The sequence below is a fragment of the Trichosurus vulpecula genome, chromosome 3 (genome assembly GCF_011100635.1).
Source record: "Trichosurus vulpecula isolate mTriVul1 chromosome 3, mTriVul1.pri, whole genome shotgun sequence".
Classification (NCBI taxonomy): domain Eukaryota; kingdom Metazoa; phylum Chordata; class Mammalia; order Diprotodontia; family Phalangeridae; genus Trichosurus; species Trichosurus vulpecula.
In genome coordinates, this window is record NC_050575.1 from 68018179 (window position 1) to 68162357 (window position 144179).

Genomic DNA, 144179 nt, shown 5'->3' on the forward strand with positions numbered 1-144179 from the left:
CCCAACTTTAACATAAAGTTAAAAATCAAGTAACAGACTGGAAAAATAAGCAAACAACAAAAAAAGACCCTGAACATAGAAAGTTACTATGGTGACAGGAAAGATCAAAAAACAAACTCAGAAGAAGACAACAATGTCAAAACAGCTACAGGCAAAGCCCCAAAGAAAAGTGTGAATTGGTTTAGGCCCCCCCCCCCCAAAAAATTCCTAGAAGAGCTCACAAATGATTTTAAAGATCAAATAAGAGAGATAGAGGACAAATAAATGAAAATGTTGCAAAAAAAATCACAAAAAAAAGAGTCAGTAGGTTGGTAAAGGAGGCACAAAAAGTGCTTCAGAAAATAATACCTTGAGAAGCAGAATAGGCCCAGTGGTAATAGGGGCACAAAAATCCATTAAAGGGAAGAACTCCTTAAAAAGCAGAATTGGTCAAATGGAAAAGGATGTACAAAAGCTCACTGAATAAATTAATTCCTTAAACATTAGAATTGGGCAAATGGAGGCTAATGACTCCAAGAGACATCAAAAAACAATAAAATCAAAAGCATGAAAAATAGAAGAAAATGTGAAATATCTCACTGGAAAAACAACTAACCTGGAAAATAGATCAGAGGGAGGTAATTTAAGAAGTATCAGACTGCCCAAAAGCCATAATTTGAAAAAAAAAAAGAGCCTAGACAGTACATTTCAAGAAATTATCAAGGAAAACTTCCCTGATATCCTAGAACCAGGGGGTAAAATAGAAATTGAGAAAATCCCCTGATCACCACCTGAAAGAGATCCCAAAATGAAAACTCCCATCAATATTATAGCCAAATTCTAGAGAATCGAGGAGAAAATATTGCAAGCTGCCAAAAAGAAATAATTCAAATATTATGGAGCCACAGTCAGGATAGCACAAGATTTAGCAGCTTCCACCTTAAAAAATCAGAGAGCTTGGAATATGATATTCTAGAGGGCAAAAAAGCTATGACTGCAATCAAGAATCACCTACCTAATAAAGCTGAGTATATTCCTTCATGGGGAAAAATAGATATTTAGTGAAAGAGAGGACTTTAAAGCATTTCTGATGAAAAGAACAGAGCTAAATAGAAAATTTGACTTTTAAGTATTAGACTAAAGAGAAGCACGAAAAGGTAAACAGGAAAAGAAAATTATAATGTATTCAGTAAATTTAAACTGTTTACATTCCTACATGGGAAGATGACGTTTGTGACTTTTAAGAACTTTTGTCATTATTAGGGCAGTTAGAAGGAATATACATAGACAGAGGGCAAGAGTGTGAGTTGACAATTATTGGATGATATCAAAAATATATATATATAATTAAGGGGTGTGAGAGATGCATTGGGAGAAAAAGGGAGGGAGAGGTAGAATGGGGTAAATTATCTCATATAAAAGAGGAACAAAAGAGCTCTTACAGTGGAAGGGAAGATGGCGGGTGGGTGGGGGGAGACAACACTTGAACCTTATGAATGTGAGCATTGGAATTGAATCAAAGATGGAATAAGATATGTACTCAGTTGGGTATAGAAATCTATTTTATCCTATGGATAAGTGGAGTTGAGGAGGATATGAGAAGGGGGTGGCTGATAGGGAGAGTGGATTTCAGGAGGCAGTGGTCAGAAGCAAAACACTTTTGAGGAGGAATAGGGTGAAAGGAGATAGAGAGAAGGATCGAAAGGGAGAGAAAGTAGGATGAAGGGAAATTCACAGTTAATAATCACAACTGTGCATGTGCATGGGTTGAACTCAGCCATAAAATGGAAGAGGATAGCAGAGTGGATTAAAAACTAGAATCCGATGATATATTGTTTACAAGAAATACACTTGAAACAGAGACACACAGGGAACTAAATTAAGGGGATGGAGCAGAATCTATTATGCTTCAGCTAAAGTAAAAAAAAAAAAAACCAGAGGTAGTAATCATGGGCTCAGACAAAACAAAAGCAAAAATAGATCTAAATAAAAGAGACAAGCAAGGAAACTACACTTTGGAAAAGGTACCACAGACAATGAAATAATATCAATACTAAAGATACATACGCTAAATGGTATAGCATCCAAATTCTTTTTTTAACAGTTAACAAAATGATGTTTAATTAGCCTTAACATGGAAGAGATGCTCAGTAAGAATGCAGTTGTTTTGTAAAAACAAGGCATCCTATATCTTCACATGGAAAAAAGCCAGGTTAGGAGAAGGTATGGTGACTCCAGTGGCCTCGTGAGTCTGAAAGGCCAGATTCTATATAGAAGGGCTTTTTATGCCTTTAGGAAGAAAACACATTTATTAAGTGCCTACCACATGCTGCGAACTGTGCTAAGTGCCTTATGACTATTATAGCATTTTATCCTCACAATATCCCTGTGATATAGGTGCTATTATTGTCCCCATTTTACAAAGTAGGAAACTGAGGTTAATGACTTGTCCAGGATCACACTGTCCTGTGAACAAGAGGCCACCTCCACATGGCTGGAGGCCTACATGGAACTACTTTAATAGCTAGACAGTTCGAACCTAAGTCCTCAAGTCTTAGGGACAGCTTCCCTGCCCTTTAGGGTAAAAAAACTAGCCAAATCTCCTTTGAAAAGGGGTGGGAGAACCTTGGTGGGTACTGAATCTATCATACTGGTCCAATTGTTTTTCACACCTGAAATGGCCTTTTCTCCTAAATCTCTTCTCTTCTTATCCTTAATTTTGTTTTTTTTTTCTATTCTACTGTGTTTTTATTTTTTTTTTAAGTATTTCCCAATTACATGTTTTTAAATTTATTTATTTAACATATTTAGTTTTCAGCATTAATTTTCACAAGAGTTTGAATTACAAATTTTCTCCCCATTTCTACCCTCCCCCCACTCCAAGATGGCATATATTGTGGTTACCCCGTTGCCCAGTCAGCCCTCCCTTCTGTCACCCCATTCCCCCTCATCCCCTTTTCCCTTACTTTCTTGTAGGGCAAGATAGATATTGATGCCCCATTGCCTGTATGTCTTATTTCCTAGTTGCATGCAAAACCTTTTTCTGAACATCTTCTTTTAAAACTTTGAGTTCCAAATTCTCTTCTCTCTTCGCTCCCCACCTATCCTCCCTAAGAAGGCAAGCAATTCAACATAGACCACATGTGTATCATTATGCAAAACCCTTCCACAGTACTCATGTTGTGAAAGACTAACTATATTTTCCTCCATCCTATCCTATCCGCCTTTATCTAATTTTCTCCCTTGACCCTGTCCCTTTTGAAAAGTGGTTGCTTTTGATTACCTCCTCCCCCATCTGCCCCGCTTCTATCATCTCCCCTTTTTGATCTCCTTCCTTCTTCTTTCCTGTGGGGTAAGGTACCCAACTGAGTGTGTATGTTATTCCCTCCTCAGGTCAAATCCGATGAGAGCAAGATTCCCTCATTCCCCCTCACATGCCCCCTCTTCCCTCCCAACAGAACTGCTTTTTCTTGCCACTTTTATTCGAGATAATTTACCCCATTCTATCTCTCCCTTTCTCCCTCTCTCAATATATTCCTCTCTCATCCCTTAATTTGATTTTATTTTTTTAGATATCATCCCTTCATATTCAACTCACCCTGTGCCCTCTGTCTATATGTGTGTGTGTGTGTGTACATATATATGTACATATATATATATATGTATATATAATGTATATTCCCTTCAGCTATCCTAATACTGAGGTCTCATGAATTATACACACCATCTTTCCATGTAGGAATGTAAACAAAACAGTTCAACTTTAGTAAGTCCCTTGTGAGTTCTCTTTCTTGTTTAACCTTTTCATGCTTCTCTTGGTTCTTGTGTTTGAAAGTCAAATTTTCTATTCAGCTCTGGTCTTTTCACTGAGAAAGCTTGCAAGTCCTCTGTTTTGTTGAAAATCCATATTTTGCCTTGGAGCATGATACTGAGTTTTGCTGGGTAGGTGATTCTTGGTTTTAATCCTAGCTCCATTGACCTCCGGAATATCGTATCCCAAGCCCTTTGATCCCTTAATTTAGAAGCTGCTAGATCTTGTATTATTCTGATTGTGTTTCCACAATACTCAAATTGTTTCTTTCTGGCTACTTGCAATATTTTCTCCTTGATCTGGGAGCTCTAGAATTTGGTGACAATATTCCTAGGAGTTTTCTTTTTGGGATCTTTTTCAGGAGGCTATTGTTGGATTCTTTCAATTTCTATTTTACCCTCTGGCTCTAGAATATCAGGGCAGTTCTCCTTGATAATTTCTTGAAAGATGTTATCTAGGCTCTTTTTTTGATCATGGCTTTCAGGGAGTCCAATAATTTTTAAATTATCTCTCCTGGATCTATTTTCCAGGTCAGTGGGTTTTCCAATGAGATATTTCACATCGTCTTCCACTTTTTCATTCCTTTGGTTCTGTTTTATAATATCTTGCTTTCTCATCAAGTCACTAGCTTCCACTTGCTCCAATCTAATTTTTAAGGTAGTATTTTCTTCAGTGGTCTTTTGGACCTCCTTTTCCATTTGGCTAATTCTGCCTTTCAAGGCATTCTTCTCCTCATTGGATTTTGGAGCTCTTTTGCCATTTGAGTTAGTCTATTTTTTAAGGTGTAATTTTCTTCAGTATTTTTTTGGGTCTCCTGTAGCAAGTCATTAGCTTGTTTTTCATGGTTTTCTTGCATCGTTCTCATTTCTTTTCTCAAATTTTCCTCTACTTCTCTAACTTGCTTTTCCAAATCCTTTTTGAGGTCTTCCATGGCCTGAGACCAGTTCATGTTTTTCTTGGAGGCTTTTGATGTAGGCTCTTTGACTTTGTTGACTTCTTCTTGTTGTATGTTTTGGTCTTCTTTGTCACCAAAGAAAGATTCCAAAGTCTGAGTCTGAATCTGAGTCTGTTTTCGCCTCCTGGCCATGTTCCCAGCCAACTACTTGACCCTTGAGTTTTTCGTTGGGGTATGACTGCTTGTGGAGTAGAGAGTACTTTGTTCCAAGTTTGAGGGGATGCTCTGTTGTTTTCAGAGCTATTTCTACACAGCAAGCTCTGCCACACCAGCACTCCTCCTTCCCCAAGAAACCCCAACCCAGACTGGACTCAGATCTTAAGCAGGCTCTGCATTCCTGCTCTGATCTGCCACTTAATTCCTCCCACCAGGTGGGAGCAACTGCAGCTGTAGTTCTGTAGCTGCACCACCTCTGCTGCCCCCCACCCGGAGCAGTGGCTGAACCACAAACTCCTTTCGCTCTGTCCCCCACAGTTTTTCCCATTAACCTCTGTTGTCTTAGGTGTTTGTGGGTTGAGCAGTCTGGTAACTGCCACAGCTCACTGATTCAGGGTGCTAGGGCCTGTTCCACCTGGCTCCCAATCTGGTTGTTCCGGGCACAGCCCACTCTGGGCTCTGCCCCCACTCAGCTCCCAGCTCCATGCACGATAGACCTTACCCAGCGACCATCCAGGCTGTCCTGGGCTGGAGCCCTGCTTCCCTCTGCTATTTCGTGGGTTCTGCAGTTCTAGAATTTGTTCAGGGCCATTTTTATAGGTGTTTGGAGGGTCCTGGGGGAGAGCCCTAGGCAAGTCCCTGCTTTCCAGCTGCCATCTTGGCTCCGCCCCTATCCTTAATTTTGTTAAGACTAAATTGAGTGCTCAATGAAGTAAAAACTCAGTTAGGTACTCTGGCTGAAAGCTTTCTCATATTAATTTATATTCACAAAGTTTTATCTATATGAGGGTTTTCTCCAGTATGAACAGTTCAATATTCAATCAGAGTTATGCTTTCATGGAAGACCTTCCCACAATTATTTCATTGCATTCATGGGGCCTTTCTCCAGGGTATTGTTTTCTGATGTTTGCTAAGGTGTATAGCATCCAAATTCTTAAAGGAAAAGTTAAATGAGTTACAAGAGGAAATAGCCAATAGAACTGTGCTAGTGGAGCACCTCAACTTCCTCCTCTCAAAACTAGATAAATCTAACAAAAAAAAAAGAAAGAAGTTAAGGAGATAAATAGAATAGCAGAAAAGTTAGATATGATAGACCTCTGGAGAATATTGAATGGGAATAGAAAGAAATATACCTTTTCTCAGTGGTACATGGCACTTACACAAAAACTGATCATGTATCAAGGCATAAAAACCTCACAATGAAATGAAGAAAAGGAAAAACATTACATGAATCTTTTTCCAGATCATAATACAATCAAAACTACATTAAATAAAGGGATGTAGAAACATAGATTAAAAATTAATTGAGAACTAAATAATCTAATCCTAAAGAGCGAGTGAGTAAAAGAATAAATCATAGAAATAATCCATTATTTCATTTTTAAACGAGACACTATACCAAAATTTATGGGATGCAGCCAACGTATTGCATAGGGAGAATGTGATATCTTTAAATACTTACATCAGTAAAATAGAAAAAGAGGAGATCAATGAATTGAGCATAGAATTAAAAAAAAAACTAGGTAAAAGGATAAATTAAAAATCCCCAATTAAACACCAAATTGGAAATCCTGAAAAATCCAAGGAGAGATTGATAAAATTGAAAGATAGATAGTAATTGAACTAATAAATAAAACTTGGAACTGATTAAAGAAAAAATAATAAAATAGACAAACCATTGGTTAATTTGATTTAAATAAAAGAAAGAAGAAAACCAAATTACCAGTATCAAAAATGAAAAGGGTGAATTCTCCACCAGTGAAAATGAAATTTAGGTGATTATTAGGAGCTTAGGAGCTATTTTAGCTAATTACATGCCAATAAATCTAAAAATCTAAGTGAAATGGATGGATATTTTCCAACATATAAATTGCCTAGATTAATGAAAGGGGAAACAGAATACTTAATCCCATCTTAGAAAAAGAAATTGAACAAGTCATCAATGAGCTCTCTAAGAAAAAAATCACCAGAACCTGATAAATTCACAGGTGAATCCTACCAAACATTTAAAGAACAATTGATTCTAATACTATATAAACTGGGAAAATAGGCAAAGGAGGAGTCCTTTCTTTTATGACACAAATAATGGTGCTGATACCTAAACCAAGAAGAGCCAAAGCAGAAAGAAAACTATAGACCAATTTCCCTAATGAATATTGATTTAAGAATTTAAAATAAAATACTAGCAAGGAAATTATAGCAATATATCACAAAGATCATACACTTTGATGAGGTGGATTTTTACGAGGAATGCAGGGCTGGTTCAATATTAGGAAAATGATCAGCATAATTGACCGTATCAATAACAAAACCAACAGAAATCATATCATTATCTCGATAGATGCAGAAAAAGTTTTTGACAAAATGGAATACTCATTCCCATTTAAAACACTAAAAAGCACAGGAATAAATAGAGATTTCCTTAAAATGATGAGTGATGTCTCTCTAAAACCACCAGCAAGCACTATCTGTAAAGGGAATGAGCAAGAACCCTTTCCAATAAGATCAGGGGTGAAGGAAGGATGCCCATTATCACCACTATTATTCAATATTGTTCTGGAAATGCTAGCTATAGCAATAGGAGAAGAAAAAGAAGTTGAAGGAATTAGAATAGTCAATAAAGGAATGAAACTATCACTCTTTGCAGGAGATATGATAGTATACTTAAAGATCCTAAAGAATCAACTAAAAAAGCCTAGTTGAAATAATTAACAACTTCAGCAAAGTTAAAGATATATTATCAACCTACATAAATAATTAGCATTTCTGCATAACCAACAAAATCCAGCCACAAGAGATAAAAAGAGAAATTCTATTTAACATAAACTGTAGACTATACAAAATATTTGGTAGTCTACCTGCCAAGGCTATTACAAAATATTTTTCACATGAATAAAGTCAGATCTAAACAACTGGAAAAATATTAATTGCTCATGGGTAGGCCAAGCCAATGTAATAAAATAACAATTCTGCATAAATTAATTTTATTCAATGCTGTTACCAAACTACCAAACATTATTTTATGGAGTTAGAAAAAATAATACAAGATTCATCTGGAGGAACAAAATGTCAAAAATATAAAGGGAATTGAAGAAAAAATGTGAAGGAAGGTGATCTGGCTGTATCAGATCTCAAAATATATATTACCAATTGGTAATCATCAAAACAATCTGATTAAGAAATAGAGTGGTGGGGGCAACTAGGTGGTGTGGTAGATAGTGCACTGGCCCTAGAGTCAAGAGTACCTGAATTCAAATCTAGCCTCAGACATTTGACATTTACTAGCTGTGTGACCCTGGGCAAGTCATTTAACCCCACTGCCTTGCAAAAACAACCAACCAAAAAACAAACAAAAAAGCAATAGAGTAGTGGATCAGTGGAATAGATGAGGTAGAAAATACACAGTAGTAAATGCCCATAGTAATCTAGTGTTTGATAAATGCAAAGATCCATTGGGACAAGAATTTACTATCTGACAAAAATTGCTAAAAAAAAAAAAATGGAAAGCAGTTTGGCAGAAACTGAGTGTAGAGTCCAGAAGTGGGGAACCTGCAACCTTGAGGTCACACATGGGCCTCTAGGTCCTCAAGTGGGGCCCTTTGACTGAATCAAAACATCACAGAAACAAAAATCCTTTTTCCCCCCACAAAAACCAATCCTTTTATTGTTCTGTGAAGTTTGGATTCAGTCAAAGGGCCCCACTTGAGGACCTAGAGGCCTACATGTGACCTCAAGACCAAAGATTTCCCACCCCTGGAAAGAACAACATCTCCCACCCTCTACCAAGATGAGGTCAAAATGGGTATATGATTTAGACATAAAGGGTAATACCATGAGCAAATTAAGGAAGCATGAAATAATTTACCTATCAGATTTGTGGACAAGGGAAGAATTTGTGACCAAACAAGAGATAGAGAGCATTACAGGATGTGAAATGGATAATTTTCATTACATTAAATTTAAAAGGTTTTACACAAACAAAACCCTAAATGCAACCAAGATTAGAAGAAAAGTAGAAAACTGGGAACAATTTTTATAGCAAATTTCTCTGGTAAAGGCCTCATTTCTCAAATATGTAGAGAACTGAGTCAAATTTATAAGAATATAAGGCATTTTCCCAATTGATAAATGGTCAAAGCATAGGAGCCACTAGTTTTCAGATGAAGAAATCAAAGCTATCTATATTCATATAAGAAAAACTCTGAATCACTTATGATTAGAGAAATGAAAATTAAAATGACTCCGAGGTACTACCTCACACCTATCAGATTGACTAATGTGATAGAAAAGAAAAATGAGAAATGTTGGAGGGGATGTGGGAAAATTGGGACACTAACACACAGTTGGTGGTGTTATGAACTGATCCAACCATTCTGGAAAGCAATTTAGAACAATGCTCAAAGAGCCATAAAACTCTGCATACCCTTTGATCCAGCAATACCATTACTAGGTCTGTCTCCCCAAAAGATACAAAAAAGGGGAAAGGATCTATTTGTACAAAAATATTTATAGCAGCCCCTTTTGTAGTGGCAAAGAATTGGAAATTGAGGGGCTGCCCATCAATTGGGGAATGGCTGAACAAGTTGTATATGACTGTGATGGAATACTGTTGTGCTATATATCATTAGAAACGATATGTAGGATGTTTTCAGAAAAACCTGGAAAGCCTTACATGAAGTTATGCTAAGTGAAGTGAGCAGAACCAGGAGAATATCATACACAGTAACAGCTCTATTGTAAGGATGATCAACTGTGAAAGTCTTAGCTACTGTGATCAATACAATGAACCAAGACAATCCCAAAGGACTTATAATGAAAAATGTTATCCACCTCCAGAGAGAGAACTGAGAGAGAGAGAACTTTCTCTTTCTCTGGAGAGAGTCTGAATGCAGAGTAAAGCACACTTAAAAAAAAACCCAATTTTATTTTTCTTGGTTTTTTTTTTTGGTCTGTATTTTCTTTCACAACATGACTGACAGGAAATATGCTTTGCATGGCCGCACATATATAACCTACATCAAATTGCTTACCTTCTCAATGCAGGGCAAGGGAAGGAAGGAGAGAACTTGGAACTCAAGATTTTTAAAAACAAATGTTAAAATAGTTTTTACATGTAATTGAAAAAGAAAATATCAAAAAAAAAAGAAAAAACCTACCTTCTCTTGGTTGGTTTAGAACTATAAAGTAATCCATTACCTTTAATGATGGATATTTAGATACGAAATTATCACAGAAAATTTTTTATCATTTTGACTTAAGAAAAAATTAGATTTTTTGTTTGGTTGGTTTTTTGTGGATGAGTGAACCACAAGGCTCTCTTTTGGGTGCTCTACTGCTACAATTCTCTACACTCTCCCTTGGTGATCTTATCATTTCTTAATGGTTTCTGTCATCAACCATATGCAGATAAGTTCCAAATCTATATATCCAGATCCAAATCTAAAGGAAACTGATGTCACAGTGGATAGAATGCCTGGAGTCAAGAAGAAAGACCTGAATTCAAATCCTACCTCAGATACTTTCTAGCTATATCACCCTGGACAAGTCACTTAACCACTGTCTGTCTCAGTTTCCTCAACTATAAATGGGAATAATAACATCTCACAGGGTTGTTGTGAGGATAGAATGAAGTAATATTTGTAAAATGCTTAGCACGGTACCTCACACATGACAGGCATTTAATAAGTGTTTCCTTTCTTCCCTTCTAACCTCTTTCTGGAATTCGAGCCTCATATTACCAACTGCCTGCTGGGCATCATCATCTGGATGTCTCCTCAGCATCTCACATTTAGTTTGAACAAAAATGGAACTCGTTACCCTTCCTTTCCCAACCTCCCCAAACCCATCCCTCTTCCTAAATTCCCATTTCTGTTAAGGGCACCATCACCCTTCTAGTCACCAAAGCTCCTCAACTACTTTCATCGCCCTCACCCAGGGTTGTGCCAGCAAGTGTTTAACAACTGGCTCTCAGAAAAATAAAATAAGTGTACTCACAACCCCTCTTTTATGTTCAACAGAACAATTAAATCAAGCTCTGATTTGTAGGTTTGCTAGTTTTTGGAGATGTAAATGCTTACAATGAAAACTTAACAGTTAGCTCTCCAGAGTTGATGGAGCTGGCTCCAGTACACCCTTCCTTCAATCCCCCCCACCCCAATTCTATCAGTCTGGATAGTTCTACTACCTTCCCAACACCCCTTGCATCTATTTCCTTCTATCCAACCACATTGCTGCAGTCTTAGCTCAGGCTTTCATCACTTCTCACATGGACCACTGTAATAGGCTCCTTGAGCTTTCTTCTTAGTCTTTCCTCTCTCCAATCAACCCTACATACTGTCACCACATCAGCCTTTCTCGACGATGTGTCTGATTCTATGGCTCTGCACAGCCTCTAGGATAAAATGGAAGCTTCTCTGCTTGGCATCTGAAGTCCTCAACAAGCTCACCTCCCACCTAACTTTCCAGGCTTAGTTCATATGATTTCCCTTCACACTATATCCTGGCCAAATGGTCCTACTAGCTATTCCCTGAGCTTAACACTCCATTTCTCATTTCCATACCTTTGCAAATCTGAAACATGGTCCTTCTTCACCTTTGCCTCTTAAAGTTGTTAGCTTCCTTCAAGACCCAGCCCAGATGCCACCTCCTACATGAAGCTTTTCCTGATTCTCTACATTATGTGAGCTCTGTCCCTCCTCAGATTACCTTGCATTTTCTTACCTGTGTACATATTATATCCCCACCAGCAATATCTTTGACAGCAGAGGATGTCTTGCCTTTCTAGCTCTGATGCCAGTCCAGTGCCTAATAGTGTTTATTGAGCTGTGTGTGGCTATAAGGTTTTATAGTCAAAACACCATTTGTGAAGGATTGAGGATCATTGGACCAGGTTAACTCTCAAGTGACAAGAGTAACCATGTGATTTACCTTCAAAGCCACATTCTTGTAAACTAGGCATAGATTAAAAATCTGTATTAGTTTATCTTGCAGTCATCTATCTTTTAAAAAGGAATCCCTGTCCGAAGTGCTGAAGAAGGATCATGTCAATGAAGCTCAAGGGATTCTCTTAACAGAGCATTAAATAGTCAGGGAGAATCTTACTCGAGGGAAAATTGGGCAGGTGGGGCAGACCAGGAACTCCTCTTCTAAAGGCTCAGTGCCATTGACCAATTATTCCTGAGCTTTCAATAGTGCTACCCACAATATATTCTGTCAAGTTTGTGAAGTTAAGAAATAGCTTTTGAGGTTTGGCTTGGGGAACTCCGATATGGTCTTCCCCTTCAGAGTGCAAGCACTGGGGCTTCCCTCAGCAACCCTGCTCCAAATCCACACATGCCTAGGTTGGAATTAAATCTGTAATATTGCTGAAAGGCAAAAGTTACCCCAACTGGTGGCTCCTGACCTGGAGACTCCTCTGCCAAAGCCTGCTGCCATGTATAAATCTGAAAGAGCTGGAAGAATTTGGTGTTAACCCATCATCATCAACATTTTGTTAAAGGACTAATTGCCAAGTAGTGCATGCACGTGGGACCATCAGTAATTCTGTAGCTATGCAAATTAAAACAGTGATGTATGATTTATAGCTTTAATAATGTTCTGAAGGCTCTTAAATTTTAATCACTTGCAACATCCTTTTTAATATTCAATTACTTTATTAACTAATTAGGTCACTTGCTGAAAAAGCACATAAGGCTGGTGCTATTTTAATATCAGCTGAGCATCACAAAATACCTTTGAAATGGTGTAAATGGTTTATTTATTTTAAACAGATCATTAAGATGCTATAATTAATAAACCAATTATGAAGAATGGCCTGAAAGTGATGGATGCAAAAGTACAATAGCTGTGTCCATTAGATTAGTCATTTTTACAAACATATATCAAGGGGGCGAAACTTAAATGGAAATCACTGCAAAAGTGCCTTCCTAAATAATTCAGTCATGCAATGATTGATAACTAGAGCCTGGCGAACTTAACTTGAGGCTTGTTCATTACGCAAACCTGTAATGTGTGTTTTAGTTCAGCCTAATGATACTCAGGTTGGAAAAGCCTTTTGCAAGCTAAACTTTGTGTTCTTTGATTGCTTACAAGAACCTTAATTTGAGGACAAAGCCATGTGCTTTAGTGTGTATTAGTGGTTTGGAGAGATGAGAGCCACCCAGAGGAAAAACAGAGGGAAGTATCTAAAGGGCCACTGATACCTCATTGGCTTTAGTTTTCACTATCAGACACTTGAAAACAAAGGATATTAAATGAAGATTCAAGTCCAGTCCTACAGGATCTTTCAAACCCTGTTGCTTCTGCTACCAAATTGAGAACCATAAAACTATAGAATATAGGGCTGAAAGTGACCTTGAAACATATAATGTCAAAGCTGGAAGGAACCTTAGAATGTAGAATGCCAGCGCAGGAAGGGACACTAGAGGAGAGAATATAGAATTTCAGAGCTGGAAGAGACCTTAGAACATAGAATGTTTGAGTTGAAAGGGAACTTAGTGTACAGAATGTCAAATCTGGAAGTGACATTAGTATATAGAGAATGTCACGGTGAGAAGGGACCTTGGAATGTAGAGTGTCAGTAGGGGACCTAGAATATTAGAAACAGAGGGACCTTAGAACATGGAATGTTTGAATTAGAAGGGAATTTATTAAAAGATAAATTTGTTTAGATAACAAAGCTAGATGGGATCTTAATATGTAGGATGTCAAACTTGGAGAAAGCCTTCAAATGTGGAATGCTAGAGAAGGAAAGGACCTTTAGAGCATAGAACATAGCATATCACAGCTGGAAGGGACCTTGGAATATAGAGTTTCAGGAATGGAAGGGACTTTTAGAAGATAAAAGTTTGACTTGTAAAGTACCCTTATAAATAAAATAGCGAAGCTGGAAGGGACTCTCATATATAGAACATAAAGTTAGAGCAGGAACACTTAGATTATTGTACATAGGCAGCTAGGTGGTTCAGTGGATAGAGTGCCCAGCTTGGAGTAAAGAAGACTCATCTTCCTGAGTTCAAATCTGGCCTCAGACATTTACTATCTGTGCGACGCTGGGCAAGTCACTTAACCCTGTTTGCCTCAGTTTCCTCATCTGTAAAATGAGCTAGAGAAGGAATTGGCAAAGCATTCCAGCATCTTTGCCAAGAAAATCCCAAACGGGGTCACGGAGAGTTGGACATGACTGAAACAGCTGAACCACAACAGTGTAGAATATAAGAGCTGGAAGGGGCATTAGAGGTCATATATAATTCAACCTCCTTGTTTTGAACTGAGAACACTAAGGCCGACAGAGGGGAAGTGACTTATCCAAGGTTGCAGTATCAAAGTCTGCTTTCACAAGAGCACTCCACTAACCCTGCAGTGTTCATTCAGAGGGGTGGCAGAATCCTGGCCATTCAGTATTTTATGGTCTCATTTTTCAGTTAGGTAGGAGACTAAATCCCATTCTCTATCAGTTTTCTTGACTGTAAAGGTTTCACTAGCAATTCTACCAGGTCAGGCAATTCTTTGGTTCTGTATTCATTTAATAATATGTATTAAACCTCAAATAAATATGATTTATTAAATAATGATTTAATGTTTGTTAAATGCCTACTATGGGCACTGACTAAACACTGGGGATATAAAGAGAGATATGACACAGGTGCTGCTTAGAAGTAGTTTAATAAATAGGAAAGATGTGTACACAACTAACTATGATATCAGAAAGTGTGCTAAGTACAAAGGAGAAGCACAGCCACTCATTCAGTCAACAGTCATTTGCTAAGTGCTTATTATGCTCCAGGCACTATACTAAGGCTGAGAAGTGAAGAAAGGCAAAAACCATCCTCTCCCTGAAGGAATTCACATTTGAATGAGGAAGACAACATGAAGATAACTACACATATTAAACATACACAGAAAGATGGAAGGGAATCTCAGAAGGGAATGGGCTGGAAGCTGGGGGGAGGACAGGGAAAGTCCTCTTCATAAGGTAAAATTGGAGCTGAGTCTTGAAGGAAGCCAGAGTAGCCAAGGCGTGGAAGTGAGGAGAGGGATAGCATGAACAATAATAGCAGGAGAGAAGAAAAACTAAAAGAAACCTCCTTGGAGATCATTTAGTCCAACTCTTATTTATTTTTTTACAGTTTTATTGGTGCCTTTTGGTTTTACATCACATTTACCTCTGAATAGGAGGCAGCAGGGTAAAGAGGAAAGAGCGGTGGATTTGGAGCCAGAGAGACCTGGGTTCAAATCCTAGCTCTGCTACATGCCAGTTGTGTGCACTTGGGCAAATTCTTCCACCTGTGTTTCCTCATCTAGAAAAAGAGAGGGATTTTCCCTTCTAGCTTTAAATGGATTGGGCTTGGGCTGGGATGCTCTCATCTTCAAGTGAGATCTCCCTTTTAACAACAACAAAAACAGCTAAACAAAACCAACTGCGTGTCTGTGTCCCCTTCTGAACCTCCATCTGCTCTTCTCTATGGTTTTTGAAGGTGTCACTAATACTCTTTCCTTTTTCTTATTTTGTATCACGATCGCTAACCACCACTCCACCCCTTCCTCCAAACCGAAATTGTCTCTTGTAACAAGTAAGCATAGTAAGATAAAACAAATCAATACCCGATGTCTCTCTGGCTTGAAAGCTTCATTATAAATGAAAGATGTGTTGATTCTGTGGTCTCTCACTCCCTGAACTTCGATCTCGGCAGGGGCTCTAGGCTCTGGCTCCCAATTAATTCAGATCACTCAGTTTCCTCCTGTGCAAGATGAGGTGATTGGGGTAGATCTGAGAGTCTATAAGACTCTCCACTTGCTTCAAGAGAAGATCACATTGGTGGCTGTGCTTAATACTTCCTAGGACCTGGGATCTGTACACCCATTTTATAACTCCTAGGGAGATTCACTGACAGACACCTTCTAACAGAAGCTCAGAGGTTAACAATCCATAACCTTGGACAGTAACATCTCTAAGATTCCTTTTGGCTGCAACATGTTAGGATTCCATTTGTTATTTCAAAGGTAAGCTGTTTTTATTTCTAATTATTTTTACTGATGCCTTTTGTTTTTACATCACATTTGTTTCCTGATATCATCTTTGCAGTCCCCTACCCGGCAGACCTTCCATTGTAACAAAGAATAAAAAAGAAAAAGAAAGTTCAGTAAAAACAACCAACACGTTGACCATGCCTGACTGCATATGACACATTGCACATTGTTGGTCCCCCACTTATGCAATGAAGGGAAGTGAATTTTCTGAACTCTTCTCTAAGGTCAACCTTGATGCCTATGATCACCCGATATGTGGTTTCTTTTTTATCTTGTTTTCCATTTACTTCGTTGAAATCAATGTGTATATTGTTTTCTTGGTTCTACTTACTTTTGGTATTCTTTTTAAAAATAAAGTTTCATTTGTCAAAGTATCTCTCGGTTTTATTTATTTTTATGTGTGTGGATGCCAGTATGTAGTAGAGAAAGCTTAGGAGGTAAAGGGTTGCCAATTTTACCCCTATCTTTTTACTTTTCAACTGGGTGCACATGGCTTTGAGTAGACTGGGATGGCTTTGGCAGAATTTATTTTAGCTTGCAAAATGTCAGAACTGAAAAGTGCCTTAGAGGTCATCTGGTTCAAGTTACCCCCACCCTTCTCCATCTTAAAGATTAGGAAATAAAAGTCTAGAGGGTTGAAGTGAGCTGCCCAATATTATACAGTAGGTTAGTACCTTTATTAACTTGAAGTCCAGTGCTTTTTTTTGGTGCCAGTATGCTGTCTCCTCATTCACAAACGGCTCTAGCAGAAAGGTATATATGCTACACACTCTCCATGCACATTATTATATAAGATGGATAGATTATCTATGTGGAGCTGCAGCATTGGAAGTACATGCATGAGTCCTAGTCATTGTCATATCCTTTCTGAGTTATCCTGAGATGAAGGATTTTTTGGGGGGGGTACATTTTTAATGGCTACAATATCATAGAACATATTGTAATAGTGATCATCTCCACTTCTGTATTTATTTATTTGTTTGTTTGTTTATTGTTGAACTTTAACCATAGTCATCTTTACCCTCCTCCACCTATTTTTTTTTTTTTTTTGCCTATAGGATGTAATCATGCACTATGTAGTCATGTACTTTGCGGGATGCTAGGTGGCGCTGCAGTGGATAGAGTGCCGGGCCTTCAGTCAGGAAGACTCATTTTCCTGAGTTCAAATCTGGACTCAGACACTTATTAGCTGTGTGATCCTGGACAAGTCACTTAATCCTGTTTGTCTCAGTTTCTTCAAGTGTAAAATGAACTGGATAAGAAAATAGTGAACCACTCCAGTATCTTTGTCAAAAAAACCCCAGATGTGGTCACAAAGAGTCATACATGACTGAAACAACTGAACAACAGCAAGGCTTAAGCCCAGGACATTGATATGCCAAGAAGATAACTGGAGCAGGGCTTGAGTGTAAGGTTGTTTAACCCCCTTAGGAAAATCTCTCTCTCTTCTCCTCTTCATTCATTTGAATGTTCAAGGAAGACCTTGACCATGGCTGATTAGTGACTAACTGTCCCCTGGATATTTTTCTTTCAAAGAAAAGGAATTCCACAAGCTTTGAACAGAAAATCAATATAAGATGCAAAAACCTGGAAATAAAGTGGGTGACAATTGATAGGGGAATGGCTGGGAGAAAAAACCCAGTGGTATATGAATATAATGGAAATACTGTGTTGTACGATGAATATGCAGAATTCAGAGAAACATGGGAAGATTTGTATGTGATACAGAGTGGAGTAAGCAGAATCAGGAAAACAATATAAACAATGACTCCCATACTGTAAACTAGAAGAATCCTAAAAGAAGAAGGAACACTGAGCAACTGTAATGACACATTTTACTACTGGAGAACTACCTTTGAACCTCAGTCAAAATGGGAGCAGGGTGTTGAATGTGCTGTCAGACATGATCGCTTATTGTGTTGGTTTGGTTTTTTGAACAGTTTTTCTTTGTTACAAGGGAAATTCAGGAGTGAGGGGATGAGAGAAGGGGACATATATACAGAAACAATCATTATAACAGCCAACATTGATATAGCAGCCACTATGTCCAGGCACCGTTTCTCATCTGATATTCATAACATCCCTGGGAGGTAGGTGCCGTTATTATCCCCATTTTACAGATAAGGAAATGAAGGCAAAGAGAGATTGAGTGACTTGCCCAGAATCACAGAGCCAGTGAGTGTCTGAGGTCAGATTTGAGCTCATGTCTTCCTGACTCCAGGTTTGCTGCTCAGGCTCCTGATTTACTAAGTTTGCAAGAAATGACAATGATGTAACAATAAAAGACATCAATTAAGCTTATTTTTACAAAGTGCATTTGGCAAAAGAACCAAATTATCAGCCTCTAAAGTTGGCATGACTGAATGAAGCTGAACAAAGGCATGAAACCATGCGGACTGGCAATTATAATCAGTCAGTGAACAAGCATTTATTAAGTCCTTAATATCTGCAAGGGACTATGTGAACACCAGGGATCCAAGAAAAAGCAAAAACAGTCCCTTCGCTCAAGGGGCTTACGTTCTAATGTTGAATTAAATTTGAGATATATAAATATATGTATATATGTGTGTGTATATATATATACACATATATGCATATATATACATTATACATATACAAATCTAAACATATAAGATACAGAGTAAAATGCAGGTTATATAATCTCAACTCATCTTTCATTGTAGCAAGGCACAATTTATTCCTCCCTAATTGATTTTATTTAATTGATCCTTAACTTATATTCTTCTTTAATTGATTCATTATTCCACTCCATCGCCATAGTTATTCCAAATCTTCTCTTCTCTCCTCAAGTCTTCCATGGCAGTGAGCCTAATCTCATAGTTTATAGAAAAAATAAAGCCATTAATTGGCAGCTCCCTTCCCCCCTTCTCTATATATTATAACCCTCTGACATTATCCCCCATTCTCTCTTTTATTCCAGTCTCTGAGGGCCTTGACAAACCAACCCCTCTATACATACCCTTGATACCATCCCCCACTTTCCCTTTTCATCTAGTAAATTGTCCCTACAGTTATCCCCTAATCTTCAAATCTCTAATCTTCAATTGCCCCCCCAACTATTAGTTTCTTCCCCATTATCTATAAACATGGCCATGTCTCCCTTATTCTTAAAAAAAAAACAACACAACCCCTGTAAACTACAAATAAATAAATATTTTTTAAAAACAACCCTCACTTGATCCTACCAGCCCCTCAATCTATCATTCCAGATCTCTCCTCTTTCTCATCAAACTCACAGAAAAAAAATGTCATTTAAACTTGTTACCTTCTCTTGTCTCCTCACTCACTCCTGAACCATTTGCAATCTGACCTCCAACTGCATCACTCAACTGCAATTTCTCTCTCTAAAGTTACCATTGCCAAATCTAATGACCTCTTTTCCATCCTCATCTTCCTGGACTTCTCTGCAGGCATTGATTCCACTGGCCATTATCTCTTCCTGGATAATTTGCTCTCTGGGTTTTTGTGATGTTGCTCTTCTTTGGTTCCCTTTCTACTTGTCTGACTGCTCCACCTCAGTCTTCTTTACTGGTTCCTCCTCCATGAAATACTCACAAACTGTGGGTGTCCCCCAAGCTATGTCCTCAGCCTTTTCCTTTCTCTCTCCCCTCTCTCATTTGGTGACCTCATCAGTTTCCATGGGTTCAGTTATCATCGCTATATAGATGACTTCCAGGTCTACATATTATGCCCTTGTCTCTCTACTAAGTTCCAGTCCCACATTACCGATTGTCTACTGTACATTTCCAACTATATGTCCTGAAGGCATCTTCGTGTCCCAAACAAAACTTAGCTCCTCCCTCAAGACCATTTCTGTTCTGAACTTCCCTGTTACTTTTGAGTGGAGCACCATTATTCTAGTCATCGAGGTTCTCAACCTCGAAGGCATCTTTGACTCCTTACTCACCTCGCATATCCAATCACTTGCCAAATCTTGCCAGCTTTACCTTCATATCTCTCATATGATGTCTCCTTTTCTCTACTCACACAGCCACTCCCCTAGTTGTGGACTAGCCTCTCACCTAGACTACCACGAAAGACTTTTAACTGGTCTCCTGCCTCTCTAATCCATCCTCTCCATAGCTGTCAGAGGGATTTTCCTAAAGCATATGTCTAGTCGTAAAACTCCGATGGTTCCCTATCACCTCTGAGATCAAATGGAATCTTCTCTACTTGGCATTTTGAGCTCTTTGCAACTTGGTCTCAAAACTTTCCAGCTTTCTTATACGTTCTTTCTATTCATGCACCAGCCTGACTGCTCCTCACACACAGTAAATAGCCCATCTCCTGCCTCTGTGCTTTTGCACGGCCTAGACCCTCATGCCTAGAACACATTGTCATCCTCTCCATCTTAGAATCTCTGATTTCCTTTGAGATCCAACTCAAGTTCTACCTTCTATGAACGAGGCCTTTCCTGGTTGCTTCAGTTGCTACTATATTCTCTCTCCAAAAAAATCACCTTATATCTGTTTTGTCTCTCCTGATAAAATAAAAGCTCCTTGAGGACAAGAGATGTTTGGCTTTTGTCTTTGTAACCCCAGGGTCTAGTATAGAACTTGTCACAAAATAGGTGCTTAATAAATGTTTGTTGGGGGCGCAGCTAGGTGGCACAGTGAGTAGAGCACCGACCTTGGAGTCAGGAGGACCCAAGTTCAAATCCGGCCTCAGACACTTGACACATTTACTAACTGTATGACCTTGGGCAAGTCACTTAACCCCAATTGCCCTGCCTTCCCCCCTGCAAAGAAAAAAAAATTAAAAAAATAAATGTATGTTGATTGATCAATAAGACCCCATCAGGCTCTTCTCCAAAAGTTTTAGCATCCCAATCAACCTCATTGAACCTACTTTTCCCTCAAGCATCATGTATTGCAAAAATCATTGTAAAATGCAAAAGGAGTTAAATCTGGAACAAGAACCTAAGGCACTAGACTCAGGGTCAGGAAAGCCTGGGTTCAAGTCTTCTGTCAGTTAATTGCCTGTGTGACCTTGGGCAAATCATTGAATCTGTGCTGACATCAAAGAAGGTGCTGTGCTTTATGAGCAAAGCAGAACTGCATTAGTTCAAAAGAAGCATGAGATGCCCAAATTTAGAGACATCTCCACCCCAAATGTTCCTATGGACTATTTGTGCCCAACCGGTGGTAGAGCCTTCCGAGCTTGTATTGGTTTGGTCAGCCACAGTCGGATGCGCTGTACCTTGACCGCAACATAGTAGTGTCCCTTTGGTCCTCTTTGAGCCCGAAGGACAACAACCAACCACTCTCATCTGTGAAATGAGGGAGTTGGACTACATCACTTCCATAGGGTCATGGATCTAGAGCTGGAGGGAGCTTTGAGGTGGTTGAGTCCAACACCTTCATTTTACAGATGAGGACGGAAACCAGGGCCCAGGGAGGTTGTCATCTGCCCAAGGTCACATAACCAGCCATCCCCACCAACTGTCCACTAACTACCACACACTGGACAGGTGAGACAGCCTAGCTGGAACATCGAGGACCTGAGGCAGAGACAAGAGGCAGCATGTGCCAGGCACATGGGCCTTGACCACCATCTCCCCTCAGAGCCTGGTGCAGACAGTCCAGGGCCCTGAGCCCAAGAGCATTGGGAAGGAATTCCTGGTGGAGATGGAGCCTGGCAAACACTGTTCGGGTGCTACAGTTATTCCCACTGAAGACCCAGAAAAGGAAGTTCTTTCCACCAAAGTCCCTCACACTGTCAAATAGTTCAACACCAGAAACTGAGAGGCTTTTATCAGTGGACGTGACTTTAAAGAAGAAACATTAACTTCTGCTTTGCTACTCTGCCCTAAGGACCATGAGACTTTTCCATCTGACTCACAGCTAAAACTCTGTAGTTGGCATGGCTCTCATTAGAAAGGGAGTTTCTTGAGAACAAGAATTGTCTTGCATTTCTATTTGTAATCCAGACATTTAGTGCAACGTTTTGTACACAGTAAGTACTTAACAAAAGCTTTATTCATTCATTCATTCAGCTAGTAAGTGCCTGAGGTGAGATTTGAACTCAGGTCTTCCAGACTTCAAATCTAGTAGCCTAGCCACTACGTAAAACTGTATCTTCCAGTTCTGAATCTATGAGCCTAAGAAAATTTCTTTTCTACTTTATTGTGTTTCCATTATGTTGAATCATGAGATAGGCACTTTACAAGCCCTTCAGGAATGCTTCATCCATTCATTCATGAGGAGCCTTCTTTCTCCTTCCCCTATTCTCCCCCTATTTCTGCTCACCTCTACAGAATCAATAACAAATGCCTTAATGAGAATGAAGCCCTGGGTAACCACTAACTTGGCACTATAAGAACAAGCCCTCCTGGAAGGCTATGTTCTCCTTCGACGGCCATGACAGGCCTGGCTGCCTGAGGAAAGATGAGAGATGGAATCTGTCTTTGATTGCATCTCTCGAGACATCCTGATCAATAAGCCAGAGACTTGTCGTCTAGATGACACATCAGCCGAGTGCCCGACTAAATGAAAGGTGGCCTTGGAGTGATCATCAGTGTAACCAGATGGAGGGCAGGACAGGCAGTTACCTGCAGACACACAACAGTGGTGCTCCGGACCAAGGCTTCTTCAATGCTCTGAGCATCATCTTTTGAACTGGTTATTCCCAGCAAGTATTTCTGACTGGAATTCCTCTCTAGAAGGAGCTGTAATGGAAAGAGTACTGACTTTGAAGTCAGAATCTGGATTCAAATCCTGCTGCCACTTACTAGCTCTGTGACCTGGGCAAGTCATTTGCACTCTTTTGGGCTTCCTTTTTCTCATCTTTAAAATGAGAGGGGTAGACTTGATTCAGTTAACATCAGCATTAATTTTAAATTTGTGTGTGTGTGTATATGAATATATGTATATACATATATAGGTCAATTAGGTGATGCAGTGAATAGAGCACTGGGTCTGGACTCAGGACCTGCATTCAAATCTGGCCTCAGACACTAGCTGTGTGACACTTAACTCCATTTGCCTCACTTTCCTCATCTGTAAAATAATCTGAAGAAGAAAATGTCAAAACCAAGTATTTGTGGAAGTTGCTGGACTTAATCATGAGTCTTCAATATCAAAGAGGAAATTTTTAAGAAAAAAAGGTGAATTTGCAAAACACCAACTGGTAAGGCCTGATAATTACATTGGAACACCATAAAGAAATCAACGCTTAATGTACCATTTGGTGTCTTGTTGACCTTTAACGTTTCTTTGTTTCTCACCCTGGATCTTAGCATGGAATCCAAACTCCTCTGTGGCAGCTTGTCCTCATTGTTAGGAGGGACTCGGGTCAGACTTCACCTCTGACAGGCCTTCAGGTCAGTCTTGTGGTTGAGTCAGGAACACTAGAGACCTGGGCTCTAGTCCTGTCTGCCACTGGCCAGTGAGATTAGGCAGCAAGATCATTGGTTCCTCACCTATAAATTGAGGGCCTTGCATTAATCAGGGTGGGGTGAGGTCTCGAAGCCACTTGTGGCTCTCTAGGTCCTTAAGTGAGGCCCTTTGACTGAATCCAAACTTGACAGAACAAATCCCCTTAATAAAAGAATTTGTTCTGTGAAGTTTGGATTCAGTCAAAAGACTGCACTTGAGGACCTAGAGGGCCACATGCGGCCTCAAGGCCACATGGTTCCCCAACCCTGGCTTAAAACCATTCCAATATCTTTGCCAAGAAATTCCCAAATGGGGTCACAGTTAGACATGACTGAAATGACTGAACAACACATATGTACGCACATCTTTTGTTTTTACAGCACTTTTATTTCTAAATATATTCCTCTTCTCCCTGCCCTCCCCGCCCCACCCCCGCAATTCAAAGAGCTATCCAATCTAACAAAGAATAAAAAAAAAGTCAGAAAAACTAAACTCACATCAATTGCCTATGACACTTGAGTATATGCTCTGCTCCACATTCAGAGTCCCCCACGTCTGCAAAGAAGGGAGAAAGGGGCTTGTGCTCATCTTTCCATTGGGGCTACATTGGTCATTATTATATTTATAAGTAGGAGTACCCGGCCTTGTTTTGTTGCTTTTCTTTCCACTCATGTTGCTGTAGTTACTATGTATACTGTTTTCCTCTTCTGCTTCCTTCACTTTGCATCAATTCATATCAACCTTCCCATGCCTCTCTGAATTCTCCATTTTCATTTTTTCCCCTACGTCCCAATGATATTTCGTTGCATTCACATACCATAATTCATTTAGCTCTTCTCCAATTGATGGGCAACTGCGCTTCCAATTCTCCACTGACATAAAAAGTGCTGCTATGAATACTTTGATGTATATGGGGCCTTTCTTTTTATCACTGACTTCTCCATGGGGTATCTGCCAAGACTGGAAACTTTGGGCCAAAGGATACGGACGTTTTAGTCCTTTCATAGCATAATCCATAGTTTAATTGAGGTATCTGGTGGCACAGTGAATAGAGAACCGGGCCTCGAGCCAGGAAGATTTGAATTCAAATACAGCCTCGGACACTTACTAGCTATGTGACCCCTGGCTCACAAGCGAATCGCTTCACCTCTTTTTACCTGAGTTTCCTCTTTAAAGAGGAAATTGCTCCTTTAAAGAGCAACAGGAATACTAAATATAGTAACAGGCAGCTAGGTGGCACAGTGGTTAGAGAGCCAGGCCTGGAGCCAGGAAGAACTGAGTTCAAATCCAGTCCCAGATACTTGCTAGCTGTGTGACCCTGGGCAAGTCACTTAACCTTGTTTGTCTCAGCTTCCTTATCTGTAAAACGAGTTGGAGAAGGAAATGGCAAACCATTCAAATATCTTTGCCAAGAAAACCTCCAAAAGAGGTCACAAAGAGTTGAACACAACTGGAAAATGACTAAGCAACAACAAATAGGAATGGTTCTGTTGCATTTAAAATACAGGGTGTCCCTTTTGGGACACCTTGCATTAAATATTATGACAAGAGGTTTTCAAGGTCAACAGTCCGAACTCCATCCCCTGTTCCCCAATTTTATAGATGAGGAAAGGAAAGGTAGGGAAGGAAAAGAATGAAGTGCTTGAGGTCACAAAGGAAGTTAATAGCAGAGCTTGGATTTAGACCTGAGGTCTTTTGTCCTCTCATTCTGTGGTCTCTCCACTATTCCATATGGCTTTGATGGAACAAATTGGAAACCATTTTCCAGACATATACACTGGCATTCAGGACAAATAAATAAGAGGTATGTCAAAAACACAGTTACCAGTTTGTGGCAAGTGTTAGAAGAAGTCCAGAGCTACAAAGACACTGGTAGCTAACAGTCCATTGTTACCCTCCCAAACTCTATTCAATGTGACAGTGACACTTCACAGCACATCGAATCCAATCTCATTTGAAGCTGACAAAGATTGTTTCTGCTTTACATCTATTGGTTTATTAATGGTCTACAGCCTCTTAAGCAGATGCATATTCATTAGGTAGCCAGCTGTTAGGAGGTTCCCAGATGTCGAATGTAACTCTGTCTTGGAATGTATTTTTTTTCCTTATCATGAAACAAAGTAATTGAGGCTCTATTAAAGAACCAGTTAATTACCAAAGCGGTACCTTATGGCATACTTTGTTTTTATCATTCAAATCTGAGAACTCTTGGGACCCCTAAAAAATTTGGTGAAGAGACAGTATTTAAGAGTCAACTTCTACCTACACACATTTACATACATGTACACACAGATGCTGGGTCGATGCTCATCAATTCAGACATGTTTACAGTAGAGTGATCCTTTATAGGATGCTCTTTTAAGACACTTTATCCTTCTTCTGCTTCATCAAAGGAGCTGAGTCCAGAAGGAAACATTTGTAAGCCTTGTAGATTCATCCAAAATTAGCATTTTATATTTATTATATTTTTATTCTTTTTTTATCATAAGCTACCTCATTGTTAGGGAATAGATTTCAAAGTTGTTCCCTGCACGAGAGATTTAAGAAAAAGTTTTCCTCACCTGTTCGTCAAACCTTATTCTGAGAGATGGATCATTAAAAAAAATAAAGTTATCATCAGAAATTGAGAGATGATCAAAGGATCGCTGGTAATGAAATAGGGCTTTCAAAGTACCCTTTCTAAACATGGTGGCTATCTATATGATACTGTGGTGCAGTGGCTAGAATGCAACCAAACTGGATTACTTGCTGTTCCCCAAACTTGCTATTTCATTGTCTTTGTCCACTTTCAGGCCTTTGCATGGGGATGGGGGTGGGGGGCTCCAGCGTGCCTGCTTCTCTTCTCCCTTGGATTCCTCACTTGCCTTAAAGACTCTGCTTGGGTGCCACCCTCTAAGGGTAAGCTTCTCATTCCCCAAGTAATGAGTGCCCTCCCTCCTCAAGTGACCTCCTACTTGCACAAATGTTGTGTTTCCCTGGTAGGATTTAGCTCCTTGAAGGCAGACACTTTCATTTGCCTTCATGGTCCCAGTACTCAGCTTAGGGTCTCACACACAGCACTCACTCAGTAAGTTCTTGTTGCATGAGTGAAGAAGCCAGGAAGGCCTGGACTCTGGCCTGCTTCTGACACTGGCTGTGTGACTGGTTGTGGACAACCACATTACCTCATCACCCTAAGATTCAGTTCCTTCATCTGTAAAATAGGGAAGACAAGAATGTGCTCGGCTCACAGGATTGTTTGAAGACTCATACGACGTCTGTAAAACCCTGCAAACTCTAGAGCGCTATATGTGAGTCATTGCCGTTGAATTGTCTCAGTCGTGTCTGACTCTCCATGACCCCATTTGGGATTTTCTTGGCAGATACTGGAGTGGTTTGCCATTTCCTTCTCCGGCTCATTTTACAGATGAGGAAACTGAGGCAAACAGGGTGAAGTGACTTGCCCAGAGTCACACAGCTTACCAGTGTCTGAGGCTGAAATGGAACTCAGGTCCTCCTGATTCCAGAGCCAGCACTCTCTCCGCTGCACCACCTAGCTGCCCCATATACGTTAGTTATTATCTTTCGAAACACTAAGCAGACTTTCAAAATCCCTTAAATCTTTCGATTCTTATTTCTGTTAGAAAGGAAGGTGTGTTGTAATGAAAAGCATGCCGTCTGTGGGATCACAAGACCTGGGTTCGAGTCCCAGAATCTACCAGCTGTATGACCTTGGGCATATCTCTTTACTTCTCTTTCAGTACTCTTATCTATAAAACGGGGATGACAGTTGTAGTACTTAGCTCTCATAATAACAAAGCGAGCACCCTGCGAACAGGAAATGCTTTCTAGACGTGTGAACTCTTATTAAATGGGAGCTCTGACTCCCAGATATTAAATAGACAGGAAGCTCAGCATTTCACACATCTATGTATCAAATGCAAAAGTCATGGCACCGAACGTTGACTCTTTAAGAAATATGTGTTACATTTATTACATATCATTACATCAGCCATAGTGCTCCTGATCAGGTGAGTAATTGTGACGAAAGTTGAATCCAACAATCGATCTACTTCCATATCCTTTCATCATGTCCAATGTTTGCCAGTGGAGAGTTTCTGATGACTCAAGGTGTTCTGGGCTGGTATCTTATCGGCTGGGCACTTTGCATTGCCTGGGTTTTAATACTGACTTATGTAAAGTCCTATGCACCAACATAACCCAAGCTAGAATCCTTAATAAACTATGCACCTCGTGTTTGCTTGCCTCACAGAACACTCTGAGCTGGTGACCTTCAGAGAATCCAAATAGTCTATGTAAATGCTTCAGGGCTTCCTAAAAACAACATTAGTTTTGGAGCCCTCGCCGAATGTCTAGAGTGCTGCACTGACTCATACCAGACACACGGGGACCAAGTGAGATGTCAGGGGGGAAAAGCAGAAATAAATCTCTGCTTTTAAAAACCTTGTTTATGATTTGAGATTTCAGATATCAGGAAGGATCATTCTGTAGTCTACAAAGTTGACACAAAACATAATCTCATATCAGGATTATTATAAGAGAACTGTTTTTTAAAGGTTTAAGGGAAAAAATGGAATTTCTGAGAACATTTACTTAACACGTATTGAATATCATAAAACTTTTTACTGGGTTACCATAATCTAATAAGTCATCACCAACTGGGCAGCCAGCTGAAACAGACTCATCTGCTTTAACGGGGCAATCAGGTGGTGTGGTGGATAGTGCAGTGCAGTCAGAAAGACTCATCTTCCCGAGTTCAAATTTGTACTCAAACACTCACTAGCTGTGTGACCTTGGGCAAGTCTTTTTTTAAGAAGGCAGGCAAATGGCCAGAGGAGGAATGGAGGAGGGGGACATGGTGGGGATGGAGGGCAGGAACCCAGGCCGGCTGGCATCTGTGATCGCATGTAGTACCAGGAGGAGACTGGGGAACTGCTGTACTGGGCACACAGCAAACAGGCCGAATGGGGGAGCAGGAAAAGGGAGAGTCGTTACATATGTGCACAGAGAAGGGGGGAAGGTACTTGGAGCTAAGGTGGGTTCATTCTTTTATTCCCTTCCCACCCCGTCTAGACTCATTCACACCCCAGGGGATTTAGGGGAAGGGGGAAAGGACAGGCAAGAGGCAGGGGAACAGTGAAAGCTATGGGGCAGGGGGCAACGTCTTAGATGAGCCAGCTGGCACTACTAAGGTGCCAGCAGCCACCATAAATGCCAAGCCTTTTCCCTTATGCCTCATGCTGTGCCTCTAATCTGACTTGTCACTATCGTTGTCCTGGTGGGCTTCCCCATCATACCCATTCTTATTCTCCTGAGAGGTGTGGGCCTGAGACCCCAGGGCAGAAAAGAAGGAGGCAGTGCCTGTGCTGATGGCTGAAGGTGACAGAGGGGGCAGGCCCATGGGCAGCGGAGAAGGGCAAGACCAGGGCCTGCAGCTGGGACAGCCGGTGAGCCTGGAGCTCCTGCAGGATGACGGAGTTCAGCTCCAGAGCGGTTACCTGCTTGGCTAGCTCAATCGTCCCCAAGATTTGCCGGTGGTGCTCTTGTGAAAGGTAGGGCAAGACTTCAGCACAAATTCCATCAAGCCTGTTCGTGCATTTCAATGTTAAGGCCATAGGACATCTCTGCATCTCTGACTTCTCACTGGCCAGCTTGTCACACTCCAGTTTCAAGTTGTGTACTGTGCTTGTACCAGCTGAAACTCATCTTAGATCCGGTCACAGGTATCTGGGGTTGTGAACTTGAGCTGCTGGGGCAGGTGTGAGGAGTAGCAGGGCCTGCTTTGTGGAAACATCATGTCACTCGTGGTGGGAAGGAGGAAGGGCTGCGAGCTGAAGGAAGGCAGAAGCCGCTGCACAAACAGCTAAAGCCACTGAAGGGTGACTTGCCCACGGTCACACACATGAGGCCTGTTTACCTCAATCTACAAAATGAGTTGGAGAAGGCAATCACAAACCACTCCAGTTTTGCCAAGAAAACCCCAAATGGGATCACAGAGAGTTGGAAGCAACTGAAAATGACTAACCAATTTATTTACCTAAATCTCATTCTCATTAATATTTTTGTTTTCCATCATTCTCAAATATATCCATTCTCTCTCCCCTAGCCACGGAGCCCTTGTAACAAAAATTAAAAAGAGGAAATAGAAAGTTAATAAAGTATATGTAACATTCTATACCCATAATTCCCCTCTCCTTCAAACAGAGGTACGTTTTCTCAACTTCTCTGGAAGCCTATCTCTTTAAATGCCAACATTCTTCCACTACTGCTACTGCCTGGCTACGAGTCATAGAACAATAGTCTACCACAACTGAATTATTAAGAAATAGTTTAAAGGACGTGATCAAAGAAACATATGAATGAAAAAAAATTAGTGATCACACGGCAAGCTCAAGGACTAATCAACGGACAGCCCACGTGCTTCATTGGTATCCTCGTGACATCAAGGGGAAGGGAGAATGTAGACAAAAGCTGCACAGGATAGGTGGTCATGGCTGGAGATCTGCATCCTTGGAAAGAATTTCCACATTGAGGAGATGACAGACTCATTTGAGTGACCTTTTACTGTTGTTTTAAGTAAAAGCTAAGCACATAGTTGTGTGCATGAAAAATTTATACAAAAGCAAGCCCTTCTGTCAAAATAAGGTGTAACCAAATGGTCCATCCAGCTGTGGAAGCATGCAGTAGCAGCTTTTCATGACAGCAAAGTGCTTTCTATAGAACCATAAGGAATTAGAACTAGAAAGAACCTTTTAAAGATAATCTGGTCCAGGCATTCTCAAACTTTTATGCATCATGGATCCTTGGGGTGCCCCTTTCTCAAAATAATTTTATATGTCCGAAATACATAGGATGATAACGGACATCAATTCCATTGCAACAGTTATCAAAATATGTTTTTAAAAAGTTCACAGACCCAGGGTTAAGAACTCCCAAGGGTCCACCCTCTCATTTTGCATTGAAGAGCCTGAAGAGTTGAAGGATGAAGGACCAGAGAGGGTAAGTCTTTTGCCCAAGGTGACAAAACATGTACAAGGTGTTTCAAACTTAAATGTACTGACCCTAAATCTCATGCTTTTTATTTTGCCACCCTGCCTTAATTTATGCACATTTACTGAATGCAATAGTACCTGGTATGCACTTGAAGAATGCCAGTCTATCTGTGCTTCAGCTTTCCTTCCTGTAAAATTGTTGGTGTTACTTCCAGTAACGTCTTACCCTACATGACACTCTTTGGGGTTTTCTTGGCAAAGATAGAGTAGTTTGCCATTTCCTTCTCCAGCTCATTTTACAGATGAAAAAACTGAGGCAAACGGGGTTTAAGTGACCTGCCCTAGGTCACAGAGCTAGTGAGTGTCTGAGACTAGATATGAACTCATGTCTTCCTGACTTTGGGGCTGGCGCTCTATCCTCTGTGCCACCTAGCTGCTTTTCCTGAAAAATAAACAAGTTGAACTAGATTATCTCAGGGCTCCCTTCCAGGTCTGAATCTCAGGATCATAATCAGAGTCTGACATGTAGGTGGTTGTCTTCCATGTCGATGTCACTTTCCCAACACCAGTGAATGTCATATCAAAATGTTCTCAGTAGTCTTGACCATTCTCTGTGATTTTCATTTCAATAACTCGCCTGTTTGAAGGTTTGTAAAGTGCTTTCCTTACAACAGCAAAGGAAGCAAGTAATTCAAATATTGTCCCCATTCTGCAGACGAGGAAGCTTGAGGCTGTCTTGTGACTTGCCCATGATCACACAGGTAGTAAGTGCAAGAGGCAAGAGTTGAGTAAGTTCCCTGACTCCAGGGCAGTGAGGTAGTCTGGTAGGTAAAGCACCAGGCTTAGAGTCAAGAAGACTCATCTTCCTGAGTTCAAATCTGGCCTCAGACACTTGGTAGCTGTATGATCCAGGCAAGTCATTTAACTGTTTGCCTCAGTTTCCTCATCTGTAAAGGGAGCCGGAGAAGGAAATGGCAAACCACTCTAGTAACTTTGCCAAAAAGACCCCAAATGGGGTCACAGAATTAGACGTGAGTGAAAAACTGGTCTAGCACTGATCTACTGGTATGGCCAGTTCTGAATCTGTGAATCAGCAGATCACAGAATGAGAGTTGCAAGAAAGATCTTTCAGGAACATCTAGGCCTATTTTCTCCCTTTGCAGCTGAGGAAACTGGGATCAGGGAGAAGTGAATTTCTCAAGGTCACATGGCTAATAAGAGCTGGGAAATGAACTGGGGATATCCTCCAGCTTCACATCCAGCCTTCCTTTCATTGTGATCTGCTCCTCCTACCCTACTTACTACTTCCTGTTCCTTTAACTGCACTTCTTTCTCTAAATCCAGTCTGGTGTAGAATCCTAGGAGTCACTTACCTGAAACATGAATCCCTTCTTTGTCCATGACCTATGAGAAGATTAAATGCTCCCCAGGGCAGGGATCACGTATCGCTTCTGCATCTTCTCCTCACCTCCCAGCACACACAGAATGTTAGTAAATATTAATAAAATGGTGGCCTGCAGCACAGTTACTGCGCACTGCACACTATATGAAGTTAACACGTGTTTACTGAATGAACAAATTCTCACATTATTCCCCCAAATAAGATAAGGTACAATGTTAGTTTTGATTTCTTCCCCCTTGTAAGTGTAACAGAAAAAAAAAAGTATGCCAGGTGCTAATGGACAGTTGTCAACCTCATCAAAGACACCTCTGCAAAATTAAAATGGAAGTCTTTCAGGTTAATTATGTCTCTGTCTTCCGGGATGTTCTTTGGAGAACGCACTGCTCAAGGTTACCCAAGGATCACTGTATGAATGCTGATGTCCTGGTTTTTCAGATAGCCCTCATTAACAGGTGTTGCTTATTGAAGATAATCATGTTGCGATACCAATTTCCTTAAAGCTGTCAGGCTTCCCTCAGAAAACAGTGGGCACTTTTCAAAATTGACCCAGTTTCCTCTCTGGCCCCAGGACAAAATATCAAACTGGGAAGAAGAGAGATATTCAGAATTTTGCAATTCACCAATATGTGAATATTAGTTCATTTAAAAGCCAAAGTGGTTCAGACACTTTCTTCTTCAGTTTTTCAAAGCCAATGAGGAATCATCATTCCATGAGCAGAAGCCCTCATCAAAGCCCTGACTGCTTCATTGCAGTGGAGAGAAGGTGATGACTGAATTTCCAAGGGCTAGGTTGGCAAAGTCCATGTTCTGACAGGGTCTACTGAGCTGCAGAACCTTTGAGGACAAGTCCGGAGACAGACTGTCAGTGGACTAGTCTAGCTAAGTGTGAGAAGGCTCATTACTGGTTTCTTGTGATAGATTTTTTTCTGCTACATATATTCCCCAGGAGCACCCAGTAAGGTACAAGAGTGGTGACCTGTGTTAACAACAGGAATGCCTATAGTGATTAAATCATGGAACCTTGAAACATGACTCTATCAGTCATTTATCTATCACGTATCAATTGAAACAAAATCCTTAAACACATGAGCAAAAGTCACTAGTTTTCAAAATGCAAACATTAGGCATTATTTAGGTTTTGATATTCAATACCTAGGTAGGAATTCCACACGTAAATCATCATGCCTGAGCTTAGGGTCTGAACAAAACAATTCACCCAAGGTACCCCAAGTAAGGGGCAGCTAGGTGGCACAGTGGATAGAGCTGTCCAGCCTGGAGGCAGGAAGACTCATGTTTCTGAGGTCAAAATCTGGTCACTTACTAGCTGTGTGATCCTGGGCAAGTCACTTAACCCTATTTGCCTCAGTTTCCTCATCTGTAAAATGAACTGGAGAAGGAAATGGCAAACCACTCCAGTACCTTTGCCAAGAAAACACCAAATGGGGTCATAAAGTGTCGGACACAACTGAAATGACTCAACAACAACCTCAATTCAAGAAATTCTGAATCATGTCAGGGTTTACTCCGGTTCCCTAAAACCAACTCCACTGAGCTAAAACAGAATCAAGAAATGATCTGGTTTCTTATCAGTTAATCATTCTTTATATGCAAGCACATACAATGTCTTATCACAATACTGAAAAAAAAAACCCCCAGGCATATTAAGCACTGACAGAATATTGTAGTAACTACAAATGTTGGTTGGGATACTGATTGTCTGAAATGCACTGAGGAAAGAAGCAGAAATAGGAAGATCTTAGTAGAAGGAAATGGCAAACCACTCCAGGATCCATGCCGAGAAAACCCCAAATGGAGACACACGAACTGAAACTGAACAACAAAAGATCTTAGTTAACACATATTCCCATCAGATGGGGAACGTTACCTTTTTATAATCAAGGTTATTTAACAAATTATCAGCTCCTTTACAATATTCTTTCACATTACAAAATACTTTGCTCATAAATGGATCACCTTAGTAAATTGGCAGTGGCAAGGATTATCATTTGGCCTATAAATACAACTTGTAGAAAACCCCAGTTCTTTCAAAACACTTGCTAAATTAGAGATGAAATGGACACAGATGGAGAACAATTATGATTAATTCCAAATGAAGATTTTTTTTAAAAAAATCATTTTTTAAGGAACAGAAACTTTTCGTGGTAGACATTTTTAATACAGAAAATTTATGTGAAGCAGGTGGATGGCACAGCAGAGTGTGGGCAGACCAGAACTCAGGAAGACCAGAGTTCAAATCCTGCCTTAAGAGATTTATTAGCTGTGACCCTGGGCAAGTCATTTAATTTAACAAAGACCAGATTACTGTCTGAACTGAGATTCAAACCCAGATCATCTGGCTCTTGATATGATTCATTTGTATTTCACTACAATATACTGCCTTACAATTAAGTTTCTCTCAGCTAGGGATTCATTAAGTCTTCAAAAAGTTTTATTGGTGTTTTATTTTTTCATATCAATTTCCTCCAATATCTCCTCTTTCCCCTCCCAGAGGGCCAATTTCATACAATAGAACTTCTCTAAAAGACAAAAAGAGGAAATCAGTAGTAACAGATCAATATAATGAAAAAGTCTGAAAACATGCTCAATGCACACTAGTGGACCTCCCATCTCTGCAAAGGTATGGAGTGGGAATATCTTATCTCTTCTTTGAGACACGCTTGTTCTTTGTGATTTTGCAATATCCACCTTTTTTTCTCTCCATTTTTGTTAATAGTCATTGCATATGCTGTTTTCTTGGCTCTGCTTATATCCTGTTATCAGTTCATGTAGATCTTTCCATGCTTCTCTTTATTCATCACATATATCATTTTTACAGCACAGTAATACTTCATTACAATGAATTACAATTCATTTAGCCATTCCCTAGGCAAGTGACATCTGCATTGTTTCTAATTCTTCACTATCGCAAAAAGTGCTTGATGCCCATGAAGACTTTCTTCTTATTAATAAGATATGCCAAGTAATGGAATCCCTGAATCAGAGGGTATAGACATTTTAGTCACTTTATTTTGGAACTATCTGCCCTAATGATTTCACTGATTCGCAGTTCCAACAATGTTTACCTCATGCTTATAGTCATGTGCTTATCTTTCCACAACCTAACACAGACTATTCTCATCTGTCATCTTTGTCAATTTGCAGGATATGAGGTGAATCCCTAGGGTTGTTTTCATCTTCCTTATTGGTGATTTGAAGCATTCTTTTATGTGACTGTTAATCGCCTGCAGTTCTTTGGAGGAACTTTGTCCACATCCTTCACTACTTATCTATTGGAGAATAGCTATTAGTTTTATATCCATAGCTTTGATAACAAACTACTGTCTTTTTTAAAAATAAGTTTATTTTTAGTTTTCAACATTTACTTCCAAGATTTTGAGTTCCAAATTTTCTCCCCTAAACTACTAAGTCTTAAAGTCAGCTCCCTTGCTCCTGAAGTCTTTTTATGTATTTGATAAAAGATTTGGTTGGAGTTTGCTATCACAATACTTGCTGGAGCATTAATTGGGAAAATACTGGTCAACAAGACTGAAACCAATAGAAAGTAATCAAAAAAGGTTGGATGGGGTACAATTCCTAAAGGATGAGGACAGCTACACGAGAAGCTCATGCCAAGTTCTGAAAATCCATGAGGGGAAGCTCTTGTAGGTACCAAGTCCCTTGCTTCGTATTGGCATTTACAATTTCTTGGCCTATTTTTTTAAAAGTAAGTTTAAGGTCAGTGAATGAGCTTAATTATTAATTACAAATGAATTAAGCTTCCACCTGTGGCAGCCTTCAATTGATGAGAACTCTTTAGACATACTCCATTAAGAAAAAGGCAAATCAAAGAAAACAAACTTAAATCAGTGGTTTGTTGAAAACAACCCATCATACGACCACCAGGTAAGATCTGGAGCTTTAATGGAAATTAAACCTCTTAGAAGTTTCTCTAGACCCCTGTATGAATGTTGCTCTGGATCATCTGAATCAACTGCAATCAGTGTGCCATACATACCAAAGAAGCTGGGTGTACCAATACATTTTAAGACCTATGTTGAGATACTATTTGCTTCACTTAAGGAGTTTTGACCTTATGATACGGAGTTAGTTTCCTCATTTATAATATCGGGACAATGAAAATCTCATAATCTGTCAGAGGTATTTGGGAAGCACTGTGTAAACTGTGAAGTTCCATATAAACGTCACCTATTACTGATAAAGATTGACTATTAAGAAAATACAATGAACCATTTTGTTCGATGCATTGTTTAGACCAAAAGAAACCCCTACCAGCGACAGTACACAATTAAGAAGCACTAGATACAAAATAGGAAAGATCTGGAGCCGGAAGGCCTATGCTCAAAACATGGTTCTGCTACTTAATAACTTTGACCTTGGGCAAGCCATTTAACTAGTGCTCTAGGTCCACTTTCATTTACCTGTTAAACAAAAGATTGGACCAGATGGGCTGAGTTCTCTTTAGTAATAGCTAACATTTATATGGTGCTTATTACGTATGTGCCATGTGCCATCCTGAGCATTTTACAATTCTTATCTCATTTGGTTCTCACAATAATCCTGGGAGGTAGATATTATTGACTCTCTCTCACAGATGAGGAAAATCAGACAAATGGAAGTTAGGCGACTTGTGCAGTGTCATGCGGCTAGTCTGAAGCCAATTTTGAACTCAGGTCTTCCTGTCTCCAGCCCTTTTCCATAGTACAGTACTCTGAAGAAATACAGTTACTGAAGCCAAGTGAGAAAATAGATGTAAGGGAAGTGGAGATTCAGAAAAGGTAAATTAAAATGATAAGGATAACTTTAACTCCCTGTATGAAGTCAGATAAAAAAAATTACATTCTTTTAGTCTAGAAAAAACCTTGACCAAAGTCAAACCACAAACGGGGGTCGATATAGTGAACACAGATTCCTAAAAACTTTAGGTTACAAAGTACTTCTTACAGCAGGTAGTAAGTTTATTTATTACTTCAAAAAGTTGTAGAAGATGAAAGGATGTTCAAGAAAGAGATTTCTTGAAATAAATACATAGAAATTCTGAAATGAAAGGAATATACTTCAGTCTGTCCAGTTCACTTCCTCATCTTACAGCAGAGGAACCACACCCAGAATTCGTCTAAGCTTTCCTTTCCTGTTACACTATGAGAAGTCCTAAGAATGTCAACGTATAATTGGAAGCTGGTGATGGCTGTTGGATATTTGCACGGAAAGGGCGTGAACGTGCTCAACCTTTTAAGATTGGTAACAGGGAAGACAGGCCACCAAATATTTCTTGGTGCCAATTTCAGAAACAGAATGCTTCGACTGTATAGATCATGAGGTTTGACCCCATGTGGCAATTGTCTTGTGGGGCCAATAACATTTAAGAAAAAAATAAAACCAAGGAGTAGAAAGCCAGCAAACAGTATTTCCATGTTCATGAAATATGAGATGTGTCTACTTCTGGGCTCAGGAGAGATCTTTTGGAAAGATATGGTGTATTTCCTCTAAATCAATTAAACCTGACTTATTGAAAATGCTATTTCTTTTGGGTATCAGATATCTGGGAATAAAAACTTAACTTAGTTCCTCTGACAGCTACATGCTGCTGAAGGTTGGAGGTGTAAAAATTATCAATCTAAAGCTAAAAAAAAAAGCATGCCCCCCACCCCCCCAACTTATGGATTAAAAAAAAAAATCAGCAATGCGTTCTCCTGTCCTACCACTAGAGCCTGGCTTGATTACTTTGAAGTAACAACACTTGAAAGCTCCTATTCTTTGAAACTAATTTAAACACACTGAATTGTTGAAAGATTAAAAACCGCAGTCAGCTAATTACACTCTCTCTCATCTCTTATTCAGCAAATGAATCACTTTTCATTACCACTTAGCTGAAGTACATGAATTTCTGCCTAATTAGAAATGTTGTAGATGGAGCATTAGCAAGACTGGAGCAGGTCAGGATATCTTTGCTGCTTCATTTTTAATTCCTAACAGTAGAGTCAGATAGGAAAGGATGGAGAGAAGTCATTAAACAATTTTAAATTATTTATAAAAATTACTTTGCCCAAATTATAATTATTTTTTCCCCAAACAGTCTCAAATGTCAAACAGAATGAAGGAAAAAGCAGCTCAACAATGATTTTAATGAATATTTTAATGTTATGTATAACAGAACATTATGAATACAATGGGAACAAAGTTTTATCAATTTAATAAAAAAGAAATCCAACATAAAGAGGGGAGGTAATAATTTGATACCTATATTATAGTGTTTATTTTCAATATTATTATTCCCAACTTGTGGGTAAAACAATTCATTTTGCATTCCAAACTCTAGAATCATGATTTTCATGTGATCTTAATGCAGAATTATAGCAGGAAAACAAAAATGTTTTTAATTAATTTCCTTTATTTTCCATTAAATCAATAAAATCTTTGACTGCTACAGGTCTCCTTTAATAATATATATTTAACTCCCGCTACTGGAACCACAGCTTGCAAATGCCATATTTACACCAAAAAACAAAACAAAACAAAACCAAACCAAAACCAAGTATTGTATAAAATCTAAAAACCAACACTGTTGGGTTTAAACATTTATATTTAACTTAAAAAATGTATTAAGGCTTTTTACCTTATTTTTTGAAAAGATGCCAAAAAAAAAATAAATATTTTTGCTCTTTGACTTTTGCTGTTAACCAATGGCTATAGGGATAAAAACAGAAAGAAGTCTTGCCCATAAATGACTACAAATTGTAAAGAATGCCGGCTGAAAATAAAAGATGCTGGAGATCTTTTTGGAAAGGAAACCGTACAACAGCCCCAGATAAAGCATTTCTCCCAGTTCTCCCCTGAATTACAGTGGGAGAAGTGGGAGAAGCCCCTTCCATACCTATCACCAATTGCTTCAAAAGATTTTGTTATAATAAAAATTTGGATAGTATAGCAGTGTGCCTGGAACATTAGCAAAAGTATATACATTCCAGTTACCTCTGATTTAGCCATAATCACATATGTAAGCCTTTTTTTGGACAAAAATAGATATTTTTATAAAAAACAGATTATCAGACTTGAATGACTTCAACTATGGACTCAAGAGTGGTAGTAAAAGCAATGGGTCCAATTATGACAAGGCGATTCAGGGACAGAAAAATCAAGTTCATCAGGTAAAACAAAAGTATAAAATTAGAGATTCAGATTTGTTCAGCCCTATTTCAGTCTTTCCACAAATTACGATGAAATTGCTTATGTAATTTATAAAGGCTTTTGATGGTCTCACTACAAAACATGGTCTAGGCTCATTGGAAAAAATAATTATACTGCCTCTTCTGAAGTGCCCTGGCCTGTCCATCTGGAACACTAGATATTTCACTTCTACAAAAAAGCCTTTTTGGTTTTTATGCAGGTTCATTTTTAGTAATTGATAAAAGAAAAGGGTACTGATCAGCATTTTCCACCCCAACATCACCTCTCTGCAGCTAAAAATCCTTCATTCAATCTGGTTCTTTATAGACTCTTATTTGCTAAAGTTGGCAAAGTTTGCAAAGGCATCTTGCTTGGGTTGTACAGTTCCAGAAGCCATGGCTAGACTGGGCACTCCCATGCCCATGGTGCCTGTCAATCCCAGCCCCGCAGTTGGCATTCCCATGTTCACATTCATTCCCATCATTCCCTGGTTCATCATAGGAGTATTTCCAAGAGAGGCAATGCCCATTGTGCCAGATATCACATTAGGCATGCCCACTGGCATGGGTCCTCCCATCAATGTATTGGTCTGAGGCCGGACAGGGATCATATTCGGTGGTGAGCTTAGGTTCACAGCTCCAAAACTTTGGGTCATCACATTCATAGGCTGTTGCATATCTATGGGAAGAAAAAAATTTATTGCCTTAAAGTCTCATAGAAGCAGGGTGGAATGAGTCAAGGAAAAAAAAGATAAAATTCCCTTGGAAATACTTTGTAAGGGCAGCTAGGTGGCGCACTGAATAGAGTATCCAGCTTAGAGTCAGGAATACTCACCTTTGTGAGTTCAAATCTGGCCTCAGACTCTTACTAGCTGTGTGACCCTGGGCAAGTCCCTTACTCCTGTTTGCCTCAGTTTCCTTACCTGTAAAATGAGCTGGAGAAGGAAATGGCAAACCACTCCAGTATCTTTGTCCAAAAAACTTCAAATAGGGTCACAAAGAGTTGGATACAACTGAAAATAACTAAACAACAAAAGAGCTAGTAGAAAAGGCAGATGAAGTTCTCTGCTCCCACCCAGCTCATCACGGGCTATCTTGCAGCTCCTGTCCCTGCTATCCCAAAACAGGTGTGGTAGATGGAAGAGGAAAACATGTGAGCCTCTCTGTTAACAATTGCTGCCCAACCTCTTACTGGGTCTATAACAACAAAAGTTGTCAAGGTGAGAGTAGGAAAAGAAGTCATTTAATGTGATGGGAACAGACAATATGTGGCAGCAAAAGGAAGCCAAATTTTAGGACAGACTGTAGCTGGGCTGTCTCTGCAATTAAAGTAAAAGACTTCATGGCCTGAAGTGTTTTTGACATGAAAACAGCCACAGCGCTGGAATCAGGATTGTAGAGTGCAACACGCACGAGAAGGGAACAGTTCGAGGTTAAGGTGAAAGGGTCACTGTCACTTACTTTGTTGCTGGATCATTGTGTTAAGAGACGGCTGCTGGGGTTTGGAAGGCTGCAGACCAGGTAGTAGGTTGTCCAGACTGATGTTGACACTGGGGTCTGACCACGTAGATGGCAGGGTTTTGCTCACTGATTTCTGGACCATATCTGTATTCTGATTATAGAGAGGATTAGGCTTCTGCAGCACTGTGCTAACATTTTGTAAAGGCTGGAAAAAAGAAAAATACTCTAAAACTTAAGCCTCTTCTCAACTGACACTATACGGGAAAATCAGAAAGTTTGATCACATCGATCATTTTGTTAAAAACAGCACAAATATATCAGACTTTCAAATGAAGCCCCTGGAACAAAAGACCAACCACAACTACTTTGCGTTAGTTTATACATTTTTTTAAAAAGTGTGAGATGGAGAAACTGAGATGCAGAGGTTAATAAGTTTGCTCAAGGACCCAGCTAAGAACCAGCAGAGTTGGTCCTGAAATCAAGGTTTTGACTCATCTTTCCCTCTTTAGTCACATTTTAAAATTGTATCTATACCACAAAATCAACAATCAGTTCCAACTTTGTGTGCTGTCTGGTGGGAAATGCCACCTTTATGATCCAAATTACCTGCTGATTAAAGAGAATACCCACAAAGAACCACAGAATGTTAGTGATGGGAAGGGCTTAGGCCAGGACCCACATTTCATGAGACACTGAGGCCCAGGGTAGCTCACCTCTCATGGTAAGTTAGTTCAAGACCCTTTCTAGTACACATCAGGTACTCTCAGTGTTACTACCAGCTACAGGTGTGCCATACTTTTAAGAACAGGTTTTTCATGAAAATATGAACTTTAATTTAGGTGATTTCTCAAAATGTAAACTAAAATAAAAGGGGTGTGAAATATATATATGGCACTCTGAATGCACCTATTATATTTTTCTGTAATTAATTCAAGGGAAAGGGGAGTCATCTTTAGATATCAGTCTCAGAGACCAGGATAATACAAGGAAAAAGTAAGACAGTAGGGAAAATATACCTAAAAAGATAGCAAGACATGGGTATTAAAGCAGAATCAACATTTAGTTTTAATTTACAATGTGAAAAGTTTATGAGACTGTGTGCTTGAGAGAGGTTTTAATACCTGGAAGATTAGAACCTGGACACTGAAATGGGTAGTTAGCATCACAAGTAAATCTGCTCAAGAGCCAAAGTCATAAAATTATCAAGTTTCCCACTGAAATATTACCAAATTCTTAACCTGTACTTATTTTAAACTTAATCCTTTTTCATGTAGAAACTTAAAAATATATATAACAATACCCCTAAACCTTCTATTTTCATTTCATTCACGTGAATGACCTAAGGAATTTTGAAAGAGAAACATCTGAATAAACAAAGAGTTGACCAATACAAGGCAGACTCAGTCCATGAGATGAATGTTCACTTGAATGGTATCATTTGGGGAAACACTTCGGAGAGATGATGATGATCCACCTAAGTTCTGGTTTTTAAGAATACAGTGGAAAGTTTGGTATATGTTATGTATGTGTATGTATACATAGAATAAAATCACATTTATTTTTTTCCATCAAAAGTGGCATGCCTCAGGATGCTTCTTCATTCAAAATGAGTTTCTTACCTTCTAAATTACCATTACATTAACATTCTTAGTTTGGAAAACTAAACAACATAGTATTTTCATTAAGGTGAAAGGACAGAGAAGACGATTCAATATCTTGTAAGCTGAAGACTTTACCATTCTTTTCTTTCTGGAGGGGGGAGGGGTGAAGAGATGAAGCATAGGTTGGACTGGACTTACCTGTGATCGTGACATGGGTAAACCAAGGCCCACTGTATTAGTGCTCATCATAGAGAAATTCATACTTTGGGAAGATGTCATGGTTCCTTGGGAGGAGCCCATTAAATCAAATAGATCTGAAGTATTTGAGGCTGCTGGGGGCTGACTCAGAGTCGGCTGTGAGCTACTGAAGAGTTCCACAGCTGGCTGGGAGGGGCTACTGAAAAGCTCTCCACTAGAAGCCATGGGACCAGAAGAAGCTTGGTTGAAGGTACTCCAGTCACCAAAGTCTCCATTCCCACTTGTTGCTGAACCTGGGGGTGGGGAGGAGAAGGGAGAAGGGAAGAGACTTTTTGAAAGGCACAGAACAAATACAACACTCTATGAACTGAAGCAAATGAGAGCTGATTTGTGTCCATCCAGATTAGCATCTGCAGGTACAATCTCCATCTGGACTTCATTCTCCCTCATAAATATTCCATGAGTTTTAACAAGGTAACAATGAAACAAAAAAAAAAAAAAAAGGAACTCCTACATATGAAGTAAAATCTATGTTTGACAGGTCTTCAGGTGACACACTTCCGAAATGACAGTGAAAGAGGTTCCCTTCAGCCAAGTTTACAAATAAAAAGTGCTTCTAGCTAGATGATAATGGTATGTGCAGGCTGAGATTGCCAAAAACGAAGGAGAGATTTTTCGTTCTAAACTGACTGAACTTTTTCCAGGGAGTGCCAGTATTCTCAAGAAAGGAGCCTGGTAGAGACAACAAATGCTTTGAAAAACTATTGTCATTTCACAGGACTGACTCTCTAGGAAACCAAGCCATTAAGTTAATGAAATTCAATTAATGGAACACAAATAAAAATGGGAAGCTGGTAAAATTAGGAGTATTCAGGCTATCTACAGCACCTTCCAACTCACTGGGCCATTTCATCAATACTAGCACATCTTGCACAAAGTCATGGTGCAGTAGCAATGTTAACTCATCCTAGTCCTTGCTACTTGGTTGCAGTATCAATTTTTTAAAAAAGTCTTTCAAGAGGCAACACTAAAAAAAGCATTTAAAAAAATTTGTTCTTTTAAAATACAATTACAGTTTTAAAGCTGAAAATAAAGCTTTGCATGAACATTTAATTCACAGTAAAGGTCTGCTGTGAGCAAACGCATAATAACTAAAGGAGCACCTTTCCCCTTTCAGTAAGTAGACAGCAATTCTTTCTTAATTCTCACTTAAAATAAAGGTATTTAACTGCTCCAAGTACCATAGTCTACATTTTCTAGAAGTGAGTTGTACAAGAGGCTATTAAAAGTAAATAAACCTTTGAGAAAAGAATTCATTTGCAGCCCCCAAGCACTTAAACAATTTAATTCAAGAAATTCATTACCTCAGGGCCTTCACTAAAGCTGGTCTTTGATCTCTTCCACAAAAGAGACTGTATTGGGATAGTTCAACTAGTAGTACATATTAAAATTTTAAACCCACTTCAGGTGATCTGGATGGATAAAGTGAACAATCAATGTGCTAATTGTCCATTTATTTGACCAAAGTATATTTTGGAAAATGGGGAATGGAAAGGGCAAAAGTTGTTGCCTGTCTGTAAAATTTTACCAAAGCTGCTTAATTAAGAAGGAAAGATTTCTAGTGGGGCTCTTTATTATTCAGAAATGATTAATCATCTCACAAGTCTCTGCCCTTTGCTTAATGCTGATTAGGTAAGATTAATCATATTCACACAAACAAATGTATTATTTAAACTACATACATATTCAAATGATGTACATAGTAGAAAGGGTCACATATATAAAAACTTTAAATATTGTAACTGAAGAGGGGGCTTAAGACACTGTTTCTGTTCATTTCAATTTTCATGAACTGAAGTCTATTAACTCTTGGTTGTAGACAATCAATCATAATTCCCAATGAAACATTTAAGTAATGAATCAAAAGCTCAGGTTTCCTATTAACCTATGTTTCTGGAAAATAGTTACTACCCTCTGCTTGATGTAGCTACTCTGGAGAATAAAGAACCATGTAATTTAGTTTATGTTATGCTACATGTAAATTACATATCCATTCCATCTCAAACTAAGGAATTTATATCTAACTCAGGAGCATCTTCTCACATCTGCATATTCAATTATGGGTTTAACAGAATTGCAAACTGACAAAAGAAAGCATATTGCAACTTTTAAAGGATCTTTTTTTGTAAAGAGTCTGGATCACTAGACCATTACTAAAAAGCAGAACAATCCTAATAAAATCTTTCTTTACAGTTTCATAAAGATTTTACTAGGACAAATCTTTAAACAAATATTTAAACAATCTCCGTATCTGTTTGCCCTATCTTTTCACTGCTTATTGCTTGTCTTCTCTAAGCGAGACTTAGAAAGGGACCGGCTATAACAGACTTGTTTACCACTTCTTCCTTTCGGGATGTCAAAAAGAGGTTCTCAAATCATTTTAGGGCTATTTTAAGGTTTCTACATCATGAAGTTTTAACCTAGACAGTCACATTTTGTAGTAATTTATATAAATATATGAATTATTAAAGAGTGAGCTCAACAGTTCATATAAATCTTGATTTATCTATGAGTTCTTCTGGAAAAAAAAAACGTACTAACAGTTAAACTAAATCATAAACCAAAAGACTGTTATAAACTCTAGTGCTTAGCACAGTGCCTGGTACATAGTAGGGACTTAACAAATGCTTGTTGATTTGACTCCTCTATGGCTCCCCAAAATAATTATTTGTAACTTGAAACTCACTAACTCCAAGTAAAGGAAACTGACCTGAATTACAATTTTTCTCCAAACCAAAAGGCATTTTTATAAATAACAGACTTATTCAACAGTACAATATGGCTTATATTTGGCAAATGATTCATTTGCCAAATTTTACTTTTTCATCCTAAATGCTCTTATGGGTGAACAGGAAGTCACACATACCAGAGAGGGGAAAAAAAAATCCTGAGATGGAACTTGAAAAGCAAAAAATTCTGTAACTTAACCATTTAGTTCCACAGTCAATAAAATCTTGTACCTTGTGAAGGAAAGTTTCCTGATGCAGCAGTTGATCCAAAGTCAGCAAATCCTCCAAATAGATCAGCTGATCCACCTGGAAATTAGGGACAGAGAAAAAGTATATATTATGTTCAAAGAAGAGCTATTAATTCCAAAGCTATTTTTAACATCTTAATTTTAGAATAGAAAAAAATCAGAATCCTCTCCCCATAATGCTTAAAAAGCAAGAGTTGATCCAACATTAGTTTGCAAGAGACTACAACAGTTCTCTTAAGTAACTAGTGCCACTCAATTCTATTTCTGGTGAAATAAAATGCATCATTTTGGGTGTTAAAGTCGTTATATTAAAAAAAAAAACTAAGCTAGGGATGCTATAAAAAGGTGAAATTATTCTGTTATTAAAATCTGAAGCTGATTGGGTTAAAAACCAAAACAAGTAATAAATGGGAAATATCAAAGCCCTAATGCTTCAGGGAGATTAATTTTTAGCATGAAAATTCTGGTCCACATATTGTGAAAATACTAATGTTAAAAATATTAGGATTTATTTTTCTGATGTTTCAAGGACAAAGTGTACATCGTGCTCATTTTTAAATGTACTTTCAAAAAACAAGGTCCAAATCACAAATCTATAAATATATAGATCAAATCATGCAATATCTAATTTTAAGAATTCTTGTTTGTAAATTTATGACAAATTTAATTTCTAACAAGTTTCAACTGAGATTTATCCTTTCAAGTTATAGTATGTTGAACATTTCTTTCTCTCGATTTCAGTTTTAAACTTTCTAATAAGCTGACCTAAATTTTGAAATGGTTACCCTTATTTTTGTTTGTCCTTAAAGAATTCACCTCATAACGGTCACAACCTTAGAAGTAGCAGCAGCTCAATTATTGTGCTTTTAGTGTTATGCGTACATTATATAGGTTACATCACAGCTGCTTAGCCTGCAGTGCTTAGAAACTAGCCAGGTGGGACTGGAACATCTGTGCTGCACTCAAACACCACCAGGGACAACTTCCAACATCTGGTGCCATTTCTGAATTGTCTTATCGCTGCAAGACATTCTGCCCCATCTGCTACACTCAACTGGGTTAATTAAACTAGAACCATCTCCCCTTTTTAATAAATGGCCAGCAGTAATGAAAGGAACAATTCAGTTTCCGATACATGTGTACTTGTATTCCTTTTTAATGCCATTTTATCCTATTTAGCTATCAGCAGGCATAACAAATACCATTCTCCCTCCCCAAAATGAGATCTAGCACCCACTACACCTAAACTCCTAAAAGATATTAAATCAAAGATGGAGTCACATTTTTGTCTTTACAACCTTAGTCTTCCCAGTATTTGCACATGCATTACATTTAGTGCTAATTAGTAAATTAACCTGATCCATAAATTAATCCAATTTGTTTATATTAATTTAACATAGTAATTTAAAAAAAAAGAATATAGGTCAAGGAAAATAACCAATTTCAAACTAACAGATTTATTAATGGATGACAGGACTGTGTTTTATGATTCCATAGGATCAATGATTTAGACAAGTGATTTTAGGGGTCATCTAGTTCAAACCTCCCCCACCCTCCCCCCATTTTATAGGAGCAACTGAAGCTCAGAAAAGGTAAATGACTTGCCCAATGTCACAGGGAGGAAGTGGAAGAAAGGCTCCAAATCCAGGTCCTGAAACCCCAAAGCCAACACTTTCCCCCAGTGTCCCACATTGTTTTGTATTAACAATTGTGAATAGGAGAGCTGTTTTCAATTTCCCTGTATAATGGGCAAAATACAACATATTTTCACTTAGGCACTAGCTCCTCTCAAACTGTGGACTGTAAATGTAAATGCTCCCATGTCCTAAATTAAATCCCTGAGTAGTCGACTTGGTTCATTACACTTTTTACCATAAAGGCCACCCCTAAAGAGAGGCATTTGTTGTAGATGCCAATTGTCTCCTTGCCTTCCATACTATAAGAACACTGACCAAATCAAACATGTTAGAGGAGGCCCAAGTAGACTACCTTTTACAGGAAAGGGCCATCACTTCAAAAGGACAGCTGATATTTCTTTCATCTCATAATTATCAAGTGCATGCAGCCCAATTATGATTCTACTTAGGCTCAACAAAACAAATACCACCTTAAATTTCATGTTTCAAAGTTTTGAATTCAAAACCTTTTATGTTACAGTCAAATTTCCTTACTTGCCCAGGAAACCTCTCTTTTACCCAAACATGTGGTACAATTCACATAAAAATGATTAAAGCCACCAACACTTTTTAAATTCTTTGGGTTATTCCAGCTAATTACTTTGAAGAGAATTTTAAAAGCTATCTTCTGACCTCTCACATTCTTTGCTGATAAAAAAAAATGTTACCATACTCTATTCAGAAAGTATATATTGGTCTATCACAAATCAAACGCATGTGAAAGACTGTGTTAAACTTCACAACATGAGCTATCCTTCAAGATTCCCACATGAGAGCTGTCATTATAAATGAACCATTTCCATCTGCCTTCTCAGGGCAGCAAGGAGGTTATTTACAATCACCAGCTGGTAACATGTCTTTTTTCACAACCCTGTTATACAAAAGAAAAATATAGCCAAACTACGTGGTGTTTAAAATACAGAGTAAATAACATCTACTTTGAGAAGCATTTTCATCAGCTAGGTATTAAAACTGATGGCTAAAATAAAGCCCTCTAATGTAGGAACACTTGAATTTTGAGTTGGTATCTTGAGAATGCACTAGGTGTATAATATTAATATTTATGTGAACAACTTCAGTCTAAGTCTTCGCTCTGTTAAGGGTTTCACTGGAGATGTGTACTTAAGTATGTATTTAAATCTCTAAATTATTCATTAATAGAAAATCCTTGGTATTGATATAATGAAAACTAATTTTCGGATACACTGTAATTTTATGAGGTTGATAAGAGAATTTTATGAGAGAGAAAAATTTGTCAATGACCTATTTATAATTACCCGTTGAATTTTATATGCCAACAAACTAAACGAGCATCTCCCAAATTTGTACTGAGTATATTTTTTCTTTTGAACACCACCAAGCATATAAATAATCTCACATGAGGGCATCCTATGGACCAGTACTTTAGTTAGTTAAGAGGGACCTTTGGAACTGTGATATATTCAGTGCTAAAAGTAAAACAGGTGCCCCCTCCCATATCCGATGCTTGCCATTTACCATCTACAAAAGCCACCAAAATATCCCTAAGACATAGCTCCACATGAAAACATCCCAGTATCTGAAAGTTTTCACGGCATCTAGTAATGAATCTCGATGATTGGTTGGTTGGGTGTTAGTCTCGTTTTAAACTCAGTGGAACATTTTATAACAGTTTTACCATAGGTGTTCTCAAAGATGCTAACAAGAAGTATGAACCACACTGCACCACCCCCCCAAAACATAAAACTTTTTCTTTTTTTCCTCAAAGGAGACAGTCATCTGTAAGCAGCACAGATGCCATATCTGCTTGGCTTTTACAGTCCATGCTCTTATTACTTGCAGGATGGCACAAGTATAAGCATAGGCACATCTGCTAAACGGCACCCAAATGGCATCCCACACAGCAATGTTAATGTGGCAGCTTCCTACACCTTCAAATGTGTAGGTGAATCTTTTTTCAATAGTAAAGTCAATTTGAAACGGTTTGTATATTATTAAAACATTTAAACAGAGATCCAGGATAACTGATAATTTTCTCACATGACAAACTGGATTTAAGACCAAGAAAACAAGGGTCTTAAAAGTAGTTTCTAAGACAATTCTTTCATTTTACTTAAGAGAAAATTAAGTTTAATGTGAGAACTTATAGGTTTTATTCAGACTTTCACTAAACACTGGGGAAAAGTTGACATAACTTTAACTATGGGTTCTCTGCTACCATATGTCATTATAGTAATAATGATTTCTATATAATTTGTCAAACTTTTGCTTGTACTTGGGGAAGAAAGCTGCTCAAAGATTTCTTTCCAAAGAAAGGAAGCATGTTGGTGCTTAATAATTCTCTCTGTTCAAAGTAATACTGATACACCCCCGCCCCAAAGTTAGTCATCCAAATGACCTTTCTAGGATTGCTCTAGCAGAAACACACCACAGGTTATGTGAAAGAAGCTGTTTAATATTTCAAGCCAGGAAGTCCAAAATAGTTGATACTTTGTGACACTACTTCTGTATTAAAAGATAAGTTTCAATTTAACCATTTTACATATCTACAGAGGGAGAGAACTCAAAGTACACCCAAAATAGGGAAAATGAATGGTTAAGTGGCTAAAATATCTAATACTTTAGGGCTGCCAAACTAATAATGTTCGATAATTTTAGATCGAACTACCTATGATATGAACATGAAGAAAGAATAGGGAAAAGCCTATGAGAAGCAGAGAGAAGGACATATGGAAAACCTAGATTTTCTAATGCAAACAGGCCAGGTTTATGAATAAAAATACCTTCAGTTATGTCTTCCACTTAACCTGGAATGCAAATTGTTTAGCTCAAACGTGCTTTAAAATTAACTGTATTCAAATGGTAGCATTCAATCTACTTTAGAAGATTATTCATGTCTCTTTCCTTATCCTATCATCTTTTCTTCTTGCTATTTGAATTTTACTTAATATGTATTTAAAGCAGACTTAGCAAAACATGTGCTTTGCATTAGGAATTTTACTTGTTCATCTGTTGGCACCAAAACAGTGATTTACTATACTATGAATCATACACACAACCTTAAAAAAAAAGAACACTTTTTCCTGAAATCCATTTCTCAAGGCTTAAAAAATATATGAAAGGGGGCAGCTAGGTGGCGCAGTGAGCAGAGTGCCAGCCCTGGAGTCAGGAGGACCCGAGTTCAAATTCGGCCTCAGACACTTGACACACTTACTAGCTGTGTGACCTTGGGCAAGTCACTTAACCTACTAAACAGAATGATGAAATAGTATTGCTGGGCCTCCCTCCTCCAAATGGAACAAAAACTTGCTATGTCTTCTAGACATGCCTCAAGTTCAACAGAGCCAAAAGAATTACATTGAATGGAGGAGACATAAAACATGCAGAACCTAGTGCTTTATCCTCCTAAAGCAGAAGGAGCTCAGTGATTAGGCAGCTTTATGAAGAAAAGTATTATCTTCCCTCCAAGTCAATTAAAAAAACTAGAAAGTGACAAATGTGGTCTCACTGACAAATTCCACTGAGCATATATAAGCTAAACATAACACTAATGTTATCTAGAGCAGGATTACTTTAAAATCGGGTCACTGGAATGAGATGTTCTAAAAAGCAACTATATAATAAGCTTTATTTTTTTAAAGCTGTTTTGCCCACAAACATTAAATGTACAAGAGTACTATGCTAGGTACTGGGGATGCAAAGTAGCAGGGTCCTGGACTAGATGACTTCTAAGATCCCTTCTGGCTCTAAATCTATGAGTCTATGAGGAAGTATGGCTCCTACTTTCAAAGGATTTGGATCTTGAGAAGAGGAAACATACGTACAAGATAGCGGCAAGGTAAGCATTTGACTAAATTGAGCAAAACAAGCTTGAAGGTTTTCTTCCAACAAGATGTCCCCTATTCACACTGAAATCATACAGAGGACCTTGATAGCTCTGATTACAAAGGTAACTATTCAACAATCCTTTGACAACTAATACTAAGTGAAACATAAAGTGAGAAGACACCAAATGGTTTATCATTGTCATAAAGGACTGTCCTGCTCAAAGTTAAAATGGAAGTGTAGTCCACATGGATAGTGAATTTTCTAAATATTCCAGTTTGTAGATAAGAAGTTCTAGACAATTTTCCTCAATGACATTCTAACCACTAGTAATCTATGCAACAAATATGAAAACAATAAAAAATGTACATTATGCAGGTTACGACTTTCAATGAGTGTGCCTGTGCATGTATTAGTGTTATTCTGGACAGATGTGGAAGATGGACAGTGAAGAGCTGGGCCCATGATTGAGCGAAGTGGGCTGGACTGCATCTAAGAAACTGTACAGCATTTTCAAAGATTCCCAAGTTGATTCTTGCCATGAAATCACATCTTTTAAATAGCAATACTCTCCCAGTGATACGATGTAGCTATAAATCATAGAATACCAAGTCCATAGAAAAATCAAAATGGAGGAGACCCAAAGGCAACTAGAAAGACATTTTGGGGGAAGGAGGATATGTAGGTAGGGTGTAGCAAGCTAATGCAATGTTCCATAATAACGATCACAATGGCATAAAATATTCATCAAGGACATATGTGACCAAAGGAGCAGGCTGGTCATGTAGAAAAAGCAGGGTTAACAGATGGGCAATATCAAAAGACCTAGACAAATACTTCTGTCTCATAGATATTACATGAAGGATGTATGGAAAGACAGACAAAAATCAAAGAATGAGACAATACAACAGGGTTGCATTCTGCAAGGGCAGCTATACCTTTAAGTTCATAGATCTGTCTAGAGATTACAGGTAGTACAAGCATTGAGAGAGATGTGATCAATAAAGAGTTAGTCAAATTTCTGTGCCTTTCCACTACTTTATTATACATAATCAAACAGTCAATATCATGGCAGAACTTGAGGTTAGTAGTCAGTCTAGCTGTCACACACACACACACACACACACACACACACACACACACACCGCTCCCTCTGCCCTAAGCGCTGTTGTCTTTTCTACCTTTCTCTTTATAGGATAATGAAATATATGAATTATGAAAGATTGACTGAGAGCACATAGTCCAATCTCTTCATTTTACAAATGGAAAGAATTGATACTTGGAAAGTTTAAGTGACTTGTCTATAGTACAAAGTGGGGGCAATACAAGACAGGTCTTCCTTATTCCTAATTTAGTGCTCTTTCCATTACATATTTCGCAACCTCTTTTTCAGAAATATTATTTTACAACTTTCTTTCCAGTTGTTTAAAAGTGATGCAATATTTTTTTTTTATTGGAGTCAGAGAGGTTCAATGAGAGGTGATAAAACTTTTTTTAGTGGGGAAAAAATAGTAAACATGAAGCTTACCTGCTGGTTGGCTAGTGCCATCAAACAGTAGATCGACAAGGTCACCAGATGATTTGCTGCTAGGCACTGAAGTCTAAAAGTAAAGCCACAATATATAAATTTAATTAAACTTAATTTCTTAGATTTTTCCAGAACACAACTCTTCAAATGAATAACACTTTTAAATGATTGAAGAAGTTGAGTGGAAACTCTGGCCAGCTGAACAGTTATTAAGTCTCACATTTTGTCCATTTCTACTTCTAAACAAAGCAGCTAGATATTCATTTTAGACGAGGGAGTCATATTATTCTTAAAAACACTAGTTAACTTCAACTACAGAGACAACTCTGAAACACGCAGAGTTTGGCACTTGCAGACCCAGGTAACAACTTGCACTACTAGATAGATATGGTTCCTCAGAAGAAGCTTCCAAACATTAATGAAATCATACCTCTACTTAAAAACAAAATAAAAACTACTGCAAACACTGACAAGTATATGAACATTTATTAAGTGGCTACAGCAAGTCCAAAACTGTAGGCAATATAATAAATATCATGAAGAACACACAATCATTATCCTAAATCAGCTCATATTAAAATTAACTTGGAAGGACCAAGATGTACATATGAAAATTAGAGGGGAAAGACAACTATAGATTGGAGTGATCCCCACAAAGTGGGACATTAAAAAACTGACAGGTAAAAACGAGTGTGGCAGGAGTTCCATACAAATAGACATGAATCCAGTTGGGCAGGCCTGGCTAGGAAAGGCAGAGCCAACTGATGGAAAACTGAATGTCAGGTTAAGTGACATTGTACTACCCTCACTTTCAAATACATAGTCATTTTTGCCTGAACCTTTGTGTTTATTCTCTTGTCCTTTCTACCAAAACGAATTATCTGAATCTATGAAAGGATCAAATCAAATGAGATAATACTTGTAAAGCACGTAGCACAGTACCTAGCATATAGCAGGCACCATATAAATGCTTATTCTCTTCCTCTCCCCCCTCCAAAGCTCAAATCAGGCCCACTGTGTCCATGAAATCTTTCCTAATTAAACACTACCCCACGTTAATCTCTCTTTTCTCTGAGGTAATATTTAGTTTAGACCTGTGGTGGCAAACTCAAAACAGAAATGGAGATCACTAAACCATACATGAAGATTCTTCTGGGCCACATATTGACTTAGAAAACTACACATTGACATTATCTATATCCTATTTTTATTTATTTTGTTAAATAATTCCCAATTGCATTTTAATTTGGTTTGGGTCATACTTGAATGTTGTGGGTGGGCCACATGTTTGATACCATAAAATCTAGTCATAGATATATTTCCTATGATTCTTCTTCCTAAATAGTCTCATGCATATACTGCCTCCCTAACTAGATTAAGAACTCTGGTGCAGAGGTCTTAAAATATTTGGTGACATGTCACATCTGCCAGCAATAGATCTGAACAAGTTTGAGGCTGATTTTTTTCCCAACCAACATTAGGCAGAAACTATAGACCAACATGCAAGGTATGTTGCTCAAGTTACCTATAATAGCACTTACATTCAAACCTTATGCCATACTACTCATACCTAGCAAGTTATACTAAACTCTCAAAATATATTTTTCCAGTTTTCTAAGGCAGCATATGATAGAAGATAAGAGTTGGAACAAGAACTTTGAGAAAATAAAACACAGAAAAGCATCAATATCACACATGAGAATTTTATCCGAAGAGGCAGGCTTCTATACTAACACTAGCAAATTGAGTATATTGGGTTCACTTCTAAGTGACTGATGAACAATCTGAAGCAGAACAGTTTTCTGATACTCTTCAAAAGCTGAACGGCAAATTGCTCCCCCGCCGCCCCACTTTTTTCCAAGTGGATGTTAAATATATAGTGCCCCTATGTACTTTATTTCTTTCTTTTCTAAAATCTTCAATAGAGGAGTCCACACTCAGAAATTCCTCTGTGGCTCCAATAGTGAGGTTAGTTATACTCAGAAGACAGAGGTAGCTCCAAGAAAGGAATCTATAAACAGCATTCTGGATTTGTGTTGAGGGGTCACCAACTGAATGCTTTCTCTGCCCAAAGAGCTTTATTATCATAAACAGATTTGCTGGGGAATCCCTAATTAACATGGCTACTTACAGTAGACTGTACAGTGCCCATGCCACAGAATTTTGAAAATATGTAGTTAGGGCTATTCCTACCTTTACTGAAGACTGAGGTGTATGAGTTGTAGCATTTTGATCTGGACTTGCTTTATCCCCTGTGTAATGTGCTGCTGCTCCAAGATCAATGGTTTTGGAAGGATTTGCTGTGCGTTTGTGTCTAGTGGTGGTTGTCTCTGTGGCCTGTGTAATGTGAATATGTTTCGTTGTCACTGTTTCTTCTTCATCTTTGAATTCACTTTTGGGAGATTTACCTCTTCTTGATTTCTTTTCTTCATCACTGTCACTAAAAGATATTTTAAAAATCGAACGAAATAGTTAGATGATACTATTCTGAAACAGTTATCATCCCTAGTGATTTGTATTTAGGAATCTGAGGCACAGTAGCATCCTAATTCCATACTTCATTATACTGGCTGGGATCATCAGAAAGCTATCTGAATAAATACTTTAGTGAAGAACAGCAATATACTGCAAACAACTCTTATGAAGTGCATTTCCCATAGAATAGTACAAAAAATTTAAATAACTGAAAATAAATAACTGACAAATAAGTGTTACATAGATCTCATTTGACACCCCCCCCCAAAAACTTGTGAAATAAGTAAATACTGCAAATATCATTATCTCAATGTTGTCAATAAGGAAAATGACTGAAGCCCTGAGAAATTAACCGATTTATCTAAGACACTTTTCTGCTATATTACGCTGCTTTCTAAAGCGCCTACCAGTGCTTAGATACTCTGAGATTTGGAGTCTCACTTAAAAAACAACAAAATAGAATCCTCTTGATAGCAGCATTACCTTATCAGATTTGCAGGTGGTAAGCACCTGGGTTTGCCATTCATTTTCTTTGCAAAGATGCTCGTAAAATGGCTTCCTGTTTGTTTCCTCTATATAGCACTATATTATTACTAACTCACCTGAGCAAACTTTTCAAATACTACAATTATTATCCCCTATTTCAGAGGATAATTAAGCTGATTTCTATATAAGTGGAAAAAAAAAACCTCACTTAGTAACAAGTATGCTACACTGCATGGAAAGCTTAAATGTATTGAAATATTTTGAATAATTACTTTCTGGGTAAAGCCTAAAACAAAAGTTTGTTTTTAACAGAACAAAAGAAAATGGGCTGGTGCCTTCAGATGTCAAAACTCAAAGAAATGCTGGTAATTTGGGAGAAAATAAGAAAAAGAATATGCCACATTAATTTAGAGATACTAATTAGTATAATAGAAAAAAATTCCTACTTTACTATAAAAATTACTATTGAAATGCTCTAATTCAGGCTAAGCTAAAAGCAATTTTCTACTTACAAAATGACAGGAATCACTTTGGAACTCTGAAAATATAAGATGGAGTAAAGTGGCTTTCCACAGAGAAAGGGGCAAATATAGTTTTGTAGCTACGTGGTTTTAAAGCCACAACTTTGAAAAGGATTCACTGGCCCTTCCCACTTGCCAACACAACAATAACTAGACTGAAGAATTACAATACTAGTGTTGTAGATCATGCTAGTTACATGGATGAAAATCTTACTTTTCTGCACTCCACATGCTTTAGGTCCAGACTAACTTGGTAGCTTGTGATTTCCAAGCCCAACCTACCAATAGTGAAGCAATGAGCTTTGTAGTTTGAGTTCTAAAAAGCAACAGGAAAAGAATAGATCTAAGGATTCTTTCTTACCCTCATGCCTATTTATTTTGGCCTGATGCTCAGAAGGGTCTAGTCATTTAAAAATCTACATACCTCATTTCCCAAATAAGGTGACAAAATCGATCTGGCCAGAAAGCTTTTGCATGTTCTAAGGAGTAAAGTCTTTGTTGTGTCAATTTTTAGGACTTAATCTAGTAGGCCATATTCCCTTTCCAATTTATCCTCTCTACACTCTCTCATATCCTTCCCTCTACTACAACCTGAATACTCAAACCAGAGAAATGAAAATTATAAGTTCTTGGACACACATACAGAGGTTTTATTTTATATTTAAGGAATGAATGGGAAAAGTAAAGACAAAACGAAAAAAGGAAGATCAGAACACAGTAGAGAATATTAAGATGCAGAATGTCAGATCCCTAGTAAATGGGCTATCTATGCTGTCACCTTATTTATCTAGTCCTTGAGTACAAGAATGAAAATTCTAAAAATTCATAAATTCTTGGGCCAATAAAGACAGCATTCCAGAAATAATCTTGAAAGCAATGGTCAGTCTATGGTATTCCCAGGACTCTGAGATGTAGACAAAATAAATGTGCAGAGAAGCAGAGTATTAGTAAATATTCCAGTACCTGGACAGCCTTCAAATGCAACAAATATCTCAGGAGATTAGTTTCACTGTTTCAATAATGGGCACAGAAATATTACAGATTAATGTTCCCTTTAGAGGTAGCAGACTTCACTATGTAGGGAAGAAATAAATACTTAACACAGGCTTATGAAAAAGCAACATAACAAATGCTGAAATAATTTAGATTTTGCTCTATACAACTACTGGAAGAAAATGGGATGCAGGAAGTAGATGCCATACCTCAGAACCATACTGCAGCAATTAATTGTTCTGGTTTTTATTACTAATCTATTGGGCACTTTACTATTTCCCCTTAAATGCACCATGATATGAACAATGAAGTGGCAGGAAGCAAAAGAATAAAATTCCAAATGCTAGCATTTTCTTATATTTTGGAGAATAATTTCAATAAACTTGCAGTTCCCATCCCCATCTTCTTCCTTATGTATTTTACCTGACACCTTAAGGCAATATTCACCATAGGAGAGATTAAATGACTTAAGTAAATGCATAGAGAAAACTTGTTCAACTTCAGGAATTGGTGGGAGTGACTGGTAAGACATATGAATTAATACTGTTGGCAAAACATATCTGATACAGCATTAACAAAAAAAAGCCATAACCCTTTCCAAGAGATCTAGGAGACAAAGTGTTAATACCTGCATCTTTCTGGGGAGTCTTCTCTATCTTTCCTGCGGAACTTGCTGATGGTGTCATCAATTGTGCTTCCAATTTTATCACTCAGTTCACCTAATTTATCACTGAATGGAAAAGCACTCTTGTTTTTATCCCATTCCTCATCCCATTTTGACTTTGGTTCAGGATCGTACCTTTCACCTATATGATGCATTAAAAACACAAGTAAAGCTAAGGATGTTAAATTCAAAAAGATGCCTGCAGTTCTAATTTCTGAAGCTTCTCCTCCTACAAAACAGTTTTCAAAGCAAAACTGAAAGCTCCCACCGTGCTGAATCAACACAATTACAGCAAGGCACAGCATGTAATGCCAGTCATTAGGTGGCAGGAATGCAGATTCAAAAGCTTTTGTTTATGAAAACTTCCACAGCCTTAATGCCCAGCCCAGCACATCAAGAAGTTCTTAAATGCTACTGAAAGGATCACCACAAGATAGAAAAATCAAACACAATGATAACAAGAAAATCAGGAATAGAAAAAAAAATTAATGGTCATTTAAAGAAAAACATTTTAAGTTTTTTGGGAAGATTAAGATGTTTTAATGCTATGAATATTTATGAACTACCATAGTACTCCAAAGCCTATAACAGACAAGATAACAGATAAGATAAGAAAACCTAAAACATCATTAAACAAAAATCAAATTTCAGAAAAGAATGGAAAGGAAATGAACACAACAAACATTTGAAATAAATAATATGAAATGATGCTAAAATGTTACTTTCCAACTGGTTACACATATGTTTTCAGCAGTTACAAAACCACTGACAGCAATTTTGTAGATTCAAATGAAATAAAAAAAATTCTCATTATCAGAATTACCTATTTTCTAATATATCAAAGGAACTTAATAAGAGTTCTTTGCTTTAAATGGCAACATCATCTAGTAGGGAGAACAATTCTGTCCCAAACTTCTCTATTGTGTAATCGGGGTCGGCAGTAGCTAGTCAGTGGAAATAAATTTTTGCCACTACCAGTTACACAGCATAGAAACAAGATGTCTAACAAAAAGGACTTTGGGGTGAATGTAAACTAAACAGTTAAAAACAGCGCATCACTTGATCAACTACACACATAGTTCAAACACACACTTGGACTTGCACTACTTAGGGACCATCTGCTTGAACTGTAGGAAGCAGGGAGTGAACAAGCCTGAGATCATAATTTCAAGAACTTCACTTTTAGTCTGGTTATCTGGTGGCCTCAGAGAGAAATGGGGAAGAACAGTAATAAGTGAGATCTCATTCAGTTAGCTAGGGGTGTACTTTTACATACATGTCCAGAATGAACTTAGGAAAAAGTGGGAATAGGCTATGAGGTGAAATATGACATGGAAGAAAAAAGGGGGGTGGAGTGGGGTATTCTCGGAGTGGACTAAGGAAAACAGTACTAAAAGGGATGGAGTAATTTACTAACTAAAAATGATGAACTCTGGAATAAACTAGCATTAACTATAACAGACTTCTTTCAATAATGGTTTCTCGGTCTCTTAAGAATAAAGATTGTGTCAGGTTCTTCTGGAACAGGCCAACATTATTTAAATATGGCCCAACAGTATTTGAAAATAAAAGTGCTATACTTACAATAATACCTAAACATTAAAAGAACATTTTCAAAAGCCTAAAATACTCCAATTTAAAAGGAGTAACTACATCCATGCTATCCAGATGAAAGTGAATCTCGCCAGGTTTATCTCTTCAACATTAGGAATGTTTTCCAACAATGATGTACAATCATAAGCAAAATTTAGATTAGACTATGAAAACAAAAATTATAACAGAAAAAAAAGATTATAGATGATATACAAGGTCATTATACAAAAATTACTGAATAGTAGTGATAACATCATCTCACAGAAAACAGAACTGTCATTATGTGAGAAATGGCTATTTGAGTCTCTGGGCTACATTAATGACAATGTCAAAAATTCTGAAAGCACAAAAACACGGCAGAAATGATTAAAACCTGCAACTATACATGTTATTGTAATAGAAAGTAGCTCATTATGACCCTTTAAATGCTTCACATTTCAAAGGTATCTTAAAGTCCTAAATTCTATGATCTTAAGTTTTATAGCACTACAAGATACACTTATCTAATTATATCAATAGAGAGAGGAGAAGTATATGCGCAGGTAGTCTGTAAATATGCTGAAAAACATGATTCAAAATTTTTTAAAAAAGACATAATTAGTGTTCCTAATCTACTCTGCTAAAAATGAAGTGCACGGCTATTTTGCTAAACAAAATTTTAAAATTAATTAGATTCCTGATAATGTGCTTTAATTTTAAGTAAAATATTCAGTACTGTTCAAGAATTGCTCTTTATGTTATGTTTCTATTAATATAAAATTTTTCAGATTTTAGGAATATTCCTGGATTTCAGCAATATTTATGTTCAATTGTTTTTTTTTCTCTGTGGGAACAGAATATAAGAAATTAGAAACTCTTCATGTTTCCATACATAAGGTGTTAACATACTTTTGTACAAGTTTTCTATACACCAGCAAATCCAAACGTGTAAGTGAGTATGAGTGTGAAACCATGTGTCCATGTTTGTGGGCTTCCCACAAGATCAGAGGATTACTGGAGCCCCTAGCATAGTATAAGCTCAACAAATACACAAAGAAGAGCTATCCTTACTGTACATTTATTACAAATATAAGTTGGCCCACTTTAAGGGTCCTGTTTTAAATACACTACATTCTAGCTTGTTCAGAAGGAGTTGCTATGAAAAACATAAGTGAGCAAGTCCACTAGAACCATTCTAATTCATGTAAACTTGAAGCTATGTAAGGTAGGAATAGTGAAACAGTATATGATCACAAGCCTAATGGCTACTGGGTATCTGAATTCAGTGATTTCACTGCGTGTGGGAGAAAAGTGCTCTGCACTGTTTAAGGAAAAGACTAGTCATAAAGCTAGATTAAAACTTAGAGGACAACTCATCACCAGTCACCTTTTCTTGGTCAAGGGCAGTTTAAGAGTTGAGACATGCAGCCTCTCCCACAAAGTATAAATTTCCAACAAGAACTACATTGTTAATACACCAGACTTTTTTTCATTGTTGTGGTTTGTTTCAAAGTTAAACTTCAGAATATAGATACCAAAGAAACAAAAATTCTTTAATATGCTCAACAACTATCTTTTTGCAGGCACATTTCCTAATGATGTTATAGAATATACAATCAGTTGATTACTAAAAATGCAACTTTAATATATTAAACCTTGAGAAGCAGACTGGATGATTCCCAGGATTCATCAGCTATAAATTTAAAAAGCCATTCAAAGTGTAATATTCTACAGAGTCCTAAATAATTGGGCTTTGGTCTCTGGTACTTCATTGGTTTTGCAGTATGTCCCAAGGGTCAACTAAACGCTTCTGAATGTTCTTCGCCCACTACTCACCATATCTGAACCCTCCAACACTATCTGAAGAAACCCCAACATATTTGTCTTTGTTCTTCTTTGCCTTCTTTCTCTCTTCTCGAAGTCTATCATCATCCTGGGCAAATTCTACCATTTCTTTCACCTTTTGGCGTATATTTATACCTTGGTCCTTGCCATTTTCATCTGTATATGTGAAAGAGAAGAATGTAGCTAACAAAAACCAAGTCACAAGAAAAAAAAATCAAGAACCAAAATCCTACTAAAGACAACAGTCTACTATAATATTCTTTTAAAAATAAAAGGTTAACAGCACCATTTCAATTTTAACTGCCCACCCTTCTGCAAATTCTAAGACCGCCTTAAAATATTTCAGCTTAAAGTATCTTTATAAGAAGTGTCTGATTTGCTAAAAATAACTACATGGTAGTAACACTATGAAACAATAGCTCATAACCAAATGCCAGTTTGCTTTTCCCTTATATTTAAACAAAAAAAAAATACTTTAAGCACTTAAAAAAAGTGTTTCTATTCCTTGGTTTCATTAGTAGTTTTGGAAAATATTAATTACTACAGACCTTGTTTAAAGACTGAATTTTTAAAATGCTTTCAACTGGGGTACACTACAAACTGAAATTTGCTTCACTCTCTAGCCTCTTTCACATTCAAAACACACACTGGCCTTGCTGCCTTTGCACAGTAAATATTATTTGGTGGGAGGAAAAAACCCCAGCTTCAAACAGATGTGTGTGTTTTGGAGCTCTAACCTTTTCTTCCCATATGATTAAAGCTATTCCTTTATGGACACCACAGGGGACCAGTCTCTAGTGCATATTTTAATATAAACCCGAACACTCATGTTGTGTTGGTTCTGTTGTTATTAGCCAGTCTTTTCTGCAAGTTCTTGTCTTCACTAATTAATACTCTAGGGTACCACGTCTTGGATTCTGCACTCTTCACACAACCAGCAACAGTCACATTCTAATTAGAGCGGAGAAGCTTCTAAGCTGGTTCAGGTGACTGACAACTCCAACTACTGTTTTAATTTGCTTATAAGATTTTTCTATTGCTCACCTACAAAGTGGTAATTTTCCAGGGATCGCAAATCATAAATGTGTTCTCTGGCACTTGTAACAACACGCTCTGATCCGTTCCTTATGAGGTAAGCTAGGAGCAGCAACGACTATAAAAATACAAAGCACCTTATGATGGCATGAACAAAAGCTCCATCAGCATTTTACAAGTGTTTTTCTTTAAAAACCAACTAGATTACCAAATTAATTAAAAATATAGACTCATATCAGGCTATAAAGATTTACCTTAAACTATATGTTGGATGTACAGACTTAAAAATAAAAACATAATAAAATTCTTCTATTAAATGCAAATCAATTCTAACTTGTTTGAAGGTCAAATTTTCAGTTGAAAAGTAAAAATTCTACTCACTTAGATGGTCCCAAATATCCAGACATTTGGCATCATATAAACAAAACATTTACAAAACTGATCAAAATTTTTACTTTTAATCCAAGTGGCATAACATCATTATGGAACCAAGTTTCTACACTGTGGATTATAGTAACCAAATCAGTCTAAATAAACCAAGTCAGTCATTTAAGATAAATAGAAAATTATATTTTTAAAAACTGGCTATGTGGACTTTTTTGCTATTTAAAATTTTTAGAGTAATGCCTATATGGATCCTATTAAAAATAGTTTTATTTATATTTGATTTATAAAAGTTCCATAAAATTTCAAAAAATTATGTTGGCGTTTTAAGAAACATGAACTTCCTCTAACTTCTAGAAGATTTATCTGATCTATGAAAACCTGATGTAGGGAAAATTGTACAGTATGTTGAGAATTCCCTTTACCAGAGTATAATTTACTTTATAATCTGCCAGAAGATTTTAATGTTAAAATAGGACATAGATGATACAATTTCGACAACATCCTATTTTCAGGTTTGAAGTTTTTTAAATAAAGTGAGGTTTGTAATATCAATCTATCAAGAAAAGATAGTGCAGGTCAACAAAAAAGTTCTAATTGAAATGCAGGGAGTCAAAATATGCTTAAAGACTAAAATATGATAACAATAATGTATATCAAATTATAGACTACAGTGATATACAAAAAAATTACTTGGAACACTATTGAAAAAATAGAATTCTATATTATAACCACATAAAGTAGGAACAAAATATCATTGAGATAAAAATCTCATAATTGTTTTTACAACTTTTTTTCAAGAGATCTGTGATCATTTCATTGGAGTAGATATCCTACCTCAGTCAGTACATATGGCAACCCTTCCACACTTTCCCATCCTCTGTGATCCTAATATAGACTTTTAAAAAGCAACTCTCTCTCTCTTCATGTATATGTAATCCAATAATAATAGGATGTTAGGGTTTAAAAAGTGCTTTACACTATATCAGAAACTAATTTTATTAGCTATACAGTTTCTATTTTCATGACAGAATACAATACTATGATAGTATTTATGAAAATTTTCTTTAAAAAGGTCATAGACATACAAAATCAAATGGGAATCAGGGTCTGTGTTAATTTCACACACTAAAATATACATTTTGAAAAAGAATACAATGAAATGTGTTTCTTTACATAAAAACTTTATTCTTTATAGAAATCTAAATAAGCAAGAGAAATATTAACTGAGGAAATGAAAGATACAATATACATTTAAAAGCATTACTCAAATATTTGCACATAATGAATAAAATGCTTTAAAATGAGTAGAATATACAAAGCTGCTTCTTAGCATTCTAAGATAATCTATTATAGTATATAAATGTCCACTTAAGTTTGAAGCACATATAATGTACCATTCAAAATAATAAAACTTTTAAATTCTCAAATCCAACCTTATAGACTCTTCTCCAATTCTTTTTGTTGTCTTTCAACATTCGTGTCCAAAGCATGTTCATAAGTTCAGAAAACTGTTCATACATAAATGTGGCCCTTTAAAAAAAAAGGGGGGGGGGAAGAATCTACCTTGATTTTCCTGAAAGATTTACAATGTGTTAATTTCAACAGTAGATGGCAGACTTGGTCTAATTTACAATGTTTTCTTATAAAGCCAAAAATAAAAAAAAGGCAGAAGTATCTTACAAATGTAATTCCTAAAACTTAAAGGGGCTAACTTCTTTGTAATAGCTAAAAACAAACAGAGAGGCAGACAGACAGATAGATGGACAGACAGATAAAAACCATGCACACACAGACAATAATACTCAAATTCATTGTAAGGCCCTACTATCATTAACTTATAGATTATCTACATTTTTATTTGCTACACTAATCTTTATATTGACTAAGGAAAAATTATTTTTATCTCTCATTTCAGGTTATTTTATCTATACTACTGTCAACAATTCTATATTAAACATGCAATTCTTTATGCCTTACAGGAACTCTAGAAACACAGGACAAGCAATTTATAAATATGACCTGTATCACCCTTAAGCAGAATAGACTTTGCTTTCAATTTTCTATATTACTGTCTGTTCAGATCCTACAAAATTAAGCTACAATTGATAGAAAATAAAGCCTGAGTTCGGAAGCAAGGTTTACATTTCTGTTTAAAGATGCACTTCTTCTTTCTGCACTGCTGAGTCAAATTATCACTTACCTGGCAATCTCTCCCATGAGTTGCCCAGAAGGTCCCCAAGGATCATCGTTGGTTGCCTCTCGAACCTTAGACTCAATCTCTGAATAATTCATAACCACATTGGTGCTGCAAAGGAAAAAAATTGCACACACATACACACGAAGATTAGCATCAAAACTGAGAAACACATGAAAACTTAATAATGACACTACTGGGTGTCCTAATGAGATACCTCTACAGGGTGGGAAAGAAAACATCTTTAGTGCATAAGCTACCCTGAGGACACTATACTATGCATTTAAGTTATCTTTAAGAAGGCTTTACTATTCCATTAGCCTTCAAGACTACAGATGAGAGACTAGGGATTACATTAGAGTTGGCATAGGTCCAATAAAAAAAATGGCTTCTGGTCAAATTAAAATTGAAATTGAACCAATAGAGTCTATTATAAGATCTGGTTTGTATGCAGCCTTATGTGTTGCACATTTACGAGAAATTCCGTAACTCAATCAGCAAAAATTAGACAGGATCTGATAAATGCCATAGTTTCAAGTTTTTGAAAAAGGACTGCAAAGGATTTTCTTAATCATATGAGAAATTTGAAAGGCTTGAAGATGTTTTAAAACAAGGAATGAAAAAAGCATTTTAAGCAAGAACATCAAATTGAAAAATGAGATGGGAAGATAGCATTGATAAAACTCAATAATTCTACCTTTTTATAATTAATTTAACAGTTTTTAAAGGCCTTTTGGGGAAAGCAAAGAAATGAATAAGGTGACAATATTAAGTGCTATAATAGTATAAACATTTAAAGTACTTGTCATTAATGAACAATTTTAAAGCATATTAATGAGGCCAACTCAAATCACTAAGTGTTCTTACAAAAGTCTCAGAAGCATAGTCAAAATGATTATTTATTGATTATATAGCCATGCCACCACCCCCTCCTCCCTAACTATAGATGTCTTTATTCTTGTTTTAGAGACTTTTTAGAACCACGGAACTTTGTTTTTTTGTACTCATAAATTCCATTACAAATGAATAGACATCCAAAATTCACTTCAATGCTTCAGTGTCCTCATCTTTGTAAATGAAGGTCAGTTATTTAAAAAAAAAAAGTTTTTTATTGAAATGGAAAGTCAAACAACGATTTGTTTTAAAAGAAAATTAACATTTTCCTTCCAAAGACAATTGGTAATCAAGTCTGTCTTTTAGATCTTTAGGAAAAGTTGCCACATAAAGCACAAACTGCTTTAAGTGATACAAATTACTTTCCTTATGACTAAAATCATCATGTAAAACCTTAAATAAGTGACTTTTAATGGAGATGGCAGAAGGGGCAATATTTTCCAATTGTCAGATATAATAAGGCAAAGTAAAACCAGTGAAGTCACTGGCAAAAATCTTCACTGAAGTATATCCTTGTAGTGATATGAAAATACTTATGTATCTCGATAAATGAAGAACATAAGCTTAAGTTGGCTATGTTCATAGCTAATTAGCAAAATGAGTCTATCATCTACCATAAATCAAAAAGCATGTCAAAACACAGCTGTGGGCACGGACAATAGTAATTAGGATTATGATATTTCATTTTGCAAGTATTATTGAGAATTTACTTGAAATTTACTTATATAGTTCAATTCATTTAACAAAATACTGTAAGTTAATTCCATTCCATGTGAACACACACACACACACACACACACACAAAATGTTTTTAGTAGAGGCTTTGTGAGTCCTACAGTTTTCAGCACACTAGTTTCCTTGTTTAAACTACAAAGAGACCCATGGGTCAAATGAAATAGGTCCTGTTTATATAACCCCCTCACAAAGTTCTTGAAGGTTTGTTATGTGTGTAGAGCGAGAGGGATGAAAAAATGTTTCCTATATTTCTTCAGATGAAAAACATTAAGTTACAAAAAGTGCCAAATATTTTCACTTGCAAATTCACTATTAAAAAAAAGAGCAGCAGGCATTCAGTGTATAGTAGTGAAATGGTGTTCAAGAATGGATATAGCGACAACAAAAAAGTACCTAATTAAGATATCACTAAATAGGAAATCATGCTTCATTTCTAAAGTCAATACTGCAATAAATAAACATATTGTTTTCAGCAAAATGGAAAGTGCTCTCTCAAAAATGCCAAGGGGCTATCTTGGCATAAATAGTTCCAAAACAAAACATCTTTAAGCTACATTTAATTCAGAAACAAATGTAAACTTGAAAAAAGAGTTGTATAGTTTGGCTTTTTTCCAGGTCATTTAAAAATAACCATTTCTAAAAAGGTGGAAATAACATTTTATTCTTCCTTTCCCATGTTTTCTATGGCCTGCATTCCATGCCCTACCCATGATTCCTGTGACCTTTTCTGCAAAAATAATAATAATAATAATAATAATTTATGTCCAGATGTGAAGGGGGAAAAAATGAATAGTTTGATTTCTAAGACTTCCTGTGATTGAGGAAAAGTGGAATGAAAGCACATTTTAGACACCAGAGGGTGCTCTCTGATCAGTTTTCACTAGGCACAGTTCAACCAATTGTGTTGATTAGCTATTTTTGCAAAAATAGTTATACAAAAAGTTATGAGAATACCATATCAACTAATAGCTTTAAGTTATGTGTACTGCCTTCAGATTTATACTCATCCTATACAATTTAGATCATACAGAGAACTTACCTAGCTTCTAAGACTCTAGGAAGGTAGTAATTTTTTAAATTTCTTTACCAGAATGAACAATGAATTGTCTAAGAACTGTATGACAAGTTACAGAAATTTTGCAGATTTAGACAAAGCAACTATTTATGATAAAAGAGGTCTAAAACCATAGGTGTACAAAAGATACTGCTTAGCAAAAATTATGATCAGTAATTATGATTAGATCCCGCTATTCAACTGTAATGGGAAACACTTCTGGGATAATTTCCTAGTAAAACTAATCAAGTATCCAAAAAAAGGTAAGTGGAAAAGGAATAAATTGTTGTTGTTGTTTAATGCACTAACTTTTTGCCAACTGAGTGAGGGCCACTTAGTTTCCAACTAGAAGAAATAATTTACTAAGCACTAAGGCAGGGAGAAGCAGTGAAAAAAGCATTAGATTTGGAGTAAAGGGACCTGAATTCAGGTCTACTACTAGTGAACCTTGGGCAAATCTAAACCTCAGTTTCTCAACTTTAAATTGAGGGATGTGGGTCTCTAGGGAGACTCTATGGCCTCTACTTTTAGCTTTAAACTGTATGATTCAGGAACTGTCAAGTTCTCCAAATTTTAGCTATTCAAAAGCTAAACACTAATAGCTAAACTTAAATATTCACCAGAAGTAAACCGACATACTACATGTCTAATTTTGTACTTCTAGATTTCTACAAATGCAAACAAAAATTTAATAGATTCCTTACTTAAAAAGTGATTTCTCAATTGGTAGTTCATCCATGCTCCTTGTTTTCTCCTCCCCACATCCACTTTTTTTTTTTTAATTTTTGGTCAATTCACTGTTTTAAATGCACCCCTCAAAAAGAGTCTACAGGATTTCCATGAGACGCTAGGCACTGAAATGCAGTTAACTTTATATTTTATCAGCAGTTTTGGAAAATAGTTCTGATGGTTAAAATGTTGAAATCAATGTTTAAAATGGGGCTTTTGACTTGCTTCTAGATTTCAATCACCTATGCTATTCCTGAAATGCATATTAAGAATGGTTTACCTATTGGTTATATTAAGAAAAAGTCACACCCCATTTTTGTATTACTTCCAGGTCAACAAAAATTGATGTACTCTTGTCAAAACAAACATTACTTTGAGAGAACTTAAAATGTAACTAATGTGAGTCCATCAATGTAAGCAATAAAAAGAATCACAGCAAAACTCACAGTACTCACAAAAATCACAGTACAACTATAATTATATTTTAACTACTTAAAATTCAATTCAGTCCAACAAAGAGAGTTGTCAACTATACATATGGCAAAATGTACAATAGCTAGTCTCTGCCCTAAAATAGCTTACAATATGGGCTTCAAAAGTTATACACTCAAAATATGAAATAAAGGAGAATGTAAAGCTAAATGGCATGGTGGGTAGAGTACTGGAAGGCATCTTCCTGAACTCAAATCCAGCCTCAGACCCTTACTGTGTGACTGTGGACAAGTCACTTAAGTCTGTTTGCCTCAGTCCCTCATCTGGAAAATGAAATGAAGAAGGAAATGGCAAACCACTCCAGTAGCTTGGCCAAGAAAACCCCAGAAGAGGGACCCAAAGAGCCACACGTGACTAAAATGACAACAATAAAGTGACTTTAAAGAAGGGAGTGAATTGCTTCTGAAAATGGCGAGAGAAGGGTTAGGTTATATCTACACCACAATTTCTTAAGTGGGATTAAGAGGAATACATATTCCCCAACAGATAAGTGATAAATGCATAATAACAAAGTTCTCAAAAGAATAACTATAAATTATTAACAACCACACGAATGACTACGTCAAATCACTAATAATCAAAACAACCCTGAATTTCAATTCATACTCAACAAATTGGCAAAGATAAGAAAAGGTAAAAAAGACAAGAAAAATATTGTAGGGACTGTGGAAAGACAGGCACATGAATGTATTTTTGGTGAAGCTGTGAACTGGTTATAACCATTCTAGAAAGCAATTTCTAATTACACAAACACAGTGACTAAAGCCTGTACCCTTTGAACCAGTTTCAATTGCTAGGCAGAACCCAGAGACTGCTGACAAAAAGAAAGGCCTGTATGCCCCAAAATATTGGTATTAGCACTTTTGATCCAGAGATGGCTAAACAAATTATGGAATAGAATATAATGAAATATTACTGTGCTGTAAGAAATGATGAAAATAAAGAAGCGTGTAAAGACTTATTTGTGCTAATACAAAATGAAATAAGCAGAATCAGGAAAACAATATATACAACAATGTAAATGGAAAGAACAATCACAAAACAATCAAAACCGAATGGTGAACAAGGGCCAAAGAGGAGCCATGAGAAGAATCCTCTTCCTGTTCCTTTGTAGACAGACATGGGGGTCCACAGGGGTGGAATGCTGTATTAATGTTAGATTTTTTTTTTACATTGATAGGTTTGGCTGTTTTTTTCCTTTTGCTTTTGTACACAGATGGGTAACTAACATATTAAATATGCACAAAATCCAAATAATTTTATTAAAGTATCTTTCACTGCAGTCTTAACCTGATATTAAATGAATTAAGAATAATTCCCAAACACATGAAAAAAAGGTCAACATGAAGACATCAGAAAGGGGTAAGAAAAAAAAAAGGAAGGTGAAGTGAATTGTGTCTTCTGGATAAACATTTTCAAAATATTTTAACATGAAAATCAAAACAATTAAGAAAAATTTTCCTTGAAACTAGTCACTTAAAGTGCCAGGAAAATTTGCTCTTTGTTTTGTGTTTCTAGCCAAAATGTAACGACTTTTTAAAATATCTATACTTAAATAAAGCCTAATAATGATTCATGCAATTTCCACTGTTCATCAGCACTTCTGAAAGTCTCCCCTGTTGGCAAGCTGAAAATTTCATAGGATATTTTCTAAAATTGATGTAAATGTTCTACTTTATGGAACCACCCACAAGTTACTTATTATCACTCTTGTTAATATGAAATCTATCAAGACCAACATCCCTTCACCCAGCTGTAATAAATACATACTGTTAGCTTAAATCCTAAGAGTAAGAATAACCCATAAGCATTTTGAGTGCAAAGCACACTCCCATTACAACCCTGTGAGGAAGGCTCAGTAGAAAAAACTGTTAACTATCATTGCCAACTCTATGGCTATATTTGGTTACATAGGATCACAATTTACAAAGGAGTTCTGTTACAGAACTGCAATGCCAAATAAAGTATAGTATAACTTTACATCTCCCCTCCCCCCAAACATTCAATAAACATTGCAAAGTTGATAGGTAACAACCCATTCTCCATTATCTCAAAACAAAACAAAACAAAAAAACTGGAGTATAGGAAAAAGGAATAGAAAATTGGTAATAACATCTAAGGACAATTTTTTTTTTTAAATAGCACTGACCAAAAAAAAAAAAGCGTATTGAAACTGCTTGTTAAATAATAGCAAAGCATTAATTCAAATCATGCTACAACAAAGTGCAAAGAAATGTGAGAAAGATACATTCTGGTAATAGGTCCTTCATTCATCTTGCGAAATAGGAAATATTCTAGTGAAGGAGAAAATAAAGTAATTTGACAAACTACGTTCATGTATTACAAAAGGAAAAGGAAAACCACCTTGAAATGGGAAAACAATTAGAAACATTTCTAAAACCCAATGCCTTATTCTATTAGAAGATTTGAAAAAAGAGAAACCTGGTTCCTTTTAAAATGTATATTTCAAACCAATTATATCGTGTGTACATGGAGTGCCTGTGTGCATAATATTATACAGTCAACTATTACACAGAGGACCTTGCTGGATTAAGCACCTTCTGTTTTCCATCTTTACTTTCCAAGAGGGAACACTAAAATGCTAAATGCTGAAATGTGAAACTTTCTTACTCCCCCTCCTTTTTCTTTTACTACCACCCTGAGTTTTCAATGAAACAGTATACATCATCCTTCCAATATCTCCTTCCGTAAGGAATAAAGGAGATTAAACAAATAAAAGAGCTCACTGCCAGGTTCATTGGAAAAAAGGGTTTTTTTTCCTTCCAAAATTCAATGTTTAGGATCATTCTCAATACTTCATAAAAGAAAGTTATTATCAATGACAACGAATAACCAAAACTTTTAAAATGCTAAAATGTATTAAGAAAATTTTGCCTGTCACAAGTACTGCCTGGCATAAAATAAAAATGGAAAAATACAGTTTTCTTTTGCCATTCATGGACATATCTCAAAATAACAGCTACACTTCTGATACCACTGTTTTTGAAGTTCCAATAACTTAATCTGCCTTTTGTTTTTATGCCCAAGCCCTTAGCACAGAGCTTGGCACATAGTAGGCACTTAATAAATGCTTGTTAACTTGATTTAATTTTCTAAATCTCTCCATAACCTACATAACAAAAAAACAAAGGACTATATTTTTCCTGACTAATGTGTCCTTTTCAAAAGCTACCCAATATATAAATGCTGCTAATTAATACCCCCCCCCGAAATTGGCCTATAATTTTTGTAGTAATCAATCTGCCAACATCTTAGTATTTTAGGAAGCAATTCTGAACTACAGAATTTGAATTAACCCTGTTATTTTCCTATTAGAGTAATATTCTTTTGGTGTTTTCTCACCAATGCACTTGCCTGGCAGTTTGAGTACTTTTTAAAAGTTGATCCTATTTGGGCTATTTTTCATGTAAAATATAAGTGTAATTTCAGTGGAAAGTTTTGACTTTTTTTTTTGCAAGGAAAAACCTGTCTTTTAGGAAAAGAAGGGTCTGGTGGGGTTGGAATAAAATTTAATTTGATTACTATCAGTAACATTCACACAATAATTTTTATAATGATCACCAAACAATGAGTTACACATTTTAAGTATTCCTCAAAGAAAATCAGTAATTAAAAGCTTAAAATTTAAAAAGCCAAATCTTAAAAGCAAAGAAGAAATTAAACCCTTATTTTCACCTATTGTGTACTTGAAAGAAACATCTGGAAAATCAAACATCTTGGTTTAGTGCAAAAAGCACTGGAATTGCAGTTAAGAAAATAGAGTTCCAATTCCAGCTCTGCTATTTTACTAGCTGTATGAGCCTGTGTAAGCTTACTCTGCTCACTTCTCTAAGCCTTTTTCTTCACATGTAATGAGGATATTGTGACATACATCAACTACTTCACAGGGTTATTGTGAGGAGAGGATCCTTGCAGGAACTACACACAAGTCTGTAAAGTATAAAGTAATTTATCACAGTGTTTATTCCTTACAGAAAAGCTTATCAAAATTCTTCAAGTTTTAAGACAGTGGAAAGCCCGGACTGAGTCACAAGACCTGAGTTTAAGTCCTTGTTCTAACTTACTAGACATTGCTTAGTAAGTGCTTCAGTTCACTCATTTGTAAATGGGAGATAACATTTGCACAAGGCTTTTATGAAGGAAGCACTCAATGAAGTTTTAAATACATGTCCAGTTGACCTGAAGCACAGGTATACTAACAGACCAAAAACAACCTCATTCAGTGTAAATTTTTATGCATAAAATCAAAGGAAACTCCTACTTTTAGTTTAACCAAAGCTGCACAAGTAAGAAGGCAAGCACTCTTGAATGCAGTTTCATCTGGTAAATAAAGAGCCTGAATCGATCATTTTAAACGTGCAGCATATTAATTTACTTGGAAATACGCAGTGCAGCCAACACAGCCACTCAAATACCTGGAATCAATGTCATAGGTCTAAAAGATAGCAACCCACTGTTGAACACAACTTGACCATGAAAAAATCCTTTGGCTTCCCCCCAAAATAACAAAAACAAGAAAATTATTTTGATCTCAATATACCAGAGTTTGTATTTAAAGCTTGGATACTACTGGGATTTCTCATTTTTCCCCCTAAAAGGGTCTATCTTCTTGATATGCATTCAGAATTTGATTTGAATTTGCAACTTTTCAAGGGAATACTTTAATAATTTATGAAGCAGATGTGCAAGGCAAACTGCATAGAAACAGATAAGCCAAAAAAAACATCCTGATGTCCATAACTGAATTGTGACTAGTGGGAGGAAAAACTAGAAAGCTATTTCCTGTGCCTTACAACTTCAGTGGTTAGATGGCATACCAAGTAAAATAACTCATTATGTAGATCCCTCCTTTTTAAATATTATAAAAGACCAAGACTACAGGAATCCCCCATCTAATATATTTATGTTTCCCTATATCCATTTGATTCTTCGTGCCATTTGCTTTAAATAAATACTTGCAAATTTTAGTAATTTTTTAAAAATGAACATTAGTTGAGCACCAAAATTTATTAGATTACTAAATATAAGTGGTGACCCTCTCAATTGGTGTATTAAGAATGACATCCTTTTTGTAGATTTAACTGAAAAAACAATCTGACTCAAAGTGGAAGTACAAAGGAAGACGACTGTTTTACAGTACATCTATGGGTCAAAAAGTATCCACTACCCATCACAGGTGAACAAATAAACCTTGATACATTTTTTGTTTTAAAGCTCAATTTCTTCCATAATTCTGTGGATAACTCCTTCTGAACTAAAGTTTTATTTCACATCATATAAAAAAGGCAGAAATTTGGTACCCAAATCCTTCCTGCCCCCCCCCATTTAATTCCTGTGTACCTACAACCTATGTAGACGTGGAACCAAATCCCACTGTAAGAATGGATATTATGGTATCTTGTTTTGTTTCTACAGATGTTAATGGGAAATGGTAAACTCTCCCAGGCTGATCTAAACTTGTGATAAGCTTCCACACCTTGTTTTGCAAGGACAGTGGTTGAGCACCTTGGGATGGGACAACTGGTTCAAACCTGAGGGTTCATGCCCATGTCACAGGTATCCTCACTACCATGCCTACGTAATCTGCATAAGGAGGGAATGTAGGGTTATGAAGAATGTAACCCTGAGGAGTCTGGACCAACTCTAACTCTGAAGGGAAGGGTAGAACTGTTTAACCTCACTCCTGCTTTTGTATCAGTGTGGATGTTCCTAGTAGCACTACACCCACTTTCTCATGAGAAGTGTAATAAACGCCTTCCTCTGCCCACTCTGTTTCTGAGTTCTTTCTGAGAGAATGGGTCTATCATGTGAATCTTCCTAAGGTGTTGCAATCAGAAAAGCAAAGAGTTGCAGCAGCACGCTTGGGCCTGGGGAGTCCTGTGATCCCCACAACCATGTTTCTCACATCACCTGCCCCTCCACGAAATAACTAGCATAGACCATGCACTTATTACTCAATTTGTTTACAGACATTCTTTTTACATAAACTCAAAGAACTGTGTCAGTACTGAGGAAAGCAGCATTCAGATGAGAGGCCGCTACTGAATTGTTAAACTGATGTTCTTTTTAAAACAATTCTTTTATTATGAACTTGACAAACATTAAAACAATTGTTTCTATATGAGAAGAACAGAAAAATATGATTATTTATGAAGTCACAAATTGTCTTTACATACAACAGATACTGTTACTGTTTCTTTGTCTCAGACCTTTTTGGCAGTTTGGCTAAGCCTATGGACTTTTTCTCAGAGTGTGTTTAAATGCATAAAATACAGAGGATTACAAAGGAAACTGATTACATGAAAATTCAGTTATCAAAGTATTTCTTCCCATTCAAATTCATGGAAACCTAGTTAAGAATCACTGATATAAGTGTTTATTTTAAAACTATATGATGAAATTTAAAACAGTAATACCAGCACTGTCCTGACTTTCTTCATTCCTAAATTTACTACAGAGATTGTTTCCCTGGCCTTTGAAGAAGCCTCATACTATTGTGTTCCTGTCTTCTGCTCTTTCTGTTATTGATGCCCCTATCACCTTGTTGGTGCTGATGTTGTGCTGCTACTCTTCTCGTTAACACATCCCGCATCACTTCGGGCTCAGCAGCAGCTTGCTATCTTCATGTTATTTTCCTCTTCTTCAGACTGATCCTAATTCCTAGTTGAGCAACACATTATCTTGGAAAAGCGCTTGTCTCGCTTTCAGAGGCCAAAGTTTTAATCCTGGAGCTGCCTGCTCCCCAGGTATATGACTCGGGACAAGTCCAATCCTCTCTAATCTTCATGCTCCTAAGCTATAAAATGCTGTTATCAATCTTGCCTACCTCAATATACCCCAATACATTTTAGTGCCATCCTATCAAAATTAAGTGAAATATCTATCAAATGAAATAACATCTGAAAGTGCTCTAAACTTTAAAGTGACATAAAATGGATTATTATGATTATTATGGGACAGTTCTATGATTAGGTATTGATGGACATCCCTACACTTTTGGCCTAAGGATTGCAAAACCTTAGTTTTCTATTCCTCTGGCTTTGTACCTGAAGAAAATCACAGGGCATCAGGCTGTCTGCTCCAACCACCCGGTTACAACTTGAGCAACAATGTAGCATGTTCAAAGGAAACTGTTCCAGGTAGGCTAAGGCTAGTTCTTCTGGCCAAGCAGCCAAGAAGGAGGAGGAAGTGAGTAACAGCAACTCAAATCAAATGTTTTTTAAAAGTCTAACAAGTCATAGGCAACCTCTTTGGAAATGGTGAGAATAAAATGTTGGTAGTTCACTTTCAGAAAACTGGATCTCTAAAGTTTAAATCAATATATACATCCCAAGTATGCAAAATTTCCCTACTGAAATCAACTTAGCTGGTATATTTTTTCATATATGACCTCATACTACTTTATGCTCTGATGTACTTACAATACTGTCTGTGTATATATCTTAACTCCCCTTGCTATAATAAGAACATTGCAGATGATCAATGCTTAATAAATGCTTGTTAATGAAGAGTTTTTCTGTATTTTAAATTGTATTTCAATAATGGAAAATTCAGATTAAATTTCAGATGCATTTGTGCAAGTGGTCATCATTAATGAAATTTTCATTTTATAAGGATTATAGAAACATATTCCTTGGCAATGTAAAAGGAAAAGAATAAAATCATACTTAACACAAAAAACAAACAAGCATTTCTTTTCTTAGTATAGTGGGAAGACTAAAGGACAGTGAGCAAAGACTTAGTTTTTCTGGGACAATAAGAGGAGCATAAATACTTCAATTTCTTTGCCTAGGCTTTGCAAAAAAAAAAAAAATCCCAGTACACCACCATGTTTATAGTCAAGGTTTCAGTTAAAACTTCAGGTAAAATCATTTCTCTCAGGCATGCTACTCACGAACAGAAAAAAACAACCACCTAGAAATACTATCCTTTTAAGAAGGTGATGGTATTTATCAGAACTACAAACTGATTTGTATTCTGAATAGTTCTTATCTCTTGTGGTGGATAACTTTTTTTAAAAAGTTACTTTACCTTATTTACACCCTTGTAGCCACCACCAAAACAAAACTCTTTCTTTGTTGCAGATTGAGAAAATAGAGGATTATACAGTTTTTGAGTTTATATTTATTTATGAAGTCTGGAAAGTGTTGGAATAATAGCTGATGGATTCTATATGGGGGAAATTACCTCCTTTGAATTATGGATTTATCTTGATAGGCAGAATCACATCTTATGAAAGAATCAAACTGATAGCATAGGAGAAAAGTCAAGAGACTGAGGGTCAGGACATTTGGGTCCTAACACTGATATAGCCTATGGGCAGCTAGATGGCACAATGGATAATGCTGGACCTGAAGTCAAGAAAACCCATCTTCCTGAGTACAAATCTGACCTCAGACACTTACTAGCTATGGTCCAGTCATCCTGATCTATATCTTGCCACTGGATCCAGATGGGTCCAGAGGAGAAAGTGACCATCGTGACCTTGCACAGCCCTCCCTCACTTAAATTCAATTCACTTGCAAGTCATGGCATCATCTTCCCGATGTCATGGTCCTCTTCAAGAACAAAGTACAAATGATGACGACAACTCTGGGCCAGTCATTTAACCCTGTTTGCCTCAGTTTCCTTAACTGTAAAATGAGCTGGAGAAGGAAATGGCAAAACACTCCAGTATCTCTGCCAAAAAAAAAACCAAAACAACCAAATGAGGTCACAAAAAGTTGTACATGATTGAACCACTTTTTCCACCTGAAAACAAGAGGATGGTTTCTATACTTTATTTGGATAAGCTAGCTCTTTGAAGATTGTTAAAGCTATTTTAGAATTTGGGATTTTAAAGTAAATTCTGGCTAGTGGAATACCTTTATCACCATAGGATCAGATCCAATAAAACTATGTGGATTCACACTGCAACTTGTATGGTCAGATTTTTTTTAACGGAACTTTCCTGCCACTATATATCTGTAGCTGATGTCATGCTCCTCTTTGAGAATGAAGGACAAACCACAACCTGTGAGTAGTGAGAGACACCTGAATAGGGACCCAGCTGGCCAGTTTCAGTTGGGCAACTCCTCTCCTTTCCCCTTACCTGAGGGTGTTCTGCCCAAAGGAAGGGAAATTTTGATGGCCCAAAGCTACCTAGTTAACTTGGGGTTTACTGGCTACATTTCTCCCTCTAACACCAAGCCTTCAAACCCAATTCACTCCAGATCTCAGGGATTGGACAACAATAAGTCCCTGCCCAAGCATCATTTAATTGGTTATTTTAGGGTCCTCCAGGCTCAAGTGAATATAAATAGTACCTGTTTCTCTTTTGGCCAGCAACCCAGAGAGTCTTCCCTTCCCAGTCTGATTTTTTTTTTTAAATTAAAGGGGCTATCCCTTGATTCACCTCTTAAAGAGGCCTATTCACTGAATGGGCACTGCCTTAGGCAGTGAGATCTTGGAAAGACAGCTTAAAATGGCCAAGGTCTTTCACCACATCCTGAGCCATCTCCAATCCTCCTGATTCACATCTGGCCACTGGACCCAGATGGCTGTGTAAGAGAAAGCGAGGCTGGTGACTTTGCACAGCCCTTCCTTCCTCAAATCAAAGTCAACTGCAAGTCATATCATAATCTCCCTGCTGTCAAGGTCCTCTTTGAGTATGAAGGACAGATATTTCGGGGGGCAGAGCCAAGATGGTGGCAGGAAAGCAAGGACTTGCTTAAGGTCCCCCCCAAATCCCTCCAACACCTGTAAAAAATGGCTCTGAAGAAATTCTAGAACTGCATAACCCACAAAATAGCACAGGGAAACAGATCTCCAGCCAAGGAAAGCCTGGATGGTCGCTGGGAAGGGTCTATCGCACAGTGCTGAGAGTGGAGGGCAGCCCAGCGTGGGCTGTGCCGGGACAGACCAGACCCTGCGTCAGCCAGGCAGAACAGGCCTTGGGGCCATGAAACAGTGAACTGTGGCAGTTTCCAGATTTCTCAACCCACAAATGCCAAAGAGCAGGTTAGGGGGGAAACTGCGGGATCAAGTTCAGAGTGGTCCGGCTGCCAGCTCTGGGGGTGGAGGATGTTGTGCAGCGGTGGCAGTAGCAGCAGCAGGAAGCTCCTGCCTCCAGAGCGCCAGAATCAGTGGCTTCCCGAGTCCCTGGCTCACACGGTGGGAGGAATCTGGCAGCAGATCAGAGCAGGAATGCAAGGAGCACTTTGTGGGCACAAAGGCAGATTCTCTTGCTGTGCTCTGCTTGGATCTGAATTGCAGTCATGGTTAGCGGTTCTTGGAGGAGGAGGAGCACTGCTGTGACAGAGCCTGGGGTGACAGTGGAGTAGAAGTAGCTCTGAAAACAGCAGTGCTTGGACCCTAAAGCTTGGGACAAAATACTCTCTATTCTACAAGCACTCATACCCTGACAAAAAGCTCAAGGGTCAAGTTGTTGGCTGGGAACACCAACAGGCAGTGAAAACGGACTCAGATTCAAACTCCAGATTCCTTTTTTGGTGACAAAGAAGATCAAATCATGCAGCCAGAAGAAGTCAACAAAGTCAAAGAGCCTACATCAAAAGCCTCCAAGAAAGATATGAATTGGGCTCAGGTCATGAAAGAGCTGAAAAAGCATTTGGAAAAGCAAGTTAGAGAAGTAGAGGAAAAATTGGAAAGAGAAATGAGAGTGATGCAAGAAAACCATGAAAAACAAGTCAATGACTTGCTAAAGGAAACCCCAAAAAATACTGAAGAAAATTACACCTTAAAAAATAGACTAACCCAAATGACAAAAGAGCTCCAAAAAGCCAATGAGGAGAAGAATGCCTTGAAAGGCAGAATTAGCCAAATGGAAAGGGGGGTCCAAAAAACCACTGAAAAAAAATACCACCGTAAAAATTAGACTGGAGCAAGCAGAAGCTAGAGACTTTATGAGAAACCAAGATATGAAACAGAACCAAGGGAATGAAAAAATGGAAGACAATGTGAAATATCTCACTGTAAAAACCACTGACCTGTAGAACAGGAGACATAATTTAAAAATTATTGGACTACCTGAAAGCCATGATCAAAAAAAGAACCTAGACATCATCTTTCAAGAAATTATCAAGGAGAACTGCCCTGATATTCTAGAACCAGAGGGTAAAATACAAATTGAAAGAATCCACTGATGGCCTCTTGAAAAAGATCCCAAAAAGAAAACTAGGAATACTGTCACCAAATTCCAGAGTCCAGGTCAAGGAGAAAATATTGCAAGCAGCCAGAAAGAAACAATTTGAATACTGTGGAAACACAATCAGAATAATGCAAGATCTAGCAGCTTCTACATAAAGGAATCAAAGGGCTTGGAATATGATATTCTGGAGGTCAATAGAGCTACGATTAAAACCAAGAATCACGGGGCAGCTAGGTGGTGCAGTAAGTAGAGCACTGGCCCTGGAGTCAGGAGGACCTAGCTATGTGACCTTGGGCAAGTCACTTAACCCCAATTGCCCTGACCCCCCCCCGAAAAAGCAAAAACCAAGAATAACATACTCAGCAAAACTAAGTATCATGCTCCAAGGCAAAATATGGACTTTCAATAAAATACAAGATTTTCAAGCTTTCTCAATGAAAAGACCAGAGCTGAATAGAAAATCTGACTTTCAAATACAAGAATCAACAAAAGCATGAAGAGGTAAACAAGAAAGAGAAATCATAAGGGACTTACTAAAGTTGAACTGTTAATTTACAATCCTACATGGAAAGACGATGTGTGTAATTCAGGAGACCTTTCTCAGTATTAGGGTAGTTGAAGGGAATACAGACAGAGGGGCACAGAATGAGCTGAATATGAAGGGATGATATCTAAAAAAATGAAATAAATTTAATGGATGAGAGAGGAATATATTAAGAGAGGGAGAAAGGGAGAGACAGAATGGGGTAAATTATCTCACATAAAAGTGGCAAGAAAAAGCAGTTCTGTTGGAAGAGAAGAGGGGGCAGGTGAGGGGGAATGAGCAAATCTTACTCTCAGTGGATTCAACTTGAGAAGGGAGTAACATACACACTCAATTGGGTATCTAACTTCACAGGAAAGTAAGGGAAAGGGGATTAAAAAAAGGAGGGGAAGATAGAAGGGAGGGCAGATTGGGGGAGGAGGTAATCAAAAGCAAACACATTTGAAAAGGGACAGGGTCAAGGGAGAAAACTGAATAAAGGAGGACAGGACAGGATAGAAGGAAATATAGCTAGCCTTTCACAACGTGAGCACTGTGGAAGTGTTTTGCATAATGATACATGTGTGACCTATGTTGAATTGCTTGCCTTCCTAGGGAGGGTGGGTGGGAAGGGAAGAGGGGAGAGAATTTGGAACACAAATTTTAAAAGCAGATGCTTAAAAAAATTTATTTTTTTTTTTTGCATGCAGCTGGGAAACAAGATATATAGGGAATGGGGCATAGAAATCCATCCTGCCCTACAAGAAAGTAAGGGGAAAAGGGATGGGAATGGGGTGAAAGTAGGGAGGGCTGACTGGGGAACGAGGCAATCAAAATATATGCCATCTTGGAATGGGGGGAGGGTAGAAATGGGGAGAAATTTTGTTACTCAGAATCTTGTAGAAATCAATGTTGAAAACTAAAATATTAAATAAAAATACATACAGAGAATGAAGGACAAATCACATATATCAGGAGGCAAAAAGGAAATAGAAGTGCCTAAACTTTTCATACACAAATTTCTGAACAGTTGGCACAACCAGTTGGACGGACAACAAGAAGCTAAGTGAGCAATACCATATTCAGGGTGAAAGGAGAACTATGTATATGTTAATTTCCCACCAGACAGGAAATCAGTATACAGTAAACAGATCCTTGTAAAAGTCTGCTTTTTCTAGATGATAAATCACAACTAATGAGGGCTTCATAAAACAAGGAATTTAGAAATGTATAGACACATACATATATACAACCCAAATGAAATAGCTATTTTATTTTAATGTGGGGAGGGAAACAGCTATTATACATAATTTTTCCCCTCACCATCCATGGTTAAAGAAAACAGCAGGAAAACAAAATATGTGCCCAGCAACTAAGAGATGGTAAACAAAGCACAGTATATGAATGTAATGCAATATTACTAAGCAATTGGGAACATGGATTAATAATTTAGAGAAACATGGGAAGACTTCTATGAAACAATGCAGTGAAGGCAGCACAGGCACAATGTCAGCAACAATGTAAAGTAAGTCAAAACAAAAGGTGGGCAAAATAGCCCAATTCATTTCAGTACCGTTCTATCAAAATTAAGGGCCGTATATCTTTCCTTTCTAAACTAAGTTTTTAGGGAATGTAAGGATGTGTCTGTATTAAAATGAAATGAGTCAATTACAGTTTTTCTAAAAATTAAAAAAATCAGAAAAAACAAATGTAACTGGTAATCCAAATGAAGGCAAAATACTGTAAACAAAAAGGAAAGGATAAGGTTAAAGAGGTGATAGAATATGACCAAGATCAATAACTAAAAGCTAAAGCTCATAATACTAAATTCCACTGGTGGGTAGGAAGAAATTCTGATACCAAGTTTCAGTGGTTCTCTAGTATAAAATAAAAACTCTTCAGGTTGGCATTTGCAATCTGTCTCAAACCACCTTTCTGGACTCTCATCCCACACTCGCTTTAAAATTCTGGACAAATTTGCTTGCTTGCTGATCCCTGTATCCTATATGTCACCTAGAGCCTCTGGCCCTATGCAGAGGCAATGTGCAAATTCCTTTATGCTAGGAATGTTCTTCTCTCTTCCCTCTACTCCTCTTGGAAACTCTAATTCCCTTCAAGATATGCCTCAGGTGCCACCACCCAGAAGCAGTCTTTTTTGACTTCCTTTTATTTCCAGTTGTGAAATTTCCCCAAAAAAATGGATGTGCATTTATTTTCTATTTATCATCTAAATCTTACATACCCCCAGAAGAATAAGAGCTGCTTTACAGCTTTGCTTTTAATATTCTCAATGCCTAAAATAAAAATTCCCAATGCCTAGCACGGATTCTTTATATATAGTGGGCACCTGAGTAACTGGGGAATTGAACTACCTAACTAAATAAAGCAGCTCACTAAATAAAGGTTAAGAGAAGTAGGGATTGGATTTGTGGCACTTTTTTCCACAGTTCCTAACAGTGCCTTGTACATTAATGTTCAAATACTTATCGAATTGAACACATCTAGAAAGATATACTAGATAAATTTTAAAAATGTTCACTATGGGGGGCAGAGCCAAGATGGCAGCTGGAAAGCAGGGACTAGCGTGAGCTCCCTGCCGAGTCCCTCCAAAAACCTATAAAAAAATGGCTCTGAACCAATTCTAGAACTGCAGAACCCACAAAACAGCAGAGGGAAGCAGGGCTCCAGCCCAGGACAGGAGTTCGCAGTTAGGCTACCAGCCCCGAGGCAGCGGGGGCAGCGGGGGGGGGGGGGGGGGGGGGCAGCGGAGGTGGGGCAGCTACAGCTGCAGTTGCTTCCAGCCCCAGGCCCACCTGGTGGGAGGAATTAAGTGGCGAATCAGAGCAGGAGTGCACAGCCTGCTGAAGATTTAAGCTCAGTCCAGGTTGGGGGTTCTTGGGAAAGGAGGAGTGCTGGTGTGGCAGAGTTGGCACATCATACCCCACTGAAAAACTCAAGGGTCAAGTTAGTTGGTTGGGAATATGGCCAGGCAGCGAAAACACACCCAGATTCAGTCTCAGACTTTGCATCCTTTCTTTGGTGACAAAGAAGACCAAAACATTCAGCCAGAAGAAGTCAACAAAGTCATAGAGCCTACAACAGAAACCTCCAAGAAAAACATGAACTGGTCCCAGGCCATGGAAGAGCTCAAAAAGGATTTGGAAAAGCAAGTTAGAGAAGTAGAGGAAAAATTGGGAAGAGAAATGAGAAGGATGCGAGAAAACCATGAAAAACAAGTCAATGACTTGCTAAAGGACACCCAAAAAAATGCTGAAAAATACACTGAAGAAAACAACACCTTAAAAAATAGACTAACTCAAGTGGCAAAAGAGCTCCAAAAAGCCAATGAGGAGAAGAATGCCTTGAAAGGCAGAATTAGCCAAATGGAAAAGGAGGTCCAAAAGACCAATAAAGAAAATACTACTTTAAAAAATAGATTGGAGAAAGTGGAAACTAGTGACTTGATGAGAAAGCAAGATATTATAAAATAGAACCAAAGAAATGAAAAAATGGAAGACAATGTGAACTATCTCATTGGAAAAAACACGGACCTGGAAAATAGATCCAGGAGAGATAATTTAAAAATTACTGGACTACCTGAAAGCCATGATCAAAAAAAAGAACCTAGATATCATCTTTCAAGAAATTATCAAGGAGAACTGCCCTGATATTCTAGAGCCACAGGGCAAAATAGAAATTGAAAGAATCCATTGATCACCTCCTCAAATAGATCCCAAAAAGAAATCTCCTAGGAATATTGTTGCCAAATTCCAGAGCTCCCAGATCAAGAAGAAAATACTGCAAGCAGCCAGAAAGAAACAATTTGAGTATTGTGGAAACCCAATCAGAATAACCCAAGATCTGGCAGCTTCTACATTAAGAGATCGAAGGGCTTGGAATACGATATTCCAGAGGTCAATGGAGCTAGGATTAAAACCAAGAATCACCTACCCAGCAAAACTCAGTATCATGCTCCAAGGCAAAATATGGACTTTCAACAAAATAGAGGACTTTCAAGCTTTCTCAGTTAAAAGACCAGAGATGAATAGAAAATCTGACTTTCAAACACAAGAATCAAGAAACAGAAATTGCAAGGGACTTACTAAAGTTGAACTGTTTTGTTTACATTCCTACATGGAAAGATGACATGTATGATTCATGAGACCTCAGTATTAGGGTAGCTGAAGAGAATATGCATATATATATGTTTATGTATATATATATAAGTGAATGTGTATGTATGTATGTATCTATGTGTGTGTATATTTGGGTATGTGTGTGTGTATATATATATATATATACACACACACACACACATATATATATATAAAAGAGACAGAGAGAGCAGACACAGAGTGAGTTGAAGATGAAGGGAAGATATCTAAAAGAAAATCAAATTAAGGGATGAGAGAGGAACATACTGAGAGAGGGTGATAGGGAGAGATAGAATGGGGTGGATTATCTCGCATAAAGGTGGCAAGAGGAAGCAGTTCTGTGGGAGGAGGGGAGAGGGTGGGTGAGGGGGGAATGAGTGAACCTTGCTCTCATCAGATTTGGCCTGAGGAGGGAATACCATACATACCCAATTGGGTATCTTACCCCACAGGAAAGAAGAGGGAGGAAGATAAAAAAAAAAAGGAGGGGGATATGGAGGGGAGGGCAGATGGGGGTGGAGGTAATCAAAAACAAACACTTTTGAAAGGGGACAGGGTCAAGGGAAAAAATTCAATAAAGGGGGATGGGTTGGGAAGGAGCAAAATATAGTTAGTCTTTCACAACATGAGTATTGTGGAAGGGTTATACATAATGATACACATGTGGCCTATGTTGAATTGCTTGACTTCTTAGGGAGGGTGGGTGGGAAGGGAAGAGGGGAGAGAATTTGGAACTCAAAGTTTTAAAAACAGATGTTCAAAAACCAAAAAAAAAAAAGTTTTTGCATGCAACTAGAAAATAAGATACACAGGCAATGGGGCGTAGAAATTTATCTTGCCCTACAAGAAAGGAAGGGAAAAGGGGATGGGAGGGGAGTGGGGTGATAGAGGGGAGGGCTGACTGGGGAACAGGGCAACCAGAATATATGCCATCTTGGAGTGGGGGGGAGGGTAGAAATGGGGAGAAAATTTGTAATTCAAACTCTTGTGAAAATCAATGCTGAAAACTATGTTAAATAAATAAATTTAAATTAAAAAACATGTTCACTATAAAATGCCAGTTAATAAAAAAAAAATTAAGTTAAACCTCAAAATTTTAACTAAGCCTTCTCAGAAATCTGGAAATTTATACTATGCTGTCCAAGGCTCTCATTTCACAGATGATGAAAATGAAGCCCAGAGAAGTTAAAATGACTTGTCCAAGATCACCCAGGTAGTATGTGGCCAAGTCAGGACTCAAATCTCAATCCCCTGAATCCAAAACCAGGTCTCTTTTGACCATACCTCATTACCCTTTGCTATTAACAGGATAACAGAATGAACTGTATTAGTCCTGAAAACGTTATATAATTAGAACCCCTTTAATTTATAGTAGAGAAAGCAGAAGAAGTGACCTGCCAAGGACACCCAGGTATTTAAGCATGAGAGTGAGGATTTGCTGCTAATTCTAGCATTTCAAATTACTCACAGGGTCTTCCTAGGCAATTTGAACAAGATGGCTTTTTTTCTTTTTTAAATGGACTGCCTCAGAAGTTTAGATTGGAAGATTGACAGAAATGATGGAGGCACCTCTGACACAAAGATTTTCATGATCTTCCTTGCTGTCAGTGTTCTATCCTTCTGAAATCGCTCCACTGTATACTTACCTAGATATTTCTTATACAGCCTCCACCCCCTACATCCATGTGCAAACCTTGAGAAAGGACTGTTCTGTTTTTCTTTCCCAGTACTTTGAACACAATACATAGAACTAGAACTGTGAACTCCAGAAAGAGAAACTCCCTCTTCCAGTGTAGGTCCATAACTACTCTGCAACTTATAGTCTTAGAGAGTTGCTTAGGAGACTGAGGATTAAGTGACTTGACAGAATCATGCATCTGGTGTATGTCTAAGGCCAAAGCTGAATTCAGGTCTTCCTGGCTTCAAGACTGTCTTTCTGAGCATAGTAGATATTTAGTAAATATTTATTGACTTGAGAATCTTTAAGCTTAACCACTGGGAACCCCTATCCACTAAAAAACAATTAGAAATGAAGAAGTAGCTGTCACTGATTGAATTTAGACTTTGTTCAAATCACTTCACCTTCTGGACTTGTCTCTTCACCTATAAAATGAGGGGACTGAACCACTAAGATTAATTCCATCTTTAATGAGCCATGAACTTTAATCCTGTGGTGCCTCACTCTTAGAATCAACCCACAAAATAAGCAATATCAAACAGAAGTAGTGTTCTGTGGTGGGTGCTGGGGGCTCAAGGAGGCCCATCTTACCCCCTGACCCTTACCATGATGGCCCACAACTCCATAGGCCATGTTATCTTATCTCTGATGTCTATCTTCCTTACCACTCTAGGAACTAGCTGTCTTTTGGTACTCAGACCTCCTTTCCTGGCCAGGATGATGGAATTCTAAGAGATTCAACCCTTTTTTGGAGAAAGTTCCCTTCCACATCAAAGAGGTGCCCCCTGCAATCTGGAAATCCACACAAAACTTGTTTCCTTATGGGCTGTTTACAGCACCTTATGGTAAAATTTGGGTTAAATATTTAGTCATAAGCTCTGCGTCATCTGGTGGACTTCCACCTGTGCTGTCTACGGCTTCCACAAAACTCCCCCAAAATTCCCATTTAATTTCTTACACTGACCCATGATATGTTGCAACCACAATGGGGAAAGTCACAATGTGGAAAGGATAACTCTAGTTACATAATAATACATTTCTTAAAATTAAATTTCAGTTTTTGAAAAAAGAAAGGAGCCTGAGGCTTATATCAAACAAAAATGATGTAGACTAGGCATAGAAATCCTCCTCTCCCCCTTTGGGGCCAGTGATCTGAAGGGCTGTGGCAGGATAGTGGGGACACCAGTATCGACCTCGACCTAAGTGAATAACTTAAACTGAAAAATAAGTGTTCCACTAGTTAATAAATAAAGGTTCATATTATATCCTATAGAGAAGGGAGGAAGGAAAAGGGAGGCAAAAAAGTCTGAAGAGCAAACATATACAGAGGTACAGATACAAAGGGACAACACCCCCCACCACCCCCCGACCAAAACACACACACACATACAGAGTCACAAAGGTGTTTATGGAACAACGATGCCATTTTGTGCATTTTTAGGATACTGCCACTAGTGAACATTTTTACAACTACAGATATAAATCAAGCTACCATCTCTTGGTACTTTCACTGTGAGCTGGATAAAAGAGGCTGCTTATGCCAGATGCAGATTTCTGAAGAGTTATAACTACCTATTTAATATGGGACTGGCAAGACCAAAGTACTTTGAAATTGACAGATTTCAGAGGTACTTCCAAGTAATGGGGGAAAAAAGAGGTGTTCCTTCTTATTCCTTGGCAAGAATTGTGAATGAGTTCAGTTATTTCACATGGGTGGATATTTTTAGTATGATGAGATTATATGTATGTATGCACATGCACACACATAAACACACACACACACACACACACTCTCTGTCTCTCTCTCTCTCTGTAACAATTAAAACGGTTAAAATCTCACAAAAATTGCCAAGTAGTGGCAGAGGAAAAAAAAAGTATTTCCTACTACATTTGATTTAGTCTCAAAGTCCCTTTGGTGAGCTAGGTATATAGGGACACTCAAATATTTGGATATATAGTTTAAAATGCTTACCCAAAATGTAAGAAGTGGGGGGGAGGAGTTTTGTTTCCAGAGTTGAAGGTGTCCCTCTCCTTCTCCCCCACCACAGCTTTAGCAGAAACCAGGCCTCAGGGCAGTGGGGTGAAAGGTCAGAAGCTTGTACACAAGCTATTTGAGGGCGCAAGGCAGGCAGTCAGGGGGTTGTATCTGGCCAATGAAGAGCCTGGAGGGAGATTTGAAGGGAGGGTCTATAAAAGGACTGAAGTCCATCTGAGTCTTTTGTACTTTCTCCTGCACTCTGTTCAGGGGATGTACCCATTTATTCAGAAGGAATAAATGTAATCTATAATTAAAATGTTCTTGGCTTCCCAACGAGTATTATTTATTCCTAGACAATGTAAGTATGTTTCCCACAAAAAGATTTTTTGTCATTAATACAGGAAGAGAAACTACTAAAACTATTACTTTTAAGAAGGCTTAGCATGAAAATATTTGATCAACTGTAAAAAAAATTTTAACAGAAAATAACTGTACTTTTATCATTTACAAAGTCTCCAAATTAAACTAAAATGGTCAAAAGAGGGTATCACATTTGTTTAGCTCAAAATTCTAAGAAGTACACACACTGGCAAATTTCTTAAGTCCCCTACTCAATATAAATCACCCTTGTTTCTTGAACTACAGGTAACTTGACAAATTATTTTCCATTTTAGTTTCACCACTTCAAAGGCTAATGAAATTTTGTTTTGAATATTCAAACATCTTATTTTATTCACAGTAAATTAAAATCGAGAAGAGAAAATACTCTTCTCAACACTTCTCTGAGAAAACTTTGTTTCACAAAAGCAAGTTCACAGGCCCCAAATCAACTGATAAGTTTCAGTAGGGCAAAGACCCTTACTATCTACAGAAAAGTTAAGTTCAATCTTTATTTGCTGAACAAGCAAGTGCCACTATTATAAATGAGAATGACATTAGAGGGAGTCTTAAATTATTCACTAATAATATTCAGAAGTGCAACAGTGGTTTTAAGAATATTCTTAAGGTAGAAATCACAATAACTTACAAAGAATTTATTTCCACATCCCTCTTGGCACTGGAACCATCACTCATCAATGTATCTCAGCTGGACTATTTCAACAGATTTCTTCCTAATTAAGTGTCTGTGCTTATAGTCTCTCCCCTCTCTAATCCATGCTCCAACATAGTTGTCTAAATAGTATCCCTCACTCCAGGTCTCACTACATTAGTCCCCTGCTGAGGCACAGTGAATAGAGCACTGTTCAAATGTGGCCACAGAAACTCCCTAGCTGTGTGACCCTAAGCAAGTCACTTACTGTCTACTTCAATTTCCTCAACCATAAAATGGGGATAATAGTAGCACTGATATCGTAGGGTTGTTGTAAGCATCAAATAAGATAATATTTGTAAAATGACTGGCACATGGTAGGCTGTTAATAAATGCTTGTTCCCTTTCCATTTCCCTTTCTGCTCAAAAATCCCAGTGGCTCCTTATTGTCTCTAGGATACAGTAATTGCCCAGCCTGGCAATTATTAATTATTCTATATAACATGGTGTCTACTTATCTTTCCAGATATATCATCTCTGTTCTTGCACATGTTGTCCCTTATGCTTGGGATGTACTCCTCTCACTTCTTCCTCTTAGAATTCTTAAGTTTATTTCAAGGCTCAACTCAGGCATTTTTACTTCCTAACATGAAGCCTCTCTGAATCACCCTAATTGCTATAACTGTTCCTCTCCTCAAAGTACCTTGCATTTACTTACCTATATACAAGATACATTCCTCCAGCTGAAGAGAAGCCCCTTAAGGGAAAGGTTCATTTCTTTTTCTTTGTTGTCCCAATGCTTAATACTACTTCTATGCCTTAAGAAATGTTTACTGAGTGAAACTGAATAGATTCAGTCCATAACGTAGATACTTGATCTATAGTACTGACTTCCAATCAAATTTGAGCCTACCTCTCTCCATTTTAAATTTATTACCAGCTTACTTCAATCAAGTGTCTAAAACATTTGCAATGTTGCTTTGCAATCACCAGCTACCCCGTATAGTTGTATACATACACTCCCATGCAAATTATTAGTATGGCAACAACTACTTTACCAATATAGTATAGAAACTGAATAGACAATTTTGTGCCAGATTGTGAAAGTATAGTTAAAGTTTTCAGGTTGACTGAGCCATGCTACCTTCTAAAGATTATTCAATAAGCAACACTGCTCATAAAACTGAAGGACAGACTGTCAAGACTACAAATTAATGGATGTGCCTGCCTCAAGTCTCTCCTCACTCCAATCCATCAGGCATTCAGCCATCAAAGGGATTTCCTAAAGCTAGTCTGATTGTGTCCTAACCCCACCCCAACCTCCAGTGGCTCCCTATTGCCACTAGGATTAAATACAAAAGGCTCTGTTTGGTATTCAAAGCTCTTATGACCTAGCACCCAACCACCTTCCAATCTTCTTACACTTTCCTCCTCTGGACAGTCCATCCAGGGTCAATGGCCTCTTGGCTTTCAAAAACCAAGATTCTTCATCTCTTGACACCTGGCATTTCCTCTGGCTGTCTCCCATGCCTGGAATGCTTTCCCTCTACCTACTAACCTCCCTGGCTCTCTTCAATACCCAACTAAAATCTCACCTTTTACTGGAAGCCTCCCCCAACACTTCCTAATTCTACTGCCTTCCCTCTGTTAATCATTTCCTATTCATCATATAACTCCTCTCTGTATATATGTATACACACATTTATCACACACATGCTCCTATACTGTCTCCCCCATTAGACTACAAGCTCCTTAAGGGTAGAGATTGTCTTTTATATTCTTTTCATATCTCTACTGCTTTGCACTGAAATGTTTGCTGGTTATTAGGCACAAATTTCCAGCATTGTAATTATTGTACAGAGCTCATTCTAAAATTAAAAGTACCAGTAATCTGAAGTTTTCATGGGGTGTAGGAAGAAAGGACAAGCTTCAGTAGAGTTCCCAAATAACCACAAGTAAGCAGATTAGGACTAATGGACTCACCTCAAATAAACCTAGCACTTTTATAAGGATGTGAAAAAATAAGGCATCAACTGAGCTATCAGTTATACTCAACCAGTCCTTTTAGATTTGGGTGAGAGAAATTTAATGAATCCTAGAATTTCCTGTAGGGCTCAAAAGTCACTATGTTTCTACACTCAGTATCTTAATTAATCTGCCTCAAACATCGTTAGGATGAAATAAAACTACCACATAATGACTTGGAACAATGTCAAACTTAAAAAAAGGTGACTAATTTTAATGTTTTTTTCGTGATTTATCATTTCCTTGATCTTGTAACTTACAGAACATTTTAATGTTAACCTGGCTCTCTCAAAAAGGGCCATTTTCCCACTGAAGCATGAAGGATTTATATGTAGGATGTATTAATGCTTATGAGACTTGACTACATGAGCTTTGATGCAAAGAAAAGTTTATAACATTTTAAACATTTACTTTGTGATTTAGGCTTGAATAATTTTTATACTTAATGTTATTCTGAGTTTATGTTTAAATTGGGTGTATAAAGTTAAAAAATACAAACTTATCCCCTGTTCAGTATATCCAACATCAATATGAAAACCATCAGAATAATTAACATGATTATTTTTGGTTGAAAATATTTTTATTCTGGAAAAATGTCAATTTACAAAAATCTTAATGTAACAAATCTGTTATCAATGTTCGTTTATATCTACTATAGAATATTAGTTTTTGTCCATAAATAATTCAAATGTGTGTTTGTAGGGGGGGGAGATGAGATGAGTTTATTCCCATATCCTACTCAATCAATCAACAATAGACAAAGTTGTTAAGTCTTTGCTATGTACCAGGCAACAGGGATACAAAACCAAAAATTTAACAGTCTCCAGTCTCAAGGACTTTACATTCTTTTGGCAGAAATAACACATGAAGAAAGGTCTCAAGCAAGAAGCAGTATGTGAGTCAAGTTTTGAAGCCTAGGGTATTCTAAGAGCAGAGGAAGAGGAAATGCATGGTGAATATTGCGTGTGCAAAGCAGAAAGTCAAGAGATGGAATGTTCTGTGTGAGGACCATTAGGCCACTTTGGCTAGACTGCAATGTGTGAAGGGACGTCATTTTGCCAGATGCCTTACTACTGACACCAAAGACCATGTTCTCAAGAATGGTCCTTTTCAGATCTGGAATTCCCTCCAATGTCTATATAACAATTGGGGAATATCCTATGTGGTTCACTTATTTAGACCTTTTACAGCAATGCTTCCTTTACTACTTGGCTACCTTTTCACCCACTGTCTTTCTGTCAAATGTATTCTGCATGTCAAATTTACCTTCCTTTGGAGAGGAAAAGGAGAGGGAAAGGACAAGCTAAGTTACCCCAACTAGCTGGGTCCCCTTTGAGACAGCTTGGTCTATTCACAGGTTGTGTTTGTCCTTCATTTTCAAAGAGGACTGAGTAGGATGGTGAAGCCCTTTCATGGAATCTGGAAATCCACCTTTCTGTGAGTTGAGTGGAATGAATGGGGGTGGGGACGTTTCCACATGGCTCAGGGCTTCTGATTGACAGCTAGACCTAAGTTACAAAAAAATCACCTGAACCCTGTCCTCGCCAAATAAGGAAAAAGTATCTTTAAGAATTTGGCATTGGGGGACGGAGCCAAGATGGCAGTTGGAAAGCAGGGACTTGCCTAGGGCTCTCCTCCAGGACCCTCCAAATACAGATGAAAAATGGCTCTGAACAAATTCTAGAACTGTAGAACCCACAAAATAGCAGAGGGAAGCAGGGCTCCAGCCTAGGTAAGGTCTATCGTGCACGGAGCTAGGAGAAGAACCCAATGTGGGCTGCACCTGGATCAACCAGACCAGGAGCCAGGCGGAACACGCCCTGACGTCCTGAATCAGTGAGCTGTGGAAGTTATCAGACTTCTCAACACAGAAGGTTAGTGGAAAAGCTGCCAGGGACAAAGTGAAAGGAGTTCCTGGTTGGGCCACTGCCCCAGCGGCAGCAGAGGAGGTGCAGCTACAGAACTACAGCTGCAGTTGCTTCTGGCCCCAGGCCCACCTGGTGGGAGGAATTAAGTGGCAGTGAAGAACCTGTTTAAGAGTCAGGTCCTGGCTGGAAGTTCTTGGGGGAGGAGGAGCACTGGTGTGGCAGAGCTTGCTGTGTAGAAATAACTCTGAAAACAACAGAGCAGCCCCTCAAGCTTGGGACAAAGTACTCTCTACTCTACAAGCAGTCATTTCCCCATGAAAAACTCAAGGGTCAAGTAGTTGGCTGGGAACATGGCCAGGCAGTGAAAACAGACTCAGATTCAGACTCAGACTTTGGAATCTTTCTTTGGTGACAAAGACGACCAAAACATACAGCCAGAAGAAGTCAACAAAGTCAAAGAGCCTACAACAAAAGCCTCCAAGAAAAACATGAACTGGTCCCAGGCCATGGAAGAGCTCAAAAAGGATTTGGAAAAGCAAGTTAGAGAAGTAGAGGAAAAATTGGGAAGAGAAATGAGAAGGACTGCAAGAAAACCATGAAAAACAAGTCAATGACTTGCTAAAGGAGACCCAAAAAATACTGAAAAATACACTGAAGAAAACAACACCTTAAAAAATAGACTAACTCAAATGGCAAAAGAGCTCCAAAAAGCCAATGAGGAGAAGAATGCCTTGAAAGGCAGAATTAGCCAAATGGAAAAGGAGGTCCAAAAGACCACTGAAGAAAATACTACCTTAAAAATTAGATTGGAGCAAGTGGAAGCTAGTGACTTGATGAGAAATCAAGATATTATAAAACAGAACCAAAGGAATGAAAAAATGGAAGACAATGTGAAATACCTCATTGGAAAAATCACTGACCTGGAAAATAGATCCAGGAGAGATAATTTAAAAATTATTAGACTACCTGAAAGCCATGATCAAAAAAAGAGCCTAGATATCATCTTTTAAGAAATTATCAAGGAGAACTGCCCTGATATTCTAGAGCCAGAGGGTAAAACAGAAATTGAAAGAATCCACAGATCGCCTCCTCAAAAAGATCCCAAAAAGAAAACTCCTAGGAATATTGTAGCCAAATTCCAGAGCTCCCAGATCAAGGAGAATATACTGCAAGCAGCCAGAAACAATTTGAGTACTGTGGAAACACAATCAGGATAACACAAGATCTAGCAGCTTCTACATTAAGGGATCAAAGGGCTTGGAATACGATATTCCGGAGGTCAATGGAGCTAGGATTAAAACCAAGAATCACCTACCTAGCAAAACTCAGTATCATGCTCCAAGGCAAAATATGAACTTTCAATAAAATAGAGGACTTTCAAGCTTTCTCAGTTAAAAGAGCAGAGCTGAATAGGAAATCTGACTTTCAAACACAAGAATCAAGAGAAGCATGAAAAGGTAAACAAGAAAGAGAAATCATGAGGGACTTACTAAAGTTGAACTGTTTTGTTTACATTCCTACATGGAAAGATGATGTGTATAATTCATGAGACCTCAGTATTAGGGTAGCGAAGGGAATATACATATAGAGAGAGACAGAGGGCACAGAGTGAGTTGAATATCTAAAAAAAAAAATCAAATTAAGAGATGAGAGAGGAATATATTGAGAGAGGGAGAAAGGGAGAGATAGAATGGGGTAAATTATCTCACATAAAAGTGGAAAGAAATAGCAGTTCTGTTGGGAGGGAAGAGGGGGCAGGTGAGGGGGAATGAGCGAATCTTGCTCTCATTGGATTTGACCTGAGGAGGGAATAACATACATACTCAATTGGGTACCTTACCCCACAGGAAAGGAGGAGGAAGGAGATAAAAAAGGGGGGATGATAGAAAGGAGGGCAGATAGGGGGAGGAGGTAATCAAATGCAAACACTTTTGAAAAGGGACAGGGTCAAGGGAGAAAATTCAATAAAGGGGGACAGGATAGGAAGGAACAAAATATAGTTAGTCTTTCACAACATGAGTATTGTGGAAGGGTTTTGCATAACAATACACATGCAGCCTATGTTGAATTGCTTGCCTTCTTAGGGAGGGTGGGTGGGTGGGGAGGGAAAAGAAGAGAGAATTGGAAATTCAAAGTTTTAAAAGAAGATGTTCAAAAAAAAAGTTTTTGCATGCAACTAGGAAATAAGATATACAGGCAACGGAGTATAAACATCTATCTTGCTGTACAAGAAAGTAAGGGAAAAGGGGATGGGGGGGAGTGGCGTGACAGAAGGGAGGGCTGACTGGGGAACGGGGCAATGAGAATATATGCCATCTTGGAGTGGGGGGGAGGGCAGAAATGGAGAGAAAATTTGTAATTCAAACTCTTGTGAAAATTAATGCTGAAAACTAAAAATATTAAATTAACAAATAACGATTTAAACTAAAAAAAAAAAAAAAAAAGAGTTTGGCATTGGCTAAATTGTACCTGGGGTAGTAGATTTCCATGAAATTGTGAGCCTGGACTCCACCAATTAGAGTAAAAAGCCAGTGGTGGTGCCGGGGGTGGAGTGGGGTGGGGGGTGTTGTTTAAGTTAGAGTATAAGACTGGGTTCTGCCCTCTGGGCCCTGACTCTCCCTATCGGTTCGGAGACCGACCTTTCTGAAGTTTTTCTGTTTCTAAATTTGAGAGACCTCTGATTTAATTAATTGCTGGCAGGTGGTCTCACTCCACACAGGACCATGACATCAGGGAAATGATGACATGACTTGTGGTTGACTCCCTCTCCCTCCCCTCTCCAAAGGAAGGTAAATTTGATGACCAGAAGCTGCCCACTTAACTTGGGGTTTACTGGCTAGATTTCTTTAGCTTTCTTTCCCTCTTTCCTTCTGTCCTCCTTTCTCTCTTCCTTCTTACTTACTTCCTACTTACCTACCTATCAATTCACTCAGAAGCTCATTGATTGGACCACAACAGGTCCCTGCCCAAGTTCCACTTAATGGCTGTATTTTGGACCCTCCTGCCTTAGAGTGAATGTGAATGGTAACTGTGGTTCTCTTTGGAACATCAACCCTGAGGGTCTTCCCCTCCAAGCTTAATTTTTTTCCCTTACTTTTCTAACTAAAGGGGCCATCCCTGGACTCACTTCTTGAAGAGGCCTATTCACTGAAGGGACGTTGCTTCACTCTTAAGTGATTACATGAAAAGACCTTAGCTTAAAAGGGCCAAGGTCTCCCATTGCATCCTGGGTCATCTCCAGTCATCCTGACGAATATCTGGTCACTGGATCCAGATGGCTCTGGAGGAGAAAGTGAGGCTGGTGATCTTGCACAGCCCTCCGTCACTCAAATCAAAGTCAAATGCAAGTCATGTCTTCATTTCCCTAATGTCTTGGTTCTCTTCGAAAAGAAAGGACAAACACAACAACACACAACACCACAATTCTGCACTTACACTGGGAGACTTTGTCCTTACCTATTTTCAGTCTGGGAAGCAGAATTAAATCGATAATGGCATCAATACTGGAAAGTGCGTGAATCTATACTCGTCAATACTCTAAACTTTCCAAACAAAAAAACCCTTGGTCACTACAATCCTATATGTGTTGTCTCCACCAATTAGAAAGAAAGCTCTTTGAAGGTACAGAGAATGTCTTCACTTTTATATTTGTATTCCCAGCACTCAGTACATAGTAAATGATTAATAAATTCTTTTTCCATTTCATTTCGGTAAATTTGAAGAAGTAGGTTGGACCCAAATAGTGAAGAGCTTTAAATGCCAAAGTGAGTTTTATTTGATCCTAAAAGTAATGGAGCCATAGTTTGTTGGGCAACAGAGCAACAAGGTGAGCCTTGGACTTCAGGATTATCACTCTGACAGCTATGTGGAGGATTCTTGGAGAAGAGAGACTAAAGGCAGGAAGTAATAGTCCAGTGGAGAGATTATGAGGGCCTGACTGGACTAAAGGTAACAGATGTAAGAGATGTAGTGGTGGCAGAATCAACAAGACTGAGAAATGACTTGATAGGTGCTATAAGGAAGAATGAGGATGCTTATGAAGTTGCAAAGGATGGCCCAAAATATTCTCTATGAAAAAAAAAAGATGTGATACTTTACCCAATTACGTAACTTTAATGTAGCATGGCAACTTATTATCCTAATTCAAGGTATAAATTTTAAAAAATCTCTTTTAATATATTTTTATTTTTAGTTTATAACACTCAATTCCACAAGTTTTTGAGTTCCAGATTTCGCCCCCTCTCCTCCCCCCTCTTCCCCAAGACCGCATGTAATCCCACATAGATTCTACGTATACTTTCATATTGAATTTATTTACCTAATAGCCCAGTTGTAAAGAAGAATTACAACCAATGGAATGAATCATGAAAAGGAAGAAACGAAAGCAAAAAAGGGGGAAAAAAGAGAGCAAATATTTTGCTTCAATCTGCACTCAGACTCCATAATTCTTTCTCTGGTTGTGCACAGCTTTTTCCATCATGAGTCTTTTGGAACTGTCTTTGAACCTTGCATTGCTGAGAAGACCCCAGTCTATCAAAGTTAGTCCTTACAGATACCGTGTGTCTATAATTGTGGATAATGGCCTCCTGGTTCTGCTCCCCTCACTCCGCATCATATCATAGAAGTCTTTCCAGGTTATAATGAAGTCTGTTAAATTCATAAAATCTACTAGGATTGTTAAGTGTACATATAGTTACATTTCACTTAGAACTCTTACTATGGCAGTAGATAACTAGGTACCTAGATTAAATTCAAGTAGAGGATATTCGGAGGCCTACAAAATTTACAAAACACCTCTTCCTCATATCTTTGTCCTATAAAAAACCTCTTTGATGATACAGAATTACATATTAACAATAGCATTAAAATTAGAGACTGAATAGGATTTGTCTGGTTTTAGAATACATGCAAAAAAAAAGCTTCATCTACCCTCCCTCCATTAAAATGAAACCTATTTTCTACATGATACGTACTAAGGTATATAATTCTTAATAAGTTATCCATTTGATACATAGGAGAAAAAAATTCATAAGGGCACACAACAAACAGAAGAGTTGTGTCACTATCTTGATATGGTTATTATACAAGTTTATCAACTCAATTTTTTTAATTCCCCCAAACTACAAATAATGGAGCTTATGATTTTATGTGCAACTATATTTTCATATTTCTGTATGTATATGTTTACCCCCCTCCAAAAAAGGAAAGAAATCAAATGGTATTACATGGTTTTGTTGAGTTGCAGAAGGTTTTTGCCCAGAATATTTCTTTTTAGTAGGCCTGGTTTTTATAGATAGAACAATGTGATGTTTCCTCTTCAAAGTCGTGTCATATGTTAAACCGGCTCCACCAACAGATCATATAACAAAAGCTACTCAAAAAATAAGTACAACAAAAAAGGTGGTTTCACTTGTATTGCTGCTCCCAGTTCTAGTTGCCAAAGACATAAAGTTAACAAGTGTTCTTAACGAAACAAGGGATAATTTTAGAAAACAGCTTTTAGAAGCGGAAAGTACAGATTAATTTACTCAAAATTTCTACCTGTTTTCTTCCAACTAATCAGCACTAAGCTAAGCCAATACTGTTCACAGACTTTTCAAACAATTTCTATTTAGAACTTCTAAAAAAAAAACCTAAAAATTGCAATTTGATCCAAGCTTAATAATCAGTGTTTATAAGACTACTTAGCTTCTTTATTGTATCTTATTCTCATAGTATCTATCAACCCTTGTACACAGAAAGCACTCAAATATTTGATGAATTAATGGAATAACGCCTCACCTCAAAGTTAAGCCAAAATTAACCAAGTCCGAGTAACCTTCGTGTATTGCTAAGGTATCAAAGACACACTGCTTTATATGAAAAAAGTGATAAATTAGTAAGTTTTGGAAAAATGTAACATTTGTGCATGATTCACCTTAAACCAAAGTCATATTTGGTTTTCTAGGCACAAAGAAACAGCTATATATAGCTAATGAACTACTCCAAACCACAAAGACCACACACATCTTGTAATCCTTTTAAATGAAAGATAAGGACAAGGATCTATTCCTATTCCAAGGATCTCTATTCCTATAGTGCAGATTGTAGGAGATTTGCATAACTAATGAAATCTACTGTCCAGACTACAGTTATAAAATCAAATGGACAAATCCATAGAACAAGTCTATCAATTCACATACCCTGGACAAAAACTGTAGCTGGACAATGAGCTGGGCCTAGAATACAGGAGGCTGGGAAAGAGCTTGGATAGGAAATTTGGGCCATGATTTTAATGACTGTGCTTCTCCCTGAAACCAAGGCTCATCTTTTTATCAACAGTATTTTTCTGGTGATGCTTTATGCAAGACAATGAAAACCACAAACCCCAAAGAATTAAAGTTGTAAGTCATCTAAAGTGTAGTAAGGTACATGGTGGGTATGAACAATATCCACAGAGTACTGTGCAAGAAAAGCCACATTAAACATGTCAGAGTATAGATGTATATTTAGAAAAAGAGAAGAAACAAGGCCATGTTCCACTGTTATTCACACAATATCAAGAGGAATGCCTCCCAAAGAGCTGCACGGACTTCCTGTGCTATTTTACGGGAGGACAAGGAAAGGAGTTAAATAGCATGGGAAGAATGGGTTACAATCTGCACTGATGGAGGGACTACCTCAATACAATCACACGTTCATCAAAATACCAAATCATTATTGGAAAATAACGAAGAGACTAGACGGAAAACATTTTCAAGACTGAAAGGTGTTAAATCATTTTCACTTTCTTCTACTAGATAAAATTCAGAGGGACTCTGAGGTCTCAAATACTAGACACTAACTTTTCTAACATAAAGAAACCAAGTTCTTGATGCCAGAATCCCCTATAACCTGAAGGTACAATTTTGGAAATCTGGACAACTTCAGAGACATTTTCTCTGCTTGCTGCAAGAAGCAGTATCTTGTACATGTCAAACAGTTCACTTAGGTCAAAAGGAAAAAAAAGAAAAGGAAAATTGGATTTTGTTTTTTTCTCCATTAGAACAAATCAATCAACTACTCATGGGTGCCCACTAAATGTATAGCCCTGTTATTAAACAGTAAACTCTTTTTACGGATTCTCCATCTATTTCCTATATGGCTAAATTTGATCTGTGTCCTATGTTTTTCACTCATTATCTAATATACCTAATTTGCTCACCCTACTTTTCAACCAATCTAATTCCTTTAAAATCAATGCTAGGTGAGTGACAGAAGCAAAACCAGGAAAACATTATACGTAATAGACACACAGTATCTGTGATGATTAACTTTGATGGACTTGGCTCTTCTCAGCAATATATAAAGTTCAAAGACTGCTCCAAAACTCACGATGGAAAAAGCTATCCACATCCACAGAAAGAATTATGGAGTCCGAATACAGATTGAAGTAAACTATTTGCCCTCTTTTTTTCCCCCTTCTTTTTTGGTTTTGTTTCTTTTTTCACATGATTCATTCCACTGGTTATAATTCTTCTCTACAACCTGACAATTGTGCAAATAAGTTTAATGTGAAGGTATATGTAGAACCTATATGGGATTACATGCAGTCTTGGGGGAGTGGGGGGGAGTAAAGGGAGGAGGAGAAAATTTGGAACTCAAAAACTTGTGGAACTGAATGTTGCAAACTAAGAATAAAAAAAATTAAAAATAAATATTTTTAAAAATAAAATAAAATCATGCTAGGAACTTATCTACTACCTCCATAAAGTCTTTCCTGACTATTCTAGTTCATTTCCTTCACACAACTACAAAGCACTTATGACTATTTTAAAATTAACGTTTATCTTGTTTTAGCTCATCCTCTAAAAAGTGTCATGCATTTTTGTTCTGTCCCCCTATACGAACTAAGCTTCTTGCAGTAGAGATCGTGTCTTTTTATTTTTATATCCTAAGCGCAGGGCAGATAGGCAGTACAATGGTTTGAATGCTTAAGAGAGTCAGTAAGACAAATCTGAATCCTATCTCAGACACTAAACTGTCTGTCTCAGTTTCCTTATCTGTAAAATGAAGATAATAATAGCATCTACCTCACAGGGTTTTGTGGGGAATAATGAGAATATATGTAAGGTACGTTGCAAACCTTAAAGTGATATATAAATGCTATTATTATATTATTATTATCTCAATGAAACCTTATTAAGATCATTACAAACTAAGGCTGGGAGATAACAATTATCACTGTGCATCAATTAACATTTCATGCTATCACTACAATACAGGTACTTGATTAGGACTGGTTGAGATTTAATTGCTACACAACAATCATAGATAGATAAATATTTTGAACAAAGAACAATCAAGAATAGAATTCCATAACCAAGCAATTAATATGAGTCACTACAATACAGCATTATAGGCATAACTACCTCATGAAAAAAATCAAGCTATCATACATACATGGATGGGTCAAAGGGTCATATGAAATTTACCAAAGCTAGTAGTCATCAAGAAAGGTTTCAAATAAAAAACAGGCAGAACCCAGAAAAAGAATGACTATGGGATCTCTGATGTAATATCAGAATACTTTAAAAGCTAAGTATCTTGATGATTGATATTTCAGGTGTTATTCACAGGGCTGAGTATTTAGCAGGTGTCAAGTAAATACTCGATTAATATGCTCTAATGGGGCGAACTTTTTATTTTTTTTCTTTACCTAAGTAGACTATTTGAAATGTATAGATACTGCTTCTTGCAGCAACCAAGCAGAATGTCTCCAAGTTGTCCAGATTTTCTAAATTGTACCTTTAGGTAAGAGGGGATTCCTGGCATCAAGAACATGGCTTCTTTATGTCAGAAAAGTCAGTGTCTAGTATTTGAGACCCTGCAGTCCTTCTAAATTTTATCCAGAAGAAATTGAAAATGTGATTTAAAAGCTAAGTAATTCAATCTTGAAGATGTTTTCAAAATCTAGAGTTTTAGCTATTTTCCTATAATGTTTTATTCGGTATTTTGATGAATCTATGATTCTGTACAAGTAGTCCCTCCATCAGCAAAGGGGGTCCCCCCCTTTCCCCAAGTTACAGATACACTTATTTGTTCATTTCTTCCTCCATGAGATGGAATTATTAATATTAGGAGGATAGAGAGTAGAGAGACTAATAGAACAAAAATACCTAAAAAAAAAAATCAAGGCATTATATATTTTCTTCTTACGTGCCACTCTAATATCTAGAACTAACATAGTATATAGTCTACTAGTATGGCAGCTACTCTCCAGCAACTTACCCTAACTTTAGAGGACTTTTTACTGGTTACAAAACTAACACCATTCAATTTTATTTGGGAACATACCTTTTAAGGCCTGAATTATTTAAATTCATTTTCAACCTCCAAGTAGTAGGCAAGTTAAGTGTTTGCTGAATCAGTTAAATGAAAAGAAGCTTTGGTAATCATAGACATCCAACTAGAATGGATAAATTTAAATTGGCAAAAACTGTTAAATATGAATTTAAAGAACTATAACTTTCCCAAATCTTTACAATAATTGCCATTAGATGACTTCCTTTGAACAAAATATTTAAATTTGTAAAGTAAGTCACATGAGGTAGAAATTATAACAGAAATGAAAATGCATACTTTAAATATGCATGTACAATTATGTTTATAAATACATGCCAAAGCCACCAAGCAAGTGATACCATTTAAATATAAGAATATAATCCTCCATTGAAGTCCTACTTCACTACCTTACAGTGGGTATGAAAACAACCTTTGGTTATCAAAAACTATGCCAGAAGGCAAGTTCTGGTAGGTTCTATACTGAGATGCTCGTATCTATGAGATTCTCATAGCTAAGGTGTGCTACAGAGTGATTAATTTTTTTAGTCACTGAAACCTTTTGTTTTTCCTTGTAATTTAATTAGAAGTCTATTGTTAAATTCCTTCTCTCCCCCAAAAGAAAAAAGAAAAATCTTGTAACAAATATACATAATCAAGTGAATCAAATCCCCACGTTGGCCATATCCAAAAGAATTTATCACAGAGTCCATCATCTTTCTGCCAAGAATGGGTAGCAGGCTTTATCACTGGTCATCTCAAATCACTGCTGGTTGAGGAAGCAGAGTCTGTAAGGCTTTTAAAGGCTTTTTCTGTATAATTTTGTTGTCATTTTATAAATTGTTTTCTGAATTCTGCTCAATTTACTCTAAATCGCTTCAAAGAAGTCTTCCTGGTTTTTCCTGAAACCATATCGTTAGTCATTTCTTACAAAATAGTAACATTCTATCACGTTCACACCCCACATTTTGCCCAGTAATTTCCCAATTGTTAGGCAATACCAAAATAGCAACGGCAACTACTGAAACTGCTAAGGTGGTGAGGGGCTATAATTGGCATTGGTAGAGAAGTACCTACAATGATGAAATCACAGGCCTTTGGTACATAAAAATATAATGCAAAACTTAAAAATGTAATTTTTTCATTGTTTCCCAAATCAAGTAATTTAACAAGTTTGCAAAGTAATAAATAGTAGAGGAAAAATTAAAGAAAAATCTTGAAACATACACTTTTATAATATATTATTTTTAATCAATACTTTTTGTTTTTACATCATTTTAATTTTCAAATATATTCCACTCTCCTTGTCTACCCAAGCAGGGCAGTTCTAGTAACAAAAGTTAAAAAAAAAACAAACCACAACAAAGACACCTTGGGAAAATCATCCATAATGCCCCAACTGTTTATCACACTATGCGGTATTTCATAACCACAGTCCCCTACCTCTACAAAGAGAGGAAAGGATGTGCAGACAAATGCATATTTAAAAATAAGAATTTGTAATGATGCAGGAAAATTAGTTACACAGAAAAGTTTTCATATGTATCATGTTTGTTCTCTAAAAGATTTAAAGACTAAAGTCTAAAACCAGTTTAATATTTCAAAACCACATTCCTACTTAACTTGTTACTGTGTGAGAATAAAATATGATGTAAATAACTTACATATTTACTCTCTTGAAAATTTCGGCAACTGGGCACACTTTAAATTGTTTGAAGAAATAAAGAACATTTATGTATGAAATAGCATGGGCTTATTATGTAACACCTACTAAAGCTGGATTTGGTTTACCAAAGTGTCTAAGTTTTACAAGCTTTCTAAGATCTTGACTTATATGAAGAATTCTTACATTTATTGTTACTTAACAAAATCTTCCATGCTTAGCTTCTAATGGGCTTGAATCCAACCCAGGAGTTATGGATTGCTTTGTACTGGACCTGTCTCTTTGGTCTAAAAAAAAAAGTGCAATTCAAGGGCATAACAGCAGGCCAATAAAAGGCACCTGCCAAAGTGGGGATTGGGAAGAAAATCCTTCTTGTATCTCTGGACTAGTCTTCCATTGTAAACACTACCAATTTCTGTTCTAAGATACTAAATATTGTACCAAATTAATAAATTCTCCCAAAAATGATAAAAAAGATCACTAATATAAATTTTTAATAGTGAAGATCAATTAAAAAACTTGTAACTAGTGATTTTTTAATCTGTCTAAAGTTTAAAAATGAATGAACATGAGCTTTTGTGCTAAAAACAAATGCAGATGAAAGGTTTTTTACACATCTAGAGGAATAAGATTGTCAATTACCCAAGTCAAAATGCCAATAAAACAGATTGAAAAAAAATTAAGGATAGGTAGGTGGAAGTTGCAGTAGATATATTACACAAACTATACTGCAACAAGTCTTACACAAATTGTACTTCTGCAACATATATCACAATATTAGATGGCCTTGATCCTTAAAAACTACATATCAAAAAAGACTAAGGAAAGTACATTTAAAACAATCTCTTAGTTGCAAAATTCAATGGCTTCTTTCTCAATCGTCATTCTCCTTGACCTCTCCTTCTCTGTAACCCCTGCCACTGTTGATCACTTCTCCTTAATACTCTCTTCTCTATAGGTTTTTGGAATACACTCTCTTCGGATTCTGACTCTACCTATCTCAACACTCCTGTCTCCTCTGCTGGATTCTCTTCAAGATGGTCTCTAAAATATAGGTGTCACTCACAGTTTGGTCCTGAGTCCTCTTCTCTTCTCCCTCCAAACTATACTTCATTTGGTGCTCCCACGGTCCCATGGATTTAATTATCATCTCTATCCTGATGATTCTCAAGTATACCCATCCTGCCTCAAATTCTCTGCTGACCTCCAGTCTTGTATCTCAAACTGCCACTCACACACACTGAAATGAATGCCAGTAGACATTTTAAATTCACTATGTCCAAAACAGAATCATTAGCTTTCCCCCTAAACCATTCCCACCTCCTACCTTCCCTATTACTGTAGAGAGCAATACCCTCCAGTCATCCATAACTCCTCACCGTATCTCAAGCCACCATTACCAATCTTTTGCCAAAACCTCTTGATCTCACCTTTGCAACACTTCTTGTATATGCCTCCTGCTCTCCTCTGAGACTGTTACAACTATAGTGCAAGCCCTCATCATTTCACACCCTGGACTATTTTAACAGCCTGCTGAGTCAACCTGACTCAAGTCTCTCTCCACTCCAATCCATCCATTCTGCCACCAAAGTGATTTTCCTAAAGGAGAGGTCAAATGTCCCTACTCAGTAAACTCCAGGGGATCCCCACTGCCTCCCGAATCAAATAAAAAAATGCTCTCCTAGGGGCAGATAGATGGCACAGTGAGTAGAGCACTGGCCCTGGAGTCAGGAGGACCTGAGTTCAAATCTGACCTCAGACACTTGACACATGTACTAGCTGTGTGACCTTGGGCAAGTCACTTAACCCTAATTGCCCTGCCAAAAAACAACACCCCCCCCAAAAGGCTCTCCTATCTTTCCTGTATTCTTACACCTTACTCTCCAACCTATTGTCAATGGCCTCCTGGCTATTCAACAAACAAAACAAAATACTCCATCTCTTGGCTCTGGGCTCAGGCTATCTCTAGCTCTTCTCTGGAAGTTTTCCCTCCTCCACTCAAGCCACAGACCTCCTAGTCTTCTTTTAAGTACCAACTAAAATCTTATCTTTTACTGGAAGCCTTCCCAAACCGCCCCCTCCCTTAATTCCATTGCCTTCCCACCCCTATTTATTCCTATTTATCCAGTATATAGCTTGTTTTGTGTATATATTGATATAGATATGTTTGCCTATTGTCTCTTTCATTAGAAGGCAAGCCCCTTGAGGGCAGAGGGAGTGTCTTTCACCTTTTTGTATCCCCAGTGCTTGGCACAGTGCCTACCATATAGCAGGTGTTTAATAAATGTTTACTGATTGGTTATATTTAAGTTCTCAGTTGTACTTTAGAAGAGACACTGGCATTCGAACATACAGTATTCTATTATATAGATAATTTACCTCAACAGCAATAACTTGTATTTTATATTCAAACTCCCCCTGCAAAAGCTACCAAACTTACTTCTATTATAATAAAAAGTGAAACATTAAGTAGGTCTGTTCTACCTGTGCATAACAGAATAGTGTTTTCCAAAGTACGAGTAGCAAGGAGAAGGTGCAGTTTGGACAGAGTGGGTGCTAATATAAACATAAGATAGAGGCATACTGCATATAAAGTATGTACAATATCTTTAAAAATCAAACAAAATACAGTTAAGTGATTATCAAGAAGTTGTGTTGTGTTACGAAGAGTAACATATAAAGTTCCTTGAAAATTTTTTTTTGTAAGAAGCAACCACTGGAAATCGAATGTTCCTTGCTTAAGCTAAACATGAATCTTTATGAAGTGAAACCTACAGGGCATGTGCCAGATGATTCAACTAGATCTCTTGAAATATAATAACACCTACTATCTTTGACATAAAGGTCAAGTCCTTTTAGTGAAATCAGCAAACAGATTTTTAAAAAAACTTCTTAACTCGAAGGCATAAGATAAATTTAAGAGGTAGTTGAGTGTTTTTTAAGAATCACCTACGCAGTACTGGTAAGAAAAACTTGCTCAAGTTACAGTAAATCACCTCTCAAAGAAGCTGGGAAAAAGTAAGTAAACTTAAAACTTTATTTCCTAGTTAAGATCTCAATATGTACTTATGTTCCGAGTACTAGGATTGCTTTATTTTCAGTCTGGTATTGTTGTGTTTGTCCTTTGCTTTTGAAGAGGACCATGACATCAGGGAAATGATGACATGACTTGCAGTTGACTTTGATTTGAGGGAAGGAGGGCTGTGCCAGGTCACCAGCCTCACTTTCTCCTCCAGAACCATCTGGATCCAGTGACTACATATTCATCAGGATGACTGGAGATGACCCAGGATGCAATGGAAGACCCTGACTCTTTTTAGGCTAAGGCCTTTTCGTGTACTCACTTAAGAGTGAGGTAACACCCATTCAGTGAATAGGCCTCTTTAAGAAATGAGTCAAGGGACGGCCCCTAAGGAACTAATAAAGGAGAGGTAACTTCACTCTAAATGAATATTTGTTCAATAAAATTTAAATGCCCAGAAGGTACTGGGTAGCTCTATGGAAGATACAAAGATAAATAAGATATAGTTCCAGTTGTAGAGGAACTTAAAATCTAGCAGAGGTGATAACATATGCACCAAAACCCCAACTGATATGATACAAGATAGAACCCTGCAAGTGCAGAAGAGATACCAAGTAATATGGGTTGAGGTGGGAAAAATCAATACTAGTGGAAACAAAGGTGGAAGAACTAAAGGAATGCTTCACAGAGGAGACAATATTTGGGATGGGCTTTGAAAGTTGAGCCAAGGAGAAATTGGAGAGTACTGCATCATTGATTTCTCAACTTATTTTTTTTTTAATGCTCTAAACTGTGCAAACATGAGAGTTGTTGTTGGAATGAAGATTATGGGGGGAAAATATATATATATGGCTGAAAAGAAAAGCAAAAAATAAAAAGTAAAAATCATTTGTTTTGGATCAGCACATATTCACTCCCTGTGAACCAAGTTGTTTTCTGAGGGTAGAGAATGTCGCTTTGATGTTGAAAGCATATTGTGGACTTCCAATACATGATAATAAACTGTTCTCTCTCTCCAATGGTTGATGACACTATCTAAACATTTAGGAAATAAAAACAAGCAAGTACACACACACACACACACACACACACACACACGAGTGGGAGGAGAAATCAAAACAAAAATTTATAGAAAATTCAACACAGTTATTTAACAAGTTGCCCCAGGACCTAGACAACAATCTGAAGAACAAATCTTCACACAATACATTCATTTGACAAATACTGATTAATGTTGTACATCTGGCTGAGATAACTAGCCAAATAAATACAAATAATAATTTTTAAATTATACAAAATAATCTTGCACTTCAGTTGTTTTTAATAAACAAGAATTGCTGTTCAAATTATCCATATCTTTTACACCAGAATGAAAAGGGGGAAATTACTTAGAATATGCAGCATTAGCCCTACATGGTATAAACAGGTAAGATTTACCTACTTCACCATCTCTTCCTAAACGTGAGGAGCAAACACAATGGTTCTACATCTTACATGCCAATTATTTAGGCTGGTAAGGTACATAAGTATCCCAGTTAACTTGTTCCTCAAATGAATGCAGAGAGGTAATCAATGCTGAAGTAGCTTTACCCAAATGACCTTTGAGAAAAGGAGAAGGATGGCATAGTTCTCCTTAAAAGCTCTGGAGACAGTGATGGAGTCACATTTCTTCTGTCATCACCATTTATCTTTCTTTAATCAAGAAGAGCTGAAGTAATGGACAATTGTACCCAGTCCTGGTCCCTGGTGTTTCCAGTCTTTATGTTCCTACTTCTCGTGGCAATAAAAAAAAATCCCTCAAGTTCTCAAAACCACACATATGAATACTAATTAGTTTGCGTATCTCTGTCAGATGCCCAGTATATACAGCTTAGTATTTATTCTGTTTCTGAGAAAGGCCTTAAGGTTCACATTTTAGAAGAATGAATTACTCCTTTCTTGAGGTCAACTTGAATGGTTAGGGATAAATTCCAAATAATCCTACTATCTCTAAGTAACTCTATCATCTACAAATCTGTCTAAACTTCTTTTGAATCTGTTTTCATCTAATATCAACTATGAAGGTAATAAATTCCACAAATTGACCTACTGTGCACAGTGGCACTTTCTTTTTCTGACAATACCTTTGCAAAGGGTGCTCTCATCTAAGATTTGGTGTTTAACCTATTGATACTATTCACGATTTTGCAGATTTCAGTCATAAGCATTTTGAATATTCCTAGACACTTTTTCTCCTCAGATGGATGTACCCCACTACATCTATGACGATCAGTTTTCCTCCTCAGTGTCTTCATCAGCTCCACTATTAACACTTTAAGAATGCAATAGTAAGGGGAATTGCACACAGGATTACTCTAGGAATGGATACACCATGATTTTTGTACAAGAGTAGGACTATATTAAAATTTATTGGAAGTGAGTCCTTTATTCCTGCAAATGGAAGCCGAGAATTAAATTACAAGTGGTATGTTATACCAAAAATATCCAAATACCAATTTTAACTCTATGTTCCTGATAAGTAAAAGCCTATATATGTATGTATATATGTACGTGTACACACACACACACACACACACACACACACATATACACACACATACATTCCAAAGAGACACCCAAAAATAGGGTTTAGAGGGTTGGATTATCTTTGGGAAAGTGAAAAGTTGTTTTAATACCTTACCCACAAAAAACAAATGCCTAAAGCAAAAAGCCCATCTTTTTAATATTGTTATTCTTGTAGGTTTATCATGTGGCTGTGAGACATGGCACTATTAATCTCTAAAGAAATGACAAAGTTTCATCCAGAAAACAACGTTAAGGGAAAATGATAGTTGTGAGTAGGCTGCAACAAATTATAAACAGGGAATTATGAAGAAGTGGAGACAAATCAAAGAAATGTTGAATGAAAAAGTTTGGCAATGTACTGAAATCAAAGGATAACTAATGTACAAGATCCGATGTTCCACTGACATCGTTAAGACATGAAACCCCTAGCTCATGAGATAGATCTGGGAACACTTATCAAAGGGGGACCATGAACAAGCTATCATACAGGACTGGCAGGAATGGGCCAGTTTCAATATACATTATTGGAGGATATACTCAGGACAATGAGATCAGCCACCCGCCGCTGCTACCTGAGTTCTTAAATCATACACAGGCTACTCACAACACAAATACTGTTATGAGGAGTTAACATTTCTATGCTAAACTGTATAGTAAAATGAAGATAAAATCAATTCTCAAGAATAGGCTCTTCAGATAATTAGGAAAACTGTGTAGTAACATTAAGGTGAAGCAATTACAAAATTATAACATTAGGTATATAAAAAATGAGTGATAATCACAGGATCATAAATTTGGAGCTGTAAGGGATCTTAGATGCTATCTAACCCTAACCCTTCATTTTACAAAAGAGGAAACTGAAAGACTCAGAGAGGGTGTGACTTCCCCAAGGTCACACAGGCAGTAAGGGAGAAGTGGAATTCAGGTCTTCTGACTTCGATATGCGATAAACAATAAAACATTATTGGCAAAATTCTACTTGAAAAGCTTTTGAGTCATATACCAAATAATTTGATCCTCTAAATTTAGATTTCCAATTTTACTTTTGTCATCTTCTATACATTCCCTTTCCCTTTCGACCTTCCAACCCAACGCTGTGAAATTTTAAAAAACCTTTCAGATTTAGATTAGTACCTATTTCAATTTTGTACTGATGTATTCATAGTACAGCACAAAATAAAAAGTAGGAAATACAGTAAGATTAATGTTTGCTTATTATTTTGGCTTAGTGAAAACAAAAGCAAATGGTAGGTAGATATCATTAACCCAAGTCAAAATTTTAAGTTTTATTATTTCAAAGAAATGAGTTTCTCTAATGTAACTGACTAAACGTATACAGGGCAAAGCCCTAATGCAAGCACTAGACAAAATATGAAACACGGACCTTAAACCAAAGGACATTTCTAAAAGAAATTAAGTCAGTGTCAAAGACACCGGAAAGAATATTATCATTTTATGATTTTTGAAAAATGCCTGCGTCGTTAACCTTCTATGCTACACTTTCTTGTTTTACGGTAGTTGGCTTACAAAATGGACCAATTTTTAACCACCTTTACTTGCATAATTACTAAACATTCAAAAGGAAGGAGGCTTTCTAAATTTTCTCATTTTATTTCCTGTTGGCCTAGATAAAAATGTTACTTAACCCTCCCTTTTATCAAGCATGCTCTTAACCACCAAGGTTTTCCTAGTCCACTATCAGTCTAAGAAGTCTAACTTTGGAAAGAATAAGTAAAAATTGCAAAAATGTTTTCATAGTTAGAGATTACACTAGTTTAAAACCAGTTAACATTAAGTTCTATGCTTTAAAAAATCCAGTTGCCAGTAATAACAAAGTACTTTCTGCTGTTTTGGGTGTATACCTTTACTTTAGGGGAAATTTCTCAGCAGTTCTATTCAACAAGGAGGAAGTGGCACACAAACGGCGAAATGTAATGGAAACGGGCACAACAAGTTATGCCAGTGGACCTTTTCAAAGGTGTCACAAAAGTTAAAACAAAACGCTGGAGTCGGCTAAACTAGGCTGTCATCACCCCTATCCTCTGAACAACTTCAGACCACTGCTTGGGTGACCACCTGTTAAACCTGCCACTAGTATTGCCAGGCTCGCTTTAAAAGGCAAAATTGAAGTTTTTCTGGAAAAGAAAACCAAGCAATTCGGAGAACGGCCACTTCCAGGCCTCGGGTCTCCTACAGTCTGACAGATAATCCCCCCCCGTGGGGCACCTGGGTACAGGGGTCCTCCCCCCCGGGACGAGTCCACGGCCCGGCCAACTCCGTTCCCCGCCCCCTGAATCCAGGAGTTCCTTCCTTAGGCCAGGGGGTCGCCGGGGGACACTCGTTGCCCCGGAGATGAGTCCGGGGCGCGGGTCCGAGGAAGGGAAAGGAGTGGCTTCAGGAGGGCAGGGAGGCCAAGTTGTACCTTCGGATCTCTCCCGCCCCCACGCAGAGAGGGCCCAGAGGCGAGGAGACCCGTCGCCGCCATGATGGGACTGGATCAGCTGGAAGAAGTGGGGGGGTAGGGGGGGCTGGCCAGTGTGACGTGGAGAGGCCCCGGCGCTCGGGATCCGGCCCGCCCCCTCCCTCCGCGGGCCCCCGACAACAAACTGCCCCCCGGCTCTTTTCCTACTCACGCTTTGTCCACCAGCTCCCGGACCTTCCACATGTTCAACATCTTGCCCCACGGGAGCTGGGCCTCCGCCGCTTCCTCCTCCTCCTGCTCCCCGCTGATCCAGGGGCACTTCCGTGCGGGAGCAGGGGCAGGTCGCAGCCGCGGCTGAAATCGCCGGCGCCGTCGCCAGCCGCCGCCGCTACCTCGAACTGGCCCCTTCACTCCTTCCTCTACCACAGCAGCGGCGCCGCCGGTGACACGTCGGGGACGTGGCGCTGCGTGAAGCGGAAGTGTTAGCCTACACCCCCTCCGCCTCCGTTCCCGCGCAAGGCCCTCTGGGTGTTGTAGTTTTCTCAGCGGAAGGGGTTGGCCTCGTTGGGTTAAGTTAGTCGCTCTCTTGTCACTGCACTCGCTGGTTGACACAGATAGGGTATTTGTATGTTACGGTTGCAGTGATTTGTGTTTGACCACGTGGGTTAGGCGGCTTGCAATCGTAAAGGACATAAATGGGAACGGTCGCTGTTTCACTCACATAGCGGCTGCACGGGAGATCCCTTCATTCAGAGGCAGTTGAGAGGGATCTTTTAAAGTTTATGTAGGACCGTACATTTAGAGCTGGAAGCTATGTTGGAAGGTCATTTAGGAAAACTGAGTTCCAGGTGACCTGCCCAAGATAGTACGTAAGTGGTAGACCTGGAATGCGATTCTAGGTCACCTGTTTGCAAATCCAGTTCTTCCAGACTCGTCAGACCTTAGAGTCCGAAACTAAACTCGATTATCTTTACCCCACCCCCTCAATCCTCCCTCTTCCTAACTTCCCTTTTACTGGAGGGGCAACTATCACAGGTCATTCTCGACTCTTCACTGTTACTCCCGTATCCAATATGATGCCACCGACTTTAGTTTATACCTGTGTAACTAACACCTATACGCCACCTTCTTTCCTCAGACAGTGCCGTGTCCAGCCCGCCTCACCTCGCACCTGGGACTATTGCATCAGTTTCTGCTTGGTCTCCCTGCTTCCTCTCTCCCCACTCCAGTCTATTCTCCACTCATCTGTTAAGCGATCTTCCTAGAGAGCGTGTGTGTGACCTTGTCGCTCACCTAGTCAGTGAGCTTCAGTCACTTTCAGGATCATAATTTCAAAAGTCCTCGTTTAGCTTTTAAAACCCTTCATAACCTGACACCTTTCTACTTTTCCAGTATTCTTACACCTTAATTCCCTCTACATACTCGAACTACGATTCTGGCCAATAAGACACTTCATCTCCCGACTGGGCCTTTTCCACTCGCTGTCTCCCACGTCCGAAATGCCCTCCTTCACCTCTGTCTCCTAGCTTCCTCCGCTGCCTTCAAACCTCTGCTAAAATCCCACCTTCTGCGGGAAACCATTCCCCTCCTACTGAATATATCAGTGCCTTTCCTCTGAGATCATCTCCAAGTTAGCCTATATACACATATCTTTTTTTCTACATAGTTGTTTGTATATTGTCTTCTACCATTAGATTATCTGAGAGTAGAAACCATTTTTGCCTTTCTTCATTTTCTTAGCACTTAGCACAGTGTCTGGCACATAGTATACACTTAATATTTATTGACTTGGGTTCAAATCTCACCTCTGAAATCTATTATCTATCTTGCTTTAGAAGCAAGTTAGCCTTCATTGACCTTGGTTTCCTCTTCTTTAAAACAAGAGCATTGGCATTATCCTTCAGTTCTAGTGATTCTCTCTTGATTCAGACAAATTCCTTAGAGGCCCAAGGGAAATTAAATAATTTGCCTGTAGTAGCAAAGTAGGCGATGCAATCCCAATCCATCGCTTCTTTTGGCTTCACCCTTAGCCTCCTCGAGTCCCAATTCTCGAAGTCCTAAAATTTAAGCATTCAGTCCAATATTAGGGTAGGTTGGAAGAAATGAGGATATGTAGTTTGGAGAAGAAAAGACTTAGCAGAGTATGGGATAGCAGTGTTCAAGTATTTGAACGATTGTGGAAGTGGGATTAGGCTTGTTCTATTTGTCCCTAGAAGACAGAACCAGGTGTAATGGACTGAAAGTTGCAAAGAAGTATATTTGGGCTAAACATTGGGAAAAACTTCCTAACAAACAGATCTGACCAAAGTAGAATTGCGGGGAGGGGCACCTCGGGAGGTGGTAGATTTGAAGATCTTGAAAAAAAGCTGAATAACCACGTTATCAAGTCCCATGCATTTATTTTTTATCTCTATGCTGACAATTCTCAAATATTACCATCCTGCCCCATCTCTCTTCTGACCACCAATTTTGTGTCTCTGAGTGTCTTTCAGATATATCAAACTAGATGTCCAGTAGACTTTTTAAACTCAACATGCCCAAAACTGAACTCACTATCTTTCCCCCTACATCTTCCCTACCTCCTACCTTCCTTATTAGTATAGAGGGCAAGACCATCCTCTCAATCCCTTAGGCCCCAAAACCTAGGTGCCATCCTGAATTCTGTACTGTCTCTCACACCCACCCCCTTTTCAAATCTGTTGCCAAGGACTGTCAGTTTCATCTGCGCAACACCTCTCCAATATGCACCCTTCTCTAACATAACCACCACTCTACTGCAGACCCTCATTACATCACACCTGGACAATTGCAATGGCCTTTGGATGAATCTGATGTTCTCAAGTCTCTCCCCACTTCAATCTATCTTCTATTCAGCTACTAAAATGATTTTTCTAAAGTACAGATTCGATCATGTTACCTCCCTACTCCTTAAGCTCCAGTGACTCCCTATTACCTCCGGGATCAAATAAAAAAAAATACTTTCCTTGGCATTTAAAGCCCTTTATAACCTAATCCCCTCTTACCTTTCCAGTCTTCTTATACCTTACTACCTCCTCTGTTTGTATTCTTTGATATAGTGACCTCCTAGCTGTTCCATGAATAAGACATTGCATGCCTGGAATGTTCTACTTCCTCATATCAGCCTATTGGCTTCCCTAGTTTCCTTTAAATCTCAACTAAAGTTCCACCTTCTACAGGAAGTTTTCCTCAACCCCTTTCCTTCTCCTAATTATTTCCTTTTTACCCAGCATACAGCTTGGCTTGTACATATTATTTGCTGGTTGTCTCCTCCATTAGATTGTAAGCCCCTTGAGGACAGGGATTCTTTAGCCTCTTTTTGCATCCTTAGCATTTAGCACAGGGCCTGGAACATAGTAGGTGCTTAATAAATGTTTGTTGACTGACTGAATATATTGGGGTCAAAATTCCTTTTGAATACAAGTTGGAGTAGATGACTGCTGAGATCCCTTCCAACTGTCAAAGTCTGAGATTCTATGATTCTGTAATTTAATGAACACTTATTAAACACCTGTTGTATGCAAAGACACTGGTGACAAAAGACAAAAAGAAAACTAGTCCCTTCCCTCAAGGACTTTATTTTGTAACCTGTGGGGAAGAAGAGGAAACAACCATTTTAGTGTATTAGCATATAGAACATAATTTGAGTAGGGAAAATGCACTAACAATTAGGGTGATCCTGAAAGGCTTACAGTAGGAGAAGTAAGCTGAGATAGAAAGAAGCTAAGGATTCTAAAAGCAAGAAGAGAGTCAGGAATATACTCCAGGCATGGTCCAGAAGCAGAATACAGCATGCTGAGTTCAGGGAACAAGAAAGGAAGCCGTATTGTCCCGTCTGGAGAGTTTGTAAAGGGAAGTCATGTGCAATAAACCTGTGCAGGTGGAGCCAGACTGAGATGGGCTTTATGTGTCAAACTGAATTTAAGCCTAGAGGCAAATGGTGACCACCAATGCTTCTTGAGCAGGGGAATGACGTGGTCATATTTGTTCTTTAGGAAGATCATTTGGGCAGTTGTGTGGAGGCTGGATTGGAGAGGGGAAACTAGAAGAATGGAAACCAATGAGAAAGCTATTGACTTTGGTCAATTCCTTAAAAATCATTTAGTGGGATGTCTACTTTAGAGGTTCTATCTAGGAAGCTTCCATTTAGGGTATCAGTAAAACTGTATTTCATATCCCAGCAACAAAATCTCAGCCAGTTATATCAGTTTAGGCCTGACTTGAATCGGTGAGTGTAAGAAATGGGAGGAGGAGTTTTGTTTCCACAGAACTAAAGGTGTGCTTCCCTGCCCTCCCCCACCCCAGCTTTAGCAGAGACCAGGCCTCAAGGTCGGTCAGGTGAGAGGTCAGAGGCTTGTACGCATGTGCATACTTTTTGAGAAGGCAGTCTGGGGAATTAGAGAGGCCAAACCCACTTGAACCTGTTCAAGCTTATCTAGGGTCTGGTCTTGGTCAAGAATCCAGGCCTACTGATTTGCATCATTTGCATATGTTAAAGAGGGAAAGTAGGGGAAGTAAAAGAATATAGTTTAATCCTAAACTAAGACAAGGAAAATCTAATTAACTTCACTTTTGCTTCTGTATCCTTATTATCCTATTTATATAAACTGTATAACCTAGGAAAACTATGTAAAAAACAAAGATTGTAAACTAACCATGACTCTAGCAGGAGTGGAGGGAATGGTTACCCCTGCTCCTGCAGCTGTATCAGTGTGAGTGTTCCCGCGAGCACTACACCCGCTTTCCCGGGGAGCGTAATAAAATGCCTTCCTCTGCCCACTCTGGTCCTGAATTCTTTGGGTGCGAATGGGCAAATCACATGGATTTTCCTAAGGTCAAGTGAAGGGAAGCAACAGGCAGCGGAAGCTCGCCAGGCTTACTCCTGGATCTTGTCTTGGGGTGTCCTGTGATCCCCACTGCGGTGTTAAGAGGGCTACCACTCTGGATTCCCTTGGGGAACCCTGTGGTCTGCATGGCCTTCTTAAGGGGATGTCACATGGGACTTCCGGCCCTGTCTCAGGAGCCTTGTGATCTTACTGCCATCCTAAGGGGCCATCACTTGGGTCCTCCTTAGGGTCTGACCCCTAGGAGGCCCTGTGATCCCCACAGATTAAGGGATGGCTACCACTTGGTCTTCCTCTGGGAGTCCTGTGGTCTGTACAGCCTTCCCTAGGGATTATCACAGGGTTCTTCTTCAGGACTTTGGCCCTGCCTAGGAAGTCCAGTGATCGCCAAAACCATGTTTCTCACAGTGAGGTAGATTTATTTTTTTTAAAAAGGGGGAAGGGGACCTGAATTCATCGTAATTCAGCACTTAGAAGGGTAGTTATGAACTGGCTCAGTGCTTATGCCCCTAGTTAGAGAGTACATCTCTTTAACAAGAGATGGGTTTGAGCTCTCAGCCTTACTCTTGGGAAGGTCCCTCTCTGCTACATGGCTACCCTTTGGGTCCTCAAGCCACAAATAAAAGGACACCTAGTAATATAAGGATAGCATTGACCACAGGCGTACATGAGAAATAAAATGAAATCCAGCAAATACATTCTTTAACAGAATGAATTTAAGGAAAACACAATTGGAAGTGAAGCTGGGGCAGGATAGGACCTACGCAGCTGGCTTACTTCTCTCAGACAAACGCCTGAGAATGAACACCCACAGTTACAGAGGTGTACATACACCTTCCAGATAGTCTGTTTTAGATGAAGATAGTCTCTCATGGTCCAATACAGAAGGGAACCGCAAATGAGGTGGGCACTGGCTGCTGCCCTAATGAGTTGCTGCCATGGGATGACTGCCGCCTCTCCCTTCTCTCCTTATTTCTAAAGTTCCCAAACTCCTATAGATCCCATGCTTTAAAAAAAAATTCCACTCCTCCCCCTCCCCACAGCCCACCCCCACCCCCAGAACTGACCTTGCCATTTCTTACTGGGAAGAATACAAATCCCAGGAGGCTTCAGGCCAGCCAACCCCTTGCAAGGGATTGTAACATCAGCATTAATTTTATTCTCATCTCCTGGACAATGGGCCAATCACTGAGAAGCTCAAGGCAGAGTGCTGCTTCTCAAAGATGAAGCAGGGCCTAGGTCTGATCACTTGGAGACTCTCTGGGTAGCACTCCTAGGCCTCAAAAATAGTCACCTGGGCATAAAGGAGTCACTGGTAGGGGAGGTCCTAAGGAAAATTCCCAGCCCTCTCCCACGTGCATTATCCTGAGAGAAATGGGAAAACCCAGACCATTCTGACTACATAGAAGGGAACTCCCAACTGAGGGAACCATAAAATCATAGGTTGGTTTTGTTTTGTTCTTCCACTTTCCCCGGGGACTTTTCTTTCATTTTATCTGGTTAGAGATTCTGAGTTGCTCTTGGATATTGCAGATTATCAAGGGGTAGGGACAAACGACAAGATGTAGAAGTTTATTTGGTGACATTTTCTATATCATTTCTATCTTTTCCAGCGATCAAGACAGTAACATTTTATTTTAGAAGCTGGATTTTCCTCAGGTTTCTTTGTCCCAGATGCAAGGTTGGAGCCTTGAGTTTTTTATTTTTTATCTTTTGCCACCTTTTCTGTCAGACTCCTACCAGTGGCCTTTATTTTCTTCATTTTATTGGACTACAGCTGAAGTTCCCATTTTGGACATTCTGGAAACTAAGCCCATTCACCTTATTCTAATCTTTCCTTGAAATACTAACTGGTCTTTCTTTAGTCTGCAGGGCTTGGGCTACTTTTCCTCCATCCCTTATTGGAGATTCTTGCTCCAGAATCCAGCCCCTGAGAACAGATGGGAAAATTAGAGCTGCACTTCACTTAAGAGTTTTTCTTTGGGGAAGAAGGTGACCTATCTTGTGATCCTTGGGAGTTACACTAAGAAGTCTCTTCTTTGTTGAGAGCCGTCATTTCTAGGGACTTCTCAGTCTCCCTTATGTGTCTCTATCAGATGGAACTGTGTATGAAGATTAACTTTCTACCCATAACCATTCCTGAGGTTCCTTCCTCTGTTAACCTGAGTGTTCTAGTGCTACCTTTCTAGTGCTGGCAATGACTGCTGCAACCGCTTCTCATTCTCTGTCAGAAATTTGGGGGGTTTTTGTTTGTTTGTTTTAACCTCCTAAAGGTGACTGCTAGATCTGATTATGAGCTGCTGGGCAGTGAAATGAACCTTTAAGGGCTTAAGATTCAGCCCATGTAAGTGGGAGGGGGAAGAGAATTCTCCTAAGAACATCCCTTGACCAATAACTCCCATTTGGTCTGGATTGGACTGCCTTTACATCTAAAATCATACAATAGATCCTCACTTCCCCCTTAACCCCAAACTCATATCTTGAGTTCAACCGATCATCCTATTTATCATGTCGATCTTCATAGCAGTTTCTTCCTCTAATCTTCATCCCAATGTCCTTCTGTTTATCCTAGATTATCCTAGATTCAAGATCTCCAGCATAGTCTTTGCTATCCCTTGTCATTGTATTAATTCTTCCTTCCAGAACAGTCCATATCCCGTCATGGGCCATCATGATGTCAATCTGAATCAGAACAATCAGGAAACTTGTCCTTCTAACATCAGTCCTTAAAAGATGGTCATCATCAGTGGTGTCCGGCCCTGGGGTCAGGAGGACCTGAGTTCAAATCTGGCCTCAGACGCTTGACACGTGTACTAGCTGTGTGACCTTGGGCAAGTCACTTAACCCCAATTGCCCTGCCAAAAAGCAAAAAACAAACAAACAAACAAAAAAACAGCGGTATCTATGTCATAGTAAGCCCTTTACACTGGGTTTGTTTTGTCAGACTCTTCATTTCACTACTGCTCATGGCCTTCTGCTTTTGATCAGCAATATCCACTAGTATTCTTCTGTTGCATGGACACTCTTCATTAAGGCTCAAACTATTGGGAAGGAAATCTAAAGTCTTCCAATTTGATGAATCAAAATCTCTCCACCTTTCTGAATTGCTTACTTCATATGGCAAAATACGTTGTATTGATATTCAATCTTCTGAAGTAATGCTTAATAGAATCGAGTCATGTCATAAGGCAAGTACCCTAGAAAATGGTATAAGGTGGCAACTCAAGGACATAGTTCTGGTCAATACTGAGTTCCTGAGATATCCCCATGGATATGTCAGGTATGTCTGTAGGTATGTCTTAAACTTGGGAATATCAAAAAAAGAGCTCAGTTATCTTTCTCCCCAAACCCTACTCTTTTCTTAATTTGCATATCAATATGCTCTTAAAGGCTCCACCATCCTCCCTGGCATCCAGCTTACAACCTCGGTGTTATCCTCAGCTCCTCACTTGTGTTCACTCCACTTATTCAATCTGTTGCCAAATCTTATTTTTACCTTTACAACATCTCTCATATAAGTGCCTTTTCTCTCTTGCTACTACTTTAGTACAAGCCCTCATCACCTCACACCTAGACTACTCCAAGAGCTCACTGGTTTGTCTCCCTGCCTCATCTTTCTTCCTGTTCCAATCCATCCTCCATATGCTGCCCAAGTGACCTTCCCAAAGTGCTAGTCTAACCATGTCACCCTTTCTCCTCCTTTTCAGCAAACTACAATGACTCCCTTTTATGCCTCCAAAATCAAATATCAAATATAAGAGCTTCAATTTGGATTTTAAAACCCTTCCCTACCTAGCACCTTCCTATGTTTCCTGTCTTATTACACTTTACTCTCCTCCACAAATTCTGTGTTCCAGCAACACTGGCTTTTATTCTTTTTCTCAAACACAACATTCCATCTGCTGACTTCAAGCCTTTTTTTTTTACTGTCTGGGATGGTCTCCCTCCTTATCTCCTGGTTTCCCTGACTAGTTTCAAGACTTAGCTCTAATCTTGTAGAATCCCTAATTCTACGAGAAGTCTTTCTAGTAACCTCTAGTGCTAGTGCCTTCCCTCTGAGATTACCTCTCATTTACACTGAATATGTCTTGTATGTAAATTTTGTATGCCTGTGAGAGCAGGGACTATGTTTTTGTTTTTGTTTATTTTTTATACCCTCAGCGTATGGCTATTGCTAAGACAGAGTAAATGCTTAACAAAAACTGATTGATTGAATGGTGAACCAGAGGTACCTTTTAGATATATTATCATTACTGTGCCAAGTGATGGAAACATCTAATGGATAATCCACTTCATCAGTCTGACTGGGTTGGAGACAAAGTTGCTTCTTTCACCATTACTATGGCCAGCAATAAGGAAGTCTCTCAAGATGAGGGTCTACTTTTTAGCTGAAGCTGTCATATGGAGAGAGGGCACTAAACGATTTTTATAAGTAGAAGGAAACTAGAAGTCATCTAGTCCAATATGCTTATATTTTATAAATCAGGGAAATGAGATTCCATGAACTTCTCTGACTTGTTCCAGGGTTACACAGCTAAGGAGTGACAGATATAGCTAGGACTTAAACGCAGATCCCCCGAGTCCACATCTCATACTCTTTCCACTCTGCCAGTGGTTCCCAGAATGTTTTGTTCTGAGAACCAAATGCTTATAATAGCTTCGATAATAACTTCTCCTTCCAAAAGCTTCAAATTAAAATTTATATTATATAATAAAATTAGAAATGTTATTCTACCTCTAATTATGAAAACTATAAATATAAAATTATGAAACTCTAATTATAAAATACAAATATTTTATATGTGACATTCTGTAAGAATTAAAGGAAATAATCCAGCAAGACCTCATATGCTAACTATTATCTGCAAGAATTCATATTAAATTTCTTTATTTCCAAATGTTGTTGAATATAAATAATATTTTAATGAAATAAGTTATAACTTGGAAGATGTTTAACATAATATAATAACCACATATAAACTTAATTTTGATGTTGAATGTTTTTATTTGAACAAAGGTTTTCAATATTTGGCTCAATGCTAGACAGTCTTAAATATTGTTCTGCATTAAATTTTTCTACATTTTGATTTAAAACAAGAATAAAGTAGAAATGCTTATTTATACAAATATACAGTGGAAAATAGTAGAATTTTTTAACTCTCTGGTTAAAAGGTGGAAATTTATTTTTAAAATTTTTCAACATAGCCAATCAACAAAAATAAAACCCTAGTTGCAATCTGAAATATTCACTTTTGTACTGGCTGACGATAAGCATTGTATTAAGTGATAAATTCAAAGTTCAATTACGTTTGATGCTTTATTTTTAATAATGTCTATGTTTATGAACTAACCTTTGTAAGGAAAGAACCTCTTCAGACATGACTTTCTTCTCTCCTACCACTTGCACACTGGCTTTACTTTCACAGAAACTCCATGACTGACCAGTGATGCCAATAAGTTCATCTGAAAATACAACAGATGGTGCAATAGTAGTGTAAGTGAAGGTTAAATTTAAATTGGAAGACAGCCTTAATACTAAAAGGAGAGGTGCTATAAGGTTTGTTTCTGAAAAATATTTGTGAGGGTCCATGATGGTTTCTAGTTATCTTATAAGGGTTATGTGCTCAGTGATCATGGTTTTCAAACATCTTGACATTTGTGCTATATGAACACAAATGTTCATTATACCCTGATCATATGATCACACAGCTGATGAGGAATTATTATAGAGTTACAGGGAAAAGGGGAATTTTTCTGGTGCAATGTACAGAATGCAAATGAAAGTACGCACAAACATCTGACCATCTGTTGGGAATATAGTTGAGCTCCAATCTTGAACCATTGTGGTAGTTTGGAAACAATTTGATGACAAGTTGAGAAATTGCAGGAACACCTTATGCTTAATCAGAAATTGTCAGACTTTGATATAATCACTGTACCAAACACCAAAATCATTGAGTGCATGATCATGACAGTTTCAATCACTGTAGAAACAAACCTGTAGGTGTCAAACCTACACATTCTTGCTGTCGCAGAAGAAAAATATATTTGTAACATGATTGGGTAATTATTTGCTGCTTTTAAGCATTGCATTTAACCATTGCAGAATATTTTGCACAAACCTCTTGGACCATTGTTGAGGTTCACAAATCACTAAATTGGAACGACCACCCTACGTATTTTAGGTGCTTAATTAATGGTTATCGAATAGTCAAATAAATCTTTTATAGCTAATAGGTGTAAACTGGATTCATATAGTCCCTGGAGAATTAATTTGCATCTCAGTTATTTAAAGGTAGCTTCCAGGCATAAATTCTACCATCAGTCAATCATTCTACTCAGCACACATTTATTAAACACCTTCTATGTGCTAAGCATCACACTAGGCACTGGAGATAAAAAATACAAAAAATGAAATAATCCCTGTTACATAATCCCTACTCTCCAGTAGCTTGGCTATACAGTGGGTAGATTGCAAGAAGAGAACTACATTTAAATTGAGCCTAAGATACTAGCTTTTTGTGACAAGTTTCTTAACTTTTGTCTGTTTCAGTTTCCTCATTTGCAAAACAGGGATAATAACACCTGCCTCCCAGGGCTATTGTAAGGATAAAATAAGATAAGATTTATAAAGTACTTTCTAAACATTAAAGCGCTATATAAATACTAGCTATTACTGTTGTCATTTTTAGTATTGTTGCTGTTATTTACTTAAGCAAGTCCCAAACAACTGTCAATCAGCAGCAGATGTGTAAGTCTTATAGACACTGTGGGAAAAAAAATGAAAAATATAAGACTTAGCTATTGCTGTCAGGCATTTACTCTGATTGGGGAGATGGGAGACATGCATATAAAAAGAATAGTAACTAAGCAAGACAAGTATGATGAGGGGCAAATGAAATCTTTGGACAGTAAGTGCTATGGCATAGTTAGAGGAAAGAGAGACCATTATAGAGTAGAATGGTCAGGAAAGGCTTCCTGAGTAATATAGACTTTGATGAATGATGGAGAGGAATTTGATAGGGAAGAAAGGAAGGGGAAGACATTCCAGGGGACAAAGTTATGGAGGTACACAAAGGAATCAAAATATGATAGAAAGAGTATAAGGTTTGGAATAAGAGGGCTTGGAAAAATAGCTTCTCTGAACTTTCATTTCCTTAACTGTAAAATGGACCTTATTCCTAAGACCCCTTTCAGCTCCAAATTCTGTAATCTTGTGATAGTCCCTATATTTATCATCTTCCTGTATCAAAGAAGGCCATTTCCTTTGAAATCCAATTACCTAATCTCCTAATTGTCCTCCAATGCATGTCATAATCATTACTCATTACCCTTTCCATACTTTTGCTCAAGTTGTTTCCCCAGCCAAGGATTCTCTTCCCTCTCCTCTTTACTATTCAAATTATACCTACCCTCTAAGTCTAGCTCTAGACTTGCCTTTTCCATAAACTACCCCTGAACACCTTATCCTGTTTTGGTAAACTGAGGTTATAGCTGCAAAAACACTTTGGGAACTTTAAAGTGTTATAAAGTATAAGGTTGTGTTGTCTGTTCTATTAGGTCAGTCACTGAATGTTTAATAAGATCAACTTTTATAGAAGAAAGAAACTTGCGCTAAATGAAAGTGTTGTGCAATTTCTTGTATGCTTTCTAGTTTTAATCACTTCCAGCTCAATTCTATGCCCATCCCATTGTTTATCTGTGTTATCTCTAGAAGATGTGTGTACTGATTGATTGTGCCACCCATCTGCCTGCATGTTGTAATGTGGTCTTCTCAGGACTGTCATATACTTAATTTTTCCAGAATGGATGCATAAGTCAATCTCTTTTGAATGACTTTGAATCTCTTGAGGAAGATTCTGATGTGTTTTATGGCTGGATGCATCAGCAAAATATAGTCTACAAATATCTAGTAGATGTCATCATCCATAGGTAACTAAATCTAGTTGAACTCTTGCTTGGGGCACCCTCCATGACATTGCTTCTATATAAATCATGAGATACCACAATTCTAGAAGAATCAAATTTGTAAGTGATCCACAAAAGAATGGAAAGATAAATTTTTGGTCTAAGTAGGCTGCTGGATATTATCAATTATGATTAATACTGAAAATGTGGTGCAAAAAGATATCATTAAGGACAAGAGTGTCTAGAAAAGGGGTGAGACACATCTCTCCTGTCAGATGGGCTAAAATAACAAAACAGGAAAATGATAAATGCTGGAAAGGATGTGGGGAAATTGGAACATTGTTACATTGCTGGTGGAGTTGTGAGATGATCCAGCCATTTTGGAGAGCAATTTGGAACTATGCCCAAAGGACTGTAAAAATGTTCATACCCTTTGACCCAGCAATACCACTTCTAGGGTTGTATCCCAAAGAAATCACACAAGCGGGAAAAGGACCCATATGTACAAGGATATTTATAGCAGCTCTTTTTGTGGTAGCCATGAATTGGAAATCAAAGGGATGCCCATCAATTGGGGAATGGCTGAACAAGCTGTGGTATATGAAGGTAATGGAATACTATTGTGCCATAAGAAATGGGGATGATATGGACTTCGTAACAACCTGGAAAAACCTACACGACATAATGCTGAGTGAGCAGAGCAGAGCCAGGAGAACATTGTACACAACCACAGATATATGGATTCTGTGAGGATCAACCCTGACATACTTCGCTCTTCTCAGCAACATAAGGTGCAAGGACAACTCCAGGGACTCACGATGGAGAATGCTATCTTCATCCAGAGAAAGAACTGTGAAGTTTGAATACAGATTGAGGCGTACTACATGCTCACCTTTTTTCTTCTCTTTTGTTTATGTTTTTGGGTTGTTTTTTTTTTTTTTGGTTCTGTCTCTTCTTTCTCATGATTCATTCCATTGGGCATAATTCTTCTCCACAACTTGACTAGTGTGTAAATTAATTCAATGCGAAGTTATACATGGTAGTTATATGAAATTCCATGCCATCTTGGGGAAGGAGGGGGGAGGGAGGGGAGAAAATCTGGAACTCAAAATTATGTAGAACCATGTGTGGTAAACTAAAAAGAAAAAAAAAGAAAAAGAAAAGGGGTGAGACCTAGTCACATAACAAAAGTTGGAGATAATAGATAGATAGCCCAAATGCTACAATGATATACACAGAGTATTAAGACACATAAAGGAAAGCCTTCACTCATTGGAAAGTTCTTCTTTAGAGAAGGAGGGACTATTTGCTGAAGTAGAAATGATGGGAACATAGGAAGAAGTAACCACTCCATCTTCTAATTTGTGATAGAGAAAAGTGACAAATATAGTCTGACATGCCTTAGATTTTTGGAAAGCAGATTTCAAAGATTTCAGAGAAAGGATAGGTTCCATGACTTAAAAGTCTTCAAGGTCAGCCAAGAAGTGATAGGAAGATCCCAAGAAAATAAATTCTAATGACACAAAGATAAATTATTCTGATGAGGAACAAAAGGGAGAATGATCTTATAAAACTGACATCAGGTCATAAAGAACTCATCTAACTTAGATTTTTAAGAAGACATATATAGGAGATAGAAATTAGTATGGATAATTGAGGATGACTACAAAAGAGAAGCTGTCTTTTAAGAAGAACTTCAGGAGTATTAAAATTAAGAATGAGCTGAGGCTGCCAATGAATGCTAAGGACAATAAACGTTAGAGACAAGGGAGATATCAAAGAAAAGACAGGATCATTGCTCAAGGAATATGGGATAATGATAAAGGATGACAAAAATCAAGATGAATTACTCAACTCCTATTTGGCTTCTGCTTTCTTTAAAAAGGAGAATGATCTTTGGGCTGGGTAGGATGCACCAAAAATAGTTAAGGTACTGAAACCCAGGATAAATGAGATAAGAGACCACTTCACTGTCCTCAATGAATTCAAGTCACCAGGCCTAAATATATAATGTGGCAGAATACTGAAATTAGTGTCACATTTGATTAGTGCCACACTGTCAGTGATCTTTGAAATACTATAGTCAATATGAACAATGTCATAGCCCTAGAAGTGGGAAAATATATACTGATTTTTATGAAAAGAGAAAGACGGTGTCCTCTAGGCTGCTGAGCTTGATTTGGATTCCTACAAAATTTAGAGTAGTTTGTTAAAGTCATGGTTTGAGAGCACTTAGAACGTGGTGATCACCAAGAGCCACCATGACTTTGTCAAGAATATGTTATAACAGTCTCACTACATTAAGTTTTTGATCAGGGTTACCAAACCGATCAATCAGAGGAATGCCAAAGATACAGAAAATACAAACTTAGAAGGGATAACTAACAGGTTGGTTGGCAGAATCAGAGTCCAAAAGATCCAGATAGTCTGGGATAATGGGTTAAAGTGAATAAGAATAAATTTAATAGATAAATAGAAAGGATCACATGGGTTCAAAGAGGCAATTTAGATAAGTACAGGATAAAAGTATTGCTAAAGAATAGTTCATATGAAAAAGATCTGGAGTTTCTAGTGGATTATGTGCTCAGTATGTCAACAGTATAACATGGCAAACAAAAAAGCATTATTACCCTAAGTTACTTTAAGAGAAGCATAATGCTTACAACATAGTTTCACTGGACTATGCTGTGCTCAGATCCTATCTGCTGTTTTATTGGACAGGGAGACCTATTTTAGGAAGGACTTTGGGGAAATGGAGTGTGTCTAGAGAAAATTGACCAGGATAGTGTGGTGGGCTGGGGATTATGATATATGAAGGAACTAAGGATATTAGCCTAGAGAAGAGTTGGAGGAGAGAGGTAGGACAAAAACTATCTTCAGGTATTTGAAGGACTGTCATATGAAAAAAAGAATTAGATTTTGTCTGACTCCAGAAAGATAAAGAAAGAGCAATCAATAAAAATTTGGATTCCTATAAAATTGAGTAGTTTGTTAAAGTCATCCAAATCCAATAAAAATTGCAAAGAGGCAGATTTTTGGCTCAACACAGGAAAAAAAAAAACAATTTGAGCTGTCTAAAAATGTAATGGGTTGAATTATGAATTCCCCATCTCTAGAAGTTTTCAAGTGGAAACTGGACAATCACTTGTTGGGGATGTTGTTCTAGTATTTTCTATTCAGTTAGTTACAGGTTGGAATAAATGACCTATTTCAGTTGTAGGTTGGTCAGGTAAGTTATAGATCTGAACTTTCTTCCAGCTTTGGCATTCAGTGATTCTGGATGTCTAAAAAGACATAGATAAGAATTGAATAGTATGAGAGGACACGGAAGGCTTTCAGTCATTAGGGGTACAAGAAGTACTCCCATCATTGGCACTGTGGATCCCTTTGAAGTATCAAAGCAACAGGGTCAGTCAGAGACAGATTGAATCACTATCTTTGCTTACAATTTAATGTAGTATAATTCTCTCTAAATAGTAGGTGCTTAATGTTTGTTGAATTGAGATAAATGTTCATTGCAGAGAAGTGAATTATGAGGAGGCAGACATAAAAGTCATCCAATCAGTCACAAAGACATACAAAGAAATAACCACTATATAAATTGCTCTAGAATGCCACAATATAAAACTGGAGATTGATGAACACATGGAGTAACTAGAATGGCATTAGTCAGAGAAGCCTTCACAGATTTAGAGCTGAAAATGTTAGAGGCCATCTAGTCCAATCTTTTTTTTTAGTGAAGAAACTGAGTTTTAAAGAGGTTTGAATTACTCAGGGTCACATAGTAAATGTCTGAAGTGGCATTTAAACACATATTCCTGATTCTAAGTTCAGCACTCTAACCGCTACACTGTGAAGGAGAAAGACTAGGAAGTCACCTGGTAAGATAAGGTCAGAAAAGACCCTATATCTCCAGAGAGGAATGCAGAAAACACCCTATCTCTGCTGGTCCTACTCACTTCAAGAATCTGTGATTTTATGGGAATGTGTAATTTCCTTTGTTGATATGGATTGCAACTTGGTCTTTTCCATGATAGATGGTCCTTTCCAGCTGTTGTGGTAAAAAAAAAAAACTTCACCATCTGATGCCCAAACTTCTGGAGATAACCTCTCTGATGATAGTGGGATTCTTCTCAATTAGCTATCAGCCCTACTCCAAGGCTTTTCAGTTTTAAAAATCTTACTCGCGTACATACATATATATGTATGTATGTATGCATGTGTGTATGTGTATATGTATATAGGTGTGTATGCATATATACACATATGCATATATATATAGTTTCAACACGATCAACATTTCCTGACAAATATATGAACAAACCTTCTTAAAAAATACCTTTCTCACAAAATATTTAGTTCGTTGATTTTTAACAAAAAGCAGAACTTTAACTTCTTTAACTTTTCCTTCTTTTACAGAAAGAACATCCTTTAATTCTGATAACACAGTATTACAACAGCATTTGCCTAGAGTTTCGTTGTCTTTCGATGTTGAGTTTATATTGTTGAAGATTCTGCATATATTGTTTTTCAGTCCTGCTTTCTTCACTCTGTGTCACTCTGTGTACATTTTCCCACGTTTTTCTGAATTCTTCATACTCTTCTCTCCTTTTGGCATGGTCATGTTTTATTATATTCATATACTATGATTTGTTTGTCCCTTCACCAGTCACTAAATATATTTTTTCCCACCATTGTGTTCTCACACACACACAAAATGTTTCTACAAACTTTTACTGCATGTGATCTTGCTCTGTCAATCATCTCCTTGGAATTGGTCTCTTTGCCACTATTCTCTTCTCCAGTCCATCCTCCACACAGTTGCCAAATTGGTATTCCTAAAATTGAGAATTGACAATGTCATCTTCTTATTAAAAAATATTTAGTGGTTCCTATAGCCTTTAGGATAAGATACAAATTATTTAGCCTGTACAGTAAAGCCCTCCGCTATCTGGCTCCTATCTACCTTTCTGGTCTTATTTCATGTTACTCCTCTTCATTCATTCTCTTCTTTAATCAAACTGTCCTACTTATAGATCCCTATACAAAGCATTTCATCTCCCACTTCTGTGACTTTGCACAGTTATCTTCCGTACTTGGAATGCTTTCTCCTCACCTCTGACTTCCTTGATCTCTTGATTCCAAGGAATTTCTTGCTCCCTTCGAAACACAGCTCAGTTTCTACTTCCTTCCTGCAGGAGGACTTTCTGATGCTCCCTGTTATTACCAGTACCTCACCCCCTTTTGTAATCACTTTGCATTATTTTTAAACACTCTGTATTTACTTAATTGTTTACATGTTATATCCCTGCAGTAGAATATAAGCTTTTTGAGAGCAAGCACTGTTTTGTTTTTGTCCAGCATAGAACGATTTACATACAAATGTAGCTCAGAGATATAGTGGGTTTAGTTCCAGACCACCACAATAAAGCGAATATTACAATAAAATGAGTCATATGAATTTTTTGGTTTCCCAGTACATATAAAAGTTATGTTTACATTATACTGTAGTCTGTTATGTGTGCAATAGTATTAAGTCTAAAAAGCCCAATGTACATACTTTACTTAAAAAATACTTTATTACTAAAAGAATGCCAACCATCATCTGAGCCTTCAGTGAGTTGTGATCTTTTTGCTGGTGGAGGGTCTTGCTTGGATGTTGATGGCTACCGACTGATCAGGGTGCTGGTCGCTGAAGGTTGAGGTGGCTGTGGCAATTTCTTAAAACAAGGCAACAGTGAAGTTTGCCATATCAATTAACTCTTCCTTTCACTTGAACATTTAGAAGCCATTGTAAGGTTATTAATTGGCCTATTTCGATATTGTTATGACTCAGGGAATGGGAGGCCTAAGGAGAGGGACAAGAGATGGGGAATAGTGGGTCAATGGAGCAGTCAGAATACACACAACATTTATAAGTTTGATATGGGTGCAATTTGTGGCACCCCAAAACAATCAAAGGTCAGGTCACAGATCACCATAACAGATATGATAATAATGAAAAAGTTTGAAATAATGAGAGAATTACCAAAATGTGACACAGAGAGGGTTGTCACAAACCTTCAATTTGTAGAAAACAACAACAAAAACCCAACAACACATTCGTACACACACACACACACGCATAAATTCCCCCCCCCAACCCAAACCCTCCCAAAGAACAGCCCGCCCATAATATCTGTGAAGAGCCATAAAGTAATGCACAATATAATGAGGTATGCCTGTAGTTGGAATTTAAGAAATATTTGTTGAATTCAATTAAGTAGAATTGAATCAGGACGTTATTGCAGTACCCGTACCTCTGAGTAAGAGAATGCCACCAATTTAGTAACTTTTCTCACATATTTTCAAATCGTTTTCCCCAACAGCTGATCCAATTCACAGCTCTACCCATCACGATTAATTACCATACCTGTCTTTCCACAACCCCTCCAACAAAGAGCTTGACAATCTTTTAGTCTCTTTTCTGGCTTGATGTGTGTAAAGGGATAGCTCCAGATTGTTTTAATTTGCATTTCTGTTTTTATTAGTGATTATTAAACATTTGAAGTGATTATTGATAATTTATATTTCTTCTATAGATTTTAGATGTCAAATTTTACCAGAGATATTTAATACTATTTTTTTTTTTTAGTTTGCAATCTGTCTTTTCTTCCAGTTCTAATTGTGGTGATTTTGTTAGGCAAAAGCTTTTTAACTTTAGTTAATGAAGATTGTTTCTTTAATCTTTTCTTATTTCTTCTGCCTGTTACCTGAATTTTCATCCTAGTCATCATTGTGAAAGCTATATAACCTTTGATCCCCATCTAACTTTTATGTTTTGATTTTTTAGATTTAGATAATTTGTCCATCTGGAATTTATTCTGATGTAAAGTATGACATAAGAGAGAAACCTATTTTTCACCAGACTGCTAAGCATTCTGCTTCTATACTTCTCCTCCCCAGCAGTTTATGCTAACATATTATTTTCATTTGTTTCTGAGTCTTGCTTACCAATTCCATTCCACTGATCTATTTTTTATCTAGTGCCAAAATGTTTTTGATAATTATTGCATTCTACTATAGTTTGAAATCAGGCAGCACCTATCACCTTTCCTTCCTACCATTTTGTTATATCTCTATATTTTTGACCTTTCGTTCATCCAAAGAAATTTTGTTTTTATTTTGTTTAATCCTCTAAAGTCTACATTTAGTAATTTGAAAGGCATAGCACTAAATCCACAGAATAATTTGGGTTGGGTTGACATTTTTGCTAAATTAGCTCATACTAGTCATGAATATTGAACACTTCTCTAGTTATTTAGGTCTTCTCATTTCTGTAAAAAATGTTGTGTAGCTTTATTTACATAAGTACCGCATATATTTTGGCAGGTTTGTTTATAGATATTTAATACATTCATTGTTATCTTAAATGTAATTTTTCTTCCTTTCTCTTCCATTTGAGATTTGTTAGTAATATCTAACCTTGACAAACCACTTTTGAGTCCATAGGGAACTAAGATGTTGTGCCCACTCCCAGTTTAGTACTGAGGTATGCAGTCTATATCAGGTTTAGTTCTAGGAGAACCTAACATCTAATGAGAAGGTTAGGCTTCCCTTTCTCACATTTTTTATCTCATTAAACTCCCATTATTAGTTTAGATTAGAGCTCAAATCTAGGGTTTTCCCAAAATGAGGGAATAGAAGGTACTCAATGTAAAACATAAATCAGATATGGAAAACATTTATTCCTATCCAAAAAGACATGATGAATGGAAAGGACACAACAGCATGTGCTAACAATGACACACAGTAACTTAATTTAGAAATACAAGGTTACAAGGTGATGGGAGGCTGATATTCAAATGTCATCAAAACAGAGAGTAGTTTATAAACATTTTACATTTTATTTCAGCTCTCTACTCTACAAAAACACCTGGTACATGTCTGCTGGTAAAACAGCTAGGTTTGGGCCAATTCCCATTTTGGTGTTTGTTTTCTCCAAAAATGTTAGAATGGTTACCGGAGACTCTTCCTACCAGTCACCTCCAATATGGTGGGACCCAAGACATCCAAACTTCTCAAACATACGAGATTGTCTCTAAGCCTGAACATGTTCATCTTGGGACAGACGCCCAATTGCCTAAGATCAGGAAGGGACGAACACAAAAGCAGACTAGGCATCCAGGGACCCAGATGCAAACCAGCTAGTGTATGCACTAGCTGGCACATAGGCATAGTTGCCATGATGCTGTTATGGAGAAAGACCATTCTTTTCCCAGTCCTCACTACAAGTTCCTGAGTTATATTATGCCACTTGGAGAATTAAAGGAAGAGACCAAGCTGACACAGCCTCCTGCCCCCTTGCCACTGTCACATAGTGGGGAAAAAACCAAGATACCACTCAGGGCTTGTTGTATCATAGCATACCAAAACACCAAGTTCTCCCAGAGCTGGGCCACTACATGGCCAGAAGGACCTAAAATTCCCATGTGATGAACCAGAACCAGGAAGGGCAACTTTGAGCATGCTCCATGGGATGGCCTCACCTACAAATACATGAAAAAGCTGATGATTTTACTATATTTATTTTGTGTCCTACTGCTATTGAAGCTATTTATTTAATTTAACTCTTTAAGTATTTTTACAAAAGTGCCTACAATAAGCAAGGAAATGGGTTTGACCCACGAAATACAAAGACAAACCGAAAAACATATTCAGCCTTCAAGGAGCTTATATTCAGTAAGGGGTATATAACATGCACCTAACAAAGCTCACATAAGATAATTTGAGAAGGGAAGTAGCATTGACAACTGTGAGATGACAGAAGGCTTTGTTTAGGAGGAGGTCCCTAAGTCTGAGTCTGGAAAGAATCTAGGAATTCTAAGAGGCATAAGTGAGGAGTACATTCTAAGATCCAGGGTTAAGCTGGGCAATGGCATGAAGGCAGAATTGGTGCAACAACAAGTCAAGCTTGGCCAGAACATAGAATGTGAAAGAGGAGTAATACAAAATAAGCTTAGCAAGGCAGGCTGTGTACCTGATTGTGAAGAGCTAAGTTCTAAGTTGTGGATTTTGTATCCTAGAGGCAATAGTGACTCATGGCAATACAACAATGCTAGAAGAAAATAGTGGTTAAAAGATTGGACTTAGCTTCTGGGGGAAACTTGGGGGTCATTAAAGAACTTTTCAGCTTCTCAAAGACAATTCACTCCACTCTCTTGTTCAGTTCTGGGCCCAACTCACGGCTGCAAGTCAGAAAACCGGTCTGAAGAGCTAAAACAGAAGCTCACAAAAGGGCAATAGAGATTGAGGAGCATGGGGGACATGAATGGTCTGCCACACACAACAACAGATTTTAAAGGATAATAAGTGTAAAGGAAGTCATCAAAATGTATGAGTTGAGGGAGACAAAATAGTCAATAAACATTCATTAAGCACCTACTATGTGCCCGGAATTGTACTAAGCTAGGGAAATAAATACAAAAATGACAATCCCATAGTCCCTGCCCTTGAGGAGCTTACAACCTGTTTGGGGAAGTCAACTCACAAAAGAAAGCTAAATAGGTGGTGGGGTCATGGTGGTGAAGGTACTTGATACAGGTTCAGCTGTGCCTTAAGAGTGGAGGAGAGGGCCCAAGGTTGGGCCCCCAGACAGACCTCAGAAAATAACAGTAAGAAGGACCTGAGGCTTGGAGCATCATTCCCCATACCTCAGGATTAGAACTTGATCACACTAATAGTGGCTAAAAACAAAATAAAACAAAAAATAAATTTAAAAAATGAGTAAGCAAAGGAGGAAGAACCCAACTATAGAGAGTTACTATGGAGATAGAGAAGATCTGGGTTTATATTCAGAGGAAGACAATGGAGTTTAAAAAGTTACTCCTTTTTCAATGAGAAACATCAAATGGTCCCCAGTACAAAGAGAGTTCTTAGAAGAATTTAAATAGGACTTTAAAAATCAAATAAGAGAGATCAAGGAAAAATTAGAAAAAAATAAGACTAATCCAAGAAAATCAAGAAAATTATGAAAAGAAAGTCAACCAACTGGAAATAGAGAATCAAAAACTTAAGGAAGAAAATAATTTCTTGAAAACTAGAATTGGGCAAGGGGAAGCTAATGACATTCTAAGATAGCAAGAAATCATAAAACAAAATCAAAATAATGTAAAAATAGAAGAGAAAGGGAAACACTATATCAGGAAAACAACCAATCTGGAGAACAGATTAAGGAGAAATAATATAAGAATAGTTAGACTACCTGAAAATTATGGTAAAAAAAACCAATCTTGATATTACAAGAAATTTTCAAAGAAATTTGCTCTGAAGTTCTAAAACAAGAAGGCAAAGTAGAAATAGAAAAAGTCCACTGATCACCACCTGAAAAAAATCCCAGGAGGAAAACTTACAGGTGTATCTTAGCCAAGTTTCAAAGCTCTCAGGTTAAGGAAAAAATATTGGAAGCAATCAGAAAAAAAAAAAACAATTTAAATATCATGGAGCAACAATAAGGATTACACAAAACCTAGGAGCTACTACTTTGAAGGACTGTAGGCCTTGGAATGCTATATTCTGTAGAGCAAAAAAGCTGGGGTTATGACCAAGAGTAACTTACCCAGCAAAGTTTGGTATAATCCTGAGTGAAAGAAAAAAAAACCCAGATATTTGATGAACTCAAGGACTTTCAGGTTTTTGTGTCAAAAATCCCAGAACTTAAGGGAAGATTATAAACATAACATCCATGAGAAATATAAGGTAAACAGTAAAGACCAATTATAAGAGACTCAATAAGGCCAAATTGTTTACTTCAGATATGTGAAAATATTAGCAGTACTCTTATGATTGTCATCATTATTTGGGTAGTTTGAAAGAAAGGGGTAGACTGAGCTGAATATAATGGAGTGATGCTAAAAAAAACCCAAAACTGTAGGGAGAGATAAAAAGGAGTAATTATCTCATACAAATGAAGCATAAAAGGAAAAATTGATACAGAAGAAGCTAGTGGGGGGAGAGCAGGTGGTGCCAGAACCTTACTCTCATTGTGAATGGGTTAAAGAAGGAACAATATATATGTATCTAGAAGGGTATAAAAGTCTTCTAAATTCAGAAAAAAAATAAGAGGGTAAGGGGATAGGGTGGAAGGAGAGAATATGGGAGGGAGTCTTAGAGGGGTGAGTAAGTTAAGGAATGGGAGGGTGTAATGGCAAGCAAAGTGGAATTTTTGGTGGATTGAATGTGTGTTGAGTTTTAGCCAATCAGATGCCAGCTAGAACTGTATATAAGGAGAGTCCAGAGTGTGAGAGAAGCAGACTTTGGGATGGCATTGAAAGGAAGACATCAAGAGAGATGCCAGCATTGAGAAGAGAGATAGAGAGAGAGAAAGCCAGCAATGAGAGAAAGCTGCCAAGGTTGAGAAGAGAAGAATGAAGAGAAGAGATGAAGAAGAATGAGCTGTGAGTGTTGAGCTGAGGGGAAACCTAAAAGAGCTGCCAAGAGACCTGAAAGAGCTGGGACTCCACCTCCAGAGCAGAAAGGAGACCTCTGAGAGCTCAGAAGAGACCTTTGATGGCAGAGACTTGCTGAAGGAGTCTCCCAACTTTGAAGGTGAGTAGAGCTGTAGGGCAGAGACCTGCCCATGGGAAGGAGGCTTAGCTTAAGCCCCTCTTGAGAGCTGTTAAAATGAAATGAGCTGTGAACAGAGAGCATCTGGACTTTGGAGGTGAATTGAAATGGTGGTGTTGGTGGTGTGTGTTGCTGCCCTATTGAGCTTCATTTCCCCAGAAACAGAAGTTGTGGGAAGGAGCCTGCAGTCAGGAGCTTGGAGTGGAGCAGTCCCCATGAGCTGAGACCTGGTGCAAGAGTGGAGAGCAGCCTACTTGTGAATCCAAACTACAGTTGGGAGTGGTCAGCCTACAGAAGAAGAGCCATGGGACTTGGAAGTCAACCTTGAGTCAAGATGAAAGAGGACTTTACTTGGATACTTGATAATGATTAAGGAGATTGTTCTTACTGTGACCTAGGGGTGGATGGTGTGGTATTTTCTGCTACCCCTTAAGGATGTGTTGTGCTAAGGAAGACCTTAGCCAGATACCCGCTGCTGTGTAAACAAGTATTTTTGGGAATGCTACTGAATGCAATCATGTATGCTGTGCACCATACGACATACTGAGTGATATGAGATATATGAGTGATATATGAGTGACATATACTTCGCTTAAGGATGTTATGAGACATATGAAGTTTAAATGATATGCTTTGCTTAAGGATGTTATGTTATGAGATGACTGAATAAATACAGAGTTCATTATACTGTGTGATTGGACCCTTGAAATTGATCACAGCAGTGGTCCTTGAATGTGCTGCCATGATTGACATTACAGAGGGCAAGGTAGCAGGTAGAAGTAAAGCTGAGGAGTGAGGAGGGATAGGGTAAATAGGGTAAGAAGGATGGCGAGGAAAAATAGGAATGAAGAAAATACACAACAAGTAACAGTAGCTTAGGATGCAAATTGGATGAATTTACCCATAAAATAGAAATAGTTGGCAGATTAAAAATCTGAATTTAACAATATATTGCTTCAGGAAACATTATACAATTGAGGGATATACATAAAGATAAAATAAAAGGCAGGAGCAAAATTTAGTATGTAAAAAAAAAAGCAAGGAAAATAATCATGATCTCAGACAAAGTTAAAGTTAAAATAGATTTAATCAAAAGTGAAAAATAGAGAAACTATATTATGTGTCAGCAATATTATTCAAGATTGTTTTAGACCATTTAAAATACCTAGGCAGTATAAAATACCTGAGTGCATACTTCCCAAAACAGGCACAGGAACTATATAATTGTAAATATAAAACACTTTTTATACAAATAAACTCAGATCTAAATAATTAAAATAGTATTGTTCATGGGTAGGTGAGACCAATATGATTTTTAAAATGACAATTTTACCTAATTAATCTGTTTATTTAATATCATCCCAATTAAATTGCTAAAAAATTATTTTACTGAGGTAGAAAAAATAATAAAGTTCATTTGGAAGAATGAAAGGTCGCGAACTTCAAAGAAACCAAGGGAAAAAAGACATAAAGGAAGTAGATTCAGTAGTATCAGACCTTAAACTATATTATAAGGTGAGAGCATTGTTGAAGTACAAAAAGGAAAAATTTCAATTATTTTAAATTAAAATTTTCTTGTATAAATAAAACCTATGTAGCCAAGAATAGAAGGAATGCAGAAAATTTGGGGGAAAACTTTCATAGACAATCTCTCAGATAGGATTTGATTGGGTTGGAATATTGTGTTGTAGAAAGTTGATGAGCTGGTTGATTTAGAAAAACATGGGAAGACTTGGACTTACAAAAGAAGATGCTAACCACCTTCAGAGAGACAGATGATAGGAGGAAATAAACATAGTATAGTTTTACATATCTGTATATGAGTATACATGTATATGTTTATAGATATTTATGTATATATGCTTCATTGTGGCCTCCTTTAGAGTGGTGTGGGGAGGGAGGGGAAAAAATAAAGTAAAAAGTGTATAACAGAGAGCAAAAGAAAACCAAGGATGCAAAGAAAAGCTAAGCAGCTTTGAAAACAGCATGTAGTATTTATTATATAGGTTTTCTTGAAATGGAAATTTATTGTTTTATATTGGAAACTTTTTTCCCCTTTTCTCAGTTTGTATTTAATTTTAAAACAAAAATATTTACCAAAAAAACCCCTCACATTTCCTTCTCATGCTTTTATCAAGGATACCTTCAAGTTATGTGCAAATAATTTTTATAAAAATTTTGCAGAGGTAGGAGAATAGGCTAATGGGTCAGTAGTTACTGATTTTATTTTGGTCAACATTTTTCAGTTAATACTATTATTGTGCATTTATTTTTGAAGTCATTTCATTCAGTAGAGCAAAATGCTCTTCATACTCTGTTCAACCCTAAGATAACTCTACCAACAAGATGTCTTCAATTTATATAAAAAATATATAATATTCCCTAAGATTTAACAAGTGACATAGCTTGATTTGACAACCTTCTGGTGATTAACATCAAATAAGGCATAAAAGTCTACTAAATGGGTTTATTGCTATCGTGGAAAACATGTAGGTAAAGTCCAATTGAAAAGAGATTCCCCATAGATGCTCATCATTGTGGATGACATTGCCTTGATTGTATCAAGCCTGGAACACTGCAGAGCATAATCACTCAAAAGAGTTTAGCTTACCTTATCCACAGAAGAAAGACTAAATGGGTACAGAATGCCTACTTCCCTGACTATAACATGCAGCTAGATGAACAACCCATAGTTCATTTATCAATAAAAATATCTTGGTCAGACAATCAAACTAGACAGTGTACTGTTTGGAGTTGAACAGAAGGAGAGTGGGCTAGATTGCCTTTGGGAAATTGCACAATTCTTTTAAAAACCACAAGCTTCTTGAAACAAAAGCCCATCTTTTTAAAATGAACATTTTTCTGGTGATTTTCTATGACTGAATGTGAATCATGGAATACCACAGTCTTAAAGAACTGAAATTGATCACCCAAAAGGCAGTGGAAAGGCACTTAACACGGGGTGGGTAGGCTATATATAGCTCATTACAAAGTTGAAACTGTGCTCTAGAAGAGGTATAAAGGATATAATTAGGGGGATATATAACTTGAAAACAACAGATCGGTTGGTTATGTAGCTAGATTGAGAGAAAACTAACAGGCAGTCTGTGTGTTCCATCGGTAAACACACAAGGTCAAGAAATACGAAGAAAGACTTCTAAAACATCGGATAGAACCTCTGTGATGGATTTATGGCAAGACACAGACTATAGTCATAGAACCTGAGATGGTTGTGAGCTGCATTATTAGAAGGAGTGACTTCAGAGATGAAATTGCATATTCATCAAAGTACTGAACAATCACTTTAGCTTAGTGCTATGTCAAATAATAGGAAAGATAGTAAGCCTCTTTATATTCCCTTAATCCAGGGATTCTTAACCTTTTTTTGTGTCATGGACCCTTTTGGCACTTGAGTGAAACTTATGGACATCATCTCAAAATAAGGTTTTCAAATGAATAAAAAATAAAATATATAAAAATTAAAAGGAAAACAACTATTTTGAAATATAGTTATCAAAATATTTATTTAAAAAAACAAGTTCATAGACCCTAGGTTAATGACCACTGTCCTAATCTTATTGAGAAAACTTCAAATTTGTCCATTGATGATGATGCTAAATTTTAGAGAGATACTTTGATCAATTTCAAGAAAGGTCCTTTTATTTGTCTCATTTTTAGCGTATTTAACATAAATGAGTACAGCATTTCTTCAAATACTTTTTCAGCATCTGTATGTATAATTGTGGTTTTATTATTATTGTTACTAACATGATTTATTGTATTTGTCATTTTTCTAACATTGAACCATTCTTACATTTCTTGTCACTTAAATTTTAGTGAAAGTTTTTAAAATGTATTGCTGAAGTCTCTTTGCTGCTATTTTATTTAATATTCTTGCTTCAATATTCTTTAGTAATATTAGTCCATCATTTTCTTTTTTAGCTTTATCTCTCCTTGACTTGGGTACTAGGATGATACTAGCCTCTAAGAAGAAATTTGACATGCCACTTTTTTCAATTTTTGTGAACATTTTATGTAACATAGGAGTTATTTGTTCTTTAAATGTTTGCTGTAATTCACTTGTAAATTGAATGGTTTATCTTCCAAAATTTGGTTGTATAAACTTTTTACTTCCTGTGTTCTTATCTGGATACCTCTCGTTTTTTATAAGTATTTGAAATTTCATTTGTTTCCCATTTTGTTATCAGAAAATTGAGTACAAAATTTTCAGGCATTTTCTTTATTTCCTTTTCACTCATTGTGAACTTCCTCTTCTTACTTTTAATCTCAGTAATTTAGTTTTCCTTTTTCTTTGTCGGGGCGAATCATATTAGCTAAATTTTATTTATTTTATTGGTCTTAAAAAACCCAAAACTTAGCTTTTTCTGTTTCATTTATAACTTAATAGTCATGGTGTTTTCAATTTTAATTATTCTTTGATGTTCAACATTTTTACTTTTGTGTTTATTTCGAATTTATTAAATTGTTGATTTCCTAATCATTTTTCACACATTCACTTCATTAGTCTTTTTTTCCTCTCTTTTGTTAGCATAAGGGTTCAGGGATATATGCATTTATCTAAGCACCGTTTTAGCTGCTTCCCATACATTTTGTCGTGTTGGCTGATTGTTATAATATTCTGTAATATAATTATTGTTTCTATGATTTTATTTTTGACACACTCATTATTTAGTATAACATTATGTAATCCCTATTTAATTATATCTTTTGTGTTTTTTATTGATTTCAATTTTTATTACATTATCGTCTATAAAGGTCCCACTTAATATTTCAGCCTTTCTGCATTTATGTACATGGTTTTTAGCACATGAGATTAGCTAGACAATCAGTTGACAAGCTTTTATCAGGTACTTACTTTCTATGTTCAAAGCACTGTGTTAAGTGCTGGGGATACAAAGAAAGGTAAAAACAGTCCCTTCCCAAAGAAGCTCACATTCTAATGGGAAACACAACATGTAAACAGAGTCAATCAATTTTCACAGGGGTAATGTTCCTTGAAAATGGTGTGAAAGTAAAAAAAATGTGAATGTTGACACATTGGAACTATAGGAGGTCAGGTTCCCAGGCCCACCTAAAAGTAATCTTGTGCTGGAGATTTGCTGAAAATAAACTTTTCTGCATATAATTCTTTGTATCAAAACATTATTTCTGCTAATATGTACTTTTCCTAATAGAAAAACCATGAAATATACCATAAAATGCAGTACACAAAATAAAACTGGTAACGTGCAAAACATTTTTCCTCACTAGTAATCCCTTAAAATTCTTTTATCTCCCCTGCTAACATCTCAATAAAACTTAAAAAAAAAAAAACATTGATTGGGAACGCTCTTTGGGATGTGTTCTTCCCTAGGGCTTAGTGGGAGGGGTACAGGGGCTACATTTTTGTTATTTATCCTTGTTTTATTCCATCCAAAATTCATGATTATCTTTATACTTGACTCCTTCAATCTTCCAACTTACCTAAAAGAAAAAAATAAATGGACTCACACTCCTGGCAATATTTGTATAATTCTTCCTCCATACTTAACAGTTACTTTCATAGAGATCGCCATTTGGTTATTGTAAAATGAAAAATAATTATATTAAATCTTACTTTAAGATTTTAAAAAACCATTGATTTCAGACAATAGTTACTTTTTACAAGACCTGAAATCTACCGTACCATGAATATTGTACAGTAAATAAAATTCCTAAAACTAAATTTTTTTTAACCTGAATCTTACCTTCCACTGCATCAGCTGGTGATGTCAGGTCATTGTACTGTATACTATACTGCTGTAAACCTTTCTACCTTGGCTGCCCTCTGAATGTCAAGGGACAGGTTGCTGGGACTTTAGTCTCCGCTGTTGGAAGATGCTGAGATTGGTAAGGTCTCTACGTCACCTTGGACACTCTGCCCTTCATGATTGGTAGATGGTATAGGAGATTGTGAAGGACACACCAGCTTGATCAGATTCTCAGGGCCATAGCTGCACCCCAAAACTTGAGTTTTAAAAGTAAAGAATGAAAATATACAATGAATACAGGGGAACTCTTTACAATGGTAGGGTGAACAAGACCAGTGAAGCATGTTGAGGCTTGACTGTATCTAATAATGATCATAATAGCTCGCATTTATATACCACTTTAAGGTCTGCAAAGTGCTTCACAGACATTATCTCATTTTATCCTGACAACAATCCTAGGAAGTAGGTGCTATTAGTATCACCACTTTACAAATGAGGAAACTGAGTCTGAGAGATGTTATATGACTTACCCAAGATCACACACCTAATAAGTAGCTGCCATACAAGATATCTATCTATCTATCTATCTATCTATCTATCTATCTATCTATCTATCTATCTCTACATATGATGAAGGTAGTTTCAATAGGAAGAAAGGAAGGAGGAAATAGCAGCTGAGAGACTGGTAAAGAAGTCCTATACAAGGTGAGTTTTGAACTGTCTTAAAAGAACCCAGGGAAACTATGAGTTACAGATGAATATAAAGAAAATGCCAGGCATAGGGAACAGCCAGTGTAAGTGAGCGAATGTAATAGAATATTACTATACTAAAAAAAGGTGTGCATAATGAATACAGAAAAATATGGAGAAAGCTCTGTGCACTTATGATGCAGAGTAAAGTAAGCAGAGCCAAGAAAATAATATACACAGTAATTACAACAATGTGAATAGAAAAAATGACACACTGAAAAATCAAAAGTATATATAACAAAATTATAAAGGTCAAGTGGGACTCAAACGAAGAGATATAAGAAGACCCACTCCCTCCCCCCAATCTACCTCTTGGTGGAGGTGGGAGGTCTACACGTGTTACACAGCGCACATGTTTTCAGACTTTTTTCCACATATTAATCAATTGTGCTGATTTTCCCCTCTCTCTCCAAAATATTCTATCTGTCATATGGGATGGCTCTCTGGGAGGAGGAGGTGAAGGGCTACGTGGAATACTATAGTGAAGTAAGCACCAGGAAAAAAAATCAATAAAACATTTTTAAAAAGAGTAATTCACATATATAAACTATATCAAATCGCGTACAGCCTTAAAAAGGGAAGGGGAGGGAGAAAATTTGGAACTCAAAATTTTATAAAAAATGAATGTTAAAAAATGTCTTTACATGCAATTGGAAAAATAAAATAATATCGTAAATAAACGTGATAAATACATTAAATAAATATAAAAATAAAACAAAAATAAATTTTGAAAAATAAAAATCAAACAGCAAACAACAACCACAAAAAAGTAATTGTTTTTTTATTTCCAGAATATTAGTTTCCAAATATCATCCGGCCAAAATGATGTTGGGTCAGCAATCACTGGTTACGAATAACGGAGAGATGGTAACTAAGTGAATGATATTGGGGAGACACACCAAATTGAGAATTGAAAGTGACAGTGTTAGTAGATACCCCAGCCTATTAAGCTTGGTTTTGATTCCAACTCATCAGCTTCAGGCTCCCTCGGGATCAGCTTATCACAAGGCAACTTTCGTCGTTATGGAGATTGCTTCAGCTTTGGTATTCACACCTCATCAATACCCTTAATTGCTTCTGTCTCACTGATTCGAGAAGAGAGCAAAAAACTCCTCCCATAGCCTCCCAGCCATCTCTTCATTTGCCACCAGCTATTTTGCTTGGTTTTGACCTAGATACCCTCTGGTGCCTCCCCACCCCCACCCCTTTCAAGTGCGTTTTGTGTATTGTCTTTCTCCATTAGATAGTAAACTTCCGGAGGCCAAGCACTGCCTTTTTTTTTTTTTCTCATTTGTATCCCTAGTGCTTACCATTGTGCCTGGCCCATAGCAGATATATCTTATATTGTACCTCTTAGGATTACACCTAGCATGCTGATGGAGACGTAGTAACCATATTCTGGAGACCCCACATAGCAGTGCAAGTGGGATTGGCAGAGCCAGTCTAGAGCCTATATGCTACACACAGGGGTGGAATGTGGCCAGAGCAGCTAAAGCACAGTAGGTACTTTGCATAAATAAGAGTTTACTTTCATACAATGGGGCCCAGATTATACCTGCAGGGTGGGTCTGTTCTGTCACTTCCCCTTTCCCCACTACCAAACAGCACATTCACAGCACTTT

At 37.6% G+C, this 144179-nt stretch overlaps 1 protein-coding gene and 1 pseudogene across 2 annotated transcripts; both read right to left on the bottom strand.

Annotated features, from left to right (window-relative positions):
• Positions 1 to 28574: 28574 nt before the first annotated feature.
• On the bottom strand, positions 28575 to 29123 carry LOC118840850 (annotated as a pseudogene).
• An 8732-nt stretch (positions 29124 to 37855) lies between these two features.
• On the bottom strand, positions 37856 to 112146 carry CLINT1 (clathrin interactor 1). 2 transcript variants are annotated; one of them, XM_036750160.1, is made up of 12 exons: positions 111895 to 112146; positions 64388 to 64492; positions 63621 to 63717; positions 61810 to 61918; positions 60757 to 60921; positions 57313 to 57490; positions 54403 to 54649; positions 52210 to 52282; positions 45185 to 45259; positions 42165 to 42457; positions 40366 to 40570; positions 37856 to 39583 (listed from the first exon to the last, which is right to left on the bottom strand). In XM_036750160.1, the coding sequence occupies exons 1-12, from the start codon at positions 111933 to 111935 to the stop codon at positions 39237 to 39239; spliced, it is 1935 nt and encodes a 644-aa protein (XP_036606055.1). In that variant the 5' UTR covers positions 111936 to 112146; the 3' UTR covers positions 37856 to 39236. The 2 variants fall into 2 exon arrangements, with proteins under 2 accessions (XP_036606055.1, XP_036606056.1); XM_036750161.1 differs by having other exon boundaries at positions 40366 to 40516; positions 111895 to 112145.
• Positions 112147 to 144179: the final 32033 nt, after the last annotated feature.

Coding starts and splice junctions, on each gene's coding strand:
- CLINT1 (XM_036750160.1), bottom strand. CDS start 111,935: ATGTTGAACATGTGGAAGGTCCGGGAGCTGGTGGACAAAGC. Junction 57,491..60,756: donor TGTTGGAGGGTTCAGATATG/GTGAGTAGTGGG, acceptor TGCATCATATAG/GTGAAAGGTACGATCCTGAA. Junction 39,584..40,365: donor CACAATGATCCAGCAACAAA/GTAAGTGACAGT, acceptor TTCTTCCCATAG/ATATGCAACAGCCTATGAAT.